General features: G+C 40.1%; 7 protein-coding genes across 10 annotated transcripts; 3 read left to right on the top strand and 4 right to left on the bottom strand.

The window, feature by feature from the left end:
* Window positions 1-29,700: 29,700 nt before the first annotated feature.
* On the bottom strand, window positions 29,701-35,214 carry SULT6B1 (sulfotransferase family 6B member 1). Its single transcript, XM_030446765.1, is given in 8 exon segments — window positions 29,701-29,795; window positions 30,694-30,864; window positions 31,148-31,234; window positions 31,866-31,992; window positions 32,980-33,027; window positions 33,029-33,071; window positions 33,279-33,411; window positions 35,079-35,214. Coding segments are annotated over 8 exon segments (834 nt in total). The 5' UTR covers window positions 35,209-35,214.
* A 1,172-nt stretch (window positions 35,215-36,386) lies between these two features.
* CEBPZOS (CEBPZ opposite strand) lies at window positions 36,387-38,795 on the top strand. Its single transcript, XM_030448253.1, has 4 exons — window positions 36,387-36,534; window positions 38,019-38,063; window positions 38,329-38,412; window positions 38,529-38,795. The coding sequence occupies exons 1-3, from the start codon at window positions 36,441-36,443 to the stop codon at window positions 38,409-38,411; spliced, it is 222 nt and encodes a 73-aa protein (XP_030304113.1). The 5' UTR covers window positions 36,387-36,440; the 3' UTR covers window position 38,412; window positions 38,529-38,795.
* Window positions 38,420-52,403, bottom strand: CEBPZ (CCAAT enhancer binding protein zeta). The gene is made up of 16 exons (XM_030448252.1): window positions 52,232-52,403; window positions 50,555-52,068; window positions 49,508-49,739; window positions 48,776-48,950; window positions 48,052-48,140; window positions 47,496-47,549; window positions 46,787-46,889; window positions 46,044-46,112; window positions 45,475-45,541; window positions 43,994-44,094; window positions 42,490-42,553; window positions 41,191-41,399; window positions 40,130-40,213; window positions 39,595-39,656; window positions 39,427-39,508; window positions 38,420-38,629 (listed from the first exon to the last, which is right to left on the bottom strand). Exons 1-16 carry the CDS (start codon window positions 52,379-52,381, stop codon window positions 38,490-38,492), a joined length of 3,195 nt encoding a protein of 1,064 aa, XP_030304112.1. The 5' UTR covers window positions 52,382-52,403; the 3' UTR covers window positions 38,420-38,489.
* A 144-nt stretch (window positions 52,404-52,547) lies between these two features.
* NDUFAF7 (NADH:ubiquinone oxidoreductase complex assembly factor 7) lies at window positions 52,548-59,612 on the top strand. The gene is made up of 10 exons (XM_030447003.1): window positions 52,548-52,774; window positions 52,872-53,035; window positions 53,171-53,251; window positions 54,069-54,179; window positions 55,267-55,477; window positions 55,954-56,012; window positions 56,702-56,815; window positions 57,585-57,728; window positions 58,052-58,225; window positions 58,605-59,612. Exons 1-10 carry the CDS (start codon window positions 52,693-52,695, stop codon window positions 58,815-58,817), a joined length of 1,353 nt encoding a protein of 450 aa, XP_030302863.1. The 5' UTR covers window positions 52,548-52,692; the 3' UTR covers window positions 58,818-59,612.
* A 316-nt stretch (window positions 59,613-59,928) lies between these two features.
* PRKD3 (protein kinase D3) lies at window positions 59,929-102,636 on the bottom strand. Of its 3 annotated transcripts, none has more exons than XM_030447000.1 (19): window positions 102,574-102,636; window positions 98,920-99,968; window positions 88,386-88,524; window positions 86,803-86,934; window positions 85,958-86,115; window positions 84,562-84,751; window positions 82,014-82,091; window positions 79,858-80,041; window positions 78,227-78,350; window positions 75,445-75,522; window positions 73,590-73,866; window positions 70,526-70,578; window positions 70,125-70,197; window positions 67,180-67,286; window positions 66,595-66,756; window positions 66,057-66,155; window positions 64,386-64,653; window positions 63,540-63,625; window positions 59,929-62,690 (listed from the first exon to the last, which is right to left on the bottom strand). In XM_030447000.1, the coding sequence occupies exons 2-19, from the start codon at window positions 99,211-99,213 to the stop codon at window positions 62,517-62,519; spliced, it is 2,676 nt and encodes an 891-aa protein (XP_030302860.1). In that variant the 5' UTR covers window positions 99,214-99,968; window positions 102,574-102,636; the 3' UTR covers window positions 59,929-62,516. The 3 variants fall into 3 exon arrangements, with proteins under 3 accessions (XP_030302860.1, XP_030302859.1, XP_030302861.1); XM_030446999.1 differs by having other exon boundaries at window positions 102,511-102,594; XM_030447001.1 differs by lacking the exon at window positions 102,574-102,636 and adding an exon at window positions 101,894-101,947.
* Window positions 102,637-108,431: 5,795 nt separating this feature from the next.
* QPCT (glutaminyl-peptide cyclotransferase) lies at window positions 108,432-120,738 on the top strand. Its single transcript, XM_030447406.1, has 7 exons — window positions 108,432-108,757; window positions 110,974-111,120; window positions 113,493-113,774; window positions 116,182-116,358; window positions 117,228-117,327; window positions 117,794-117,910; window positions 119,897-120,738. Exons 1-7 carry the CDS (start codon window positions 108,641-108,643, stop codon window positions 120,040-120,042), a joined length of 1,086 nt encoding a protein of 361 aa, XP_030303266.1. The 5' UTR covers window positions 108,432-108,640; the 3' UTR covers window positions 120,043-120,738.
* A 3,847-nt stretch (window positions 120,739-124,585) lies between these two features.
* On the bottom strand, window positions 124,586-141,152 carry SLC30A6 (solute carrier family 30 member 6). Of its 2 annotated transcripts, none has more exons than XM_008493980.2 (14): window positions 141,070-141,152; window positions 138,627-138,713; window positions 138,040-138,124; window positions 137,122-137,164; window positions 134,413-134,478; window positions 133,882-133,962; window positions 132,636-132,671; window positions 131,699-131,793; window positions 130,869-130,917; window positions 128,755-128,874; window positions 128,357-128,459; window positions 128,030-128,077; window positions 127,214-127,282; window positions 124,586-125,810 (listed from the first exon to the last, which is right to left on the bottom strand). In XM_008493980.2, the coding sequence occupies exons 1-14, from the start codon at window positions 141,070-141,072 to the stop codon at window positions 125,313-125,315; spliced, it is 1,383 nt and encodes a 460-aa protein (XP_008492202.1). In that variant the 5' UTR covers window positions 141,073-141,152; the 3' UTR covers window positions 124,586-125,312. The 2 variants fall into 2 exon arrangements, with proteins under 2 accessions (XP_008492202.1, XP_030304243.1); XM_030448383.1 differs by lacking the exon at window positions 141,070-141,152 and adding an exon at window positions 140,285-140,362 and having other exon boundaries at window positions 125,292-125,810.
* Window positions 141,153-144,179: the final 3,027 nt, after the last annotated feature.

The following is a 144,179-nucleotide window of genomic DNA, read 5'->3' as shown; positions in this document are numbered from 1 at the left end:
AGCATGGCAGCCTTAACATTGTCCAAGCTGCAGGGCATGAACTGCTGTGCTGTCTGTATAGTTGGGATCCCTCAGTCTCAACTTTCTCTTTCACAACATCTTTCAATATAAAGTTCCATGTAGCCACTACTCTTTGCATGAAAAATCAACTTTTTTTGTCTTCAAGCCTTTCTCCTGTTAGCTTCATTTGAAGTCCAGTAGTTCTTGAATTGGTACACACAGTGAATATTCAACCCTCTACATGTCACTTCTGATAGACCCATATCAAAGACACCTCAACTTTCTCTTTCCAAACTGGAGTCCCAGCTCACTTTTTCATAGCCTCCTACAAAAGACTTTTGTTTCTTTGATCATCTTTGCTGTCCTTCTCCAAACCTTTCCAGATCTACTACATTATTTTTTAAATACAGAGATCAGAGCTTTACACATTATTCAAGGTGTAAGCAAATAATATATTTACACATAATGTCATATTTTGTTCTGTATTACTTTCCTTATAAACCCCAGCAATTAAGTTTTCTGACCAGTAGTCAGTAAATTGACTTTTTCACAGATTCATCCCCTAAAACCCAGCCAAGTTCTCACTCCAGATATCACATTTCCCAGTACAAGCTCAGCTCACTACTCATCTTTATGAGAACTAGATTGCTTGTTCCCTACAATGATCACATCTTCATTACCTGCACTGAGTTCCATCTGACATTTTATCAGCAAGTCCTTCAGTCTTATGAGGCCCTTCTACAATTCTCCAGGCAGCCTTCACCCTTGCTGCCACTCCTATAACTTAATATCACCAGCAGCTTCTCTCCAAGCCATTTCTGAGCATAGCTATGAGCACACATATTCCTGTGCAATCTCCTGCCACTTCAAGAATGGCTCATTGACCTTCTTTTCCAACTTTTAGTCAAACTATCTATCCACACCATGATATCATGGTTACTTAGCTTCCTCAAAATCCTCTAATGAGGAAGCTATTTTTCACAAAGGCTTCTGACAAGGCAGACTATACCACACAGATCATCTTTATCTATAAGCTTTTTGACTCTGACAGAGAACAGTAATGGACTTGCAAGGCAGACACATTCTAATTCATGCCAAGTACACAATACTTATACTGACATCCAGACATCCTCAAATTCCAACTTTTATTATAGTTCCTACAGTATACAAGGGACTTTTATCAGATTTACAGGCCTAGAAATCCCCAAACCACCACGGAAACTTCCTGAAGTTGAGCATCACATTTATCACCTCCCAGTTCTCAGGTACAAAGGCAACTCTAAACCAGAGGTCACACAGTGCTGTAAGCCTGAGTTCCTCTGGAGTTTCTGGGTGAACACAATCTAGTTGTGTCGATTTCTTGCTGTTCATTTTGACAATTTGCTCTATAACCTTCTACAGTCACTTCAGCTTCAGAAAGACACTCATAGGAAGGGTCCTGGCATGGAAAATCTCCCCAGGTTTTCATATAATCTGCCAGAGGAGGATTTTTTTTTCTTTCTTTCTTCATATATAACTTCAGCTTCTTGAAAGATTCTTCTTATTTCTGATAATTTCTGTTTGGGGTGAAAGAAATCATCATGATTTCCTGCAGTCTCTTCTAACAGATGGAGCGTCCTTATGTAGTCTTCATGCCAGCTTGGTGGCAACATATTTCCCCATTTGTACACAATTACACTTCACTTTGAGAAAAAATATGATGGATTTTTTGGCCTCACCTGGCCTAAGAGGAATGCTGGACCAAGGTACAGACAGTCCACACAACAGAATTTCTAGAATTCAGGGCCTACACACCACTTTGCACAAAGCTAAGCACACCCACAAGCCCTTGGATGTTTGCAAATCAATTGCTCCATGAACCAGCCACAGATGAGCACCACAGCACTAGGTTTCTACATTAAATCTTGTTGCCTTCACCCAGTCAACAAGAGGGAAACCAAAGGCTCCCACTACTGTTGTTTTTCTTATCCTTTGCAGTTTTTCTGTTTTCCAAAGGCACTGTGCTGTCTGCTGCATCCTTCACTACAGTTTTGACCCCACAAAAAATTCTTTTTCTTTGGAAGCATTAGCAGCCACAGCACATTTCTTCTTAGAAGCTGACTAGTTCTCCAGACAATTTATTGTGTTACTGATGCATGTCATGACCGACAGTGTAAGGATGGACACCTATTCACACTGCAAACAGAAACAAAGTCAACAGGACACTATGGGTAATAGTGGAGAGACTGTTAACTGAAATGAAGCTTTTGGAGCAGAAGACATGGCTATAATACCAGCCAAAGAGGATAAAATTTAAAAAGAGGACATGGAAAACAGTGCATCTACTCTAGGACTATATTTGTCCTGTTACTCTAGGGCTTCATATAGTCTCACTGTGCTCACAATTCCAGTCAGTGGAAGGACCATTAAAAAATCAGGAAAAGAAATCCAGGAATTCTCATGCATAGTTTCCAATAAAGGTCAGAGAAAAACCACTCCCCACAGTCTGTTCTGTTGTACAGAACAAAACCAGCAAACCACAGAGGTGTGATGTTAGGAAAAAACCTCACACACCCCCACACCCCTTTACACCACCAAGCCCTGATCAATGCAGCAAGCCTGAGTTTCTGATCAGCAGGGTTGCTCTGCCTCTCTGTTAAGACATTCTCAGATTGGTTTTTTGCTGGTCCAGGGCTTTAACGTGGTCTCTATTAGGACTCTTACCACTTCATGAAAAATACACCTGCCAGGAATATGTAAAGAAGACACTGTAAGGCTCTTTCACATGCTGTGTAATTTGCATGTTATTTATGGTTTGTGTTGTGCCATGTGTCTGGACTGACTGCCTGTTCTACCACAGCAGTGGTAGTGCAGCTCCCCTGCTCAATTGGAACCAAATCCAGCTTCAAGCCAATAGGAGTGGGATAGTCCCTTATATTTGTACTTTTTTGCAATACCCTTGAAAAATACCAAGTTACTATATTCAATTATAAAGTGAAAGAAAGGTAACTTTATTTTTCCTGGTGCACTGGAAGGTTCTGTGTAACTATTTATTTTTGTACCTTGAAACCAAGGGTTACTTTCAAGCAGGCAATCTGCATTTAGGAAGAAACAGAGAGTAGAATATATCAGACGAGACCTCTGTTTTGACCATGCTGTATTTTGTAAGCACCAAATTCTGCAGAGAAACACTGTAGAAGCCTCCCATTAGGAAAATACAGAATAATGAACACCTTATGCTTATGATGTCTTAAAAGTAAACTCTCAACCAGTTCTTAATTATGTGCTTCTCAATTAATAAAATACAGTTTTCCTCAACAGAAACCAGTGCGGTGAAACTGTATTATCATATAACTGTGCATGCATTCCCTTACTCTGAAAAGATTTTTATTATTATTTTTTACCTATTTCTTGGTGTAGTATTCACTGAACAATAGCTCTTCCTCAACAGTCTTTTCTATGAGAGGTACAAAGTGAATTTTCTTTTATGTAATTCCCTAGTGATGACAAGTCTTGGAGTATTTGCCTTGTTTTACTGCTTTTTGAGCCTGCTGAACAGTTCACTCTCCATGTGTCCATCGAGTATAACATCCCTAACAGAAATGCTACATTAATTTCAAATTGCTTTATGCTCAGGGGAAAAAAAAAAAAAAAAGAAGAAAAAAAAAGAAAAAGAAAAAAAAGGAGGAGAGGAAAACTAATTCTGTAGATAATCTTTAAATAACATTATTTAGATGCACTCATGCACTATGATTTTGATAATGCAAAACTTCCTCTAGAAGAGGATTTAACTTGTAGACAAAAAATACCTTACTGCCAGGTGATCAAGACTGAGTTTCCTTGCTTATGTTCAGCAGAATCCATACCAGTTTTTCCAACTCAGTCTGAAGCAGCCTTCATTGTATTCCATCAACATCCTTACTAGACTGGCCATGAATAAAAGACTATTATATTACCATATAAAATACCTGTCCCCAAGTCATAGCACATGCACTCTCTTTCAGAACACGTTTCTTTTATTATCTGAAAGAACTGTTAGCACACAACAGCTCTTGAGTTATGCCAGCTTGGCTGACAAGGCTTAAGTCACTTTACTGCAAAAAATGCAGCAGAAACAAAAACATATCCTTCCAACAATTACAATACCAAATTCAGGGCCACTTTGCAACATTTTCACTTATGTCTTTCAGACTGCACTTTCCAACTTTACTTACAAATGAAATTAGATGAGACTTAAGAGATCAAAGAGGATGTAGGTTAATTGGCAATGTCTTCAGCCCTACTGGGGTCTGCAGTCAGAGTAGTACATAAAGAGCTATCACAGTGAATGTATTAGTGGTAACTGCACTTTCTTTCCCCAAACACCACACTAAAAACATGCCCCATGGAGACAGAATGTGCTGCTTCCTCGGTCATTCACATAAGAGCCTGGCACTCAGGAAAGCTTACAGAGTTCCTTTAGTAAGGAATAGACACAACTGTGACAGGATCTATTAAAATGGAAAGATAGCAAATACAGGGAAGGGAGCACATTTTAAAGCATCTGATTTAGCTGCTTCCTCTAACCTTTTGCCTTCACATATGCCACAGATTTCTGGATATCATCCACCTCCTTATATACAATCACTTTACCATCATCTCTTTGCTCCTGTAGAATATTAATTTCCAGAAACACTGCATTAAGGAAGTCACCTATTCGTAAGAAAATTTGAAATGCAAACGTCCCTGTTTACATCCCTTTCTACTGAACTCAAGAGCAAACCAGAACATGTATTAACTAGTAACCACATGGGCAGTGAAAACCTCTGTCCCTAGATTAGCTCATTGGCTTTGAACAAAAATATTCAGGGTATGGTAGAAAGACTTGAAATTTTTCTCTAATTTTCTCCTAAAGTTTAAATACCACGGAACACAACCTTCCTTGCAAATATTTGGCATTCAGACTGTTCTGTAAGTCCTGGCATTTGAATACACAGCAAATGGATTTTTCAGTCAATTTGCTTAGGCAATGAGCACAATTATTTCACATCTCTGCTTATATATTTCTTTCCAACAGCCAAAATGCCATCTTTCCCTACAACTATAATTTCACACTTCAAGCTAAAACCTGTTGTAAACACCTCAAACCTAGAGGCAAAAACTGATACTCAATTTGAAAACTAGTAGCTAAACTATTGCCATGGACCCATCCATCTTCCATGATCAAGAGGCACCTCCCACCAGTTCCTCTGCAGGTGACTGTGAGAGCAAAGGAAAGTGACAAGACATGCTGTTCTTTTTCCTCAGGCTTATTTCAGCAAAAGTTTCAAAAGCAGAATGCAATCATCCTGTAGGACTCTTCATTAGAAGAAAGATGACATTTACATCATATTGCAACTGCTAAGGGGCTTTCCTCTCCCTGTAAAATAAAAAAAAAAAAAAAAAACCTCACAAAATTCTATAAAATTAATATAGAACTTTTTTCCTCCCCATGGCAGTTTTAGATTTGTATATTGCCTTTAATGAAAAAAATGTGCCAGCTATCCACATGTTCCTTTGCAGTTTAACCCTGCAGGCCCCTTAATCACATGGGAAGCCCAGGTTCAAAACTCAGGGCTTAGGATCCTATTAAGTAAGTGTCTGAGAGACTAAAAGTGGTGTCAAGCCATTCAGTAAAGTCCCTGTGAATATCTGTGCTGGTTGTTTCATCACTCGTTACAGTAATACCAGACCAGGAAAATCCCAGGACTCTGAGAAAACCCAGTTACTACCCTAAACAGTGATAAATGTTATGGCTCTTCAGCATCTCTGAGGGAGCCAGGACTAATTCCAAAAAACAAGCACCACACTTGGACACAGCACAGGCAAATGTTTCATCAGTACAAGACCCAGTTTGAAGGCAGACATCCTACAGAGACATTCTTAGCCAGCAACACTAACCATATGCCTTAGCTAACATTTAAAATACACTGGTTGAATCCCTATCTAAACCAGACGTGCAAAAACCTCCCCAGGGAGGTTGTTATCTCCCTTGCAGTGCCCACTGCTGGAGGTGGGAACACAAACCTGGAATTGCTGCTGCAGAGTGAGGCAGCCAGCACTGCTCCCTACCCCATCAGGGACTGGGGCTCACTTCCAGCCTTCCCTCTGCTCTGTGGCCTCCACCCTTGCTCCCTCACCACTGCACCAGGTTTGTGCTGCTCAGTCGACCCACCCAGCTTTTGTTAAGTCTGTGACCCTCCATGGGTGTGGAAAGTGAAGTTGCTTTATTCAGCAGCTTTATTACAGGGGTAGGAGCCTTCCCTGGCCAACCATTTTACACAGTACCTTTAGAAGCCAAAATAACTATTTGTACATGTTGACTCTGTAGCATTAAAGCACTTCCAGTCTTAGTCTCAGCCCTTAAAGTTCTTAAAGCCTAAAAAATTAGCAGTCTTCTGTCACTTCATAACTCCAGAAACAGCTTAACAGATCAGATTCATTTTATGTTAAAGAAAGATTGTGCATCTAGCTTGACAGCCTAGATACTAAGTTTCATCACTGTGGGATTTAAAATGATTGAACATACATCTCCCAAATCAGAAAATGTAGAAGCTGATGGGCCCTATCTCAGCCAAGCATTTAGCATCTTCAGTTTTTCACTGAAGTACCGAGAGGGCACTGGGAGATGGCATGCTTATTGAGCTATGCATTTTCTTAGTCAGCATCCAAGGCTATTCTTAACAGTTACAAAATGAAGCAGAACAAACATTATTAGCACAGCATCTTGCCTTTTAAAATATTTAAAATTATAGTAGCACTGGAAGACCAGAGTGTGGCAAATCCTCAAAGTCATTAGCTGAACTTAAGTACTAAGCAGCAGTCTTGCCTAATGATATGCTTAATACAAACTATTTTTTGTCAAGAACTTTTTATTTTCTTTATTTGTCTAAATCACAAATCAGAGTGACTAAGGTGATGGAAGCTCTGTAGATACCATTTTGCCCTCTTTTTACAGCTTCTCTCCCATCCCATCCTTAGAATGCAAAAGCTCACAAGAGTAACTTGTATTTTAGTTAAATATCAACTGTATTTAGTCAAGATTATATTCTGACACATTGACACAAGTCAACCAAAGCAAGTTACCTCTTTTTTATTTATTTCCTCCTCGTGATTCCTGGGTAAGAGCCATGGATTTGTTGGATTTTATCAACTTGAAAGATAGAGGGGTTTTAATTATTTCCCAGTCCCAAACCTTCCATACAGATGAGCTGGTGTAAACACCTTGACTGATTAGGTATCTCTTATTTAGAAAACACTACAGACAAACAAACAGACACAGATATGCGGTTACACACAAGATCATTCCACATGTTTGGAAACTAAATTCCTGAATAGTAACACCAAGGCTACATTTGGCCCAGGGTCTCCACATGCAGTTCTAAATCTTTCTTTAACTAGCAGTGCATTCAAATCTTTGAAGGTTTTCTTTTATTGCTGGCATTCTGGGCTTTAAATCTGTTCAGAATAAGTCTCATGTGTGAGAAGAAGTGATCAATACAAGCAAAATGCTGATCTTGTCTTCAGAACCACTGTGTTCTACAGAGAGAATGCATTGGTGCTGGCTGTGAAGATATTTCACTGAGATAAAGTACAAGAAATCCTCTCTGAACCTCTGACTTAATGACCTTTCTCACCTTGCAGTTTCAAACGAAATAATTTGGCACACCATAAAATGTTAATTTTCCAGGTGTTTCCTTAGAGGGAAGACATGACTCTTCTCTTATTAAAAAAATATCTCAGGCTCCAAATTGTAACCTTTCTTTTTTATTTTTAAAGCCAGCTGGGGGAAGGAAGGTGTCACTTACAATTAGGCAGCAAAGCCAAAGTCACAGATGGGTGACCTTCACCGTACTAAAACCCTAACACTCATACCAAGCAGTAAATGACAGAAGCCTTATGAACTCAGGAAACAGTAGTGAAACTCAAGTGCAACACCATTTTTCTCATAGCCTCAAGGGTTACTGCAGATTCTTTGCAAATCAAATAAGACTCTCAGTTGTGCTTCCTTGTTCTCCTGTGATGGCACGACAGGCTCAAGAAAGGCAGAGATGCATGGTAAACCTTCCCTGAACAATCCTGCTCAGAAGCTAAGGCAAATTTATACCTCTGCTTCCCCCTGAGTACCTGGCAGCTGCAGGATGGCAGGGTTGAGCTGGCTATAGGACTGAGCCTCAGTCCTCCATCCTATCTCCCTGTCCCAGCTGGAAAAAAGCACGTATTTCAAAAGGTCCTTCAAAATTAACACAGGCTTCGAACAAACCTCTCCCAAGTGTCCCTCAGTTGCCACAATGTCGTATCCCACTAACATGCTTCATGTCCAACACCTCCCCAGGGAGAAAAATCTGCAAAAGTAGTACAGGTACACACAAAAACTGGAGAAGGGAGTTTCAGCAGTAGCTCTTTGGCACATGTAAGTCAGTATGGCTCCTTCAGGTCTGTGACATTTGCCTCAGAAATAATAAGCTTTCCCCAATTTCTGCTATCAGTCCTTCTTTTTAAAGAAGTAAGCCCCACTCGAAAGGCTGGTCTTCAGATTCCAAGGCTGATTTGGCAGGAGAAAACACGCATAAAAAATTAAGATAGAGAGAAGACAGAAAAAATTTGCAGGAGAGGGAGAAAGAAGAGTGAAAGACCCTAAGAATCAGCTACTTCATTATGCTTCTGGAAAAACTACCCTAGTAAGAACAACCCCGTGTTACCTATTTGTATTTTATCACATCCGTGTCAGCACTGCCTAATTTAGTATATACTTGAACAGGCATATTTGTATTTCCTGCAAGATGCAGGCTACAGCATTTCTCCCATACATCAGCACCACCAATAGCCAGAAAAGAGAAAACAAATTCTGTTTCTGGAGCATTTGGTAGGGATAACACTTTGTATATAGCAGAACAAAAGCAAAACTGTAGACCTGGCTTTCTTCTGCATCTGGACAAAATGTCAGGGTTGTCACTAAGGAAACATGACAAGAACACTGCAGGATGCTACCTTAGCCCATTACATTCTTCCAGGAGGAAACAATATTATTTGTACTTGCCAAGATCAAAGGCACTTCATTTTGTGCAAAAAGCTTCAGAGCCACAGGACCTGGTCCCATCCTCTCTGGGTGGCCAACAGGCACTGCAGAAGGCACAGCACAGCAGAATCTGGCTTCAAAAGAAAAAAAATACCAGCACTGTAGGAAGCAAGAGACCAGTGACTTGGGAGGAAAGAGGGAAGTTAAACTCATTGCCACAGCAGGCTTCCTGATATTAAAGCATGTCCCAAACACTATGCTTAACATAACTGCTCAGCAAGTTGCACACTATAGAGGCAGCTGGGGGGGGATCCTAGCCCTCACAAACTGACAGTCACCCATCAAAAACTGACACCAGAACTGAAGTCTTTAATTTACCTTTAAAAGAGCTGGTGTAGTCTCCAGGTCATTCATTTTCTTTTCCACTTAGTTACTAGACAAGAAACTTGAATCACTAATTCAACATTTAATGGTTAATTCTAAATGCTTCAGTTATGGATGTGAGCCACTTCCACAGCCTCTACACAGAAACCTCTACACTCTACACAGCCTCTAGTGGTAGGCAACATTATCAGAATGAGGATCCAAGAGGTACTTAACAAATACTTGCATTGCCTTTGTGGAAGGAAAGGTTGCAAGTGGCTGGGGTTTGGAGAACTGTTCTAACAGGGCAGTTTCAGAGAAGACTGAATTTTTTAAGTGGGCAAGGCTATGTTGAGAAGAAATGGGCAGCTAAAGTCCTAAATTCAACAGAAACACACAGTACTGTGCTCTCTCACTCAGAGAAATCCCAGGCCAACTTTTCCTGTTAACTCTTGACAAAAGAATCAGTTGTCTTGCTGCTTCTAATGGCCTTACTGAAATGTCTCTAGCTCCTGGGCTTCCAATCACTCTTCACTTCTGGATTTGCAATAGGAGAGAGCCTTCAAAAGCAGCTGTGCATATCTTAGACTCTCAAAAGTCCTCATAACCCTAAGGCATTAGCTCCACAACTCCTACCTGTCTGGAAGAACATAAAGGGATTCTTTTTTCTACTAAGCTGAAAAAAACGTGTTTGATATGTTTGAGCCTCTCCAGAGGCTCACTTGATGGTGGTCATTATCAGCTTTTAACATTAAGGCTCTTGATGTCCCCAGGCAACTGCAGAGTTCACGTTAGTTTCATTTTATAGATGGAGAGCAGAGTGAAGATGCATACCTCAACATGAGCAGGGAGTCTGACTGAAACAGCCAAAGCACAACACAAATCTCTTGACACCTAACCACAAGCTGCTCCTTTATATGACCACAACCTAATCCCTCTTCATTACAGAGCCATGGAAGAAATAAAATGCCACAACACATTTAGCCTCTGAAGAGGCAAAGGACAAAGTCCCCTGTGGCTTACTGTGCAATAGCAATCAGAACTACTTTCCATGGTCCACTGGCAAGAAAGCACTTTGGCAACAAGTGTTATGTCTCAAATTTGCCTCTGCATTTAATCAATCACAGAAGCTCAGTTCATGCAGGGACCATCAGATGATGTTATCAATTTCACTGCTAACGAGCACTGAGGAACAGAACACAATTTTCAGTAGGTACAAAGCAAAGCGTTAGACACTGTTTGTTTTTACATAACAGTGAAGAACAGTTGTGTGTTCTGGCACCTGTGTCCAGGAATGATAACACAGGTGTCAGGAAGTGCTCTGAACAGTAGGATTTCCTGTAGTGAATTCAGTCGTCCCTCCAAATCTCCGAACCACTGTTGCCAGGGCAAGGCACACTTGTACAAACTACATAAGGAAGATCCAAGTGTGGGTACTAGGGCTACCCCAGAAAAAAAGTTCTGTGAGGCAAGAGCAAAATTAGGCTTCTAAGTGAAGTCAGCTGCCTTGGGGCATTTGATTCAGCAATGTGCAATAGCAAGATAAAAGTAAGACTTTAAGAATGTGTTGGTTTCCTGCTTTTGAAGTGTATTTGTGCATTCGGCTGGCAGAGGTAAAGGTAGGTGATTTTAGAAGGCTGCACTTTAATTCCTACTCACATTTCAAATGCAATTAATTCTAAAAAAAGATTTGAAAAAATTTTAACAGGCTCAAAAGGCCTGATCGTAGTCCCATTGATGTCTGAGGAAATCTACCAGTCATATCACTAGAACAGATTAACTGGAGGGGGGAAGGGAAGAAGGTGGATGTCTCCAGTACTGTCACCTTCCCATGCAATACTGGCCAGGGAAGTACATGCTCTGCAACATGTAACAGGACAGCATGATACAGCATCCCCTTCACTAGAAAGAGGGTGTTGTCTGTCAGAGTCAGCGGTAGGTAGCCCCAGAGCCACCACCCATCTGCCTCTACTAGTAGGTTCAAGGCTTTAATTTAAAAGGAGTCACTCCCTATGAGGTTCCATGTGGTGGAATTTTTAATTTTCCTGCCTCAAATGACAATATGGCAAATGGAATATTAGGGAGTAGACCCACATTGACTGAAAATGTCTGTGGAGGTTCTCCCCCAGGTGGAGCCAGCAAACTGGCCAACGACCACAGCTGGTCAACAATGGCCCTGTCTGTGGGGCAAGGGGATCCTCCTGGGAAGGGAAATTCCTGGAGCATGTATCAGCCTCCAGAGTGGTGGGAAACTTTAGGGGTGAGGTTCCAGAGGCCTGAATCAACTTTGGGAGTGGCGGGAAGCCAGCTGTCACTGTCACCTACTACTGGCCTGCCACACTGCACCAGACCTTTCCTTTCCTGCCTCTGGAATCGGATCACCATCCCGAAGAACAAAGATCACCAGATGCTGCTGGGTCTATGCTGTGTCCATCTTTCTCTCCCTCACTCTTTTTTTCTCTCTCTTCCTCTCATTCTTTTCTCTCTCCTTTCTATCTCTGTATTTATCTCTCTCTTGCAACATATTTGCCATATCTTCATGGGGTTATCACTTTGCCTGTGTCATTTGTCAAACACAAATTTATGCTTGCACTCAACCCTTGGTGGCTGGACTTTGTTCTCACAGATCCAGAATTATAAATTATATTGAACTGTAGCACTCCCCAACTAGAAAATTCACAAAAGGTTAATCCATCCTGGAATATATCTCCTAGATAACCTCTATGTAACCATGCTCTCTTGTGAAATAGTACATACAAGACCTTCCCATAGAAAGAGGTCATCTTCAGAAGAGAAAGCAAGGAGAACTGTGGGTCATCTACCAAAAGGGGACCAAGACACAGAGATGAGGGAATCCACCCACTCACACAGCAGATCACAGAGCTGAAAACAGGCTTCTTTTGTCCCTTCTAACTCAAAAGCAGCTGAGGAGAAGTTTTCAGGAATGGAGGGGGGAAAAAAGAAAAAAGAAAAAAAAAAGGAGAAAGAAAGAAAAAAATCAGACCTGATGCCTGTGTCAATTAATGGCCATTGCTTTTTTTTCTTCTTATTAAGAATCTATATTGTCTACATCTTTCTCAGTGTAAAAGGCTATGCACTTTCTTACTCAAAATATGAAAATGTTTTCTATCCTTGTTCAATCTTGCAGACCAAGGGGAAATGCACCATTACATGTAAATCTTTAGAAGGAAACACAAGCGGTCCCCGTGGAGAGATAACCCCTTCTTCTATCTGCATCTGTCAAGTTTGACTCATGACAGAATTATGACCCCAAAATAACATTTTAATAAGTGTTTACATGGTACTGCTCCCCAAAGACTAGGCTGAGAAAATTCTTCCTCAGAACTGATTACGCTTCAAGGCATCCACCCTCGGCTCGGTGGATGCAGTGGTGAAAACCCGGAGAGGCTACACCCTCCTTCGGCAAGTGCGGGGCTCCTCCTGGTGGATGGCTTTGCAAAAATGTGCAAATCCCACGGAATCCCATGGAAAGGTGAAAGAAACCGGTGTCGTGTGTCAATCTGCCTGGAATTTCCACTGCCTACGCTAGGTATATTAAAAATGTGTGAACACATTAGCATGTCTTTCAATCTTCTCCCACCGTTCTCGTCGACAGGACAAAGCAGGACAGAGCAGCTGGCTGATCTCCGTGGAATTTTTCTTTACTGTGGGGTTTAGGATGAGAGTGTTGGAAAGGTGACCCCCACGGCAGCCATTTGGTATTATTTTGTGCTATACAGACTGTGACATGGACATGTTCAGACACTGCCTTTTCAGTTGTATAGGAGAGAAGAGAAAACATGGGGAGACACACACCTGAATATGAGGCAGATACATCTTGGTGTTCTACATTCCACACAATGCATTTCAGACCAGTTTGTATCCACTCCAGACCATGGGAGCAGCAGTGAAGCAGCATGAAAGTGACTGGGGATTTTAAATCTTACCCTTTCCATCCTTATGTCTAGTAAAAGAAGGCCTCTACTGCTGACTGCAGCCCTTCATCTTGGCATAGGTAAGAGGAGACTAAGTCCATGTCAGTGTAAGTAGAGGTACAGTTCAACTTTTGAAATCCCCACATTCAGTTTCAGACTACTGCTATTAGTAAATATACCCACAGCAATCCTGAAAACAGTGAGCATCTCAGCCACATCCTTTTGAGCTTCCCAGCACACAACCCTTCCCAAAGCAGTCTGGCTTAGAGCCCTGGTATAGTTCACTATTGCATGATTATTCACTGAAGCATCAAACACTTTAGTTGCATGTGTTTGAGGAATGACAAGAGCTGAAGAACTGAGTCCTCCCATAGTCAGCCAAACTTTCATTCAAGAAAAGCATCAGTTAAGGTTCTCTTGCCTCCACTGTGTTTATCAGAAGTTCATGTAGACATCCCTTTTCTGATGGCAAGACAGAATGCATGCATAATGTACATCTTTTGCTATCATGGTTCTTTAGCTTCTCACTTCCTTCTCCCACTGTCATTGTCACCTGTAAACAGTCAGGATCCCAGCCTTCATTTTGCTGGTTAAACAAGGAAAGCTGTTGTGGTCTCTTCTTGTATCTTACAGATCAATAGACCGGGAGCTGTGCTAGCTCCTGCTCTAATCTGAGTTTATCTTCCTTGAACATGGGGTCACCAAAACTATCAGAAATATATTTATCAGGATCAGAGAGTAACTCCTCCAGAACATTAGTTCTTCCCTGTCTTCAGAGAGAATACCTTATGAGGAAACTCCTGCACTTACTTTTGAATGTTATGGCTGCATACATAGCAATATATACACATAGCTTTTCCCCGGCCTGCAATTTCCAATCTCCAACAAATTCTTGTGCAATATGAACCTAGAACAAACAGCCTCATGTGTCTGGAGTCACTGTCCTCATGAAAGGTATTGAAATCACCATTTTACAATGTTCATCAGCTACTCCATCAGCAGAAGATTGTTTCCTTTCTGTCATGAGCTCTGTTATTCTGGTTAGCTAACATTAGCCTCTGGCATTCGTACTGTTTTTATATATATATATATATTTCTTCACTTCACAAATGATCAGTCTCCCTTTGATCTGTTATAGTTCAGAATAATATTAATTTACTTCACTATTTCTGAAACCTACCCTTCTAATAGTATATTTACACACTCCAAAGAGAATTTATGTCCTCATCTCTGGATACTGCCTTGGGAGGAGCTGCAGAAACCTCAGTGACAGCCTTTTGGCCCCAGCAAGCTCCCCTTTGGTATAACCTGTGATAAGCAACAGAACCTCTGATCAAAAGTTCCCAGAATTCCAAGACAAAGATATGTCAGTGCATGCCTGAACTCTCATCCCTCCAGCCTATACCTTCCAGGAATTCACATTGCCTTCTTTCAGCACAAGGTCTGTGCTTTAAGATAATGTTTACTCTTTCTGGCACATACAATATACCACACCATCATGTTAGAGTTTATGTATCAGTCTGAAGTGCACACTTTTCATGTTTAATTAGTTTACGTGTACAGAAACTAGACAGCTCCTTGCTCTAAAAACATAATGTGAAAAATCATATATTAATCATAGAATGGGCGAAACTGCAGCAGTGCACAAGGTCACTATCTCAAACTAAGCTTAGGGATGCCAGAGATCATTACAGCTGCAAAAGCTTCTTTTCATTAAGAAAAAAGAAAAGCAATAATGGTCCTTTTTTCTTGCTTGCTTTTTTTTTTTTTATTTTATTTAAGATCTTTATCTAAAATTCAAGCCATTACCCTAAAGGACAGTAACTATAGTTGCTCTTCATTGGTGCAGAATGGCCTGTCCTTAGAATACCTGGGATTGGTTAACAAGAGCTCTCTAAATAGTTATTTAATTTCTGAGCTGGCTGTGTAATCTGTAGTGATAACTTATTTCTTCGTCCTCCAGGCTCGTGGAAATCTTCCACCCTGCCTAAATAAGCTGAGTGAAAAAGACCATTTCATTTGCCGAATTCAAGAAATAAATAAAAATCTTGCAGTAGGGAGATGAGCCCTTTCAGCTATGTAACGTTGCCATCTAGTGATCATCTCTAGACGTTACCCACAAGAGGGCCCACCTGGTTGTGTTTGAATCTTCTGGCTTTATCCTAAATCACCAGGGAACCTCACACCTGCAATTCCATCCTGTTTGACAAAAGTCAGTCAGCCCAAATTGTAACAGTGCTGGAGATAAATCTTTTTTATATATGTAGCATATACAGCAGCATCACAGCAAACTGATACAGACCAAATGTTGGCTTCTAATCCATTGACCAAAACAGATTCTGTGCACCCTACATAAGGCTCTAGAGGTCACCTAAAAAGACAGTGCTAACAGAAGAAATTGCCAGCAAGTCAACCACTGGGAAATGGAAAGCTTTCAGGAAGCACTCATTCAATATTCAGGTTTGAAAACTCAGCAGATAATCATTCACTATGATGAACTCTGGCTTAAGTGCAGTTTCCTGCACTGAAGTGCAGGGTTTTTTCCAGATGGTGGCCAATGGAGAAGCTCTCTGGAGTTCAGAAGATTCCAGATTAACTACTCAAAAAGAAATTTACTTCTAACCTAAAATACTGCTGTGCCTGGACAAACAGCAATTCTAAATAGCTTCACAAGGAAAGAAACAAAAGGAATCACTGAATTATGTACGCCTCCTGCCAAACCCTTCACTGCTGGTACGCAGCACTCTCTTTCCATTAAAAAATAAAATAAAGTCCTTCAAAAACTGGAGTGAGAGAAATCTGGGCAGAAAGGTTTTACTTCTGACCATCAGACATAGTTTAAAATATCCTGGAAGGAGTCAGGAGGATAAATGTCAAATCACCAAAAGAACCAAAACAGTAGCAAGTCTCAGTCATCCAGACTAAAAGACAGAGAGAAAGGCAGCAAGTGAACATGATCGCACAATGATACAGATAAAACAATGAGAAGTTGTTTACCTGATGTCTTATTATTCTTGAATATTTGACAAGGCAATTACTGTCAACATTTAGCATTTTCCTGTGTCTTCCAGGAGACAAGGTCTAATTTTTCATCCTTTTGAGAAAGCTCATGACACCAAAATGCCAAAAATAACTAATGAGCTTTTTGTAAATACTCGTCAAAAATTCCATTTATAGGATCAGTCGTGTGTGCATACAGCTTCTTCTATGCAGGCTTCTAATTTGCTATCCTCCCTCCCCATAATTTGAGTACTTATAGTGAGGGCATAAGTATTCTCCAGAAATAAATAAATACAAACCAAAAGCAAAATAACCTTAGAAGAAAAACGATCATCTGTCTGCCTTTTTAACAAAAATATACTGAAAAGATCTAAAATTACCACCTGAGATGAGGCACATTGCCTGCAAAAGCTGAGTACTATGAAGATGACAGCACAGCAGCCGCTGCAGATATTTATGTTTCTCTCTCCCCTCATTCCAAGTATAAATTTATTATGAAAAATTTTACCCAAAACAGATCATCAGCTGATGTGTCCATTTCCCTGACCTGGGGAAAGAAATTCTTTTAGAACATACTTAATAGGTTACCCTTCATACTTTTTTCTGTTCCGCTGAATACTTTCCTATTGCTAGCATTTTGAGTTCAAATTTTGATGCATTTTTGTGGTGTAAAAGATACAGAAAACTTAAAAGCACTTTTGGCTGAGGGTTTGAACCAAAATAAACAGCAAAGATTGACTATAGTTTCTGACAGATTACTGTTTCTGAGCACAAAACACAGTAGGAGTGTCTTTCAATTGGACTTTTATCATTATTTACTTTTTTAATTCTTATAGCCAAGTGAGTTCTTTCTTTTAAGTTGATTTTTTTGGACAAACCAAGTCCATATTTTTGATTCATTGCAGACTAAAATGTAACCAGGAAATAAAGACTGGAATCCAAGTCTGCCTCCTCACAGCTACTTATCTTAACCACTAAACCAAAACCACAGACTCTTGGGACAAAATACTAAGCCTAACATGCCCTGATAGGCTGTGACATTGCCCCTTCCCTAAGTGTAATTAAAAAGAAATCAGTCACATGGAACTATTTTTTTAGAGAGCTTCCTCATATTGACCCACTCTGTGAGTACCTGCAGAATCAAGCGGCTCAAGAGCCAGAGGCAGAAGAACAATTTAATTTCTGTGCCTGCAGAAGGTTCAGACAGCATTTAAGACCCTAGCTGTTTCACTTACTAAGACAAGGATAATCCCCAGTGTGTACTGGGGAACAGTACACAACCTTGGGGAACTTCAGTGAAGCGAAGATGCCCCTGTGCAAGTTAGAAAACTCCAGGGTTTAAACAGCAGCTATGCAAAGCTCATTCATAATTTAGGATTCAAGGACCTGATTTTATCCTAAACCCAACCTCAAGCACAAAAGTTCCAACCTGCTCTTGGCTTTGTCCCTACTGTCTCTCTGTACAATGAGCCTTGAGCTGTGAGGTTCCTAAACTCTGTGGGACCACTAACAGAGTAACAACAGTCAAGAGTTGCAGTAAGACCACTCAGAGGGAGAGGAAACTGGAACAACCCTGCCACACCAGGAAAACAAAGCCAAGTCTGCAGAACTTGCCTCAATAATTTCATCACTTACTCTAAGCCTGCTATGGAGGTATATTGATGGAAAACCACTGACCCATCTTATTCTGTATCTGTGGAAGTGCTTTGCAGAAATTACAGCCATCCTGTAATACCCTTGTCTTTCTGTAACCAGCTCTGCTCAATACTTCACAAGCATTTTTGTTCTCTGTCTTCCTGTAGAGTTAAAAGGATTCAAACTTTAACTCAGGAAAGAAATTACACCTCTAATTATACCAGGTGTATCTATGATTGCATTCACCAGGAAACCTAAACATAATTCTACTTTCATTTTACAAATTTATACATCATTAGAATCTAAAACGTGCAAACAGGAATTAGTGAGAAGCTTAAAACTGTACTGAAACATCAGGAATGACAGCATGCTCCCCATTCTGAAAACATCATGGGAAGCATTAAATTCCTGATCCAAAGCTCAGTGGACTTAGTGGAAAGGGACCCATAGGGGTTTGGATCAAACCTGAAGCCCTGCAGGCATACAGTGTTTAACCACACAGAGCTGCCCTGTCTTGACAGAAAAGGCTCAGGAGCTGCAGATTGCCTTACCCAGTGTGTTATGTGAGCTTCCCAAGGCCCATTTAGAGGCTTTGCCTAAAAGATGAGAGCATGAATAAAGCTGGACCCATGGTGCCAAGTGCCACTGAGCAAGAAACAATCTGCCTGCAGCTCAGAGAAAATAAAAGTGCAAAAGAGAAAACAATTTGCTTAGGGTGACATAGGAGAATCAGAATTATTATACACATCATCTGACTCCAGTTCTTGTGGCCCATCTCCTAACCCCAAGATCTGCCTGCTACATTGGAGCATTTTATGCCTCACCTGGCCTCTCCAGCACTGGGCACTAATGGCCCAGGGAAAAGCAGGTCTCCCTGAGGTAAAGAGACACCAAGCTCACTCTTCACAATGAAGAAAGGGTTATCCTGATAGTAATCTTGAGCAAATACACCTGTGGATTAACATTACCCATATGCAAGTCAAAAAGTCCTCAAAGGACAGGGCAGTTTGTATCTCAAAAGCTTTTTCTGTTGAATTACAGTCCACACAAGAGGCAAACAGAGGGGTAGAAAGCATGGACTAACCCTTCAATCAAAAGGAAGTTTACAGCCTGTCACTGGCATTTTCAGAGAGTTCATTATATCCTACAGAATCCATAGAAACATATTCATACATTCATCATTCTGTCACAGATATTTTTAAATGCATAACCAAAATACTTTCTAGTGCTCAATCTTTCACATGCTGACAGAATCCAGGAGCACTTCACAAAAGCACTTTGAGGTATTTAGAATTTTTTGTGTAGTTCAATAATTGGAAAATGGTTAAAATTCTAGATCTGCATATCTCAGCTGGTCACATTATCTAAAACAGAACAGACCAATCCCAGATATAACTACACCGTCATTTTAAGGAATTCAGCATTTGGACTCTTTTCCTAATTAGGAATCCAGAGATTCAGGAAACATTAAATCACAAGCAGAATGATTTTGAAAGCTAATGGTACAACTTCATTTTGATAGCTCAGCCACGTCCTGTATTGCAAGGAACAAGAGACATTCTTTGGCAACAAACCTGTGGCCTTCATCCTGCTGTGTAAGGCCAGCACTGTAGCTGAAGTAGCAGTGACTGCTTCCATCTCGAACCCCCTAGAACAGCTCCAGCCCTCTGGGGTGAAGGAGCCCACAGCAAACGTGTGAAGAGAAACAGGCTTGGCTTTGAAAGAGAGCTCCTAGAGGTCTTTGGGCTTAACCCACCCTATAACAACTCACTTATGTGGAGGGAATATTTTGTGATCATTTGAGATTGAGGAGAGTGGTGGATGAAGGGTGAGTGAGATCATGACTAGTGGACTTAACCCAAACAATCTCATAATACTTAACAGTCCCTAATCATAATGTAGGGAAAAGTCCGATGTGGTCTACACAGGAGTTTAACTAAGCCTATTAACTGTTCTCACATGTTTTTCTAAACAGGGATTGATTTAAACAAGTCCTCTGCCTTAGCACAGAGCCATAAGTAGAAGAGAAATCAATAAAAGTATTTATCAGGAAAAACTAAAAAGTAAAGATTCAAAATTAACACGGTGGGCAAACCAAGATCAAAGTATATCTTTCCACAGCAGGCAGAACTAGAATTCATAGTGGAAAGTTGTGTAATATAATTAGCTAGTTATTAGCACCAATCTTTCTATCAGTATAAATTCTAAAATCCCTCTACAGGTAAAATGTTGTCAAATTTCATTAGCAGTAAAACTAAAAAAACCCAACAGCTGGAGATAGACTGTTATTTAGCTGGTCAATAAGTAGTAACTACAGCAGTTTCAGCTTCTGTTTGGGGATTGGTAGGACTGGTAATGGGAAATTTACAAGAATAATAATCCTACACAAATTGTCCCTTAATGTACTTTAGTGTAAAAGTAGCAGTAACTACACTACTACCTGCATATGCCTTGAATACACACACAGAGTCTTCAAGCCACAAGTGGCTTAGGGTGAGAAGTCTTCTGTGCTGTGAATACATCAGTTGTAAAGTGCTCAGATCTCTGACCTTTTTTGCTACATTTTTAATTCACAGCCACCAATACCCAGCACCTATTCTTGTCTCTTACCTGCTGTCTCCTCTTCCTCATCTTGCTGCTCCCTTTAGTTATCCATTCTGCAGTAGCTGGCTTAAGGTGATTAATAAATCTCTGACACCTGCAGGGTGCAACAAGAGCCTCACCTCTTCAGCAGGCTCATCAGAGGGGAGCAGGGTTTGTACTGCTGAATACAGTCCCTGCAAAAAACAGTGGGAACAAAAAGGAGCTAAGAACTGTGAGGCTGATGTTCCCAGGGCTGTTGCATACCAAGATTTCCACGTTTTGAAGCTCTTTAATCTCCTCTCTCCAGAAGAGCTGCAGAGGCAGCACAGGTTAGAAATGCCACTGCAGACTGGAGATTACCCACCCCTTTTTCTTCTAGGCACCACTGGCAACAAGAGCAAACAAACCACATCTTTTCCTATGTTTTCTGTGCTGCTTTAGGTGTGTCCACACTGACACAGGGCAGGTGGGACAAGGCAGCAGTAAAGCCATGCTCTGCTGTCACTCTCATGCCAGGATGGGTATGTCCAGACAAGGGTTAGGCTACAGCATGGCCAAGTCATACTGGAGGCTAAAAACTACAAGAGGTCAGTTGGACAAAAAAGTTCAAGCAGAAGAGCGAGTTGTACAGAACTTTTAGCAACCCTCAGATACCTTTTCCCACCATTCATGAGAAATTCCTCTCTTTCAAACTGCTCCAGCCTCCTTTCCTTGCCATTTTATTTCCCAGCAGTTCTGTTGCTTGTCCTGGGAGACATGGAGGTGACGGGGACAGGACACTGCTTTCAGACCCAGTGAGTGTAGGACAGGCAGGCAGGTGAGTGTTACTCTGAAAGCAGAAATTCCCATTTATCCTGGAGATCATAGTGTTTTCATGCCTGTATGTCTATATATTTTCATCCTCCCATGTCTAAACCTGTCAGCAGCAGCAGATGGACATTCCCTGGCCTCATGTTCCTGCCTGAGAAGTACCCACAGGATTGCCCTCTGCACCAGGCACTGTAGCAGCAGCCATTTCTGTTTGAGAAATAGAGTACAAACGCAGAGTTCAGCAACTAATGTACTACTGCAGACTACAAGAGACCAGTAATTTCCCTTCCTTCTCCAGTTTCAGCCCCACACCTCCCATCTCCCAACAATGTACCTTGGCCCAGTCAATGTTATGTTCCCTCTGCCTTGGCCAATTAATTCTGTTTGGTTTAATCTAAGTGCAACTACTTCAACAGGAGAGTGGCTGATGGCTCCATTCCCAGGACTGTTGCCTTGAGGGAAGTGATAAAATTATGCACAATTAAAGAGAATTTACTGTCCCTCAGGATTTCTCCTGCAATTTGGCATCTCTCTCCTGTGACGGTGTGAAAGTATATTGGGCTTTTTGTTTTCACTCTGCTCAAAGAAATGGGTTGTCACACTACAAACAGTAATCTGACATTTATGGGGCAGGATCATGCCATGTTTTGCTGAAGGGCATTTTGATGGGTCTTTCCACATATTACTTTTGACTGAAGCTGGCAATCAAACTAATAGAATGAAACTTATACCTACTGGCTAAACCAGCACCAGCCCCTCGGCAGCTCAGCTGTGTTCTCATGGCACCAAACAAGAGCACAATATGAATTCCCTCCTATTCCACTCAATAGAAAGGAACTTGAAGCATTTTCCAGTACACATGGGAGAGCACTTTAGAGGTCAAACTCATCCCTAATAGACTGATGCTGATGCCATGACAGCAGCTGTTTCTAAAAGCATTTATCCAAGAGCAGAATGTGGCACTGCTCTTCTCTGATATTTAATTTCAGATAACATTTATGGTCCCAAGAAAGAAAAATAAGTGTCTGGGGTTTTTTGATGTTACAATCCCCACCATTCAGCTAAGCTCTCCAAAGGTAAATATAGGTCTAAACGTTCTCCCCACCCCCAAATCATCTCCTAATCAGAGAATGTTCTGTATGGCACTCTTCTCTAAAACTTTATAAGATAAACCAGAAAAACATGGCAACAAAGATATCAAGCACGTATCCTTATAAGATGGTTCACTCATACTTAAGGTGCCAAAAATACAAATTCATTTAACTGAATATGTGGTCAATTATTCACAGCATCAGAATTAACGTAATTCAACTTATAATTGGTTTTTTCAAAAGGGGGCTGCTGTAGTAATTACATAAGGCTTTCTACACAGGAAACAAAGCCAATTGCAAGTCTTGGATGTTATTTTATGCCAAGACTGTAGCCATAGTGTTCTGATGAATTCCATTGTGAGCTGAATTGTCAATTTGTGATGCTATGAATAATTGGGTACCCATTTATTTCTAATAACCTATTATTTATGTGCAATTTCTTTTGTCCTTCTAAATGTTGGTAATCCAATTAGAGAAACCACCTACCTGACAACTTACCAATTATCCCTTAAAAACCTTGTATTTCTTTGGATTAGTTATACACATAATTAGATGCCAACAAACTATTATGTTTTTATAAGTTAGCAAAAGTCTGTGAGCCCCAGCAATATAATATTTCATTTAATTCTAAACAACCACTTCTAAAAGGAAATGATTTATATATAATCATCACAGAGTGCAATCAATTTGCACTCAGTTTTACCATTAAAAAGATCAGTGAGTGCATGTATTGACATTTAAATATGCAAATAACAGCCACCATTTTCCAGACCATCCCTCAAACAAATTCAATCACTGCTTTACTCTTCCACAGCACAAATAGTGCAACTTTTTACACCTATGCCCAGTACATCCATGGCATTTACCTACTGTGCTCACCTTGGGATACACCAGGACTGCATTTGGCCCCTGCCACAATTTGGCTCAAGGCTGGCAAGCTAGATTATTCAAACCCATTCCATGCACACCATAGGACTTGGCTTTACTCTAGGTCACCCTGCTGAGCACTGGTGTGGCTCATAGGGGCTGTGCTCAGGCTCTCAGCTCACACACAGGTCTGGGTCCCACCCTGTCCAGCAGTAGTGGGGGAATGGCTGTTCCTCCCAGCACAGTCACACAGACTGAGAGGCTGTACCACTTCTACTCACTGTCATATCCCTACTGCCTGGGCAGAGGGAGGCAGCCCACAGTAGCCAGCAGCATATCAGTATCATCTGGTATCTCAGCCACCTTTATACTATAGACACCAAGGATGCTCTGGCTTCCTAACCACAGAAGGGGCACGTGGCAGCAAGCATCTTCAATCCACCACTTGCCTATGGGCAGCTCTGGATACACAGATAGGACCCTTTATGCCCACTTCATAGGCACTGGTAAAGGCTGTGCCTATATCATGATTCCACCATAATCAGAAAGTCAAGAGCAGTGATGCTTGGCCAGGCACCTCTTGCCTGCCCCCAGACAGAGATGACAGCATCATCAGGATACCAGCCCGCAACACAGCACACCCTTGCCAGACAGCATGAAGAGCCCAAAGGCTTATTCACAGAATAACAGAAATTTAGGGGTTGGAAGGGACCTATAGAGAGCATCTCATCCCCTCCCCCTACCAAAGCAGGATCACCCAGGGCAGGCCACACAGGAATGCATCCAGGTGAGTTTTGAAAGTCTCCAGAGAAGAAGACTCCAGAACCTCTGGGAATCTTGTTCCAGTGCTCTGTGACCCTCACAGTAGAGGTTTCTCCTCATGTTGAGGTGGAACTTCCTGTGTTCTAGCTTAAACTCATTATTCCTTGTCATATTATTGGGCATCACTGAAAAGAGCTTGGCCTCATCCTCTTGACAACAACCCCTCTGATATCTATAGACTTTAATATGATCCCCTCTCAGCCTTCTTTTCTCAGGGATGAACTTTCAGTCTTTCACAGTCACTGACAATCTTAGTCAGTCTCGGCTTTTGGTGAAAACAGAACCAATATAGAAAGCTTGTGGCAGCACCAGAAAGTTACAAGGAGAAGCCAGAGCTGGCATACACCCTCTGGACCCCAGAGAATATGGTGCAAGGCTGTCAGTGCAAGCCAATACACACTTCCCATCCCACAAGAAGTGAATCAGGACAGCTTCCTTGGGGAGGACCGTAACTATAGCACCCCAAAATAAAAGCAAGAGAGCTACGTGCCTTTTCTAGACTGGAGACCCAATTATCCCAACCAAAGATCTAAACGTGCTCTGACACCCCCCTCAAGGAGAGCAACTTCAGAGCAGCTGATCTACAAGCAGCCCAGCTTAGCAAATTGAAGTCCCCGTACAGTGCCCTCCATGAATGGGAGCTGAATGGGAGCAGCAGAGGAAGAGCAGACAACACTACTGCTAACTGCTGGAAAAGACTGCAAAATACAGCAGGTCTGAAAACCCTCCTTCCCTCTCCTCAGCAGGCAGACAGGGAATGGCAATGCAGAGCCAGAGAGTACTTCCTGGTAGTAGGTGCTTTTCCTTCAAAGCAGTCCCTCTGACAGGTATCTGTAGCATTACTTTAAACAAGGACATCTCATTTTTGGGTATGCAAATCTTTTCTTCGATCCTTTTTTGTTGATGCCTTTTGGAGACACAGTGTGAAAGTAACCCACTTGTGACTGTGTTAGCCAACACACTCAGCCCATGGCCCTTGCTAATGTGAATCCTCAGGACTGCAGTAATCATGGCTTTGCACCTCCCAGGCTAGAAATAACTCCTGCCTGGACACCGTGTCTATGGGCAACCCACAAAAAAAAACATTGAATGCACTTCTTTTCAAGCTCCATTACTCTCTTTTAGCTTACTATAAAATTCCTGTAGCACCTCAGTAGCCCAATGCCTGGCACTGCCTCACAGGACACCAGGGCAGCCATGGGGTGCAGTGGGACCTACAGGGCAGAGACATCCTGCACAGGTGTGTCACAGAGGCAGAGAGCAGGGAACTCACCATATCATTAAATGGGACTTCATGTACATTGATGTAAATGTGTAAATGTAATCCATGGATGGGTAGACAAGAGAAGTTCAATTTGCCTGAAAAGATATTTAGTTTCCTTAATTTCAATTCATTCCATGATTATGTTCAGTCTTTTGCAATGAGATGCACTGAGATGCTGTGTTTGCTTTGATTTCTCTTTTTTCCAGCTGAACAGCTCCTTACTCAGTGAACATGATTTGCCATATTGACTCCATTAATTAACTCCCTTTAGTGTGTCAGCAGCCACCTCTGCTTCTCTGCCACCAAAGGGCTGCAGCATCACTGTACCAACCTAATGCTGTCTTATCTCTTCTTTTTATCCTCAGTGATTTTGACTTAATTCTGGACTTTGATTAGTTTTCCTGAAGCAAACTCAGGCTACTCCTGTAGTGTTATTCTGGAGTGTCTGTCACACAGACAAACAGCTTTGTATTTACAGCAGTTAATAATGATATTTACTCTACTGCATTATATAGTTTTCTATATTACTGCATTTTTCATCTCTTTCAGTGCCCTTGGACTTTCAGAATACAATTCATTTGGGGACAAAGCACTTGTATGGCCCTGTATCGTAAACCATTCCAAACATTTCACGTGTGTGAAAAACACAACATGAGAAGGCCCTAGAGGGCCTGTCCTGCACTGTGTGGAAACTCTGAAATCACCCGTGTATAAAATACACAGTCTGTCTCCTGTGCTTCAGGTTGCTTATATAAAATGGCAACAGCCCGGGCACTGGGGCCGGGGAGGCATAAAATGGCCCTCAAAAGCAATTAAGTGCCACAGAGACCCGCACATTTCATAACCACAGAAGATTGTTTATCGCCCTGGTCACTCCTCCACCATACCCCAAAAGGAATCCTGAGCAAACCCCAGACACATTTGCTGAGTGCACACATTTGTCTGCAGCACACACACATTTCACAGAAGACTTTTGCCTCTGGCCTTACGGGGAACACACTCATAAAACACCTTCAGAGAGCCTTCAGAGCTGCTCTCCTTCCCACCCTGGCTTGCTCTGTGCTCCAGTTCCCTCACATCCACCCAGGCCATGTTTTTTTCTCTCAGGTATGGCTGCACCCAGGCTCTACCATGAGCAAAATGCTTCAGCAAGCAAGGGGGGCTGCGTTTATGACCGCCTTGCCACCACTGGCCCTGGGCAGGCTGACACAAGAGGCCTGCGGGCCAGGAGGTGAACTGGCTCCCCTGTGTATTTGCCTCAGGACAGTCTGAGAGAGGAACCATATTTTTCAGACAACTCCTCCCACCTTTAAAACCAGGCTGAGTAGCATTGGACAGCCCAAGAGAGAAAAACAGGAGAGTCCCTGGCTGGCAGGCAGCAGTAGCCATGGAAGACCCGCTATCCTGCTGCTCCTGAGGCCAGGCCAGAGGCGTTTTCACTCCACAACCTCCCCTCAGCACAGCAAAGCCCGGGGCTGACATCTGACATGACACAACCAGGCATCTCCTCCTGATTTTGGAGGGACAGAGGTTCAGGGAATGTCAGTCTTCACCACTGCTCCTCATCCTACTCCAGTCCACATCCTGTCCTCTTGAGGCAGGGTTGCCCTGTGTAATGTGCAGACCATTTAATGGCACCTTGATGGAGGCAGCCCCTACCAGGCCATGGCCCAGCTCCCCCAAGCACTGGCAAAGCTCTCACCACCTTATGTCCTATAAAGCTTCTGTTGATAGTTCATCAGCACAACAACATTAATGTCACTTTTCTACGGTGATGCATAAATGGCTGACCATGCCTCTGGTACTGCAGTGGCAAGGAAGTTTATACGTTGCAAGTGAGGATAAACACAATGGTTTGCCAGGGGGGGCAGGGAGGGGGGGAAAGAGAGAAGAAGGAACAGTTTTCAAAATAACAGTCAGAGGAAAAAAAAAATCATGCCATCAGGAAAAAAAAAAAAAAAGAGTGGATTGTGTTGGAAGACCAGAAAAAAAAAAAAGAAAATTGTAGATGGTGTAAACAGTCACCCACAGATGGAAAGAAAAGGCCAAAAGACACCAACCTGTTCATCTGCAGAAGTTATTCCCACCTCTCCCTGCACCTGCAGATAAGAAATTATGAGAAGGGAATAAGGGAATATAGGCACTCAGTCTTCATGGTGTTTTTTCACTGTGTTTTTTTACTTTTCTGGGGACATGGCTAATACCTGGGATTATCTAATATTTAATTTTTTCCTCTGAATTTAAATACATTGCCTGTGGATATATCAGAAGTACACAATAATGAAATGATGACTTATTTACCTTCTGGGGGAATGCTAATGACTGTTGTAGTAATGAAAAAGGCTTCACTGGCTTGTAAAATGCAAAACAGCAGGGAACTCACTGGAGACCCTACAAGCATATGTCAATAAGCTTATATTATTCACAAGTACACAAGTTTCCCAAGACACCAGTTTCCCAGCCTTTCATTTGCTGACTGTTCCTGATTGCCTCACATTTTGATCAAAGACTAACCTGTCTTCCTCAAGCCTCTAAAGTTTTTGCAGAAGCCAAATGATCATACAAAAACCTTTCCATTCAGTTGCAAACTGAATATTTTATTGGATAACACTTCATATTATACAATCTATGAGTATTTAAATGTACAATAGCAATACAGGACAACTGTATCCATGACCAGAAACAGAACATAAATAACATTTTAGCAGAGTGCCCTAGCTATGTACTCAGACACAGCACTGATACAGTATGCTCTCATTCATAGTGCTGTCATTCTCTATTTCTCTCCTTTGCATCAATCCAAACAATATCAACATCTGCAACAATCACTGACCAGTCTCATTTCAACACTTCCAGTGTACATTGCCAAGCTCTGCATGGTAACAGTAAAACAGAAGATGCTAATCTGCACCAAACGTAATAGTTCAGCCTAAATTCACATCAGTGTTAGGACTTCATAAAAAAAAAATTAGAATATAAGACCAGTCATCTGCTATCAACTGCAGCAACTGTATTTCATGTCCCTCTTCATTATAAATCCATTTGGCATCCCTCCTAATAGCCAACCTATCTTCAGAAAAAAATTATGTGATATTCATGTGAATGTCATATGGGCCCTTCTGTACTTTCACGGCACTTCTATTGTAATTCAGCATTAATTATCTTTCCAATTGATGTTCTGCATAAAGCTGCAATAAGAAGTGATCACATTTTGTAAACGAGAAATCTGAGCTCAGTTTTGTCTGCTTTGATCCCATTTTACTTACATTATAATTCAGTACCATGATTCTTTTCCTTTTTGCTTGGGTTATTGACACCCTGAACACACACAAGGGAGCCATGTCTTGCATACAAAAGACACATTTATGCTTCTCTTCTCAAGAAGAACTCCGATTTCTCTTTTTCAATATCCTTTTAATATACTTTCCTGCCTTATGAATGTTAGTGAACAGCTCATACGGGAAATGAAGGTGACAAAAGTACTAACAGCAGCATTTACCAGTTACCAGAAATGTAGACATCATAAATACCTAAAACTGATGGAAAATGCTAAGTGTGAAGCTGGTTGCAAATATAGAAAAAATTAAACCAAAACTGTGGTCAGGGAGTGAAAAATACCTCTTCTTTAGAAGTTGAATGATCCAACATATTCCTTAAGTGTTGTGTACCAAAAAATACCATTTAAAGTTTTACTGCGGAGCACCATAATAAAAAGAAAAGTATAAAAGGGAAAACATATATAAAGTATAAAATATAGAAATGGAAAATACATATCCAAAATTGATCTCTATACATATGGCTGAGAGAATACACGATTAGTGATTTCCCACAAGGAGCTTAATTTGCCTGTTGGGTTTGAATCTTTTGTTTAGTTTAGCTGCTGTTGATAGCTGCAGTTACTGTGGGCTACTGTATTTGACCTTCAGTGCCACCATCTCAAAGCCCTTCACAGTGCTTTTTCGTCCTGCATGTGCCTAAGTGCTTGAACAATTTCTCCCTCTCTCTGGTGACATTATGTCTAGCTTTCTTCCCAGTTAACCCACAACATCATTTCTAACAAAACTGAACACACAACACACAGCTGCAGAAAAAAAAAAAATCAGTTGTCTTGTCACTAGTCCTATACCCTGCACTATTTAATGCTCATCATTAGCTGGAAATTACAAAGTATGTGAATTGTGATGAGAAGATTTTGCAGATCAGACTGAAGGAATTTAATAATGTTACCTATGAAATATTACCTCAGATAGCTAAACAACCTCTGTTTAAGTAATAGCACTGATCAAAAGGTGTAAAAATTTAAGAGCAGTCTATTTAGAATCTTGAGATAGGATTTTCTCTTGAACTTCCCTGGAATACTTCACTGTTCTGTGCTTCAGTGAAAAGATTTTTCCAGTCTCCCACAACACCTGGAATGTAAAGAAGAGTAGAATAATACACTCGACTGTAAAGACCAAAGAGTATGATTTAAAACCAAAAACTACCTTGTCTCTCATTATCATATTTCAAGGTAATCCTTTTTTACTTTTTTTTTCTTCTGCAAGAGAAGAATCTCTGACCCAGAATATACTCTTATTTTATTTTATGTTTGCTGTCAATACAATGTGAACATAAAGCAAAGACAAGAAGTTACTGGTCTGCCTTACTAGCTGTGGTGTGTACTATGTCTTGTACAGCTGCAGACAACTGTAAAAGATGACCAGCAGTTGAGAAACCAACCCAGAAAGTTCAAAGATGTGGCTTTTAACTGCAGGAGCTTTCTACACTGCAACCAGACAATGCCCTAAACTGTGGTCTACCTTTAATATAGATTTTGGATAGCCCACAGTCTTGAGGTTGTCCAATACTACAGCTCTAGCTTGATCCATGGCTAACAGACACAAATCAATCTGTGGAATGTCAGGATTTCTCATGCTGTCTGAGGTTCATAAACAATCACAAGGCTTAATTAGAAAACTCAAAAATAAAAATATGTGGAGGAATGTAGACTGAGTGCCAGGCTATCCCCAAAACTCACAGAAGTAAAAATGAAATTTTTCTGGTATTTAATTGGTGCTTACTGCATACCAAGACTGAAGGGTCTGTTACTTGTTGGGTGCTTCTGCTAATCATACAACCAAGGGCTTGACCAAATCGAACTGTAGTGGCCCCTGTGATGAAATCAAGCCACAGTATCCTGAAGCACAATCAGTATTTCTTAGACAACTCCCAGCCTTGAAAATTATACAGCAATATTAAACATCTAATGACCCAAATTCCAGTCTGCCCAAGATGCAGTGCTATCTAGAAAAATACAAACAAATTTACCTTTGCAGAAAAGAACTGAACCAACAGCACCAAGAGTCTCCTGAGCCTTACCCTTCATTGCCTGGAAAGTGGCCCTGTCTGCAATGGACTGGATCTGCTCTGCCACTGTGGAGAAGCCAAAGAATTCAGATATCTGCTTTATACTGACAGTCAGGTTCTGAAAGGAATACAGTGAAATGGAATCATGCAATATGATTCTTTGAAAAAAGGAGTCCCTTACTTGGGATGTGCATTGCCATAATTTATTATCAACATATAACTTCCTTCACAGTATGTTTTCTGCATTGTACTGGAGCTCAGCTTTTGCATAGCTAGACTCAGCTTGTTGCTGAAATCAACCTGATTTTGCTCTTTCAGAAATCTATGCCTTTTGCTGTTAATTTCAGCATGTCTCAAGGAACGGGTTCAGATGTGTTTTGCCTGTTAGTACACAGCATCTTCTTTCATATATTATGGTCTTCATATATTACAGTCATAGTATTCTCATCCTCAATGTATTTGTTTCAGGTGACTGCATGATCAAAGTAGGATCCCCAGCTGACTGTAAAGGAGAGGAAAAAAATACCAGCATAACCTTCTTTTCTTACTGGGTACTTAGTTTTCTCCAGCTGAAGAATTGTTCTCCTTTGCCTACTGGTTACACCAAAGCAAACACACAGAACAGCTGGTACCTTACATGGTACCATTCTGTGCAACACAGGCTTCTGGGTAAATGGTTTCCACAAAGAAATATGAATTTCACTATCTGTTTCCCTCCTGTTACTATATTGTCATTTAAACATTTCTTAAAAGCTGAAGCCAGACATCAATATAAATCTAAAATTTGGGTTGCTAACGAGGTGTCTGGCCTCTTGTGCAGAAACAGTAAAGACAACAAACTGTAATTTCATTACCACTTCAGATCTGTAGCATTTCCTCCATCAGTAAGCAGAAGAATTTTGACCCAATGCCATTGTCAAGCTGCCATGCAATTCCCTTGCCTGGAAGAGCAAAATACCCAGAAGCATCTTTTGGACATTCTCCCCATTCAGGCATTCAGCTGCCTCCATTATCATGACGTATGGCCACCAGTGAGCTAATTATGGCACAGATGTTTTCCCACTGGCCCCATTTAGTTGTTTGGGTTTTTTTCTGTTGCTTCTTCAGCTATGTTCAGTAACTATCACACATACCTTTCCCATTCATGAACTCTAAGAAGAACTTATCCCAGGAGCTGTAACTGGGGACACTTGGCATATTGTTATGGAAATGGAAAAATGAAACAGCTGTATCCCTAGGATTTCAAAACAGCACCAGTATCTGGAGTGGGAGAAAGAGGTCAACTTATTTCCCTAGCAAACAAAAAGAGCATAATTAAACATACTTAACCAATATCATACTGAGGGGTGTAAAATATTTTAATATTTAAGGCATGGAGAACAAATTAACAATGTGACCATAATAAAGACCCTGTTACTACTTCTAAGATCTGCTTATGTCACAAAGTACTTGTAGAAAGAAGCCACTGGAAAACCTGCAATACTGGCATTGACTACTATCCCACAACTACCTAGGGGGGTGGGAAATTTTAAGGAACCATTTGTGAGTAACCCTGCTAGGAAAAGCTCTGTTCAATTCTCCTTCAGAAAACAGCAGCTGCTATAATCATCTCCCATTTTTTAAAGCACAGCAATAATGTTCCTGACATCATAAGAGACTGTAATCCTTAGAGAAGCATAAACACTTCTGAAAATGTTATACACTTTTTTTTTTTTATTGTGATACGTTATATTTTTTTTTCTGTCTCATACAGGAAAAAGTACCAATGAAAGATGGAAAAAACTTCCCATCTTTTAACCAATTATTTCCTTCATCTCTGGTACATCTCCTAAGACCTATGTATGCACTATGGTTCAGTGACCCCATCCCAGAAATATTAAAGTTTTAATGACTCTTTGCAAGGAGACAGCAATGTCCCAGAAATACTGCTGCCACACCCATTCCCACCATGGTCATGCACAGAAAACCGCAGCATTAAAAATTAAAACGTTGACAGTGCAGCCCTTTCTGAGCATTGCAATAGCCTCTACATCTGTTTTTGTTTATGTCATTTGCAGCACCCCTAAGGCTACTGTAAATTTTAGTAGATGCTAAGCAAGCCCAGGCATCATGAGACTCCCACTGGCTCAAAGTTGCTTTCCCTCAGTGCCACCTGCTTGAGTGTGATGAAAGGATGTAGCCCAAAATTACTCATGCTGGTACTGTCAGAGAGATGAGGATGGTTTTGGAAAAAGGAAAAAAGCCCACCTTGGCTTTGTTCTGGAAAATAGACTTCGGGAGGCAATCATCACTCAAGATGTGTTGCCAAAATCCCTGGAGATGGAATCTGCTTCATCCTCCTTAGAAATAAACAGAACCATAAGTGAGAACAGGTTTATTACAAGGGTGTAGCAATGATCTGTGAGAGGGGCTGTGTGAAACAGGCCCTAATAAAAAGGCATTAGTCATCCAAGATTATCTTTTCTCCTCTCTCAGGAGAAATATCTTGCTGCATGACTTCATTTTAATAACTTGTGCGCGGGGGTGCAGGAGAGAGAAAACAACACACTTTGTTCTTTTCACTAACCTGATATTTATCTGGATCTCCACATTCAATAAATGGTAGTTCTGTGCTTACAGGTTTACTCTGGTTAGTTGTAAATATCAAATCTCTTAAACTCTGGATAAGCCAGTTCACACCTGCATGAAGAAACCCAGAGAACAAAATAAAGCATATCAGAGGTTTATATCAGATCCTAGAGCCTTCTTATCACATGGCTTCATTCAGAACACTAGGCAGTCATCGAATGACAAATAACACTTAAGGTGTTAAAGGATCATAAACGAAGTACTTTTTTCTCTTAATGAGATCCTCAAAGCTTCTTAACTCTGGGACTTTTTTGGTTCACCTATAACTGGTATGTGGAAAGCACTGGGGGCAGAACTGACTCAACAATGCACTTAACATCTTTTTAATATATTTATTCATAAAACAGTCAGTGACAGACAATAATGGGAGCTTTCTTGTCTTTTGCAGAGAAACACCTGGGGAATATCTGGATAGAAGGAAGGAATGAAAACAGAGCTTTGCTCATCCTGCTGAGGAAGCATCTTGCAGTAAAGCCTCCCCATATCACATCCTATTCCAGCATGAGCCCGCAGCCAGCTCCTGAAGCTGTGCCTCTGGGCCTGCCTCCCCAAGGCTTCCAGGAATCACATTTGCTCCATTGATGCTTTGCTGATCTACAGCAGGACAGAGAGAGGGAACACCATGTTCACCTTGGCCCATGGCACCCTCCCCACATCCTTGTGTGAAAGCGCTTGGACGGCTTCCCACCAGGTCCATGGAGATGGAGCTGTGGGGCTGCCACCACATCCTGCATGCTGCAAGTCCCCTGTGAATACAGCTGCCAGAGGCACTAACAAGGAACACACCACACAATCAGCTTTAGCCTCCTGCTTTCTGTGGAAAGTTATTCCCTGAGAGGAGTAACTTCCACCTTATGTTATAAAAAATGCCTCAGGATGCTTGGAGGGAAGCAGCTGATACATGTCAGTGTGTCATTTATACAATAACACATATACAATGTGTGCACATCATACAATGTCTCATAATACATATATTACAATTAGATTTCATCCAATACAATATTCATATGACACTGTATCATGTATATCATTTATATCACTCTTCCACTTATGTACAGACCAGAGCCAAAAGCACTGAGTCTCCAAATTTGTGTTCTCATCTGCCTGCTATTAACTGCATGTGCTCAAGTACAGAATACAAAGAAAAGCTAAAACTGATAAACCTAAAATTCCTAGTTTGTAAATACCCTACTGTCTTGATGATCTTTAAGGTCCCTTCCAACCCTAACCATTCTAAGAATCTGTGATGCTATTGGTTTCTCAGCTGTGTGGCCTGTCCTAGAGCTACACTGTCCTTCACCCCAACCTCATCAATACTTGACTGCATCACAGTTTTCCTCTCCACCACACACACCTCAGCTGGGTGAAATGTTTTATATTTAGAGACCTTATTGTAATTAAACCTTTGTAATAATTAACAGTAACAAAAATTAAGACAATATTAAAGCTCTGAGAGAACAATCCCTTGAAGGGCCTCAATGCAAGTCCTTCATCAGGCATGTTCATGACTATCTAAATCTGGCAAATGCCAAAGACATTGAGCCCTGCATGGAAAACACCTGAGAAGCTGGCAGAGGAAGCCAGACATCAGGCACCCTTGGCCCAAGAAAGAAAGAAGCCTGCAGAGAGACTTCTACTGCATGATGACACTATAGCTTAGTGGGTCCAAGCAAGGCACCAAGATGCAAGCAAGAGCCCAGCAATTTCTGCTTTCAGACTGGGGCTGATAAGGTTTATGGGATATGGGGTCCCATGGCAGGAGAACAGTAGATCCTTCAACATAAGCCCTTCAGATTTTGCCAAAGCTTTATTTATCTCATCAACAAAGGTGGTTTTATCCCCAGCCATGTTTACCACCTCGGGGATGTTAAACTGTTAGCCTAATGCAAGAAGTGCCTTTAAATAGACATGTTTAAGAGGTGGAGTAGAAATCCTTGGCATTACTTCTGCCCTCCCCTGAAACTAATACACTTCTTTCTCTCCTCCCATCCCACCTTTCTGGAAATGGAAGCTACCCACTTGTCATTTACAGAGCAGGAAATCCCACTGGAACCAAGTAATAAGTGCAAGCTCAGCCACAATGCAAATCCAAATTGGAAAATTTATCACCACGTAACAAAGAGAGGTAAAATACATTTCTTACATAACATTAATAAGGAAACAAATTATCTCACAAAGAAAACAAGTCCCCATTAAAAAAAGCCCAAGAAGTCATGTTTTGACAATAAAGCCAGTCCCACACTGTGAGCTAAGAAAAATATATAGGGAATAGAAAACAATTAAATCTAAACTAGAAAACAGAACACTACAGAGGAGAGGATGGTGCCAGACACTTTATGTTTCTGTGCTTATACCTTATGCTCTAAATACCCCCCACTACCTCTGCGGGAGCTAGCATGCACTAATGCCCTTTCCCATGTTAAAAAGACTACTACATGCATGGCACAGGTTTTTTCCAAAACAGAACTAGGACCCCTCTTTAATAGCCATGAGCCTTATTTATCTAACCGTGTTTTCCCCTAGCAGTAAAGCTGACTCCAGCCGGGGCTGAGGGGCTCTTCCCCCGGCTGGAGCAGCCGCAGGGCAGCGCTGAAGCCTCAACCTGGCGCAGCAAGGCCGGTCCCGGCCTCTTGACTGCGGTGGGCAGGCACGCTGCCCGCATCCCGGGGCGCGGATGACAGGAGGTCCCCCAGGCAGCAGGGAAAGGCGGTGGGGAGCGGGAAGGGCTGTCAGCATCCAGAGAACGAGGAGCAAGAGGCAAGGACTGCCATCCGCACCCCAACGCCATCACCCTGCTAAGCAACGGTACCGCCTGGGCCTGCCCAGATAGCAGCGGAACGGGGAACGGCGGGGGGGGGAGCCGCGGGCTGCTGAGGCGGCTTCCCTCTACCCGCGATCAGCCCGTAGGTGAGCGCCAAGGCAGCAGCGGTGAGCAGGAGGGCCAGTGCTGGGGCGCCCATTAGGGGTCGGGGCGACCAGAGCAGCGCAGACTGCGCATGCGCCCAATAGTTGCGCAAAGAGCGCGAGCAGTGCGTGTGCGCAGCCGGTACCGGCGGAAAGGAAGCCGTGGCCCGGCGGCAATGGCGAAGCGGGTGCTGAAGGGGCTGCTGGTGCTGGAGCTGGCGGGGGTGTTCGGCGCCTTCCTGCTCTACCGCGCCATGGACGGCAGCCAAGGTGCGGCCGGGGGGCACTCCCCGCCGGGGAAGGGGGAGGTTGCCGGGACCGTTCTGACCGGGGGAGGTTCTCTGTGCCCGGGGCACCTCACGCCGCTACGGCATCTTGGTTTGGGTTTTTTATACAGGTTTTTTTTAGATAAAATCTGCGCGTCGGGGTCCGTACTTGGGCTTCTGTTAGCGTAGGTGGGCAGGAGTCGCTTGTGCTGTTCCAGTTTTATAAAGCTAAAACCGCGGGAAGACTTCGGAAAGGCAGCAGGTGACCGGCAGGAAAGGAGCCGAATCTTGCGTTTTAGTAGCACCAGCACTGGCTTAAATACGGATTTAAGGAGGAGAGGCTGCCTGCAAATGAGACAGGAATCAATAAATCCCGTTTCAGACACCTGGTGTTCAGCCCTTTGAGGCTGTTTGGGTCTCCCTGGCTTCGTGGTTTGACATGTCCCAGGTAGGCAACAGACCCGGTTGGCATAAGGCAGCCAGCATCCTCTTCCAGGTGATTTGGCTTCAGTCTCTCAAGTCTCAGACTTCTGACTTACGTGTTTGGATAACAAAAATAAACCAGGCACCGGTTTAGTTACTGTAAGACTTGCTCTGCACAGCCACTGCTTAGCACTCGGGGCTCTGCAGGGTGCAGACCTCGTCTGTGCCCCGGGAGAAAAGGGCTGGCAAGCCTGCAGGGCAGTGCCACCCACAGAGCAGCATAAGCACACCGGTTTTAGCATTGGTGTGCTCTGACACCAAGTTCAAGCTGAACTTCACCTGGACTACATCAGTTTACATTTGTTAATGATGCCACCAGGCAGTTAAGTGAGCTTTCTCTTCATTAAAAAATATACAACCAAACATGGAGAAGAGACATAGCACTTGGTAACTTGGTGCTGAGTGTTCATGGTTTCTCATTTCTCCCCCTTTTCTGTTCTAGGTCCAAGCAGAGGCCTTTGGAGATTTTCTGTAGTTTTTGTAGTTCTGCAAGGTGCAGTGACCTAATTTAACAGGATGCTCAGCATGAGGTTTTTTGCACTTTGTGCTATTGCTGGAATTGATAAGAACCTTCTATGAGCTGCTGTAAATCAGCAAGACAACATAAAGCTATCATCATGTTATTTTCTATTGGGTTGCCAGAGCAGCCCACAGAAGGATTCAGTAAACACCAAAGCCTGTGCAAGGAAACAAAGTGGTTGTCCCAGTTTTCATCTGTGTGAGAGTCAATGAGAGGCATGCAGGTTCCTGAAAATCTGTAGATTGTATTTGGTTGTCAAAATTTTGAGGAAGTTCAGAAAACAGTGATGATAGGGCTGAATACAGTCTGTGATACAATTTTTATAAAACAAATAAAAAAAATCTGGATCACATTATTAAGAGTGGCTGTAACCAAGGAGCTCAGATAAATTTAGGTAAAATTAATCTAGTTAGAAAAATAGCGCATTTAATTATTAATCTTAAAATAAATTAGGTATAGTAACTGTGATCTATCTTTCTTGTCAGATTTCAGATACACGATGCAGAAAAGGTTTCCATCAGTTCTGGAAGGTAGGTCTGTAGCTGTTGGCTTCAGAAAGATGGCTGAAGCTTCTGTTGCATCTTATGTATAAAACTGATTTTATTATTGCTTAAAACTTATCCCAGGAGACACTGCAGAAGTATTTATTGTTATGCATAGGTACGGCAGGAGTGTCAGACTGTTGGGTAGTGTCCTCTGAACTGGAGGAATATAGATCCAACAAAACTAGCCACAAAGTGGCTCACCTTCAGATATGCCCAACTCTCAGCTGACATGGGTTTTCCTATCTTTCAGTGTATTACAAATCCAATGAGTGGGCTGGAATTCATGGCAAAAGGGAAAATGACCAAATGACATGGTTAAGCAGCAAGAACTGAAGTAAGAAAGATGCATGATTAATAAAAAAAATATTTTAGAATAATTATTGTAAAAATGTCCACATGAATATGTCCAGTTCATCTTTTTGATTTTTTGCCTTTGTACTTGTTTTTCAGGCTTCTGTGCCTGAACTGCTTCTTCCTTTTTATGATGCTTTTCACATCCTTGTTGTGAAGCCACTTGTCACGTTCTATTTCCCACTGGATCTGTTTGATATCTGCAACAGGAAAAGTTAGAAGTCAGGAGCTGATGGATAGCTGGTAGAAGACAAGGAGCTCTGATCATGATGTGGAATACAGATTAATCATTTAAAAGTTAAAACTTGGCTACTGTATTTATAAATGTTAATAAAGTGCAAACTGCCAACTTCTTTTTTGATAGCAGAGATATATTTGGGTTTTCTTTCATTTTACAGAACATACCCTACCATCTCAGCATTTAAAACTGCTTTTGCCATAAGTTTGTATCTTACTAACACTAGACACACTTCTGTTAGGAACACAGTGTGCGAGTGCTACTGTTAATATTTTTCAGCTGACCTCAGCAAGACTTGTAAAAGCTCTGCAAAGGACTGATTTTTCAATTGGTACAATCCTATTTAATTCATTAGAATTATTTCTGGGAAAGAAGTTTTGCTTCAATACTGAAAGGAATTACTCTTGTAGCTAGATAAATACAGCCATGCCTTATGCCTTCTCTTGACAAGAATCCAGGACAGTCTTTATCAGAGCAAAAGTCACAGAAATGCTTATTTACAGTGAAAGGGCCACACGATAGCCTCTTTCTCTTCTCTGAAGCCTTAATTCACTCCAGTAGTTACAGTTAACATTAGCACTGGGCATCTTTTATAACTGAAGAAAACTAAGTCATGTCTTACTGACACTGACCTACTGCCCCTACTCTGTGATTTCTGATCACATGTATTTCAGTTAGGTAAAAGAAGGTAAATCTTTTTAAGTGTAGAACTAAGAAAGAAAGCACTACAACTAGCTGCTATTTGTAGCATGTACTTACTTGCATTATCTCTGTTGGCCATAGCGTTCATTCCGATATTGTCAAACTTAGACCCAGCGTTTTCATCCAGCAAATAACCAAACTTTAAAGAGAAAAATTTTAACATTTTGTTACAAAGACACAGGTAAAATATTTGACCCTTTTTTGCTAAGCACTGATAAAACTCACCTCTTCTGCAGATGCCAGTATACTGGCATCTTTGAGTTTTCTCTTCTTTCCTCGGTTGGATCCTTCAAACAAAAAAAAAATTATTCTTACAAGACAGAATTTAAAGTTCACAAAGACACTAGAACAAAGTATTACCATTTTTATTTTACTTTTTTCATTTAGTGACACCATCTAAAATAGCTGTGCTAGAAACCTTTATTCTCCACCTACCCTAAAAAAAGGGAAAAAGGTTTCCAACCAAGAGCTAAATAGCACAAATATGTGCATCAGGTGCACCATCAGCACAACTTCATCTTTTCTTCAGAAGTTTCTCCTTTGATTCCCAGTCCTTCAGCAGCAGATTGTCACTCTGAATTAAGCCACACTGGCTGGAGGACAACTTCCTTTTCTGTTGTGATTTATTCAAATCTAAACCCACATCCAAAAGCGTAGATAATCTACAGCATTAACACCCCCCCCCCATGATTCAAAGTGTTTCAGACTCTGTATCTGTATTAAGCCTTCTCAAATGGAAATCATGGCAGTGTTTCCTTACCATCAAGTGATCCCACAAAATTTGTATCATTCTTTCTCTTGCCTTTTTTACCGACAGACTTAGATTGTGTGTCATTGTTCAGATCTGACAGAAAAAAAAGAAAGGTACATCAGTCCCTCATTATCACACCATATGAATGTATTTAAAGCATAGCAGAGATTAAAATCTCGTTTCGTGCATATTTGTCATAAATGGTCCAAGTCTTTACCTCAAAAAAGTTTAATGAATAGCACACACACACAAAAGAATGTAGGATTTCAACCCAGACAAAAACTGGCCAGTGGTATACTATCCTTTATGTAGTTTTTTTGGGTTTTTTTCCCAAAGCACCAAAAAGGAATAAAACATGACACTAAAATACGTAATTTGAAGGCTAAAAGCAGGTGTAAGCCTTGCCCATATGCTTAGTAGATTTGGTAAAATAATAATTTCATGGAAGATTCATGTGTTAACAGCTGTATCAATAGTTTACCATCTTCCTATGACCTTATTAGTTGAAATACTCCATTAATCTCTGCATTTCCAGCCACATAAAGCATATACAGTGTAAACTGTGGTTTTCATTTGAAAAGGAATTAAAACCATACAGCTGCATGAATCAGTTACTGTCACAGTGTTAATTAATAAAGATAAGGGTACACAGCTGTATTAGAAGAGCAAACTGTTACTTACAAAACAGTAACTTAAATAAAAGTTACCTCATCTAAAAAAATCAACAAGAACTACACCTCAAGAAATGAAATTACCAAGTACCAAGGTATTTTTTTCTCTTTGAGATATTTTACTATTTCTGCCTGCTCTATCCAGTTATTTGTGTATAAAGCTACTTTGGTTACTGCCCATGTTTTCAGAATGAAGGAAGCATGTCTTGTTCTCACGTTTTTATACCCAGATGCCTACAACTGCACCAAGAAACTATTCTCATAAAACTTCATTGTCCAGAGAAGGATTTCACTTAAAGTCAAACTTCCCACCTAGGTAACCAAATCTGAATTTATACAGATACGTAGCATATTTTAATGGTTTTGCTTCTAATTTATAGATAATAAATGCTACTTTACCTTGGCTGTTATCATCATCAGACACATCCATAAATACACCTCCCTCCTCATCCATATCCTCCTCAAAGTCTTCCTCCATACTTCCTAAGGAGACTTCTTCATCATCCAGGTCACTGAATTCATCTTCATCATCAGAATCCTCCCAGTCAGCACGGGATTTCTCACTTTTTTGGCCCTTCTTACCACCTTTGGTTTTCTTTTTTATATTACTAAAAAAAATATGCAACAAGCTCAGCACTTCATCTGGCAAAATATTGTTTGCCTCAAGGTAACACTTATCTTCCAGCAAACACTATGTTAGAAAAGTTTAACATTATTGCAAAATATTGTAAATTTAGATTGAGGCCCAAGAAACATGATGCACTCAGCCTGTTTTCAACAGCATATGAACTGTAGTATAAAAGTCAACCACTTTAAGTAGTTCTGGAGAGAATCATACTCTAAAATTAAAAGAAATCACCTTCAGAATTTCATCTATGAGCTTTTGCTCCTTTTCTGTAAAGTCTTTTCTGTAAAACACACAAACTGCTGGTATTCCTAGCAACTCTACTAAATAAGAAGACTTTAGATTTTTCCTTCTTAAGAAAGGAAACACAGAGAACCACATACTAGATGGTTACATGGGGGTTTTGTCTTGTCTTTGCTACTCTTTATTTACACCAGTCTGGATCACAAAAAAAGTTCAGGGTTCACTGTAAGTTTAAGTTTTAATTCTCCTTTCACAACAAAAAAAGGCTTTTGTTCTGATTTGGAAGTTGTATTGCAGGTAACTTTAAGTAAAAAAAGAGGCTACATAATTATTCACAGTTGGACTTGATGATCTTAAAGGTATTTTTCAACCAAACTGATTCTATGATTCATAAAACTGCTGACTTCTGAGAACTGAGCTCTGTGGGTTCCACAGAGCTTATATACTGCAGTAAATCCAGTTACAACCTGTTCTTGCAGCATCAGTACCACCATATCTCATTCTATTACTTTTGTATTTGCTAATTCTCAAACAGAAATCTGAGACAATGAAAAACAAGTAAGATTTCACCTTGCTTACTGGGTCACTGCACTGTATAAATAAAATACCCAAGGCCTCACATGTCAAGCCAGCAGACTGCAAGCACCACAGGATCCTGATGCTTCATGAGGGGATATGCAGCAAAGCAGCATTACCCAGCATTCAACTGCTACTGCCTTTTTTGCAAGGTGAGATCCTATGTCTTTCCAAAAAAGGTCTATCCGTTTTTGCAGAGTTAAATTCTATATAGGCATTATACAAGAGGTGAGAGAACTAATTTAAAGTCTTACCCAGCAAAATCAAGGTCATCCTGGCCTACATCAATGGCAGCATTATCAGCAGCTTCAAATGTATCTAGGGGGACAAAATGTCTATTACTACAAAACACTGTCAAACAAATATGACATCACTGCAGAATTTGTTATTTTTAGGTATTATATTCCTTAACAGTTTATATGATCTGCATTGGTAACCCCCCTAGTACCAAGGGGTCCATACTCCTATGGAAAATACTCCACAAAACAGTTACCTAAAGTTAACTGGGCTTTTTCTGAAAAAAAGTTTTTCTTTTGAAAAATAATGGAAGTTTTATTTTAACCAGGATGTAATTTCTGGCCAGAACTAGATCATGTGGTAAGCAGACAGACACAAATAGACACACAATTGCTGAGGGGTTCAAACTCATCTGGCAGATAGGATAACACAAGTTTCAAACACTTGGTCCAAGTCAGATAGGACAAAGACTCAATTAAGACACCCTAAGCAAGTGTCTTGCCATCTCAGTATGTTGATTTTCAGATTGGGAGTATTGACTATAGGTTTTTTTACAGCAAGGCAAGCAGACTAGAGGGTGAAAACTCATCAGATTCACTTAGGAACAAATTGCTACATAAAATAGCAGATAAGAACAAAATCTGAAAAACTAAACTGTTCTGTCTCAAAGAGTAAAAGGTAACATTACAGGGTCCTTAATTTTAGCTTCTGAATTTATGGAGCAAATTCTCAGATACAGGTAACTTATTAAAGCTACTAACAATGAAACAACAAACACTATTAGTAAGACTCTTGTTATAATTAGAACCATAATAATTTTGTCACTCACTAAGAATCCTGCTATGGGTGTTCAGAAATCTCTGAAAACATTGTACAAAAAATATGGTGAGGTAACTGGATTATTTAATACATATATTACTGTAAAGTTAAAATCTGAAATAATAAAATAATGGACATTTTCTGGTCTGCTAACAAATTTAGACACTGGAACAAATCATATAGTGATTCCAAAGCAAAAAAAGTACATGGTGCAGGAAGAGATTAGACTATTTGAGAAGTTTGTCAAGGACCTAACCAAACAAAACCCTTATGAAAGGTGTTAGGAATAATGACAGAAACTGTAAGGAAGACTGAAAAAGGCTAAGCAGTAAAGAAAGAACAGAAGCAAGTGCTACATCCTGTTAGAAAAAGTTAACTCTCAGACTACATAAGGAAAAGAACAAAAAGGGAAGAACTGCTACTAATGAGCTTATGTTCAAAATCAGACAATTTCCAGTGACTGGAGCAAGCCAAACACTGCTGCAGCAGTGAGAGCAAGACCTCTTTGTGAGACTGCCACCCAGCTGGCAGGGACAGTGAGACTGCAGGTTGTAATAGCATAGAATGGGAACTGGAAAGTCAGTTTTCTGCTACTTCCATATTCTTGTCTCTTACACAATATAAACTGTAAAAAGGAGAAATTAATAATTTGCACACGTAGGAAATACTGGGATGGTTACTACAAGGGAAAACACAACTTACCCAGTGCTCTTTCAAATTCATCATCATCCACATCTTCCACACTTTCTTCATCATCCTGATGCCTTTGTTTCTCTCTTTTCTTATCAAACTTTGAATAAAATCTGAAACAAATGTATTGCTCTCAGACACCAAATCACAGGTTATATCTGTATCACAAATTTTTTTAATAGAAAAAAACAACCTGTATGTTGCCAGTTGATAATTGTAAGTAATGGTTTCAAACTTATCTCAAATTAGAGATTTTCTTTGTTTTTCAAAGAGTAAGCCTCTACTGTAAGATTCAAAACAAAGACATTCAACAGTGCCAAAATTATTTTGAACACAGTGAATTTATAAAAGGGCACAAGAAAGATGTGAAAATCTGCCTTACATTGATAAGGAAGATAGGATCAAGTTTTAACTTGAATCTAACTGGGGAAAAAATAGATAGAAGAGTTCTATATTAACAGATTAAATGCTCTTGAATTTTCCCTTGTAGCCCTCCTTTTGTTTTGTGTGCTTAGTTTTACCTACTGTCAACCACTTAAAGCCACTTTCTCTCCTTCACTGCTTAACAAAGAACCAACAAATGCAGAAGGCAAATTTGATCATATACAAGAGAAAAAAGTACAGCATGTGATATGGAAGACTTCAAACGTGTAAGTTCAGTTTCAGACATCTTCAGTGTAATAATACTGTTAACTTTTCAGACAGGAGCATGGCTTTAGGATGCTTTTCTTTAATCTAGAAATAAATACCACTAGTTTATTTATTAATCAATATTATATTCCTCAATATTATAATTAAAATTAGTAAGTTCCTGATTTAACCTGATACCCAAAATATTTCAAAGCTCTTAGAGCAACCAATGTATTAAAATCAAAACAAAACAAAGTGAATTAAACATAAAAAATGCAGTTAATTCAAACACAGATTTCCTAAGGAGACACTCACAGGTAAGTAGCATTTTGACCTAATAAGAATAAATCTTTGCCAAATGAGTATCACTTCAATTTTAGTATTACAGTTGTATTTTTAGATCATGATCTGAAAGGAAAGGCAACTAAATGGAAAGAGCTATGAATAATTTAAAAAGAAATACACAGAAAACTAGCTCCTCTGACTTTTTTGCATTGTTCCATTCCAACAGGCTTTGATGCCACTTCAAAAAAGTAAAGTATATTACAGGTTTTTGTAACATACTAATGCATAAGAATTATAACCCATAAAACATTAATTACCCACATTTTAAGGCTTCTTTACTACAATGTCAACTTGACTGTATGAATTGCCTTTGTTCACAAGTGATATTCTTTCCTTCACACATTTGACAGGTGTTGAAATTACATTCTAAGGAAAGTGCTATCATCACAAGTCACTCAAATTAATTAAATTCTGGAAATACTTGGAATACCAGAGAATATTTTTGAAATGGAATGCATTTTGATGGTGTTGTGTTAAAAAAACACACCTAAAATGAATATGCACAAATATTTCATTACCTGTGAAAAAACACTTCATCCACTGGAATTTTGCTTTCATCTTTGACACGGAATTCTTTACTGTTAACTGCAAAAACAAAAGAACCCAGGCAGTGTATTTTACTTTTAGGTGGATGCAGGAAAAAAGTGGGTATAGGAAAAAAACAGAGGGTATAAAAACAGAGAGTATAGGAAACCTATGCTACAGTAGAAATTAATTCACAATAAGGGTGGGAAAAACAAAGAAAAAATGCTTTTAAAAAGTTAATTGGTGTTTAGCTGAGTACTACAGTAGAAAACCAAGTTTTTTCCTGCTCAAGAGGTTAACAGTTGAGGGAACTGATTTTGTGTCATTTGTTCTTAAAAATGACTCTCTGGATAGAGAGATCAGCTGTGGAAATCCCATACACCCTTAGGAGAAGATTATAACTGATCCTGAACATCAGGCACCACCACTACCCTCCTGATGGAAAGGACTTTCTTTAATGGCTAACAGGAAAAGCACAGGCAGTGCAGATGACAGATGTCTAGAACAACCAGCCATGGAATTTTTAGCCATCATAATCTTAAATGAAAAGGACCTGGCTTACCTGCAAGATTCTGCTTATCTTTCATAAACTGCTTCTTCTTTGGCTGCATTACCACACTGCTGGTGTTTTCTGTAGAAAAACATAATTCGGAAACAAATTATTTTATTACTATTGACACAAAACTGTAAGGAGTGGTTTAAACACCAGATGGTTTTGTTGCCCTCCATAAGGACCTATCTGATCAACATATATCAAATACCTGAAGGGAGAAAACAGAGCCAGGAACTTTCCAGTGGTACCCATGTGTTCTCAGGCACAAACTGAAACACAGGAGGCTCTGTCTCAACATGCGGAAACTGTGTGGTAACCTCACTGTGAGGGTAGCCACGCACTGGCAAAGGTTGCCCAGGGAGGCTGTGGAGTCTCAGTTCTTGGAGATGTTCAAAAGCCACCTGGGCAGCCTCCTTTAGGTGGCCTTGCTAGAGCAGATGACCTCCAGAGGTCCCTTCCAACCTCAGCAATTCTGTAGTCTTTACATTACCCCATCACTTTGTTTGCTCCTCATCAGTTAGCAATTTTTGCACTGTGAATGTAAAAGGCAGTAGTAGTGTGTGGTTGTCATCCAGTTCTGAGTTGCAGACACCTACCCCTTGCAGCCCTGACAACTGATCCCACTCCTCTGCTGCACCCCATCTATCCCAAATACTTGACAGACACAAAGGCTTACTCAGCAATCTGAGGGAAAAGTTTGGTCACCTGCAGTAGTCAAGGTGGCATGGCATTATGTACAGAGAAGTTCCTACCTTTGCCTTTGTGGTGTTTGGGATTTCTGTACACAAAACGATCCAAGAATCTTATTAATGTGAAATCCTGCAAAGGGTCACCAGAGTACTGAATGTGATTTCCCTGAAAGAAGAAAAAGGCAAAAAAATCATTAAGGGTCTTAATTTTTTAAAAGACATCAACTAAACACAGAGGACTCAAACAGTCCAAGAACAACATTAAAACACACTTTAAAAAGACATAGACTTACTCCATCATATAAGCCTGACCAATTAATACACTCCTGTACAGGTTCTTAATTTTGGAATGTCAAAATTTTCTTGATTAAAAAATACCTCCTTCACTTTTTTCAGAGATAAAGTGCCTTGCTAGTAGCTCTACTGTGCTAGTAGAATTTAATTCTCAGCACTGTTTGGATACCACCCATCCAAATGAAAAGAAGTATTTTTAAAATATATATGTATTTGTGTGGGTGTGGGCACTGTTGGCATGATACAACATTTATAAAATTATTTGTTCCAACAGCAGTTAATTACTTCTGTGAGCAGTATCCTTTACAGAAAACACTTTTATTCCATTAGAAGTTTTGCATTTGAGTGTGTTATGATGCTGCAGAGCTGCTAGTTACCTGCAGTGTGCAAGGAGGCTTTATCGTTAATTTTTTCAAATGGCACAAGACAGCTAACATAAAAATCAACTTCAAAGCTACAGGCTAGTAAAAGCACTTACTTCTAGAATTGTTTTTGCAAAGAGAGCCACAGATGGATGAAAATGTTCAGAAAGCTGAAAAACATGAATCATTTATGAATTTCTACTTTAAAAATAAATGCAATCATTACTCACCAGACTTCTGACAACACCACTGTATCATAAGATCTCTCTGTAACTCACCACATAACATCCAGATACAACAGCAGTGCAAGGCAGTGTGCTCTGCCCTTGGACAGCTGAAGAACTTCAAGTTCTAGGTTTCTGTATGTACTCACTAAATGCATTCTCACAATTTAACACTAAAAAAGCTTTAGTGCTAGTGATACAAAGCTAGGATGTAAAAGTCAAAAAAGATTATTATTGTCCAAATCTCCACTTAAAAATTCCTATTCCCTTACTCAGACATATCACCACATATGTATGTAACATATAGAAGCTTAAAGATGAACAAATACGTCAGCTTTAAACTTCCTCGCTATGCTAGTCAGGTACCTTCTCCGAGAATAACCATTTTCTTCTCTCAAAACAGGCCACACTAAGAAACACAGTAATCAACAGCATAAGAACACTTTACCTTCTTCAGTTCCCAAAGGCTTGTACTTTCAGCACCACAGTATAAAGGATTTCGGTGCATAGGATCATAGGAAGCTCCAGTTTTCCTGCCTGAGGGGTGAAGGAGATGAGAACAACCTGAATTTCCTCAGGCAGCTTAATGAGATTATTCTTTTCATTTCATCATGACAGAAATGCTGCCCATCACTCTTAGCTGGACAGGCCTCAGTAGCAAGTAAGAGTTCTGTTCAGCTGCACTTCCCCAGCATATGATTAGGTTCACAGGTGATGCATTTCTTAGATGCACCCAAGGAAGCTCCTGAAAAACCCTGCTCAGTTCCAAAAGGTCCTCAGGAGAGAGTAAAACAAGAAATAGGTTCAGAGCTAGACAAATTGTTCTAGCAAGATTCACCAGCAAATGGGCAGTTACACATCCTAACCCTGGCCATATTGCTCTGAAGGTGTTGGAACACAGAAGCAAAAAATCCAGAGCCTGTTTATTGCCTAGAGGTAAATGCAATAAATTGCAGACAGGGAACTACACTAGTAGATTGAGTCGGTCTCTTCACCACTGCTGAGCTAACAGATAAATAAAAAATATGCTGAATGATTGCTTCAGGTCAAATTTCAATTTGAAAAACTAAAATAATGTTTTAATCACTTCATGTTGGAATGTCTTGATCAACACATCACTGTTACAGAATGTTAGTAGTTAAATGAATTATGTTTTCCTGCTAACTTCTTACCTCCTATATTCAGATGGTGCACCCACGAGGCTGTTGAGTTTGAATTGTGTGTTTTAGCAGAATTTTCCATTGTGCTTCTCTCTTCACCTTCTGCTTCTTTGTCTGCATCCACAAATTTTTCCTCAACCTCTTCGGCCTCTTCTTGATCCTTAAAGCACTCTTCATCATCTGATTCCTGAACAAAAAATGTTTTTCCTTTCCAGTTTTATTCTCATTTATTTAAAAAAGCATAAATAGTTCTTAAGAAGCTTCTTACAAAACCATAAACACACGACAGCCAATTTTTAAGCAATACAGATTTCTGGCCTTGATACATGACTTAAAACTAAACTTAGCAGCTTATATCACACAAGTGTAATGGTCCTCCCCAAGCCTGAAGAGGGAAAAAAAAGTAAAAATCCAGTCCTGCCCAGCTATACTTCAGAGACTGCAAACACAAGGAACAAGCAGGGTGTGCTTTCATAAAGCTTTTGAGTGAGGAATATCTACCTACTTACTTACACAGTAAGCAAAATAATCCTCTCTCCATCACTGAAGTCAATAGGACTAGAATGCTTAAAACACCTTTATCTATGCAGATTTTTAATGGAGTTAAAATTGCTCAAGTGTCTTCTCCCATACACAACATATTACCAAACTCTCTCTCAGATTACTATTATACACATTAGGGAAAGGCTCTTATGAAAATACCACTTATTGACAAAACAATGAGACAAAGAAATCATTTTATACCGCATGATCCTGTAACAGGACCCTTAATTCTGGTTTTACTTTCAGAAGCTCAGACAGAAGATACAAGCTTCCACAAATGAAGGGTGGCATTTGTCCACAAGTGACTTGAAGTAACCTCTTCACAAAGGCCTTCACACGCCGTAACACCACATCTGCCTTCAGAGATTTATAGACAAGATTAAGAAACATGGATGGCTTTGAGCAGGTTGCTAAAGCAGGATCTAGAAGCTTCCTGTAGAACACATAAGAGAAAATATTGATGATGAATTTAGAAGAATAGTTGCTATTAACAACAATCATCTACATTTTTCAGTGCCATCAGAAAGACCAGTGACAGATTGGTCAAAATCATTATGATCGATCCTGAACTGCCAGGAGTTGTGTAGTGTTCCTAGATATATAAAAGCCACTTTAAGATTAAAAAAACCTCTGTATCAGTAAACAGAAATGCACAAACAGAAAGGCCCGTAAACATATTGCATATTCAGTGGGAACTTGAGTTTCCATTTTAGAAAAACAGAAACTACCCTTTGGTAAACAGAACAGAAGCCTGTAAGGATCCTATAAAGAATCTAAACAATCAGCTGGGGAAAAAAAAAAAGAAAAAAAAAAAAAAGAAAAAAAAATGCTTTTATAACACAAGGCTTTCCAACTACAAAAATTAAATTACCTAATATATGGTTAACATAATATTCCCCCCATTCCATAATAAAAAAAGGAAACAAGATTTTAGGCTATTACGTGACTAAACTACAGTACTTGTAAAAGTGAGTACAGAAGAACTCATCAGTTAGTTTCAAATAACATCTGGTATTAAAACATGTGACCAGAAAGTGTAAAGGATGAAATGCATATGTTGTGTTCTCAGGGCCCATCACTACTGTTTGTTTTACCCCCATGTTAAAATCAAAGAAATCACATCCATTATGTTCCAGCTCATGCAAAACATCAGAAACTTTTAGCCAATGAAATACAAAAAGCAAAATAAGCATTTCTACAACTTAAGAATGACTACTCCACAAAAATGAGACAAAATCTGTCACTTACCTGTACAGAGCTGCGTAGTACCTATCCGACACGGTCTGCTGAGAGTCCATAACTTGAAACAGGAGCATCAGGGCCTGGACACTGGTACCAAAGTTCACAAGATGCAGAACTTTAAACAACGTGTCCATTTGTTCTTTCACTTTCTCATCACCAGTCTCAGCATAAGGGTAAGCTCTGTTTACCCCACAGAGCAGAGCACTGAGCATTTTGGACTCAACGTCTTTTTTCTTAATGCAGTTCCGAAAAAAGGAAAAGTACAAAGTTATCAGCTTGTTAGCCAGTGCACTTTCTTCATGACTGAGGACAATTTGATTTAGAAAGCAAATAGCATAATACTGAGTCTTCACATTAATGTTTGACCTGTACAAAAGCCTCTCCACCTCACTGCACACTACTCCCTTCATATTTGGATGCTTGTGAAGTAAGGTTTCCAAAAGATACGAGGCTTTGGTGGCAATTTTGTTCTGGGGGTCTCCCAGTTTATTTACCAGCTGAACAAGCAGAACTTTCTCCTGCTCAGGCTTGGTACAGAGCAGCTCATGGGCAACAGCCAGAGCTCGAGATTTCACTGCTGGCAGGGGATCATGACTCAGTGCCTCTAACGACTGCACAAACTCTGCCACCTGCAGTTTCAGCAGATGCTCGAAGTACCACAGTATCAGCCGCCTGTCTCTTGAGTCCTTGTTGCCACTTGACAGCTTCTCTATAGTGTTAAAAGGCCGCTGTGAGAAGGACCATAATTTTCGATTGTCTGGTAAGAGATCTGAAATGAGCAGCTCTTTGAAAGTATCCAAAGCCATGAGGCTCTGATGCCTGCTGCCCTTTTTCTTTATGAGGTTTACCAAGTTCTCAACAAAATGGACACTGTGGACAGCACTGTCCTGAATGAGAAGGGTCATGGCTGCCATTCTGTCAGCCAAGGTACCCGAGGACACAACAGTTTTCATCCATGCAGAAGAGGCCCCCTTCTGATAATCTGTCTTATTCTTGTACAGGTCTGTCTCATGCTGGTACAGCTTTTGGGCCAAGGCTTTATACTTGGACAGAAGGGTCTCATTTTGTGGCTCTGGGGAGAATTCACTGGTGTATTCTAACTCATACCATTTGCCCCCTGGTTTGATCAGTATCACTTGCCTAGCATGAAATTCAAAATCTCCTTCCAGCTTCTCTTTCTTTGCAGAAAGGTGTTGGTCCTGATCACCACCAGCCTCCTTCTTCTTGTTGTCTTTTACACCGCTTGCTTTTTCCTTCACTTTTTTTTCTTTTTTCCCTTCTAACACAGGAGCTTCTTTCTTGATTTTCTCTTTTTTTGAGAGCTTCTCTTTCCCCTTGCTGCCGTCACCCTCCTCCTCATCGTCCTCCACCACTAGGCAACTTTTCGCGTACTTGCCGAGCCCCAGGGAGCTGACGAACGCCTCCAGCTCCCCTTCCTTCAGGTCGTCGATCGCGTCCTTCTTCCCGCCGTCCACCACCTCCTCCGCCTCGTCCACCGCACACAGCATCAGGTAGTCTTGCTGCGGGCAGCACCGCACGGCTGTCACATCCGGATCCAGACACCGGGTCCCCCCGCCACCACCACCCCCCACCCCTGACCACCACCCCCCTCCAGGGACAGACCCGCGGCGGGGGGCCCGGCAGCCACGTGCTCCCGCTCCCTCGTGCCCCCCACCCCTTTACCTTGGTGCCGCCGAGGCGCAGCACCTCCTCCAGTGTGAAGCCTTCGCCATCTCCTTCTTCTTCCTCCTCCTCCTCCTCTTCATCGTCCTTCTCGGCACCGACGCGCCATTCCTTCGGGTCCCTCGCACCCCACTCCCACAGCGCCGCCATCGCTGCGCGTAGCCACAGCCTCCCTCCCGCCTGCGCCGTGCGCGCTTCCGGCCCGGCCGGGGCGCAGGTCCTGCACGGGGGCGCGAGGAGAGGCGGGCGGGATACACCGGAGGCCCGGAGAGGGTGTGGGGGTGCGAGGGGGGGGAGAGATCGGGGGAGCTCAGGTCGAGCTCAGCCCTGCAGCCGGAGGGCTCCTGCCCTCACGCAGGCGAAGGGACGCAGCGCAGCCACTGAGCGGCCAGGACCCGGGCGGGGAGGAAGAGGAGGAGCAGCAGCAGGAGGACCCGGACCGGGACCCCGGTGCCGCTGACATGGTCGCGCTGCTTGCGCGCCGCGCGCTCCTGGCCGCCGCCCTGGGCCCCGCCAGCCGCCGGCGGCTCCCCCGTCACCATGGTAACCACCGCCACCCACCCCACATCACCCTCCCGCCCCCGGCACCTCCGTACGGGCCGCCCTGATGAACTCCGGCATCTCCCCTCTCTCCTCACAGCTTCAGCGGCGGCGCGGCTCTCCTCGGGCGCGGGGGGCGAGCCGGAGGCCCAGGGTCGGGGCGGGCCCACCCCTATGCTTCGGCACCTGCTGCTCAAGCTGCGGGCCACCGGGCCGGTGACGGTCGCCGAGTACATGCGGGAGGCGCTCACCAACCCCGGCCAGGTGCGAGCGGGGCCGGCCCGGGGGCTTCTCGCCGTCGTTGCCTGTGGGCCCGGGGTGCCGAGCACCCGGAGGCCGTAGGGCCGCAGCCGGCCCCTTCACGCTGCTCACCGGGCCCCGGGCCCTCTCCTCCCGCAGGGTTACTACACGCGTCGCGGCGGCATCGGCGAAAGCGGGGATTTCATCACCTCCCCTGAAATAAGTCAGGTATTTGGAGAGGTAACGGATAGTTCCTTATGTCTCCGTGTACTTAAGTGGGTTTTGAAGAAGTAAGGGGTGTTTGTTTTTTCTGGAAGGTCGGGGACTCCTCGTGTTATTGGCAGGGACACCATGTGTGCTCAGTAACACTGAATTTCATAGAGAACTTTTACATATAAAAAGTTACAGCAGTTGCCCAGTGTGAAAACTACGTAGAAATCACGGGCAGGTATGGGTCTGGGGCATAGTGGATTGTGTATCATATCCAGAGGTGAAGCCTGGCAAACCACTGTTCCCTGGTAAATGAGAAGATCAGCTGTTCAGAGGCAGCTGGGCAGTGACCTGCAGTAGAGACTTCATATCATAGAATCATAGAATTGGCTGGGTTGGAAGGGACCTCAGAGATCATCAAGTCCAACCCTTGATCCACTACTGCTGCAGTTACTAGACCATGGCACTGAGTGCCACATCCAGTCTCTTTTTAAATATCTCCAGAATCCACTACTTCCCTGGGCAGCTCATTCCAATTTCTGATCACCCTCTCCGTAAAGAAATTCTTTCTAATGTCCAACCTAAACCTCCCCTGGCACAACTTAAGATTGTGCAACCAGAAAAATCCTGTCCTTTTACTGGTGGGGTTGCTTCTGATGCACTGAAAGCAGACAATCACAGATTTTAACACTTAAAGAGGGCAAAGTTATTGATTTTTTTCTTAACTTTAAAATAAAGAGGGAATATTGTACTCTGTCTTACTTATGAGCCAAAAAGCAGATGTTGCTTTCTACAAGTTCTGAAGTTACTACTGTAGCTCTTCATTTGTGTTGTTTATCACTGACAGCTAATAGGAATATGGTGCATTAGTGAATGGATGGCCACAGGCAAACCTAAAGCATTCCAGCTGGTGGAACTGGGCCCAGGGAGGGGCACTCTGACTGATGATATATTACGGGTAGGTGAAAACAAATATTCTCTGTCTGGCTTTATTCTGTGGCTATGCAGAAATAGGAGGGAATGATGTTTTACTCTCAGAGTTTAACCTTCCCTAGTAACCAAATCATTTTAGTCAGGAGATTTGCAGGTTAGAATTTAATCAGAATACATGCAAGTCCATAAAATCATAGAATCAGACAGATTGGAAAAGACCTCTGAGATGATCAAGTCCAACCCTTGATCCACTACCCCAATGGTACTGCCAAGTTTCTGCTGCTCAACAAAGAGAGCAGGAGTCCTGGTTCAGCTGCAGAACGCTGGCCATCATGTGCAGACTGTGCATCTTTCAAATACTATTTGATAGAAGGGCAGAAATATTCCATTATAAATTATTTTTCTATAGGAAAGCATTATCCAAACTAAAATCTGTTTAGAAGGATGCTGCTGTGTGTAACTGGGAGGGAGGTGTCTGCAAGCAATAAGAGGGAGGGGGGGGGGAGGACAAGGATACAGGAGTGAAGCTGTGTCAGTTCCTTTAGGGATTTCAGGGGCTTATTCTGAGTTAACCTTCTGTGTTCAATCATGCTTGCATGGTGTCTATTAATTAAAATACTACTGATTCAAAAACATTGCTAATGGGATTTAGTGCCTCAGAAGAACTTCTAGTCTATTTACATATATTGATATGTAAAAAAAACAGTAAGCACACTGAAATGTAGAATATTGAGCATTTTTTGTGTCTGGGAGAATTGAACTATTTTTTTCCTAATGCTCAATTCTCTGTAGATATTAGAGGAGCTACTGACTCTCTGGCTATTTATTCTTAATTAGTATTTCATGTTGGTGTCTATGTAACTATGTAACATATGTTGTATTTTACCAACTTTATTAGAAGCATAGCAGCTTTTATTAAAATTGATGAAAAAAAGTCCCCTTTTCTTCTGGAGAAGCAAAATTCAGTCTCTTTCACTGAGATTACTTTGTTAAATGAAAGCCAGCTAAATATTTTATCTTCAATATAAATAATGAGTATTCAAGGTTAGTTCTTACACCTTTAATGTATACAGCATATGACTGTGCCTAATAGAATTTATCTGCCTTTATAGGTCTTCAGCCAGCTTGCTTCTTTACTTAGTAAATGTGATATCTCTATTCATCTGGTAGAAGTGAGTCCCAAACTCAGTGAGATGCAAGCACTGATGCTGACAGGAGGCAGGGTGCAGCCAGACCCCCAAGATGAGTCTGCTTACATGAAAGGCATTACCAAGACTGGGGTTCCCATTTTCTGGCATAGAGACATTCAAGATGTGCCCCCAGGTATGGAGCTTGAACTTCTTGTCAGATGATGGGATCCTTCCTCCATTTGCAGCTTTTGATAACAGGACATCTCTACTAGCCTGCCTAAAGGGTAGAAAAATAGTTAATATACATCTGTGTTCTTCTTGAATGAGTCTGTGGCAGGATCTTGACTTATTCTCATAACTGTTACCTGTTCTGACTACTGTCATTTTGGAGATAGCTACCCCAATTTCATGTATTCTTTTTCTTTTCATGGAAAACCATTTCCTGACTTTGCCTGAATTTCCTTTCATGAGATACCAATCTAAAATTCATGAACTGGAGGCTAGACCTAGTTGTAGAAATTAATGTCTTTGTGTCTAAGATGAAAATTACTATGGTAATTTCACAATCCCATTAACTTAATTCATTAAAATTCACAAAAACAGTTCTCAAGTAGAAGCTGTTATGGAAGCATAAATAACTTCATGCATTCTCTTTTACCTTTCCCACAGGTTACAGCTTTTACTTAGCACACGAGTTTTTTGATGCCCTGCCAATACATAAGTTTCAGGTATTGTAATTATTGTAATTGTTAGCATCTACTTAAACACCTTTTCTCTTTGAGGAAGAACAGAATTAGGATGCCAACCTAGACACATATTGTCTGTGATAAAATATTTCTAACTAAACTTGGATGCCTAATTCAGCTAATAACTGTAAAATTAATTGCTCTTCGCATGGAAAACTTGTAGAAAGATAAAGACTTCTTTTTCCTTACCTAAGTCCTGAGTTTATTTTTTATGCTACATTAGTAAGTTTATTTCAGCATTATTTTATGTACCACTACTAAGGCAATGCTCTAGATTTCATTTTAATGGTAGAATAGCAAAATAAAGGATAGTTAGGATTCATATGAAACTTTCAACTTCAACTTGATAATTAGTTTATGAAAATCAGTGGTAGAATGTTTATTTTGATAAGTTAAACATTGCACTGTCAATAGCAGAGGCAGCATTTTTCCTTAACAGCATCATTCTTTCTAGGTATAATGAAACTTCTGTGTGTTGACTCTGGAGATGAGTCTCTCCAACCAGATTTTTCCAGTAAGGCTGTTACTGGAATTAAATAGGAATAAACAGTTGTGGCTAATAGCATCATGTGTTCTTGAAGTGTTTGTGAAAATGCTTGACAGTCAAATAAACAAGATACTGTTGTATCCATTAGAGTGTAAAATGAGTGCACCCTGGCTTCATTAAACAGAGAACAGGGAAAGGCTGGCGTGAAGTGTTGGTTGATATAGACCCAGAAGTGCCTGACCAGCTGCGGTTTGTCCTCTCACCATCCAGTACCCCTGCAACAGAAAACTTTATTCAGGTGAGGTTATGCCTACCACAGTTTATACTGACTCCATTTCAAGTACAATAACTGCTTCTGGGTTACTGTGACAATAGGAGTGCCACAATCTAAAAAATGAGTAAATTCAGCTTACCATTTCCATTCTGCAGAACTTCCATGAGCACTTATTGTACACTGTGAAAATACAGCACAAAAATAAACACGTACCTTAAACTTTGCAAAAATCAGAGCTTAAACAGACAAACAATTGAGGCATCAAGTGGCAGGGAGTTCTGCATGGCAGGGCTCACATCACCATCACAACAGGAGCCCTGCTGTAGCCACGGTCTCACCTTGCTCTGCATGTACTCAATGCAGCTGGGTACTTCTGTGCTGTACTGACCCTTAATGAAAGGTGTCTAAGATTTTTTTTCCCCCCCTAAAGTTCACTGGATATGTAAAGTTGCAGAATGGAGTTGTTGGGATCAAAATCAAATGGAGAGTTTAACACAGAAAGGCCTCTCTGAAGGTTGAACTGTGTTCATTCTTCCCACCTCACAGTGATGCTGTTTCATCTAATAGGAAATACTCTTACTTTGTGAGAAATTCTCATTTCAGTTGACTCTAAATTATAGAAGACTGAAATCCAAAACTCAGAAGACACTAATTAAGAGTCACTGTTAGAAGAAACTAGCTCCAACTCTAGTAGCCTAAACACACCCCTGGACCTCTGTGCTCCAGTAAAGTGACTTGTTCACTAATACAATACTTGTCTGCTAATTGTTTTGCTCTTTGAACACTGCACTAGCCTGAAGAAACAAGAGACCATGTGGAAGTGTGTCCTGAGGCTGGTGTCATCATTCAGAGGCTTGCCTGTCGTCTGGAAAAGGATGGTGGGGCTGCACTGGTTGCTGATTATGGTCACGATGGAACCAAAACAGACACTTTCCGGGTAAGCCATTTCCCCTGAAATAATAACCCAAAATCCTCTTCTATTTGACATGCGGATTGTTAGGGTCCTGTAAGAGAGGTTTTGGGTGGACATAAGAGCAAAACTGCATTATGCTGCAATCACAGACTGAATCATTGATTTTTTTATGGATACTAGTAAGGATTTCTGCCAAAGGAAAAATATGAGCCTGTGCTACATTTATCTCAAATTTTTAAAGTGTAATTTGCTATTCTCACCTCTCTCACACACAGCTCTGTCTTTGGTAGCCCCAGCTGGGGTAGTTACAGGTACAGCTGAGTATAATCTTCCAATTTAATTTCCAGGGTTTCCGGAATCACAAACTCCATGATGTGCTGAAAGATCCAGGTACAGCAGACCTGACAGCAGACGTTGATTTCAGCTATCTGCGAAAGATGACCCAGGGCAAGGCAGCCACACTGGGGCCCATAAAACAGCGGGAGTTCCTAAAAAACATGGGCATTGACCTCCGCCTGCAGGTAGGACAGGGTTTACAGGTACATAAACTCTCCTAATCCACAAGCAATATTCTTAAGCAGCAAGAGAGCTTGTATAGAAAACTAAAAGTGTTAAAAAATAAAGGTGTTCAAAACATGCATGTGTGAGATCAAAAAGTTGCTTCTCCTAGACATAAGTTACTATGGATCCCTCAAAGTAAACGGATCATATTATGTTGAGGAATATTTAATGCAAAAATGTGCTACATCCATCACTGTGTGAGTTTCACCAGTTCTACTGAACGCTGTGGTACTGTCACATTAGTTAAGTAAGAAGGATGCAAGAAGAGATTGCAGGTATGAGGGAACTTAGAGGAGAGCAGGAGAGGGAAGGACTAAGTATTTTTGGTCTTTTTTTCAGGTTCTCTTGCAGAATTCACACGACCCAGCAACTCGTGAACAGCTACTTCAGAGCTATGATATGCTGATGAATCCCAAGAAGATGGGGGACTGTTTTAACTTTTTTGCCCTGCTGCCTCACCACAGACTTGCACAAACTGACAGGAAACATAAGCCAGAATCAAAGTCTCCCTTACCACCTGTTGCTGGATTTGGTGAACTCTCACTGACATGATTTCAAGTATCACAGCAAAATGTCAGATTGTTTTTTTAATAAGTTGCTATTGGAGGTTACAACTAAGTCCTATGTTTTATGTTTTCACCTGTGGTTTTGCAATAATGTAATCAGCGTATAGCTACCCATGCAAGTTAAGTACTAAATATTTTGATTTCTTTTTGAACTGAAAGCACATGAAGTGTGTTATTTCTTCAGGCAGTTTTATCACCTCAATCTACACTCCCAGGCCTGGCCACATTTTGGTATGGAGTGCTACTTATTTCAGAGTAAATCCTAGTGCTGCACACTAGATGTTGCTGACTGACTTGCTACCTAAAGCAGTACACATAGAAACCAACACTACACACACAGAAGCCATTGTAGACAGAGCAGAGGATGAACAATTTTCAGGGCTCTTACAATAGTGCTGAGTGAAATGATTGTTAATGGAATTGAGTTAAAACTTGTTAGTAACAATCAGATGTCCTAAGGAGACTTTAAATGTACTCAGGTTTAGTACTTGCTTAAAATACAAGATTCCTTGACATTTTTTAAAGTTATTTTTATAAAGAGAATGGTGGCATGAACCATGTGAACAGACTTAGTAGTTCCAAAGCACCTGCAGGACACATCTAATGATGGCTCCACAAACAAGGAAGCATAAAGAAACACCTGGTTGTAGGAACACTTAAAATGAAAGAAGTCATGTAAATAAAAAGAACAAGTCTGATAGGGAAATAAATTTTATTTTCAAGCTTATCAGAAGATATTTACAAACAATGGGATTGTATAAAAATATAAAAGTACTTGACAGTGTCCTTTTGAAGCTATAAATTTTACATGAGCTTTTTTCTAGCATCATAGCACTATTTCATGAATGAAGGCAACTTAATTCATCTAGGGGTATGGATATGAAACACTGTAACCTACTGCTGTCAAAGTTTGCAGTAAAGGTAGAAAAAAGGGAATGAATAAAAAACCCTATTTTTACTACTGTGAAGAAACTTTACTCCTAATGTGTCTGATTATTTTGGTTCCTTGACTATTAGCTGCCTGTGGCTTGTATTGTCTGGCCCCATAAGTCTGCATATATAGTCAGGCAATCTCCTCCAAAGGCCAACAGCATTTATTTTAATACAGCTTGAAGAATAAATAGGTCATTTAATATTTTGGAGCAGAGCAGGCTTCATGGGGAGAGACATCAGCCAGGCCTTTTTCACTGTTGTCCCACCCATCCTCTATTCCTGTTGTGCTTTTTTGAGTGACCGAGCTGGCCTTAACGTGAACAAAAACCACAGGAAAACCTGAAGTGACAGCTCCAGTATAGAATCTGAAGATTAGAACCAGCAATGGCTTCACTGACAAATTTGGTCACTTAAGCAATGGAAGTTGGAAAAAAAAAAACAAACAAAAAAACTCCACTGCTTCCTTTGCCAAGCCAGGGCAAATAAAAGACTACCTGCTTCACAGGTGATTTTTCTGGTTCCAAAGATGAAAAATACTGCCTCTCCTGAAACAACCCTGCCTTAACAGGATGGCAAGAGTATGGGACAAATTTGGCCTCTCTTACACTGCCCTGATAGCAGGGGAGGCCACAACCCCAAGCACAGGAGGGGCAGGGACTGCCATGAGGCAAATCCCCTGACAAACCTGAGAAAAACACGTGCTAGGAGAGAGGACAGATGGTGGTCAGAAGGACTGAAATGCTCTGCCTGCTGCTAGCTGGAGGAACCTGCCATACAGCTTGCACCAATGTTTTGTACAAAGTTTGGTACATCTACCAGGGAAGCTGGAGCTCAGCCTTAGACGCCTACAAAACACAGTGGCAATTACATTAAGGGCAAGAGGGAAAGAAAAGGTGGGCTAAAGACCCAAACCTTCCTGTGGGTACATACTTCTGAAACTGCAACTGACTTCACTGCCAGGTCTCAGTCATTGCAAGCAGCTGCCAGCCCTGAAATAACCTTGCATAATTTTATGTGTATCTAACAACTTATAAGAAGTCTGCTCACCTGCTTCCTTACCTGAATAAAAACAACAGGAAAAAATACTGATCTACACACACACACACACACACACACAAAAAAAAAAAAAAGTCTGTGTAGGAGGAAGAGGAACTGCCCCAAAGCCTCTCACTGACATTACAGTTCAAGCCTGTAACAGTATTTTTACACATACTTCAATCCAAGGTCCAGTTAAGCAGCTGGGCACATCAGGGATATGGACAGCCATCCAGCACCTTCCAGCAGCACAATGCTGTTATCCCAGACAAAAGGAAAGATTTCACCTTTTCCATCTTTTAAAACAGGACAAAAACACCCCCTTCCATTTGCATTTAGCATTCATGGCCTCACTCTTTGAAATACCATGAACTGTTAACACTGTTCGCTGAGGGAAAAATTTCCACAGAACACTGCTACCCCCCTCTATTGTTCCACAAGTTCAGTAAGTTGTTGGTAATCCATCAACTGTGGCATCTGTATAAAAAATTGAATTTGGAGTTGGTTTTGGACTCTTCATTCAGCTCCAACACCACCCCTGAGCACAGTATAGAGGTCAGGAAGGGCTGCAGGTTAAGGTTAAAAGGCAAAGCCCTTTCCTCTCCAATCCAGCTGCAATGGCAGAAGCAACAGGAGATTTAGCATCCACCCTTACTCCTGGGTTTTGAGCAGAGTTAAGATACAAGCTAGCAGACTACAAACTACTGCTGGTCTAGGCCCAAGAAACCTTAAAAAAATTAGAAAAATATTAGAAAATTTTAAAAATCTGATTACTCAAAACAACAGAAGAAAGCTGCATGTATTTTTCCTATTCTTCCACATTCTTCTGCTAGAAGCTGTTCTTCCAGAGTGAAGGGATATGCTACATGAAGTCTTGTGTGCTCTCTGTGCATTGATTTGTGTAGTTTTAAGGCAAAATGCCTTTGGTGTGTATCCATGACTGTTCCTTGCACAGAAACACACTGTTGTGGCTTATTGCTCTCTTTAACCAGACAAAATAAAGGACTAGCACAGCTTGATTGTCATCTCTTCAGATTGTCAGCCAGCATTTCAAGAGGAATGTACGAAGTTACAGGGTTTTCTTTTCTTTTGGGTATCTGAAAGAAGTTCAGTTAGGGTAAAGACACACATATTTAGCTGTCTCAACAGCAGCAAAATATTCCTTCATCTATAAAGCTGTATTTGAACTAAACCTCCATATTTTACTATTAGCCAAGGTGTTCTGCACTTTTTACAGTCTCTTTTTACCGTGCACAGTTTAGCATAGGGGAGATGTATCTAAGTAATAGAAAACAGTTCTCTATGGCCTAATAGATAGGGATTAGAAAACCATTACAAAAGTCTTGCTGTGTAGGCTATGGAAAAAAACAAACAAATGAAACAAAACAAAACCAAACACAAACAGGAAAAAAAAATAACCTTGAAAAACACAAACCATTCAATCTGTACACATCACACCTCAATAATGGCTTCATAGCCACACTGCTCAGTGAAATGTTACCAGCAGGGCTTGTCCAGAAACTCCTCATAGTTTCATTCAGAGATGGAGGAGAGCTTGCCAGGCAACAGCATATTCCCATGGCAATGCAGGATCCTTTGGGGCTTTGCACACCAAGCTATGTGTACAGCATTCAAAAGAGCAACAGCTGTTCTGAATCTTATCTTCAGTTTCTGTCTGAAGTGCCCTCCTTTGCTGCAATTCAGCATAACGTATAAATCAAGGGTCTTCTTCCATGTCATCTGGATTAGGAGCCATAATAAAATGCTGGGGGTACTCAAGGTTGTGTTCATAAGCATGTTCTTTCCAGCGTGCATCATCACTCTCATGGGTAATGTAACGCTCTCCAATGCGGGTTTCAAATTCTCTGAGGTCAAGCCAGGTCTGATAATCCTAAGTAGAAGAAATTTAAGCAAGCAGTTTAAGAAACAGCAGCACTACATTCACAGAGATAAAATCTTCAGTTTGTCTCTACTTTTAGTATAAATAGCCATAAGATATAATCAATAAGATCTGTTAAAAAGCAAAACAACAAGCCTGCAACACACCCCAAAATACTTCCAAGGAAAGGCTCAAAATTAAACAGGCCAGTATCTAAGGCTGTAATTTCTTGTAAATCAAGAAAACTTTCTGGAACAAGATAGCTATGTTTGCTTCACTATAAAATTGATGTATTTATTGCACATACATGAAATTATACTAATTCCGATACTGTTTGTACTCAAATTTGTTTTTTCCCCTTATTGTTTTTTAAGCTATTTGTGTGTGGATACGTGTACACAGTACTGTGAAACCACTGTGAAAAGGAAGCTGCATCAAATAAGGGGATAAATTTCATTCCAAACAATTATCTTCTAAAGTGACCAGGAGTTGTGGCACACACCAGCTTGTGTCCCCACTTCAGCACTGACCAAACAATATTTGTCTCTATACTGATTGCAGTAAGGCTCCATGCACTCAGGAAAGGTGCCAGAAGAGTTAAAACTCTATACTGATGTGTGTCAGAAAAAAAAGGGATGGGAGAGACTGTAAGACAAAATTTTCCTTGAGGAAAGAAGCCATTAACAGATGAGCAGAATCCTGGAACACATAAAATATAAAGCTGGAAACAAATATTCAAGCCTCTTTGAATGCTTGTTACCAGACTTTAATAGCAGCAGTTTTAACAAGCCTCTGAAGGATTTAATCCAAAAATCATTATTCCTCCATTATAAACACAATGGAAAAGGCAGATAGGTTTACCTGCAACCATGGGTGACTAAGGGATTTGTCAACACTGAAACGTTTTCTCATCTTCACTTGAAGCAAATTGTTTATTAAATCAATGGCTGAAAAAGAAGAACAGATAAAAAAATTATATTTTTAAATACTCATCACCTCTATCATCATTCACATGCTGCAGTAAAAAGTATATTTTTTATATGTGTGTGTATGTCCTACTTAACTTTTACACTTAAACAAGCTCTTGAATTTTATATTTAGCTTTGCTTTTGTTAAAGGAGACTATGAAAAAAGGTACTAAAAGTTTTACTGTATTACTTCACATTTTCCCCATTGATATTGGTGATTTTCGAAAGTACCTAAATAACTTGAGCATAATTGTGTGTTCCCAAATTACACTGGTACTTCCAGCATTGTATATTTTTGTATATGCCCTTCCACATCTCCCCGTATATTAATCATGCATACGTTGCTTATAAAGCTGGCAGTGGAGAGCTCTAGAGACCAACTTTGTCAAATACTTTTTGTTTCACTTGCTAATACACAAAACTAAAATTCCAGGTTCAAATTCAAACCATTTCTGTAATTATAGTTCAGATAAAGTATGTTTTATGTTTTGACATCAGCGTCCAGCAAATACTCACACCATTTATCTATTTGCTGGGAATTTGGTAACCTTCAGGTTTTTATTCCACTCCTTCACAAAAAAATGCCAGCTCATACTGATCCATTTTTGCACAGTCCACTGATCTCAAACTATCAATAATTCTCATATTCCTCTCTGAATGAGCCCCGAGGTTCATTCAGCATTTGAACGCGCTGCCTACATACACAAGACATTCTAGTAGAGAAAATTTGTTTCTTTACCTTCACTAGAAATCTCCTTCCAAGGATTTGGTGGGTACATAAATGCTGCATTTTGAATCTGATCATTTATATCCTCATCTTCATTAAATGGGAATGTACCACTAAGGCTGACGTAGACAATAACTCCTACTGACCACATGTCTAGAGAGCGGTTATAACCTTTACTCCTGAGAACCTCAGGGGCAAGATAAGCAGGAGTGCCCACTACAGAGCGCCTGAAAGATTTTTCACCAATGATACGAGCAAAGCCAAAATCACACAGCTTCACCTGCAAAAGAAATATATTTTAAACTGAGAAATTTCTGTTTGATCTCCCCGAACATGCTACTGCCCCAGACCAGGAGCGTACCCAATGCCCTTCCTGCCTTCATTTAAACACTGCGTGCAATAGAACAGACAACTTGATGTAAGGTTAAGGTTTTAGGCTGCTGGTTTTGCAGACTGCAGATCAACCTTGCTTCACCCTGAAGCCTGAAACTGGCCTTGCACAGACTCAGGTCTGAGGTTGTCTCTGTACTGCACAGCCACCAAGTGTGCAAGTACAGACAAAACACTTGCCTCCCAAAATCTCATTTCCGGAGGAAAATCCAAACTGTCACAATGCTAAAATTCACAAAATATCAAAAGCACACAAATCACATTCCACTCATTCATATTCTTGAACCTGGAAGCTCCAGCTTCACAGAAACTGAATTATGAGTTTCAGTGAGACCTCAGACCTAGCCAGCTCAAGGCAGAATAATCCAATAGACACCTGGGCAAAAACCATCAACAGCTTGTGCCTACACTGATGCTCAAATCTTCATGATTCTGGGATGGTTTCTTACTTGAATGTGGCAGACACTCGTACAGAAAAATAAATCCAATTCAAGTCCAAGACTAACCTCAAGTGAATAAGCCCTCTTCAGGGTATAAAAAAGAGCAGTGCACTAAAAGCATAAAAGTGACTCTCCAGAAGTCCACTCCACTTTGCATTCATGTAGCAGGACTGAAAGCAAACCCCTGATGCTGCCTAGCAGCTTTTAACTTCTGTATATCCTCCACAAAATCTGTATTATCCAAGGTATCTAAGGTAATAGGTATTGCCAGTAGTATCACCGAGTAGCATTTCTCTTGCAGCAATTAGCTATTTAGTTTATATTACAATGTTTTATCACACATACTGGTGATGAGGATCCCTGATGAAAGCCAGTGAGAAAGGAGCCAGTGCCTTTTCACAATAGCTTATAAGCAAGACTGAAGAGGAAGAGATTCACATTATTCCCAAGTTCTAACAACACTGGAACAGAAAGGAGGATTGGTTGAGAAGCTTCTAGTCCTGTGACTTTTCCACTGAACTATCCTCTCCAACGCAGAATACCAATTTCCATGCACCCCTCAGAAGCAATAAAGAAGATGCAATCTACACAGCCTTTCGCACCTCAGGCTCCTCGAAAGAATGTTGGTGTAAAGCATTGTTGTGAGTTGTGACCCATGCCTGAGGGCAAAGAAACTGAAACAGACCACTGAGCTCAAAGCTAGGGTAAGAGTTGGGAGGGAAAAAAAAAAAGACCACAATAATGCATACAGTTCAAGTAATTCTAGAATAAGTCAGCTGAACAATCCCATAAGAGGTCACCTCTTAAGCTGCATTGCAAGTGATGGAAGAAATAGTTTTTAATCTTCACTCACTTGAGGGAATGGCTCTGCTGATGCTAGCAGTACATTTTCTGGTTTTAAGTCACAGTGCACAATATTCTTGAAGTGTAAATTCCTCAAAGCAACAAGTATCTACAAAAAGGAAAGAACACTTTCAGAACTATTCATATGGATCAAAAGTTTGAAAAACCACACAGTCTAAGCAATAAAGTAATTTCTATCAACAGTATTCATGAATTAACCTGCATATTCTGTACAAGTACTATTTTTTCCCAGCCTATCAGGACAGACCTAATGGTTTTAATTTTTTCTCCTTCTTCATCTGTCTTTTCAAATGCTTACTGTTTTGACATGCAACTTTTCATGTCCATAATGTTATGTCTTGAGAAAAAAGGACAAAAAAATTAACATAATTAACAATGAAAATTCTTTCCACGTTTTTTCAGCTTTCATTAGATATGCAGCCATCTGGGGTCTCTCTTTTAAACAGCAATAGAGAAAACTCTTTCCTACATAATTACAAAAGACAAATCTAACCTTTCCTCTCAAGTAAGAAAGAATGAATGCCAACCTGAGTGACCATGAACTTAGTTATTCGTTCTGGAAGTCGACTTTTCTCACTGGAAAGAATCATCTCCAGCATATCCCCATGCAGCTTTTCCATCACAACAAAGACACGTTCTGGGGTTTCAAACATACATTCCAGGTTCACAATCCCAGGGTGGTGCAAATTCTAAAATGAAGTGGTATAGGTATACCATTAAATGAACCAGTGTGAAATAGCCTGAATTACACAAAATTGTTGCATCTCAAACCAAAAAGCAGTTGAGAGTTAGAGATGAAAAAACAGAATTTCTGAGACAAGAAACTAGCTTGAAACATAAACCTTAACCCATGAAACATAGTGATTATCACCACTAAAACTGGATTGTGTTACACAAATTATCCATAATGATTCATTTTACAGCTGACACACTCAGTAGCCTGAGTACAGAACACGCAAGACTAACATTGTGCTCTTCTAAGAGTACCTCTTACAAAAAGATTCAGAAATCACACACACAGTTTAGAAATTAATTCAGAGGACAGGCACACATTTCAGATCTTACTAATAGCTTGAGATAAACTCCAATGTGATCCAAAAATACTTCTGTACCTGGAGAATGGCTACTTCATTACGAAGCTGACTTTCCTGTTTAGTTGGAAACCTCATCTTGTCAATGACTTTGATAGCTACATCTCTTCCAGTCTTCCTGTGCTTCCCTAAACAGAAAGATAATGTCAGCCATCAACAGACAGAAGCAATTCATAGCTATAAAACATTACAGCTGAAACTCCTTTTGGGGAAAACAAGTGTATTTTGTAGAAATGTACAATATTACTACATTTTAATTTTAAATTGCATTAATAAATGCTATTTGTTGGTGCATTATATATTGGTGCATTAATAAGAAGTGATCAGCCTCAACAGAATGGTTGTAGATAAATTTAAACTGGTTACTGCTCTGCTGTCAGGTATGCACATTTACATCAGATGTGTTACATGAAGTTTTTGTGCAAGGGACTGTGTTTTTGTGCAAGCAATACTTAATGCCACAGAATATTGCCTCTTCTGTACAAAAAAACAACAAAACTCTTCAAGACAAATACAAAGAAAGATCTGCTATTGTTCTCCAGTAGTTTCATACTTTTGTGGGCTCCATAAGCACAGGAAATTACCTCTAATACTCTACAGGAACATGCGGACAATTATGTGCTATGAAGAACAAAAATTAACACCCAGAAAGAAGTCTGTTGTGATCAAAAAGCTCTAAAAGGTTGTGGTGAGAAGAAAAACATGCTAATACCAAATCCTGTTCCTTGCTGCAACTTGCATCAGCTACATGAGAAGCATTTTGGTGGCCCTGGCCAGGGCTTGGGCAGGGCACAGGAACTGCTCCAAAGGCAGCAAATGCACCTTAATATCATAGTTAATAAGGGGTCAAACCCAGGCTCATCTCCACTGGATGAAGCAAGGCAGTTAATGGAGACATCACTCAGGGTCCAAAAGGACTAACAAGATTACCAACCAGGACCAACAGCTGGAGAGCAAACAACTTTTCAAAGATCACATTTGTCCTATGGAAAGCACAGGCTGTGTAATGGACTGTCTCAAAAGAGACAGATCTGCAGAGTTTTGTCATTTATCTGCAAGAAATCATCAATTCTTAGGAAAAATTTTTAAAACCACAGAAGACAGCTATAATTGAAATAAAATCCTAGATTCAGGGAAAGTGATTCTGGCTCCAGTAGACATCAAATTATATTGAAAAGTAGCAGAAATACCATCAATTACAAACTGGCTGCAAAACCCAGAAGACAAATGCTAGGTTGCAAGGGAACATAGAAAGCAAACCCAACAAACTAACAGGAAACCAAAAACTACAGAAGCTAGACTACAGCTAAAAATTGAACATGAAGAAATATTAACAGAAAAGTGGCTTGGAAACTCCTTTTCCTAAGTAAAGCACAATCAAGTAGGGCAAGTTTTACATCAAACTGTCAAGAACTCTTTTTTTTTTTCTGTCCCAATTTCTTAGACCCTTCAAAAACTAACTAAAATATGACAAGCAGAAAACAAAACACAAAAAGCAAGAACAAAAAAACAAACCCCACAACAATGTTAGCAAATCAATTTTACCCTTTTTTTTTTTTTAATAAAAGGTTTTGTAATCACTGTTTTTGTTAACCTACATAGGTGGGGAGAAGCCAATATCAGAAGTTACCTGGCCTGGTCTCCCCAAACAGCAGCATGAATTAAGAAGCATGCAGAGCCAACAAAAGAATATTCTTTTATATTCTCTTTTCTTGCTCTTTGGCTTGTGATTTTATCTTAAGAAACGGAGTATGCACAGCCCGTATGTTTTAAGGCATCATTAAATGAGATTATTTAATGCAGTAAAAGCCTTTTATAAGCATTTATTATGTTTCCAAGCATGAAAAATACCAAGTTGAGATTTATCTAAAAGCCAATTTAGGAGAGTATATAAAGAAAAAAAATCAATACATTAAACTACTGTCTGCATTTGTGCATGTTCTATTCATGAGAGAGAGCACACTTTGGTTCACACCATGCTTTAAGAAATACAGAGGAAAACAAGTATACTTCTCTCAAGAGTGATGTAAAACTAGACCACCAAACTGCATTCCTAGTTCAGAAGTACTAGAAGTATTTAACTACACAACAGGCACACAGAAAAATCACCCACGATACTTCCTGACTAGAATCATAACATGACAGAAGCAGAAGTGTTACCATTTTCAAACCATTAGTTATCTCTTTTTCCTTCTTTCCAGATTTATGGTCTGTGGTTTTCTCAGCACTGAGATAACACATGTGACAAAAAAGTAAGAAGGAAAAAAGAAAATAAAAAAGGAAAAAAGAGAAACAGACTTCATATTATGCACTTCTACTATTTCTTCTTTTTGTGATTACAAACTATAGCAAATTATATGTTGCAGTAGTTTTTAAAAACTAAAAGATAAAACTATACCTGAAACTTAAAACTGAGATGTCATGACTAAGAATTTATTCCTGTACTTTATCCTATTGACAGAAGTTTGTGGCAAAACTTTTCCTAAAATGTGTCAGTAATAATTTTGCATAAAGTCAAAGCATAAACTGAAATACATATTTTTCAATTCTTTCATATACACCTCTCAGATATCATGAAACCCAGAGAACAGACAGCCTCCCTAAGCACATGACCTCTATTACTGCATAATATAGACAATAGTGTTAGAATTTGCAATTTTGAAAGCCCATTAACCAAGGCCAAATTCAGACTTGAGATTACTTTGTACTTAACAGCGGTGAAAAAGCAATGCATATTCTACACTGATTTTATGCCAATGCAGAACTCCAAATGCAAAAAAAAAAGAATTTAAAGAAATACTGTACCTAAAACTGCAGAGATAAGCAGTTTTATCTCCAAACAAAATATTCAACAATATCCACTTCACATAGACCTTCCAGATACAGCTAAGCAAATGCAAAAAGGTAAATCATACCAAGTAGACAGACATTCTACCTTATTAAATGTATAATGGAATGGAATTTACCTCCATAGACAATACCAAACTGACCAGAGCCCAGCACTTCATCAGCAAATATTTGGTACACAGAGCTGATATCCTAATGCATGAAAAAAAGAGAACACAAATATCAGGAGCAATGAAAAAGTTCATGAGCAGGTTAGTCAATACTAAGTGGTATTTACATTTGGCATTAATCAAACCCTGTAAAGGATGTCAATTACACATCCAAATGAAGTGGAAAAACACACCCAAATTTCCTGAAGTATATCCACTGGGATTCCCTGTGAGCAGGGACACACATTGACACCACCTGACAGCTGGGCCAGGTAAGCAGATTACTCCCTGTGTGTAATACAGACTTCTTTAGCTGCAATACCCTGGTGTCACTAAATAAATACCATTATTATCCAATGCATCTGACTCACCACATTCTCCTGGACCTGGCAGTTTGAAACGGAGATGCTTAGAGATAATTCCTCTGCAATAAAGATAAAACTGAGTAAGTAAATAGGAAGGGCAGGGTTTTTCTAGTAAAAAGGGGAAAAAACAAAAAACCTTTACTGACTTCTAACCCAGTCATGGTGAAACAATTTTTTTGTGGGTCTGTAAAAACATTATGCCCTGGAACTCAGATTTCACAGATTAATTTGATAAGCAACTCTAGGAGTTCTGCTGGAGTTATTTGTCTCTTTTTGTTATATAGCTGATTACAAAAGTAGTACAACGGTACGAGTGTGTACAAAATAGACAGCTGGAGAACCAAAACCAACAGCAATGTGGCAGAGTTCATTAAACTAATATTTTCTGGTAGTAACACAGAAAAATACAGAGGGGAGAACTTGATAGACCCCTTACAGTCAAATGAATGTGGTTACTAATTTTCAGTGGCATCACGATGTAAAGAACTAATGCTTTAGAAAAGGAAACAAATCAAGCAAGGTAACAGAAGACCTGATAATTAAAAAGCAATAAAACTCTTCATTTAACAATCTCTGTTTCACTGACAAGCTGCAGAAGCTTATCAGTCTTTGGAATATAAGAGCACATCTAGTAAACATAATTTGCAAGTCAAAGCAGCAGATAAGGGAACAGAATATTTCAGCCTGCAGCAGATACTGACACAAAGTTTTCATGACAGGAATAACATTATGATGTTATAATGTCAAATCTCTTCTGACAAAACGAGATACATCAAGGAAGGCAGAAAACACTCTTCCTTTGATCTCCAAGACAGAGATGAAGCATCTCAGACAAATGGACACCTATCACTTGTTAGCTTAAAAAAAACAAAGGGGGTAGAATATATGCTACAGGTTTACTAGTATTTTGAAAAGAGCCTCTATCACCCTAAGAAGAACCTTGAGCTTTTACAAACACAATTTCAGAGAACTAAGAAAAGGCCTGGATCTGATTTTTGTAACCTGTGCTTTATCTCAAAGAAGGAATTTTTAGACTTAAGATAGCCACAAATCCTAATTCTCAGACTGACTGCTGCATCTGAAATATGAGCTGGAATCACAGCCCTGCACGTGTCTACTGATTATTGACTACTGACAAGAGTGTAATGGAGTAACAGTAAAGATCACAAGGCAAAACAAGAAAAGCAGGCAAACAAGTTACTAAGGTCAACACAAACTGCAGCAAGGTTGAAAGGAGGAGGTTTTGAAACTGTTTAAAGAAAATACACAGAACCCTTCTCCACAGATGACTACAAAATGCCAGATAACCAAATAGGTAGATATTGAATTTCTTCTACAAATCCATTTTTCTAGTCTCTGAAATGAGTAAGTGGTGAAAAATTGTCACTTCTAACGAAATTAGTCATGAGTCACTTGCCAAGTAATACCTTACTGATTTCTCTCTTTCTCATTTCAGCTCAGAAACATCCCACACCTGCCACCAGGTACAAGCTCAGAAAGGACTCTTTGCCATGGATCAGACTGGAAGAGCATCTTCATTTCTAGCCACTCTCCAGCTAGAATGGGGAATAAATTGACAAGCTAGCTGACACTACAAATTTCTGGCTGCTACAAGTATTTCAAGAACCAGCAATGCCTCCCTCCTCTTGTTTTTTTCATTTTAAGTGACATATTTGAGGCTTCTCGGTTTTGTGTTGTTAGGGTTTTTTAACTAAAAAATCTAATTTTGTTAAAGGCTCTTGGGATACACTCCATGGCTCACAGTGCTCAAGAGGGTGATGAACAGATGCTTTACAGGCTTCTGATGATGTTAAAGATTATGGGATCACCATGCCACAATCTAAACTCTTATAATCCTAAATATGCTAAAATATTTCTTGCCTGTATCTACCTCTACAGCTCTATTCCCTACCACCATCAAGTTCTAATATTAAAATATTAACTCTATCTGCAAAAAATATTGATTTTGGAACAGACAATTGCCATTAAGAGCCTCTCATCAAAGTAGAACAAGATCTAGAAAACAAAGAGAGCTTCGGTATATAAATATATTTGGAACTAAGATTTTCATATCAGAAGTGTATTTTTACCTATATACAAGGCCAGTTATGAGGTATGTTTCTTCACTGTAATTAAAGACAGATACCAGGACTGGGATTTCATAGTTTACCACTAACAGCTGTGGTTGCATTTTCAGAAAATGCCTTTAGTTCAGGCCAGCATTTACATGTTCTTAACTGTTGCTGAACCAGATGCCAGAGACACAGAGACTGATCTATGAACCTCCTGCAAAAGAAAATTCCACTACAAGAAGATTAAAAAATAGCTGGAAGATAAAAGGAAACTAAAGAGCAAAATCATCAATTTCAGTACAGTTTCAGAACATCAATTAATGTCACTGCAAGGAACAAGGAAATGTCTCAACAGACAAAACACAATATATCGCTGAGCTGAACCTTAATAATGAATGTGATCCTATGAAAGAGAAGGAAAGGGAGGATGGGTGCATAGAAGGAAGAACAGGGTGTTTTTTGTTACTACCCATATATCAGCAAAAACTCTTTCCTTCACTGGCAGTATTTACATTGCCTCATTAACTCCTTTTCTTCTACTTAGCCACTAACATCTCCCAGATTCTAAAAAAAACAAAAAACTAAGTATATACAGAGTGGACAATGTCAAAAATTTAGTTATTTTAGATTATATGAATATAACCTGACTACATATATATACTTTTAAAAAATATTTCTTACAAATAGCTAAACTATGGTCCTCTTTCCCATGCAACAACTGTGTGTCAGTTCTTAATACCCTTACAATGAAACTGTCATGTGCATTCATACTGTAAATCTGACTTGTAACTATTCTTTTCTGCTACAACAGATTAAAGGATTTGCCCACCCTCCACACACCTGACTGTCACTTTTTAGGGACTTACGGAAAACGATGGACCAAATTCAGCAGAGGATAGACAGACAACACTTGACTCTAAGTAAGTGCTTTCCTGAGAGGAATCTCTACTGTTAACAACTTCAGAATACGAATAATAGGGCCTTGTCTGCCTGCTTACTGTGATCTTTTCCTTGTCCTGCAGCAGTGCAAACACTAGCTTGAGGGGTGACTGGCATCAAAGCCTGACGAATGGCTTTCTCCCAGCCCTGAGCTACGTCAAGTCCAACTCCGGTGGCAGCAAGAGCAGGACTGTGATGACTGCTGCCATTGTTTTCTCCAACAAAGTACACCATGGTGTCAGTGATGATCTCAAAACAGTATGGGTTGCTGCCCTGCACCACATTTGAAAAATCTCGAGGCTGAGTCACCTGGAGAATTTCTGAAAGTGGGATCTCCTGAAGAAAAATATTAAAGATTAAAAAAAATACTTTAATATACTGATATTTAAAACTTTAACAATTTGCAAAGGAAATCAAAGCAATTATACCAAAATATCAAGCTTCATAACTAATGTCAAACTGTACATGACAACTGCCCACCCAGTTTTCTGAATTCCTCTATACAAGGTTAGAGAAACTTCCAGCCTCACAACAGTTCTCTCTGTACAGCTATTACTTTCTGCACAGACAAACCCCATTTATATTCAGCATTAGACATGACCCCACTGCATACAAATGATGTGCAACAACAGAATGACCATCTTCCCCCTGTGGTTTATACAGCTTAGCTAGCAAAGAGCATGATGGTGGCGGGGGGGAAAAAAAGAAACAAGACAATATTAAGAAGAGGATGTTATTGTACAAGCCAGTCAAGATGCACTGCTTCATGTATCTGTATCACTTTGGGTAAAGATTTTCTTTCACACAGATATTAACAATTTCTACTGACTCCTCTACCTTAACATCACAGTAAAAGCAGCACTAGAGAACAGATCTGGAGGAAGAAATGGTTGCAAGTTCACACTAGCTGGAGGAGGACATTCCAGACACATGGGAAAGCGTAGAGGTGCACATCACTTGCAAGAACAGTGAACAAAAAAAAGTGAACACCAGGCGAGTACTGGGTGGCTAAGAGACAGCAGCTGATTAAGATGAAGAACAAATAAATGTAAAGGCAACAACTGGGACTGATTCTAAAAGCAAAGACAACCTGAGATTTAAGCAGTTAAAAAAAGGGGTGCAGAGGTGCAAGCCAAAGGACTAAAAGCAGTGACATAAAGGAGCAACAAGCAAGGAACGTATTTTACCAGCTGTGTTTTGAATGCACAGGGCAATACAAGTATCAGAGAGGTCTGAGAAGAGACTGCATTGGTCAAGATAGGGCTGAAAAGGATCTGGGCAAGTTTAGCTGGGTGTACAGAGAAAAGGCTTGATCTTAGAGATGTTATAAAGGAAGAAGCTGCAAGATTTGGAACCCCACCTAAAGGTGTAAGACAAGAAAGGGAAAAATCTTGTTTATACATCAAATACATTTTCTGAATATCCCACCATCAAACATATTACTATAATAACAATATAATAAACTTATTGCTAAACTTCATGTATATAACACTAGGATGCACAGTAAATTTTCCTCTTAATCTGGCTTGCAACTTTCAGTTGTACAACTGGAATAATTTAAGTTTGGGAACCTTAACATAAATAAGCATGCAACTTTATCAAGTTTTATTGCTTATAGAATGTAAAAATTCTATTCTCTGGTAATTTGAAATCTGTTGGCTAATTCAGGAGTACTCTCTCTACATGTAAAATATATGGAGAGACATATTCAAGGGAATTAGAACAGAGGCTGCAAGCAACTTCCCAGAGTTAGTCTTGGTCCTTTTTGCTTAAACTCTTTGGCCAACAATTAACCTGGTCACAGTTTTAAAAAAGAAAATGGAGGTTACACTTATACAGATCACAAGTAGACTTCAGACCTATAAAACACGAACTAAATCAAATGCAACATCATTTTTACTCATCATTAATTACCTTGTAATATTTTGTTCCAGATTCATTTTGAAATAGTGTGAGGCATTTGCTGTCCAGTCTCCAATAATGTCTTTTTCTCTACAAAATGCACAGTACAATAATATAAGGAAGAAATCACTGGAATGACTGTCATTATCCAATTGCTTAAGTAAGAAATGCTTTACATTCCTAAAATAATCAATTAATGTTACTCTACAACTGAGTCTTTGATTAAATACATGAAAAAATACATTTGGGGTATCAAGATTTTTTTTTTTAACTCAGGAAGAAGCTTGAAAATTATTTCCATAAACCAGAAATAACTATCACTTACCTTACAGTAACAGCAATGACAACAGCAGTTATCTCATACAGGAAGAACACTTCCCTAAACAGTTCTCACTCCAGGTGCATGTGCTCACAAAACCTGAACTATTTTAATTTAGTAACAACTGAGGCAGTCATGCTTTCTCCCTGTGCTCTCACATCAACACTAAGAGATTCACAGACTGAGCCAGTCTATCAAGTCCTTAACCCTTTTGTCAACACAAAATTCTAGATAAAGTAAAAAGCACACAGTGACAAGACAGATGAGATTCAAGTGGACAAAATATCTCGGGGAAATAAAAAGTAAAATAAACCCAAGACAGTCTACACAGCCATTATCTGGAAGTCTCCACCAGTGAGAAGTATCTTCACACCAAAAAGTAATATGAATAAACTGTTGCACATAACTGGCCTGTGATTTTAAGCAGAGGAACATTATTCAAAACAAAGAAGCTTTTAGAAAGCTAATATGGATGTATGAATCTAATTTACTTCATTTGCACTATGGTCACAGTCAGAAACCTATTTTTATTATTCTGTGACAAAAATCCAACATCCTTACCAGCAGAGTTCAAATCATTTTAACCACAGGGAAACTAAGACTGCCTGTAGGAGTTAGAGAAGGCCAGGTCACAAGTTTTAACTACATGGAATTCCCATCCAGCATTCAATGGCAACAGGGTAAAAGGAGAAGGCTGAACCTGCACTTAGGACGCATCTTTTATTAAAAACCATAAATCAGTGAGGATTTTAGAGGAGGAGAGTTAAGGAACGGGTCAGCAACACACAGCACTGAAAATCTGTCAACATGCTATTCTGAGAAATGACAGGCTCAGAGTGAAGAATACAGATAATGATACAGAAATTTCTCATTATAAAGGGTGAAGTATCTTTTTATCTACAGTCTGCAAGAAGCATACAGATATTGCTGTTAAAATGAACCTCTTCATGACTGACAGAAAGCTCAAGTTGTTTCAGGAATAGGAAGCAGTCTGACACTGCTGAGACCTGAGCAGTCAAAGGAAATACCTGATGTTGTAATGCTCAATATGGATGTGTCCTCCCATTAGGGAGATCTACTAGGTCTTGTTTGGCTGAAGATACTTCACTTTGGAGAATACTCCATTTGAATGACTTTTTTTGGTAGATGTTATCTAGGTAGCTACCAAACTGACAAATGAAGAAAATCAAACTGAGCTAAGTGAACAATCTGATCACAGTTCTATGGGAAGGTTCAAAAAGGGCCACAGAAAAAATGTACTGACTATACTGAAATATTAAACCAGAGCTAAATACCAAATCTGCCCTCAACACTTCTAGAACTATTCATCTTCATCTACAGCCTGGCCTTAGTTTTCCCACAGCCAGCTACACAGTAATTGTGTCTGTTAAGAAGCCTTAGCTGGAATCCTATCTGCAATATTCTTCCTGATTATTTCAGTTTGTCATAAATGTATCTAGGTATTAGAAAACAGTACACTAAAAAAATTTTTGTAAGGTAGTTTCTGACAGACCACTTGCAATGGTCTGCTCAGTTGAGAATCACAAGAGGTAAAAATACTACAATAACTTGAGCTGACTAGTACCAACCCTCAGCTTGACTTCAATAAAACTTAACTTCCCTTCTCTAAATTCCTGAAGTCTCCTTCAATCAGACTCCTTCACAAAGAATGCATAAATATTTATGCTGCCTTTCACAAACAGTCTCAATATGACAGTGCTTTAGATCTGGGAATTCTTGACTTCATCTTTATAATTCCTCTATCAAAAGACAAGAGGATTCAGTCCCTCCATCAGACAACTCAGGAACCCAGTTATTCTTCCTTATCTTCCTTCTCAATACACAAAACCAAGGAATTTGCCCAAGAAGGTACAATTAAGAGATCATTAGTGGCAGCACTGGAAACAAACAACAAAGTCTTTTTGGAGGATGCCTGCATTCACAAGGACATACAGCCAAGCCTCAACCCTTTATTCCACATGGAGGAGTGAGTTTGGGAGAGATGATGTTCAATAACACTCACTTTTAGAAGAGTTAACTGCCAGAGGAATGAAAGGCTCCTGTATCTACACACAAATATTTACAAACACCTACATCATTAGGATATCAAGCATTTCAGTACATCTTATAATTATTTCCACCTTTTAATGTGGTAAAGTAAAACTAGACTTAGTTCAACTGCTGAAGAGAAAGAAGACATAAGCAAAGTATTCAAAATTATCTCAGGAAAGGTGAAATCTAAACCATGTAATTGACTTTAGACAATTCAGAGATGCTTCTCCTTAAATGGGAGAAGGAAGGGTGCTACTGAATCACCACATCAAGAATTATGAATAAACTACAGTTCCACCTTTGCTCCCCATTTTCTTACAACAAGCACCATGTTCCTTCAAATGACACTGTAAATCTGAGAAATAAAATACACAGGTTTAGAGAAATAATTTAACTTAATGTAGGAACAAACTAGTCACTGACCAGATTGTCTCTACTGGTATAGTGAACCATCCATCCTTCCTTCACCATTGTACTGCTCTTCCTCTTTGTGTGCTTGATCGACTGCACAACTCTCATGAGAGGAATATTATTGCTTGTTGAAGGGCTAAAAAAAAAAAATAGAGAGAGAACATTTCATATTTCAAAAGTTAAAGTACTGCGATTATAGTGGTACTACACATTTAGCCCATCATTTTCCGGAACAGGCACCTTTTGCTCCCACACAAATTTTTTGGATGGATGAAATTGATAAAGGTATCTGAGCTCCCATTGGCTCTCCTACTGCAAGCACTGCAGTACTTAAATTGCTCTAGAGAACACAGAAGAAACAACCTAGAATGAGGACACCTAAAGAAATAATTTTCATAATTAGCTGAGACTGCTGGTCTTAATCTAGAAAAAAAATATTATCAGTGGCATTGCAATTATTTTCTCTTGCCTCAGTTGGATATGCTACTTCTTAATATTGTTATTGCACTAATGAAGGTCCTTATCTAAAGGTATCTTCAATTTATGAAAATTGAGATGTGTTAATTTAAATCACAGCTGCACTAGAAAATTTTATCAATGCTCCGGGCTATTAACTGTCCTGCAGACAAGGATTTGACAGTCTCCAATATTCTGACATAGTCATTAGCTAAACACACAGCTTTTAACAGCACTGAAGATGGAACAAACCACTAAGTTGTCTGCTTAACATCAGGGCTCCTACATGTGGCACTAGCAGAAATATTTGTAAACACACAAAATCACAAGGTAGATTCAAAATGAAAAATGCAAGGATGCTTTAATACAGCACACAGTTATGCTGCACAACTGGCTGCCACAGGATGCCACACATGCTAAAAAACTTGTAATTGCTTTGAATCTGATTAGAAATAAATGGAAAAATCTTACCAAGAGGTGGAATACCATCAACAAAAGATGATACTTCCAACTCTGGAAGTACTTGAGCTATAAATCATTGAAAACACCTTGGGAAGATACCACTATATGCTCTTCTTCACATATTTGTTATTAAGCCTTGAGCTAAAATGACCTTTAGTTTAATCTAATACAACTGCTCCTGTGTTATTAAGAATGTTATGTTATTAAGACTTAAGTAAATCAGGATTACACTGTTCAGAATAATAGAGAAGGCAAAAAGAGGAAACGATTAAAGGAACTATGTAACAGTTATCAGAGAAAAGTAAAGCAAACTTCTGCCTAAAATGCATATAGAATGTAATGTGAATATCAAAACATCTCAAGTAATTAATTTTAAATAACACGTTTAACAGTAACTAAATTAGACTAAAGTCACAAAGATCTCAGTCATGTCATGTTAGCCATAAATTTTACTGTGTTTTGATAATCTCGTTTTATTTCATTGATAACAGCCATAGCACAGCACTTTTTCCAACTAAAAGAGACTATTTTAATTTACTTACGTTTCAAATTTTCTTGATACAGAATAATGTTACAAAGCATTTTCAACTTATAAAAAAACCACAAATAACATTTTTTTTTTAAATCCACACATTGAACATTAAAGCTGGGCTAATCAGAAATGTTTTATTTACAATATTGAGAAAAATACATGCAAAGCAAAGAAATCCACCTTATGAACTTACCTGATGGTTTTGACAGCTTCCTCATCTTTGTCTGCATCAAGGTCAGATGGATCCATGAAGAAGATTTTGTCCTCTGGAGGAGAGGGTTCTTCAGTATCATCTAGACCTCGGCTACCATCACTGTTCATTTCACTGCTATCAACTTCCATTGGCATGTCCAAGTCCTGACCTGGGCTAGCAGGTTCTGGAAACAACACAGGATTAAGATATGATTTCTAATAGACAATTAAAAAAACAAAGAAAACTTCCAAAACCCCAACAAATTTTTCTTCAGTTCATGCTTATAACATAACAATACAATCAGAAAATAAAAAATCCTCAAGTTTTTTGTGAAATGAGGCAGTCTATGGTAGTGAACATTATCTATTTGGTTTTGCTAAATGCCAAGGCAAGAGAGACCCAACTAAAACAAGAATTATACTGAAAGAAATGGAGTCAAAAGCTTAACCTAAATCTCATGAAGTAATTCTGTTCCACAAGTAATCAGTACAAAGTAACCTTTTGGTGGCTAGAGATGACCCAGAAAAGTATTTCTGTGCAAATGAAATTCTCCATCAACAGAAACACAACTCTGCTCTCTCTGCCCTTGGAGCCTAAGATAGAGAAAAGCAAAATAGAGAAGGGGTGCTGTGGCACTGCAGGAAAAGAGAAAAACAGAACAGACCTTACTTGCATCTGACTCTTTGCTGGCAGAATTTTAAAGTTTCCAAAAGCTGTACAACTTGCACCAAGGAAAACTATGAATTAATACATACAAATACATGCATCTGTAGCCTTATTTTGTTTGGTTGGGTTTTGGGGTTTTGGGTCTTTTTTTGTCTGAGGAGGGTGAATTTAAGGGTGGGTGAGGAAAAAAAAATTTAAAAAATTATGCCTATCATTCATGGAAGAATTGCATGGAATCACAGTTCCCAAACTATGTGCCCTAGCACCTTAGCATCCCAAGGGTGCTAAGCAGACTGCAGCAATGTCACATACTCTTATTCATGGTCAGCAGTCTCAAGATCCAGACAAGAGCCTTAAAGCTGGACAACGAAGGCATGAATGGATGGGGTATCTTGTGCTCTGACAATGAACCCATTAGCTAAAGAGGGCTGCTGCTTAGGCTCTTAATCAGGTCACACATACTGATGTGTTCTCCTGCCTGCCATCCATTTTATTCCCCTCAAAAATAAGTATGCCAAGGATCAAGATTCTGGGCAACAAAATCTCAGAATGGCTGAAGCTGGAGAGAACTTCTGGGGATTATCTGGTCCAAGAACCCCCATGATCCCACCCCTCCAGCCTGTTGAAATCCCTTTGGAGGGCAACACAACCCTCCAGCATATCATCATAACGGTGGGACTTGATGATCTCTGAGGTCCCTTCCAACCCAGCCAATTCTACGATTCTATGATCCAGATGAAAATGTTGAACAGGACTGGACTCAGTACTGGCCCCTGGGTTGAACCACTAGTTACCAGCCTCCAAACTAGATTTTGTGCAACTGGTGACCAACCTGTAGGTCCACTGGTTTAACCAGCTTCCAGTCCACATTGCTGGGCATCCATCCCATATTTCATCAGCTTAACACTGGTCTAAAATTTGCAAGCGTAAGATTCTAAACCTCCTTCCACAGGTTGTTCCCAAACTTCCCATTTTAACTCTGTAAGGTTTATTCAGAAAACAGTCCTACTTCATTGAGGTTTCAAAAAATCAGAGTGGGGTTGGTTTTTTTTGATGGTTTGCTTTTTTCCTTTCTCTTTTACCTCATAAACTGCTGGACCTAACTCTGGCCACTAAAAATCATGGATACAAGAAAGTCACAAAAGGTGGCACCTTGTCTTCAGATACTTTAAAAATATCCATATTGTGATGAACAATGAGCAGATTGATCACAACAGATGTTTTACATTTGCACATTAAGAAGGTTTCTTGCCGGTTTTTATTTGTCCTTACCAAATCTCAACCAAAGCACACTCTACTTGCCAAGACTAAGTCACCCAAGTCTAAGTTTTACAATGAATCTTTTTAATTGTTGGCATTCTGTGGTGAAACAAATGGGAAGATAAATTAAAAAGATGTAAAATATTCAAAGATGAGGGACCTAAAAGATAATACATCTTTTTAAGCCTCCAAAGTGTTGTCAATACTTGAAAGCATGTTTCTCATCTTACCTCCATTGAAAATCACTTCTCCAAGACAATCCCTAGGTACTTTGGATGCACAGCGTTTGTGACAGTTGAATCTGCAATCTAAAATGGAAGATAAATAAACCCATTACACTAGAATGTTACTGCCACTCAGATACTAACATTCTATCACTCACATCACAAGCTTCAGTTCAGATTCATACATTTACATGAAGACAGCACAAACGAGGTCACCTCCAGAAGGAAATTAAAAATCTTGTCCTGATGTTACACGTTTATTGGCCTCACCTTTATTTACTATGTCAGAGCTTTCTCTTCCAGTACAAAAATTTTATGCTTCTCTAGCTTTCTCTGTAGTTATTTTTTCCATTATGATGTAATTTTTCCCATCCTCTCATCTGTTCCACATCCTTTTTCCATTGCTATACAATTTAAATGTCCCACCTCTGTCATTTTTCCCCACCTGCTGCCTAAGACTTGCAACCATCAGACCCTCTAGGATCACACACCAACAAAGATCAAATATGCTCTGCAGTAAATCCCAAAGTACAGTTCCCCTATCATCCATATTACAGATCTGGCTGAACACTGAAGTTCCATTTCTGCCTGCTGACACAGGGCAGACAGAATAATGTTATGTCCAAATCTGGCCTGACATGGAGATGGAATCTAACCTGGATGTCTGCCACTTCTGCATCTGAGGTGGCAGATGCAGCCTACTGAACAAAGTCCAGCATACAACAGCAGTGCTATTACCATGAGTTTCCTCTAATATATGTACTGCTGTAATTTTCAACTCTGTATAATCATAATGCATTTCAAAACTCCCTAGTGCCTCCATGACTGTGTTCAAATTGATAATTTAGCCTCTTATCCAAAGGAAGCTCACCGGGCTTTCCTTTTAAGCTCAGGCAGGAGAAAAACTGTTATCTCCCCATTTTTATTAGTACAGAAGCCAAACCCTGGAGCAAAATACAATCCTGTTCAGCTTCTGACTGCCTACAAGAAAGCACCCTAGGAGACCAACAAACTGTCTAGTTCATAAAACAGAGCATCCCATGAAACTGTTCCCAACAGGCAGTCTGCATACAACCACCCATGCTGCAATACTAAGAAAAGTTGTTCCTGAACATGGGTCATTTTGTCCCAGTTGACCTCAGTGTCCAGAAATGTTCCTGGGCACATTTTATTTATTACCACAAACACAGCCTTAGCACCCCAAAGATCATCCTCATAGTCTGGATGAGTTCAAGAAATCCAGGGCTCCTATGGGTACTCAGGAACACAGGAATGCTGAAAAACCTCAAGTTTTGGGAATGTGCACAAGGCAGAGGGAAACCTTAAGAATCTCTAGGAAAAAGCAGTATGAAAACATTTTGATTGTTTGATATCAGTTCCTGATGCATTAAAAATACATATAGGATCATGCTGCATAAGTAGGGAAGTATTAATATACTTCTTTCTGTTCTGTGCATACACGTAACATTTCATCAAGTTTGTTTTCCATACATAAGTGCTATTTCTATCTAGTTTCATTCACTTCCCTGAAACTGATGTGGTAACCCAATTTTTTTCAGCTGAATATACAGTCACAACAACTGCATATGGTCAGTAGCATCTATATATTAAAACTGCAAACCATCTTTTTCAGCCTTCATTTTTTATGCACTACATGTGTTCAATGAAAATAAACTGACTGAAAATAAAATCAAAAACAGTTCAGGATGCAGACTATAAAGACTGCAAGCAAATAAAAACAGATATGAAAGAAAAAATATTTCATTATTTACATGAAACAGAAGTATTTTTAGTCAAAAGAAAGTTAACATGGTATAAGCTTACAATTTTTGATCTCCTCTACTAATGGCATTGAAAATTTATTAAATTACCTCTTTTAAAATGTTGACCTTTGGTACTCACATTTTACAAACTCATGAGAGAAATGGGAAGTCCTTTACCTATTGATGTTTATGGTTCATCACTACCTTTTATTTCCTGCAACAAAGCTGACAGACCTGCACTATCCAGCAATAAAGAGAAGGAAGAAGTTCCTGAAGTCATAGTTAGGACCTGGAAACCACATGGAAGAGTCCAAGAACTGGAGTAATTTTCCTTAACGTATGCTAAATAAAATCCATGCAGCTGATGAAACCTGAGTTAGTTCTGAAAAGGCACCTACCCATACAATTTTTTTCCACAATAACCAGGATTTTGTAGTAGAATAACACAAGGAAAACTTACAAATTCTTTGGTGAACCATCTAGAAGAAGGACACTTAACAAAAGGAAGTACTTTCTATTGTTATTGATTTAGAATTAATACTTCTAAAATTAAGGTATTTCCAATCTACATGTGATTAAATCTTATTTTTCAGAAAAATATACAATGCACAGTACAAAAATGAAAATGAGGGCTGCTGTAATTCTCTCAATCATATGCAATTTTTCAAAAATTGTACTGACTTATTTTGCAGTACACAACCTTACAGCAATCAAAACATAAGCCAAAATCCATTTTAAGTACAGGGACCTATACTGAAATTTATTACTGCAGCAGAAAATTAAATGTTTACCTTTACACTGCATTCCTTGGCGAAAAAGGCCCTTCAGCAGCCGTTTGCAATACTGGCATATGGTGGGACGAGTGTAAGAGTGAACAGCAAAGGTGTGTGGAACCTTCACTCTGCAGAGCACCATCTTTTCCATCCAGATGGGACGGCCACTCCAGGAGGGAATCCTCTTACTAGGTTCTGGGCAGCAGCGCTGGAATACAGCAGGTATACATCAGTGGCACTGAACAGTCCTACTGCCAGGACTTTTCAAAGACCAAGTGAAGACCTTGGTGACTGAGAAAAGGGACACAGTGCACCCATTTTATAAAGGGTAGAAAGTAGGACCCTGGGGACCACTGACCTGTCAGCCTCACCTCTGTGCCTAGGAAGATGCTCCTAAAAGCTATGCTAAGGCACATGGAAGAAAGGGGAGTCATTCAAGAGAGTCAGCACAGCAAGCCCTGCCTGACCAACCCAGTGGCCTCTGCAATGGGGTATCCACTTCAGCAAACAAGGGAAGAGCCACAGATGTCACCCATGCAGCCTTCCATAAGGCCTTTGACACGGTCCCTCTCATCCTTCTCTCTGAATTGGAGAGATACGGATTTCATTGGTGGACTGTTCAGTGGATTAAAAATTGGATGGATGGTCACATCCAAAGGGTAGTGATCAACGGTTCAATGCCAGTGGTGTTCCCTAGGTGTCTGTACTGGGACCAGTATTGTTTAGTATTTTCATTGATGACATAGAGAGTGGAATTCAGTGCACCATCAGCAAGTCTGCAGGTGATACCAAGTTGAGAGGCAGGCAAACCAAAATCTAATCACTACCTCAAGCTCTAATGATTACCTCAGTTTTAAAAAGTACAGCATACCTGGACAGCTTACTAAGTTAGACAAAAATATTTAGAATATTAAAAAATAACATTTGAAGAAAACCCCTAAAGTTTTAACTTAATTTCAAACAAAAATTTCAGCAACTAAAACAAAAAAGACATTGAGAGCCTACTAAACATTCAGCAGAATAAACTTAGTTACCTACACCTACAGAAAAATGTAAAGGTACATCACCTTGCACATCTTACCTAGCGCATTTTAAGACCACCAAAAGATGAAGCGAAAAACTGAAAGAATTCCTTATCATTTAAATCAAGTATTTTAAATCAGATAGCAAAGAAGAGGTGTGCAAGAGGTGTTCTATCATTCCTAAAACCACAGCTCTCAGAGCTCATATAACGGTGAGTAGCAGGCTAATAAAAAAATTACACACAGAAGTTTTAATTTATTTCCCATTTCATTTCTCAGAGTCACTAAGTGCCACAGTCTGAAACTCACCAGAGCCACTTGCAACACTATCTAGTTCCCCAGAGGCTTAAGAATTTAAAAACAAAAATTTTTTCCCCTTTCCCATTACATACTTCTTCAGAGGCAGAGGATGTGTGTTCAGCTTGGGCTGGTCTTGGAACTGAAAGCCCTGTTCCTGGTAAAGAGACATTGGACAGACGCCTCTTCCTCACCCCACTGCAGTTATTTGGAATCTTGAAGGCACATCGCTTATGGTAGTTTAACCCACAACCTGAAAGAGAGGGGTTTTTAGATAAAAAAAATCTCCCAACACCAAAGTTAACAAAAATAGTAGTAATATTCTGGTAAAAAAGGTAGACAGATGATCCAGAAAAATGGTAAAGGCATAAATAGATTGGTCTGCTAAGCTCTTATTTTAGTGTTCTTGATGTGATTCACATAAACAATTTTTTTTTCATTACTTGCTCTAACATCATCTTCCAGTTAGCCAGCTGTAGCAGTAAGGTCTGAGGCTGTTCTTCCCTCACCAGGAGGCTTTCATCTCTCCTCACTTTGGATCACACGAGCAAAAGAGAAGCCAGTGAGCAGGCAGCATCAGTACCTTGCAGCAGGCTGCAGAGTGCTCCACAGCCCACTGGACAAAGGCCATAAGGAACTCCTCTTCAGGAGTCTCTCCAAAGTGTGTCGTCCTTGTGCAAAGGACACAGGCTTGTACTCAAGCTTTTTTTTTTTTTTTTCCAAAATGGCAAACAAGAACACTTCTTAAGTCATTTGCCCAAGTTTGCATTAAAGCCAGGATCAGAACTTCAGAACTGAGGTCTCCTGATACACAACTTCTTGCAGCTCTATGAGAGACTACATTTATCACATGTGCTAGCATACCAAGCAAGAAACAATTTCTTCTTCATCTTATATGGATATACACACACAAAGATGAAGAAAAAAATTACAGACTTACCTTCACATTTTAATCCTTGTCGTACCAAGCCCCAGAGCATCTCTCCACAGTAGTCACAAAAAGTAGGAGCCTTGTAGGAATGCACATAAAGTGCATGAGGACGAATCTGGAAATCTTCAACTGTAGCCAAAGCTTTTAAAAAATTGCAGTAAGTTATGGTTCTTGCCACAGGATCAAAAAGGATTTATGAAAATTTGTTGTGGAAATATTAAGAATGGCAGATTCAGAAAACACTAATTAGCTGTTCAGACATCAGCATTTCACTGTATACCATTTAAACATCCATTTAGAAGATTATATAGTTCTCAGTAAGCCTTTTTTTGTTTGAGGAAAAAAATCTGTTGGATTCTGTAGACCAATAGCCACAACTGATCAACAGTATGAGTCATGATGCTTAAAACCTCACTAAGTTGCAAAGGCAAAAAAAAAAAAAGAGCTTTGCCAAAATCAGCTTAACAGTAAACATTAGAAAAAGCAACTTAATTCTCAAGCTGTTTGCAACCTACAAAATTTTCAAAGGACAGCTAGGACAGCTTTTCAAAAAAAGGAGAGGTTACATATTTACCTTCTAAAGGGCTTCTTCAGTAAAAGCTTACTATAGTGAACTGTCTGTGTATCAAAAAGAACTGTTGACAGAGCTTCCATAGCACATTGGAAACTTCACTAGTAATGTTATCTTTCTTAAACAAGCATAGATGTATCTAAATGAATTTTTTGCCTTGCTTCTTTGGAATATAAAAAACAAAAACAAAAAAAATTGGCATTTTACACCATGATTACCTTGCCCTCAAAGCTGCTATTCTTTGATCTAATAGGTACTAGCACTTCCAATTCTTATATCTAAGTTAAAACCCCACTGAAAGAGATTAACATGTCTTCAAAACACCTCAGTTTCTGGTGGTCTGTCTGTTTATAAGGAAACTGTCAGAGGCTGTCAAGAAGAGGCATACACAAAAAAAATTCCAAATATGGTGTTCATCAGAAGCAATTAAAAGCTCAAATCAAGGTGGTCAACATCTGAACACCCTAGAACATGCCTAGAACAGTAGATCCTGAAATGCAGTTAAGGTACACACCCTTACAACTCAGAAATCATGCTGTATTAATCCAATTTACAAATCTAATCCCATGACAGTCAAGAGATATCTCTTTCCTAGAGGATAACCTCAGTTTGGCACTTAATCCTCAAAGTCTGAAAAATATGTTATCAATACTACTCCAGCTTTTATCTGTAGTTTAACCAGAGCTGATTTTTGGCTGAATTTGACAGGGTACAGTTCAAATTAGTTAGGGGTTGGGGGTTTCTTTGTCCTTATTATTGAAGTGTTTAAAAGGTTAATAGCAAACACTCTAGACTTTGCTGTTTAAAAGATACTGTTTTCAATAACAGGCACAGGAAACCCAAATACATGCTGGAAGCATCAGTAGCCCTTCAATTTTCTTGGCAAACTCTACCCCAAAACTGCGACCCAGTATAAGACTTAAGTCAACTCAAGGCAAGCATGATAATAATGTTCCATAAAGTCCTATCTTCATTTTGTTTAGTGAATAAAGCACTGTTCCACTGTTACAACAATACCTACCAGAGAGTACAACCTCAACAAGGTCTCCTTCGTGTATCTCTTCTGCTGATGTAATTCGCTGCAGAATATTATCTGAGTTCAGGTCATGACGGAAGAGGAGAATTTTGTCATACATGCCAAAGAAACCACACTCTGGGAACTGCAACAGAAAGCAAACTCTAAATTAACACCTGCTCTTTGACAGTCCTATGCATAAATATTTTTAAAAACAGTTACAGAACTTGACTGTTTAAAGTGCTCCATGAAAACAAAATAGATCTGCTTATTTCTGAGGAACTAAAGCATTTTCTGAACTAAAATAAATTAAAAATACAAACAAAAAACCTAACAAAAAAACCCACAGCAAAACAAAACATAAAATCTCTCAACACTAGCTTCTTTCCTATTCTTCCCTACTAAAGGTGACACTATTTTTCCATGTTTGAAAGACAAAAATATTAGGGATTTTGTTCCTTTGGGTTTTTAATTTCTCTGACATGCATAATCAGTCTGGCACGTGAAAGCCAACACAGATCTTTCTAACTCAGATACCACCACCTGAAATGCTTATTTCACAGATATTCTGGTTGGGCAGGTATTCAGCTTGAGACATCTCAGCAGTAACTGCCACACTATTCTTAAGGTACAAGCCAACAGAGGCTCCATGTCCTTGTTCTACAACAGTTTAGATCCACAGATGTAAGAAAAGAAAACCTCAAGTCCCCACAAGGACAGAAGAGAATATTGCAAATCTACATAGGAAACATCAGCATTGATTCCAAAGTATGTAAAAACAGTATAATGCCTATAATTGAGATTTGATTTTCAAGTTAATTCCAGACAAAGGCTAAATTCATTTATATGGCATAGATGTATTCTTAAAAAAATAAAAATATCTCTTCTAGATCATTAGAACTGTTGGCATCAACATCCTCATTGTTTCTAGGTTAATTAAATTGACCTTTTAAGCTGTTCATCATGAATGCTTATGACACTGTAGTGACATGTTTTACTGTCCTCTCAAAACAAGTATTCATACACACAGATGAAATGACTATGAAAGGCTGATTTTGTTGATTTTTGAAAGGCAATATTTAACCTCATAAAAGGTATTTGCTCTATTTACCAGCTTCTGCTTGATCAGTAGTTTTCATACTAAGATGCAGCATCACAAGACTAAGATGGAGAATTACAAGCCCAGGCCTAAAAAGACTAACAATAACCTATGCTAGTATCTATTGCAAGAAATCTACCATTAAACACAGACCCTGTATACATTTTCTACAGATCTATGTGACTGACTTCACCCAGGACACATTTTTCTAGGCATCACGTGTGCCTAACCTCCATTTCCAAAGCCTTAATTCAAAAAACTAAAACCATTATAATAGTGATAATCAGATCATTGGTACCACAGAGCTGTAGCTGCAACACAGTTTTCCTGAATCCACAACAGGGAGAGGAGCAGCTGAGGAGCCTTGCAACAACTCCCTCATCTATCCTACCTGTCAGGTTAGGTGCTTGCATGCCTACAAAGGAGCAGAGAGGAGCTCCCCAGGTTGGGAAGCCCACACAACACCCTGCCCAGCTCCTCCCAGCCCATCACAGAAGCCACCAGCACACCAGGTGCCCATTTCCAATGTCAGGTGAGCACAAAGACACAAGGGCAACTGGGGGACCCAAATTAAGGACTCCAGGGAAAGCCAGACCAGGGCTGTCACAGAAGAGCCTCAGCCCCAATTTCCATCCATAAAGCCCATCAAGATACATCACCACCAGCACACCTTCTGGACTGAGAGGGGTTGCTGCCCAATTGTACGGGACACATCATAAGGCCCCAGGGAACTAGGACTGTACAAGGCTTATTATGGGACATTTATGGAAGGAAACAAAGGCAAAGAAAAAGGTGATTCAGGGAAGAACAAATGTAGGGGGAAAAAAAGGGTTAAGAAGTTTAAAAAGGCTGGTGACCTGTAAACAGTCAGAACAAGCCATGCCCTGGGCTTGATCAGCACTCTGTCCCATCTTGTAACTGAATTCCATTTCTAACTCTTTTCCAGGATGCTGGGTTCTCATTCTGAGCACGGGTGTGTGCTTGGGGTGGGGGAGGTCCAAGTGCCAGCAACTGGAGCCAGACCACAGGTCAGAGGACCTATGGTACCTGTGATGCAAGTGACTGGAGAGACCAGTGAGTGAAATCCAGGGCCAACAACTGGAGCAGGGCTGCAATCCCAATAGCTTCAATATCCAGGTGCCAGCAACTGAAGAGACCAAGAGAGCTGCTACTGGGCAGAGTGCCAGAGCACAGCTGCTGGAGATATCCACCTTTTTTGTTTGGTTTTGTGCATGTTTCCACTAACAGACCTTCATTCTGAACCACCAGGTACAGAATGAGACTACTGCTGCTGTTTTTACATGTGAGTGCTCTGTCTGTCTGCCTGTGTCATCTGTGTGTATACATATTGTAGACCTGTACCAAAGTGCCTTTGCCTACTGGGAATACCTGGTCAGTCTTGCTGTAGGTTGAACCTGGACCTCAACAGCCTCACCTCTAGCCAGGGGGCTGTCAGCTTAAATCATCCCTAGTGAAACCTTCCAAGTTTGATGAACAAGTCCTGCCCTTTCCTTGCACACCTCCCCCTGTGATTTCCCTGTTATAAAAAACAGACCCTAACACAAAGATGCCTCTCCTGATTGCTCAGCTTACTCTCCTCTGCCCTCACCCCAGCCCCATGTGCCCAAGCGATGGAAGCACTGGCTGGATGCCCTCTGCAGGGCCAGCCCTGATGAGATGCAGGTGGCCCAGCAGAACCCATGTCTGAGGCACTGGGCCAGGCTTCGAGGGGGGAAGCTGTGGAGGCAGCTTGGCTCCTTACAGACCTGCAGAGCCCTGCTCTCTCTTCCGTTCCCCGTCCCGCTCGGGAATCCAGCATTCCTTCCGAGCACCTTCGCCAGAAAGGCTCTGTGTGGACTGCTGGCCAAGCATAACCTCATCGATTAACAAGGTTTTATTTCAAGTGGTATCTTTGAAGAGAATTTTTACGCAAAGCTCAAACTATGCTCAAGTTGTACACCACCAACTTTTTCCCTCTTGTACTGCAGCAAAGTACAGCTTTTATAGCCTTCCTGAGGCTCAGTTACATGGAGCTGTTAAGGAAGAACACTGTCCAATTCCTTTGAAGTGTTAAGAGCTCCTAATGTAAACTTGAAAACACAACTCGAAGCAGAATTTTTTAAAGCCTGTTTTATCTTACAGGATTATATGGCCATTACTTTCCTCCATAAAAACCCAAAGTATCTGCACAGTGACTCAGAACATGTAAACTGCTAATCCCACTATTACTATGTTTCCTAAAAGCAAAAAGAGACTGTTCCCAGTGTCCAGAGCTCCAAAAGAGCAACTAACTACAGGAAATCACTTGTGGGAAGTCTACGTATGCAACAGACTGTGCCAAAATTAATCTCTAGTACACCAATATTATCAACTTACTTGAAGAATGCATGCAATCCTTAGTGTTTGGGTGGTAATAGTAACACAACTACTGTATTATTGCAGTTACACTGAGGAAAAACAATTGGTGTTACCTAGAATGCTTACACTGTAAGTATTACAGTCCATCTAGTTCTAAGTGATAGTGCCTTACACCATTCTTGTTAACCAGAACTCAATATGCAGCAGCCAGTATTGCTGCAGCAAAACACAACTGAGGCTTCTTTCTATCTTGGCAGTAACTGAAAAATCCCTCTACTTCAAGTTCCAGGACTTACTTTACAAAATTCTAGACCAGTCGCCAAAAATTCACACTAGGGAAAAGTGTAGGCGGATATTGTTTCAAGGTCCAATATCTCATGACCCATCATAACTGAAAACAAATGCTTCAAACCACTTAAAGTTAATTCCAGAGTCTAATGGTGCAAAACACCCATTACCTTAGAAAGTCTCTTCGTTCAGTGAAATCACTCCAACCTATTACCCTGCATCCCTACTCAGCTATTCACTCCCACTCTATAGAATCGTGTGCCAAATCACATTTTTAAACAGGCAATTTGCTTCAAACATGTTGCATGAGATCTTTCCCTCACCAGATGCCTCAGTACAGACACACTTGGACTACTGCTTGGCCAGGTTTTCCAGCATACAAACCTAATACCATGCTGGAAATGTTTAGCTGCCCTGCAAATACCAGCTCCATGCCCCCAGGACTCCTCAGCTCCCATCCTCTCATGCCTGCACTTTCTATTACTCTGCTGCCTTATTTATCTCATATAAAGAAAGAATATGACAAGTCAACAAGACAGACCAACAGAGGGTAAGAGATATGAGCACTGATGATTAATAAAAACCATGATTTGCATTCATTTTAGAGCCATTCAAAAATCAGTACCATGAACTATTACCCAGGAGAAAAACCCAGAAGGATGGCTGAAATACTGCTAACCACTTGTTACACCAAAGTATGTTATTACTGCAACAGTTTAAGAGATCAATTTGTAATATGGGTGGATTGCAATACAATCCTTGTAATATGATTCTTATTTATCAATATTTTATTAGTACATATGTTAAAATGTGATAAATCATAGTAAATTTCAGGTCAACACCTCTGCAACAATTTCGTTAGATAGACATTATCATGGCAGCATCCAAATCCTTGGGAGAGAGTTCATATTCATGCCACGTGTTCTGATCTTTCCACAACATGACAATTTAAAGTATGTTTTAAAATAAACACATTTTTTTCCCTTCAGCAGCCCTCACTGAAGCACTAGCTATCCAGATTACTTTAATCCAGCCCCATTAAAACCTGAGTTCTTAGTTATGCAAATAATACAGATATACAGTTAATTGTCACTCGTTTAATTGCCACAGAGAATTCCACAGATATATTTGTCTGCTTTTTTCATGTCAGGCTTGCTTTTGCCTGATTATCAAGCAAAATGTGTGAACACATCTCCTCATTTTCCTCCTCTCTGTACCCCAGTCTATTTCATCTTCAAAGGAAACTGGATGGACTTCAGCCATATTCCAATCATTAAAAATTAAATCCCTCCCATCTACTCTAATTAAAAAAAAATAAGCAGGATTGTCCAAAAAAGTGCATACAGACTGACAGGATTACATTCAATTCAGATTATTGAGCGGAGAATACAATGTACCAGGACTTTCATGGTACATGGTACTTTCATGGTTTCATTTATAGACACAATGAAAGTATGAAAATACAGAAATGGTAGAAAGACTCACAAGCAGGTGAAATATGCAAAATTTAACTCCTTTCAAACACAGCTATACTTCCAGTGACTGTGTTCTCAATGCTTTATGCAGTTCATGGTCTTGAAGAAACAAAAATCTGTGTGTACATGTTAAGTACCTGTGCTTGACAGATTAAGGCCTGAATTTGGGAAGTCAAAACAGCACAATGTGACAGAAAACAATCAAGGCATTAACACTAGTAAGGAAGTTTAAATACTGTTGGGAGAGAAGAGAACGTATAAAGTAAACGGTAACACCTTACGGACTCTGCTTAGAGACAGAATGATGACAAAAAAAAAAAAAAAAAAAAAAAAAAGGAAGAAAGCCAAAGCCAGTAATCAAGTAGAAATGAGATTACACACAATCACTAATTTGCTGCTGAGAGACAGACAATTGATTGCATCTGCAGTTGAAAGATACTGATCATGTTAGGATGAAGAAAAATTAAGATAATTAAAATATTATTGCTAGTAAAAGCAAAGACACCAAACAGATGAAGGCTGCATGGATTAAGATGAAAGAAACAGGTGCTAAATAAGAGCTTCAAGCCTATATATAAGCAAGACAATTTTGAGACTACTTTGAAGAAAGATACTAGACAAGAAAAACAAAAATGTAGCACATATGGAAGAGTTCAGCAATAGCAGAATTGTAAACATTGTTAGTGGAGATGGTTTAAGAACAAATCTGAAACAGGCAGGCCACAGAAGGAAGAATTACTTTTGGAGATGAAGTAAGAGACAAGATAGACCAAAACATACTAAGCTCAATCAAACTCAAAAAGAAGATAAATATACAAGAAACAACTGCAGCAAACATGAATGAAACATGAGATACATAAAGGCAGAGAAAGATGAGGAAGAGATAGAGAAAATAAGTTTAGTTTGGCTTTTTTTTCCCCCTCTTTTTAAATTTAAGGCATATGAGAGCACAGCTTTATGAAAATACAGAAGAAAAAATCTGAGAAAAGTTTGTTAATCAGTAAAACAGCAAAGCCAAATAGGTATTTCTCCTAAGTGGTGACCACTTGGGTGGCTTCAGTGAAGGGGAAAAACTGGTGTGGAAGATTAGGAAGCAGATTGTACAGGTAAACAGCACATCAGAACTCCAGTCAGAGGGAAGGTAATGATTAGAAAGGATCCCAAGAGTTTCAGGCAGACACTTTCAGAGCAAAATGTACCAAAGCCACTGGCAGAAAAGTACGTAAAGAAAAATGATGCAGAATATGACTGAAATCAAAAAGGATGAAGGACAGGTTTGTAGATGGAAAAGGTAGATAAGGGAAGTTTCAGAATCATGAAAGTAAAGCTTTCGAAGTTACAGAAAAAATAAATCTTGCAGGTACTGATACTATACAAGTCATAGTACAGAACAATCAAATGTTCTTAATTTATAGCTATTAGTTTAACTGGAACAAAATAAATAAGATAGAATAAAGCCTTTATAGTATCCTGTCCTACATAATTCTCAGTTTGAAGGCAGCAGAACATCACCACATGTCAGTTTCTAGTTTTTAAGCTAGTGAAGCATCCAACAAGGTACTGTTCTACTTCATGTCCTCTCGTGTGAGGAATGAAGAAACACTATTTAAGCACAAAACAGGATTTAGAACTCTCCTCTGTAATATATGATCATTGTGTAAGGACATACACTGTCCATTTGCAACTTATGTTACCCATTTTTATGCTTCTAAACACTCTCCATGACCATTCTAGCAGTCATATCTGTTCATGCGCTAGCACCTCTTCAGACTCACCCCAAGACCTCTATTGTCTGGTACTTTAATATGGAGCAATCAAGATAAGGATAGATTGAGACTACAACCGGGAATTTCTGAAGCATCCTTATAAAGTCTAAAGTTTGTTTTTTCAGAGGACTCATATTGAGCATTCTGATAGACAATATCCCTACCACAGTGCTCTCCAAATTTAGCATTGAACTTCAAAAAAGTTCTTGCTCCTCTCCTAATGTTTACAACATTTTTAACACAGCTAAGAGATACATCACATTGGAGAGCAGCCAGAGAGAGAGGGACCTTGGAGTCTGGATTGACAGGAAGCTGAACATGAGCCAGCAGTATGCCCAGGTGGCCAAGAAGGCCAATGGCATCCTGGCCTGTATCAGGAACAGCGTGGTCATCAGGTCCAAGGAAGTGATTCTGCCCCTGTACTCAGCCCTGGTGAGGCCACACCTCAAGTACTGTGTCCAGTTCTGGGCCCCTCAGTTCAGGAAGGATATGGAGGTCCTGGAGCTGGTCCAAAGGAGGGCAACCAGGCTGCTGAAGGGATCCAGCACAGATCCTATGGGGAGAGGCTGAGGGAGCTGGGGGTGTTCAGCCTGGAGAAGAGGAGGCTCAGAGGAGACCTCAACACTCTCTACAACTCCCTGAAAGGAGGTTGGAGCCAGGTGGGGGTTGGTCTCTTTTCCCAGACAACTCTCAGCAAGACAAGAGGGCATGGTCTTAAGTTGTGCCAGGGGAGGTTTAGGTTGGATATTAGAAAGAATTTCTTTACGGAGAGGGTGATCAAGCATTGGAATGGGCTGCCCAGGGAAGTAGTGGATTCTCCATCCCTGGAGATATTTAAAAAGAGACTGGATGTGGCACTCAGTGCCATGGTCTGCTAACTGCAGCAGTAGTGGACCAAGGGTTGGACTTGATGAGCTCTGAGGTCCCTTCCAACCCAGCCAATTCTATGATTCTATGATTCAAATATTTGCATTATTCATCTTGCTCTCCTTGCAGACACTCTCATTAGTTTCAGTTCTGCTGATGCTACTTTTAATTACCCTTCTGCAAAACCTCAGCAAGCTCATCCAAATACCAGTGTCTGAAGCAGAAAGCACCACAGCCGAACAGCAAAAATACAGCAAGACTGGCAATACAGAAAAAGCTATCAAAATTAATTAGGTAAATACAGTGCTTATTTACTACCTCAACAGCTCTTAAACATAGGCTCTTGTAGAATTATTTCCCCTCTCCCCAGTGATTAATCTTCCCTGGACGAAATAGGTAAAGCATAACTTGCTTCTCTGAAAACTTCTGCGGATGGTATAATTATTTTTAAAAGTTAAAATCCATCCTCCTCAGAGATTTACTGTAATTCCTAACCATCATTTTTGATACTGTAATTGTAGCCTGAAATAGGCAGGCAGTTCAACCTCCCAAGCAAATGAGCTGAAACTTTGTGTTTTGTTTGAGATATGAGGAAAAAATACAAAGATGAAAAGTGATTTAGAAGCACTATTAAAAAGTAAGTAAACTTCCATTTAATTCTAGCAAAGATACCACTCAAATAAGAAGAAAATCTATATGGTATTCCAAGTAAAAAAAATATATTTCTTCTTTCTCATTAAAGAAGGACAACTGTAAATAGACCCTGCTACTTGATCATTAGAACAAACTATATGGCACCCTGAAGTTGAGAACCAGGAACTGGTAAAGAAAACACAATCCAAGCAGACTCTAAATCCAAATTAAGGGAAGTTTTAACACTCTTGAATCTCAAAGGTATACCCAGTAGCTTCAAAGTTTTGAACTGGAAAAAACAGCCATATGCATGACAGCACACAAAAGAACAGTTTACTATTTCGACATGAATACAAAATTACCTATTTCTTAATAACAGAATATTATATATGCTTGTAGCAGTCACCAGATCTAAGAGAAAAAAACAGTCACGGCAGGACATACTGCTGTCAAATAGAGGGTGGAGGGAAGATACTGCTACTTGTGCTCTGGCTGGAAAACCACTTATGAAAGATGAATCCAGCACACATAAGGTTGCTTCCTGATCAGCTGGCTGCCTGCAAACATGTTCTCACTGAGCAGTCATTTACTGGTAGCATCAGCTGCAGCAGAGCATAAACTGACTAAAAGCCAGACAGAAGAGAACTGCTCATGAAATCCTCATCAGTTTTGCAGCAGACTAGGATCAGCATGTAAGAGGTTTCCTGAGCTATAACAAGAACTTGAGCTAATCTTTAGATGATTCAGCCAAAAAAACAGAAAGGGAAAATAAGTGTGAATCTATTTGTTTTTGTCTTTCTTTATGACAGAAGACAGGAAATAGGCAGATGCAAAAAGACGGAGTTGATATAGAAAGAAAACGCAGCCCCTAAAATGGCTGTAAAAAAGTGCACCTAATGTGTGTGGTAAAAAAAAAAAATTACTAAAAAAGTCAGTCTCTTCAGAAAGGCACTAAAATGCTGAACTACATTTGGTAGCCCATAAAGATATTATGAGATCTGCTTGCTTGCCATCTTTTTTTTTTAAGATGTAGCAAGTTGTTGGATGGGTAAAATATATATATATATTTTTATATATATATATAAATATATATATAAGCATACACAAATGAGAGTTCTTACAATCACATTTACTTTCTTTCAAGCTATTAAATGAGAAAGAACCATCTGATAAAACTCACTAACTAAAAATTCTAATCACAGCAACAAAAGACATGGAGAAAACAATTTCTTACAAAATAATCTACCTTCATCTCCCTCCCTCTCATCCACCCCCAGCCTTGAGGGAAAAGAGTAATTATGTCATTACTTTATGAAACAACATTAACCTAACCAAAACAAAGATAAAATTCAGATACAAAAACAGCAAGATCAGTGTTATTTCCTTCCTAAAGAGTCAGAAATTGCAGCAGCTTAATCAAGACACATTCTAAAAGCATGCTAGGATTCTTTCATTTCTTGGTCAACCCCTCTTGATAAAAATTAAGATATGCTGACAGCAGTCCCTTCATAGAAGAGCAATGCATGCATTCCTCCATGTAATGACAACACCAGGTCAGTATTAGCTGTTTGGTGGGGTTTTCAGTTAATAACTAGAAATAAAAAGAAAAGCCAGTATCATGCAGCTCTACAGGTCTGCAGCGCATTTCTGTAGCCACCATCAGTCTCCTTTCATTACAGCTGGCTATACTGTTCCAAGAATACTCCTGAACAGTAGTAAGCACAAACTAGTAAAAATCTAAGATATCAGTGACAATCACCGAAAAGCAGAAAATGCATTCTCCATATCATGAAAACTAATTCTTGCAGAAAATTTACTACATCTTTCACTAGATTTCACAGGCAAGAAAGCAACAAGAGGGCTTACTCCTTTTAAATTATGACCTTCTGTCTTAGAAGTTAGCAAAATTTCTTTGTGCATAACTGCAGATATCTAGCATGGCATCTCTGTCACTGTACCAAACCTCTTGGCTTATTCCAGTCACCTGTTCCCACTATCAGTCTGTTACAAAACAACTGCTACTGTCAGCAGGGCGTGGTGGTGTTATACCATACCTTCTGGTAAACTATAGAGCACACGAGGTCTTTAACAGCAGAGAGGGACAGGTCCTGAGCTTCAATGGTGACAGTCTCTCGAGTGAGACCGATCTGCAGAAGGAAGGAGATGCCGTGCATAGAGCCTCGGGAGTTGGTGAGGCTCTGTGTGCTGAAACTGCCATTGGAGAGACGACTGGAGAGCCCCGACTGGGGACTCGAAGACAGAGTTGGGGTTTGTGGTGCAGCAGCAGCATGACATGTAGGTGGGGAAAACTTCTGTAAGGATGGGGGAGAAGAGTCGTTTGCTGACATCTGCCTTGCTTTGCTCTGCTGAGATCTCCCTAGTAGTCAAATTCTAAGAAATGTATGTTGTCAGTTCTTGGTTTGAACAAGGATAAATGTAACCTTCCCCTTCTTAGTTCACTGAAATGCCCCTGAACAGTAAATCTTCATTTTCCCTTTCATTCTGTGCAAGCCAGAGAGTAAAATAATTTCAGCTCTAAGTTATTTTAAATTAAAGGTTCTCTTCCCACATTTACAATCAGCTGATCAAAAGCAGACTGCCTGTCCTTTAGCACCACGTCCGGACAACAGAGGCTTACATAAAGGCCTCACAGAAATACATCAGCTCTGATGTTTTATACTTGTCCTTCATGTTTATGTATTAAAAAAAAAAAAAAAAAGCTGGAAACACAGCTAGAATAAGTGTTGGTAACTCATTAACAGTATCCTTGTTCACCTAATTCAACAGATCACATCTTAAATGCAGACACATCTTCATGTAGATAGCCTTTTGGAATAAAAAACAAAAAACAAAACACCCACTGTATCCTTGAGCAACAACAGAAGTCCACATATGTAATGAATCTATTCCTCCTTCAGAAAGTCGTCTCTGAGTTCACAGGACAAAGTTAACCTGGAGATCAGTGAAGGTATCCAATTTCATTTTTATAAAATATTTTAGTTCATTAAATGCAGGAGCAGAATGTCTGAAGACACAATCACATTAGATGTAATCTCTAGCTTCAGCCAGATAATCTCCAGCATTTTGAAACGTTGTACTCTGCCTGTAGGGGAAAAGATAAAGTTGTTATTTCACATGAATATATAAAATTGCATAGCAATGTCATAGCCACTCTACTTTGAAGCACAAGGATCACCAATTCCTTGCTCACATATATGTTATGCTACTAACATCTTGTACTTTTAACTGGAACTTAAGCTTCAGTTATGATACTGTATAATACAGAAGACAAATCAGACCTAACACTGCCCAGTAGGTTACCATGTCTTTTAATTAACAGTAATTTTGTAAAGTAAAGCACTTATAATAAAGAAGAGGAAAAAAAATTAAAAAAACAGGAAACTAAGAAGAAAAAAGGGGGAAGAGATCACAACTCTATTCTGTAGGTGTATACTTAGAAGCTGGTAGTGGGTAGAGAAAGAAATTTATTAATGCATTGAGAAGTCAAAAAAACCATAATGACAAAAATAAAATATCCTCTATGTAGCATGTACTCAGGATACCATGTACTTTAATACTTTTATTCGAGACAACTGAAGAACACCTTGCACAAATCCCAACTGTAGGGAGACAGCATACAACTGAGCACTGGTCCCTTTGAAAAAAAATTATTTAATGATTGCATGTAATTAGAAAAACAAGTGTGCTACAACCTGTTAAAACAAATAATGTCATAATTACAGGCAAAAAATAGTTGTTACAAGATGCTGTGCTACCTGAGTCAGTATTTCAAGCATTACATAAGCAACTGAAATGCCCCAAAATAATAATTTTTACATTCCTCATGTAACTTCTGCCACAGAAAAAGCTTAGAAAGCAACAGTGGTTCAAGTACCACTAACAGATTAAAAGGAGCTTAGAGTCACCGAAAACACCAAAATCAATACACTCATTTAATTTTTCCTTCTTTCATGTACAAAAAAACCTCTCAAAGTTATTAAGATTAAATGAATTTTTAGAATAGAAATACCAAAGATTACCACCCACAATATAAACTATCCTTTTATTAGAAATAAGACTGATAACCAGTAAAACAGTCCACTTAATAGATTACCCACTCCTGATATTTACCAGTGTAAGAACTCAAAACCCCACTGCCACTGCATTTAAAAAATAGATAACAAAAGACAGAAACATGAAGGTTCAGTACTGGAAGGAATTAAGCTCTGGGTTCTGTGACAACAGGGGCTCCAGAAGAGAGAACAAATCGGTGCCTTCAACTTGGCTTGGAGATGACTCATTTCTGTGTTCTACATGCTGGTTTTTTTCTCCCTCACTTCTCACAGATATCAGAGACAGCAAATACAAAGCTTTAGGGGTGGATCTGAATTAAAACCCAGTAATACCTAAGCAAAATAATAAAAAAATGGAAAAGCCATACAATGTGAAAGAATTCACGTGTCTACTAAGCAAGTTTCATTTAGACAGTAAAAACACACCGAAAAAGCTCACCTAAGGCTGCTTAATTAGAATGTTAATTATATTTACCAAAAGCATGGTGCATTTGCATTTACAAAGCCTTTTCATACCGAAGTTATCTGCGTAAAAGCCTTTAATGAAGTTTACTTTTGCTACTTGGTAGTTAAGAATGGATCTTTCTAAGAAAGGAAAACCACCAGAACTACTCACTTTGTGGCCTGGATAAACAGATTCTGAACACCAAATAAAGTAGGATGATATTGATATCTATATTTAAGCCTAGGATTCTATGTTTATATACATAGGATACATAAAAATATAGAAAAACACAAAAAACCCTACACCTCAGGAAGCGGAGGGGCAGAAGGACTAATGAAGGCAGCACAGCTCGCAGGCAGAAGGCTGACCCTCCCCTTCCTCTTGGGGCTGCTCCCAAATCAAGCAGCTTCTCCCAACACCTGGCACTTCATTCGCCCTCCCTTCCCCCTGCTAGCCACAACACGGACCCGGACCCCCACCCCACCCCGCCGCTCCTCTCGCCCCTCTCACCCCCGGAGTAGCCGCTCGCTTTCCGGGCTCCCGCCGGGAGGGTCTGACTGCCGCCCGCCCTTGCCACCCCGCAGCCGGACCTTGGGGCTGCCCGCAGATGCGAGGGTTCGGAAGGCGGGCGGCCTCCCCGCCGCCACGGGCTGGGCTGAGGCGGGACCGGCGAAGGAGCCGCCGGCGGGATGCGTCCTGCCTGCCGCGGGTCACGCAGTCCCGTCCGGGCTGGAGCTGGCAGCAGCCGCTGTCCCGTCCCTCCCAGGTTTAAATCCCCGCTGGGCGGCCCGCCCCTGCCGGCACAGCTCCCCGCGGCGCCGCTCTCCGGAGATGATGTGGCCTCGGCCCGGCACCCCCACCCCGGGGGAACCCCCGCGCCAGGGCGGAGCTGCCGCCGCGACGGCGCTTCCCCCCGCGGGGGGCGGCGGAGGCCACTCCACAACCCCCGGGGCAGGGTCCTCACCAGGGTCGATAGCGGCGACGTCGCCGCTCCCGCCGCGGCAGGAACTTTCCGAGTCCGCCCCCGCCCTTCCCCGCCGCGGAGGGCCCGGCCCCCGGTCTCCCCGCCCGCCCCCGCCGGCTCCCGGCCACAACGGAGTCGGCGAACCCCGCCCCGCCGCCCTCACCTGCGGCCCCGCCAGACACCGCCCGTCCCCGGGCCGGAGCTGCCTCGCGCGCATCTCACCCACCGCGCAGCCCCGCGGCTCCCCGCACACACCAGAGCCGCCCGGGACGGGCTGCTCTGCGGGACTGCCGGGAGCTGTAGTCCCGCATCCCCTCTCTGACCCGGGTAGCCGCAGCCCAGAGAACTACAAGCCCCGGCGTACCCCGCGGGAGCTGGGCTTGGCCGATGAGGCAGCGCATGCGCAGCCCGCCCCGAAATAGTTTCCGTTAGTTTTCTTGCCCGTGGCGGTTGCTGCCCTGAGCCGCTAACGGGACGGCGGGGAGCGGGGCGGCGCCTGCAGCGGTTGCCTGCGCTCCATCTTGCAGCCGCCTCCCCGCCGCCGCCCTTGTCTCTCGCCTGTACTGCTCTCGGCGCCTCCGGTCGTGCCAAAATTTGGGTCGGCGCCAGCTCGCACCCGTTCTCTGTTGTGCCAGCGCCGGCCTCCGGTTTCGACAGCTCCTCCGCCCTCCCCGCTGTCCCTCAGGGAGTGCCCTGGGGCCTTCCTGCTCCTCGGCCCGGCTGCAGCCCTCTTCTCCCATCTGCGCCACTTTCAGTTCACCTTTCCGGGGCGTGGGTGGCTCAGCAGCCCCACGGAGACGTCCCCAGGGCCTGGGACAGGGCCCTTCATCTCAGCACAGGAAATACTTGACCTAGTGTGTCACAGGATCGCCTCGGTCTTTTTGGTGGCCGCTCTGACCTGATAGCTCGAAACCGCTTTCTGCAAACTGTCTGCTGATGCCTGTGCTCCCCAGCGATGAGCTTGTAGCTTACAGAGAAGTTTTCCAGGCCCTTCTGGACACGCTTGTCCCTCTCTGCTGCTATGTGTCAGCCCCTCCCGTCTCCCCTGTCCCCCCCCCCACAATACTCTGATTCACCCAAATCCTCTCTTCCTGCTCTATATTAATGATGCCACTCTTGGCATTATCAGCGAATCTCTGCAACCAAGATATTTAGCAAACACTAAAATATAGCAAAAGTTCTCTACAAAAGCAGTCACAAAGCAAAACTGTGTTTGTAACCTCCCCCCAGCTTCAAAGCTCCCTGCTAACAGACAACCCATAATCTTCCTTCTTGAATTTGGATTCAGTTTCTCTTTAAGAGTCTTAAAATAATATCCACTACCATAAAAAGTTACTGCAGTTTAAATGATATACCAGACAAAAAATACTTGGAAAAGGCAAGCTGTCAGCATTCAAAGGCTTGTAATCCTCAGCTCAGCGAAACACAGATGGAGAATCAGATTAGTGCTTTGGCTTCTATAGTGCTGTTTCTAACGTACTTTTCTCATTTCCTTCATCTTACACTCCTGAGGCCTGGCCTAAAACCCACTGAAGCTGAGTGGAGTCTTTCCGCATACTTCACCCTATTTTGCATCAAACCTTTACACAGTGCAGCTGATACAGAGTGTTAACCAGGTCTGTGTTCTGCCTGGAGGCAGTCTATTTGATAAATAATTAGCTTCTTGTCAAAATCTGGAACTACTTTAAACTAAAACTGTAGCACTTAATGGTTGATTCTGCTTTTAACTGGTTTTGAATGCTAAAAAATACCCTGGGACTTTTTTAATGAAGGCTATTCCATGAATAGAGGATGTTCTTGCCAAAGCTCTGTACCAGATAACTGAGCAATCTTCGTTTCCTTTTTCCTCTAAAGTGGGACTCCCACACACCACCACTGTAAACAGAGAGCTTGCCTCCATAAACATTATTTTTGATGTTTAGCACAGCAAGGAGTCATAGTCTAGAATATGTAAAGTGCAGCGAGCTTGTCACTTTCTGAGTAACAGCCCTAAAAATAGCTGTTTATGGATGATACCAGATGGATATTAGGTATTACCAGAGCCACTGGGCAGCGATTTGCAAAGAAGCTCAGCTTTATACCATCCAATAGGGTTGGTGCCATTTAATTTACTGCCCTAAGCCATAATAGGTTTTTTCCCAGAAACTAGAACAGAAGATGGATTAGTTAAAACAAATTTATTACAGAACACAGGAAGGCATCAGCCAAAACAAAGAGAACTGCTTCTAAGTATTTGTGTGACAGTACTTTCTACTAAATGCTCTGAAGCATCCAAAAACTTCTGTTTGTAAAGACCTCTGAGCAAAAAACATCTGAAAACAACTCTGCATTTCAGCATCTATCTATAGAGCAGCACACACGTGTGCATATGCACAACTGAGTCTGTGTGACTATATAGTGCAGCATTAGTTCTCTCTGCACTAACTGACAGGGCAAGAATTCTGGTTTATTATTTTTGTGACTACCCTAATTAGGAATTTCCTGTGGATTTCATCAAAGTTCTTCATCGTTCCTTAGTGAAGCTGGTTGCACTTTTACAAATTGCTCTCTCTTTGAGTGACAGGATACTAGGAAGTAGTGGTAACTTGTTTTGTTTTAATTAAAAAACTAACAAACAAACAAACCACAATAACAAAAGAAAAAAAACAAAAACAAAAACACCTCTTTTTCATTATGTATGGACCACTAGGTCTATACAGACAAACTGCATTTGGAACAACAGTTTATAACTCTAAAAAACCTCATTTTTTGCAGTTCAAAGTTAATGCTGACAGTATTTGGATGTTTTATATCTGGAAATGAAAACATAATATATTAATTTCTGTTCACCAGTCTGATGGTTGGAATATTTTCGTATCATCCAACTGGGTTACAAAGAAGGCAGTGTCCTGGGAGACTTGACTGGTGCAATTGTCTGAGTAATTCCATAAGGATGTTCTGCCATGATTGTTTTTCATTGCTTTTGACACTTGCATAGCAAATGCTTTTATTCAGGATGTGCAAGATCTGCAAGAATTGCTTGCAGAAGAGGAACTGGTATCTCCATGGACAAAACGGCAAAATGTTTTTCTTTTTTTCTTTTTTGTCAGTTTGTGGTCTCCTTTCTTCTCACCCTCTAAGAGAAGTGAAAAAGGGTTAGGAGTTCAGGTTTGGTTTGGATAAAATCCTGAAAAGTGGATGTGTCTCTGAATTACCTCATTGTCTTGGTTTGGGCCCTTAGCTGAACTTTGTTCTAAACTCTACCTCCAACAAAACAGTGAAAAGCTTAATACAGGCTTAAAAAATACGGAATCAAAATTTACCTTACTATAAATCCACTGAAAACAATCTGTATTGATTACTTTATGTAATATTATGATTAATTTTATGTAACTGACATTTTGAAATTCACTTACCTTTCACTGTTTTAAAGAATGCTCTCACAGATCCATGTGCCTGCTGGGTAGGCAGCTTCATTCACATCTATAATCTTACTGTACTAACTCTGAAATCACACTGTTATTTCTCAAAAAAAGTGTTGAGAGTTGACCCCATCTCACTTACTAAAACTTCGTCTGTGCATACATCATCCCATAGAAACAGAGTCTTTTAAACCTGGATCACCAAGCATGGTGCTGATAAAGGCTCAGTTCCAAACTCCACTAAGATCACTGGTGGGTAAGTGTGGCCTGGGATGAACAGGAGCTCAAGCCCACAGAACGCACATGAGCAGCCAGCACCTGCAGGACCTTCTGCTGCTTTCTGACCATCAGCCCCACTACCCTTCCCCTCTGGGCTCTAAGAGCTGACAAATTTATGAAGATGCATCAGCCCAGGCTGCCTAACACTGGAAATCTCAGACTCCATGTCCTAACTGCTGGCTTACCACTGCTGGCTCATCGGTCACAGCTCAGGCACAAAATTGCCTTATATTAGGTGGATTCAAAACATAACAAACCACAATGACTCTCCTCTCCCTTTCCTGGGTCTGCCAGTTGGAAAAACTGGGCACCAACATTGTACCTGAACCAGTGGAAGGTGCAGAAGCCCCTTTCTTGAGAGAACAGGCATACACCAAATCCATCCCACCTGACAGTGCCTTTCTCCAGAGTTCATAACCGAGGTTATGCCAGAGCTGCAGCCTCAGCTTCCGAGGGGTGGTTTAGACTGAGACACTTTGCAGTCTGCAGTGACAGCTTTTCCACTTAACAAAAAGCAAGTGCTGCCTCTAACGTCTGTTCTTCTGAACTTCAGTAGATGGCACTGTCACATCAATGGGGTTACAGCAAAGGAACAGTGTACGGGATATATTTCCACAAATAATGTATGATCTTCAAATAATCTGCCTTTCTTTTTCTCTCTAGATGATACCTCCTAACGTATATGTGATTTTTCAGGGTAATAAACCAACCATTCAAAACGTATAAAATAGCACAGCTGACCACTGAGCAATAAATTGATGTCTTTTCAATTTGGAAATATGGATGAGGACTGAACAACATCCTTTTCTGTAAATCCCCGGGAAAACAAAATGTTTATCGCCTTGATTGATTATTTTCTCAACATTGTGTATTATTTTTTAAAAATAGTTATGTAATTCTCTTTGCAGCTGTGCACTGCTCTGATTTCTGCTACATTTCCATAGATTCACTTATCAATCTACTTCATATTATTAGTCAAGGAAGTTTCTGGGATGGGGGATGGGAGAAAGAGCTTCCCTCAAAATTTTGGAAGTAAGACCTTTAAAAAACCCCATTCAACCTCTCTAAGCACCTAGTCTGTCACTTAGTTTTTATCTATTATGTTTCCCACATAGGTGGGATCAACGCTGTCTTAAGCTGACTTAAATTGCCAGATTCATAGTCTATCAAGTAATTGTAGTCCTTGGTGGGACCACAATCCCTTAGGGCAAAACAGTCATAGCTAGTCCTGAATCAAGCTGATACTCCTGGCAAGTTTCTCCTGCAGCTCTTGTGGGGGGGTTGGCTTTGTTTGGTTTGGTTTAGTGCTGTTTGTTGGGGTTTTTTTCTTCTAAATTGTATGAGAACGCTGGCACATCAGCCAGAAATTTTGTCCTGTGTCTGATTTATATAGTCAACCACAGGAAATCTGATGGAGGGGCTTGGAGGGGCAACATATTTTTGTTCTGTTGCATAGTCCTGGTGGGTTCACAGCCATCTTGGTGCATAGTTTCCTGTGACTTAATCTCAGCTGACATGCCAGGGCTTTTGCCTAAGAATCTGTAAACCATGCTGCTTTTTGTTTGTTTGTTTGTTTTGTTTTGGTTTTGTTAATCAAATGATTGACCATTTCTCCCTATTCACCATGTGACTTGACTTTGCATTTGGAATAATTTCCTAACAAAGCAACATTTGAACTTTTGTGAAGGGGGAAAATGGCGTAGATTTAAATTAACTATTCATTTCCCTGTAGATGAAAAATTGGATACAGACACATTCTAGGTATCAGCCTGAAGATGCTGAATCTGCAGGAATGCTATCACCACCAGAGATCCCAGCTGTATGCTGGGCAGCAGACCACCAGCTTTTCTAGGAAATCTGTGGAATCTAGGTCAACAGTCTACAAATCAACATATTGCTCCATTTCTCTAGTACTGCCCTCACACACACTTTGAATACTTGCAAAGTTGTAGTTTTCAGGATGCTGCTTTCCAATAAGAGGGTGAGGAGCTGCAAGATGATTACTCTTGCTCCCTCCTTCTCTTCTTTATTTCTTTATTTAATTTTAATTTATTCTAGTGTTAAGTCTGAACTTTAAGAATGATGTAAAAGTCGAAGGCTTTAAATAGCATGTCTGCAAAGCAGATTAGTCGGATGTTTTCTACAAAACCACAGGGCAAGGATGTTGATGTCAAGTGACCTAAAGAAGGGCTCATGTGCTCGGAAGCTTATAGATGCGGTTTAATCGTTTTAATTGGTCTGCTGTAAAATACTGCCTCCCCACAAATTTTGCTCTACTGGTAGTGAAACACAGACGGGTTTTCAGGGGAAACCGCAGACTGCAGCGTTTTCCGCAGCGGGAATCAGGAGCTACGGGGAGCCTCGCTCTGCGAAGCCGCGGCCCCGGGGGAGGAGGAGGAGAGGCGGGCGGGGGTGCGGCGGTACCGGGGCACGGCTGACGTGCTGCCTGCCAGAGACGGGGCTCATTTCGGCGGGGAGAAGAGCGGGGACAGGAGGGCAAGGCTGCGGCTGCTACGGTCACTTCCCGCCCTACCTGCCTCCAGCCGGCACCGACCCCGGACCTGGGAAAGCGGAGGGAAGGGGCCCGCCTAGCCGTGAGGAGAGAGGAGAGGGATGGGAGGCGGCCAGGGAGCTGCCCCCCGCCTGCTCGGGGCCCTGTGCCTCTCCGCCCTCGCCTGCTTCCACTTGGTGCGAGGCAGGGGAGCCGGAGCAGAGTGGACCCTGGAGAAGGTGGGTGGCCTTGGCGTTTCTCAGGCTCTTCTTTCCTCCGCAATTCATTGCGCGGGAGGGGGGGTTGGTAGCGCCTTCCCAAGCGGCAGGAATCAGCAGCCGGGTGCTGGTACCTACTCCCCACGCACCCACCCGCCGGGAAGCCCCTCACAGCTCCGGGTCATCCTGCCCTGGGCACAGGGGGGGTGCTGGCTGGGGGTCACCGCCCACTCACAGCCAGGGAGCCGCGGGGATGGTGCCTTGTGCGGGGAGCGCAGGTGAGGGTGGGTAACATGGCTTCCCCCTGACCCCAGCCAGGGGCTGCAGAGAAGCTCCTCACGCGTCTGTGGTGCCGGCGGTGCCTTCCACACCACTGCCTGGGAATAGGCTGCTGGGGCCAGAATATTCGTCAGGGGCAGTCAGTGAATTGAAGGAGAAGCCCATACAAGACAAAAGGGATCAAAATTCAAAATTATATTCCCCATAATATTCTGTTATACCCCCAGTTTTCGACATGATTATGGTAAATCAGAGGACAGGGACTTGATTTTGAGAAAAATCCAGCAGTGATGCATGTTTAGCTAGGAAAAACAGGTTGGGATGCTGCTGATAGCTACTGCAAGACTGTTTTGAAGGGATGTAGTACCCTAATATGTCATAGAGTCGTACTATATTGTTTGTATTTCAAAGTGTTTTGCAAACTAGTGACAAACCCCTCAATATAATGCTTAGTGAAATGCTGATGAGCAGTAACCCCCCTGATTTTTCTGTGTGGTCAATTATGAAACACTACCAATTATGGAACATAGGACAGCATACAACAGAAGACAACATTGAATTAAAGGGTTCAGGAGTTTCCAAACAGGAAGTATACTTCTAGGGCCCATCCCTAGGTGTTTGTAGAAGAGTGTAACTAAAAAGTTCAGCAAGAACTGGCTGAACCCCACTAATCCAGCACACCTCTTTATCTCATTCCATTCCAGCCAGTCAATCTGCTTGCCAGTGATGTAAGCAGTCACCTAACCACAGAACCATAGCATCCGAACTCTGCCCATCCTGACTCTAACCAATAACCACTTCCTCTTCCTCATCAAATTCTTGTCCCTATACAACTTTTGCTCCTTCTCTCTGGAAGGATGCATGAGCTTGAAGCTGAAAATCTTATAGTGTAGAGACCTTCCCCTCCTCTCACTGAGGAATCAGGTCCTAAACTTGAGTTTCTAGAAGCTAACTTCCATTGCCACCGAGCTGACATATACAAAAGAAGTGAGTTAAATGGGGGCTACTTGTAGAACTTAAGTCTTGCAGTTTTATGCAGCTTAGTACAGAAGATTTAGCAGTAACCCTAAAAACATTGCAAATATGTGACAAATAAACAGATCACGATTTGTCAGTGGAAGAAAGAGAGAAGTCTCTGTAATAGAAACTAGGAATGGATATGGTAAGAGCATCCTATAGTAGTGCCTATAATAGGAATCTATACAAACAGGACTGGCTCAGCAAGTTCCTAAGAAGACAATTGCTAGATATGGGATAAGTTCCAAGCAAGTGCCTAAAGGGGCATTTGAGATGTCCTTGTGTATCATACCAGGCATCAGCTACCTTTCCATCACAAGGCTCTTGCACAACAAAGAAATGCATTTGCCAGCCCCATTAGTGTGTCTTAAATATTAGAGGTCATCGGAAATAAAGGTCTGTGCTTAGGCAACAGAAAAGAAGCCACCTGGGAGGCAGGAGACAAGTTGACAGTTCTGCAGTTAAACCATGTGCCACATCAATACCACTGCTGTGGGCAGAGGCCCCAATGACACAGCTTCACTGCCTGGGACTGAGCTAGCAATGCTTTTCTTTACAATACTGCCCTTCATAATGCAGACGCAGCAGAAAGTGAAATATTTAATACTATTTCTATTTGAAACAAAGCTTCTGATGCTTGTTTTAATGGAAATCTCATATGAAGGTGGCATGACTGTATGTATGTAGATTTAAGACATTAGAAAAGAGAACCAAATCATTGGTTGAGTTTTTACAGCTAACTGGTAGGTAGAAATTTAATAACTAGTATATTTTAATTTTATTTTTTAAATTCTTTCTGAAGGAAAAACTTTGTTGTAAATTTTTTCTGTTGCAAGTAAATTGAAGTAGCATAATATATCATGTTTAATGGAATCTGAAGAAAACCAAGGCTAAAGTCTAGTAATAGTTATACCAGTCTTTCATTTTTCTCCCTTCTACAGTATTCTCACCAACCAAGAATTTTGAATTCTGATGCTATTCAAGAAGTTGCAGCCAACACAGACATTTCTGAAATGTGGGAGAATGATCTGCGTCCTATGCTGATAGAAAGATACCCGGGGTCACCAGGAAATTACATCGTACGACAGGTAGGACAAAATTTCCTGAAGACCTCTGAGAACTTTTATTACTTTTATCCTGGAAGCACGTTTAGTGACCACTAAAGGGACAGACACATTCCTTTCATTTGGTAGAATGAGCTTTATCATTGTTTGAATCTAGACTGCATAGAGCCTGCATGACACAGCTTGCACTTAGGCTGACATTTGCCCAGACTGAACAGCATGATGAAAAAACCCTCTGTTTTTAAAGTTCTATTTTAAATTAAAAAGCTTGCCTCAGGTTTGGTACCTAAAGTGCTATACAACCATTGTCCATTCCCTCACATGAACAGTTTTTTTGTCACTGGTACAACCCCCCTGGGACCACACATGGAGATGAAATAAATTAAACCCTCTCTGCTGTTTTTCTGGAGAAGTCCTGTGCTGTTACACCCCCTGTAGTGTTGCTGCAGATGGGCCTGTCAACACAAAAAGGCATCAGAGTGGCCCCAACGAGCAGGCAGATGAAATAGTCATCATGATGAAGTGCAGCATTGGTCCAACTACCACCCCAGCTATGCTGGCCCAAGTACAGCAGTGTGTTAATGCTGCCCTAACATATCCTGACTGCACCTGGCCCCAAGCCAGCAGGAGCTCCAGCATTGTTGTGTTTGAGACACAAGGGGTTACCACACAACTGGGTTGCTGCCCTATTGGCACCTCTGCTCTACACTCATGGCTTGGGCTTTTTCAGGGCTGGCTCTGGATTACATTAGCCAAGCAGGAGACTAAAAGAGTGGTACAGCTGAGTTTAATTGAAGACATTCACAACATCTCACTAGCCTTCATCTGCCCTTTAGGCAGTGACTCAACAGCTCTGAGATAGCCCTAATTCCAAGAAGTGTATTTGCCACTCTATAATTGGTAGACTGGAAAAAGGCAGCATTTTTATGCTTTGTGTGCATGTGTGCATGCATGTGCACGTCTCTATAGATTTAGTTTTGTGGTTTCCTTAGTGATACCCTGGAAGGCAGCCAAATAAAAGCCGAAAATGTAAGAAAAACAAAAAAACCCCAGCTGAGCCTAGGCTAGAAAACCACAAATCCTGTTCATAATAGGATCATCCTGTTACAAGGTAACAGCATGTACTAAAGTAGACCCCCACCAAACTGAAAAAAAGAAGAGTCCTCCTTTGTGGAAGCACAGTTGAGTCCGAAATGGATGACATTTCTTTGTTAAAGGCACAGAAAACACATCAGACAGCTTTAAGGGAGAAGGCTACTGCCAGTCACAGCTCATGCACATTGGGGTCTCCATTCAGGCTTACAAATTCCTTTTAATCCATTACAGAAGTCTTCTGCTCACCCTACAGATAGTGGATAGACCATTCAACACCAGTAAAAGCTTGAGAGGGTGACCACAAAAAAAAAGGAAGTTTGTTCTAGAACTAAAATTCAGTGGCAGTATTCCCACTGACTTCACTAAAAGCAGGACAAGTCTTCAAAGTCTGTTTTCTTTTTCCTCCTATGAGGCTTGTCCTAATGTTTATTTAAAGGGGGTAAAATCTGCCTTGAAGAGGCACTCTAGGGACCTGTAAAAAGTTGCTCAACAGAGATGGCCTTCTAATGAAGAACTCTGTGCTAAGTGTAACTGGGCTTGGGAGAAGTATTCTTTTTAGGTAGGAAGATACCTAAAATTAATTATCTCTTTTGTAGATTCACTGTCTTAATTTTAATCTTTACATGAGCTACACTACCAGGATTTAATTAAAAAAAAAAAAACAACTGTTCTAAAATGTTTAATTTTTTCTTTAATTTACAGGAATCTAAGTCTTACAACCTTGTAAACAACTTAGGTCACTGGAAAGGCATATTTTTCATAGAAACCAAAGAAACTAAGAAAAGAAAACAAACCCAAAACACCCCACACCAGAAAAAAACCCAAAAACAAAACACCAGTATTTGTTTTATACTGCTGTGTCAGTGTGTGGTAACTGTCAAAATAGCCACACAAAGTTCTCTATAGCCAGTTCTAACATTTAATTTAAGGGCAAACCTTGAGTTTAGATTTGGAAAGATAAACATTAAATCTGTCCTGGGTATACCTGAAAAAACAGTGGCCTGGAAACTTCAGAAATCAAGATCTTACTGTGTCATATTAATGGGCAGTGAGTCAAAGCACCTTCAGGCTCCAGAGACAAAAGGGAGAAATGAAAAGCAAACGAACTAGGGAGAAGCTAAGGCAGCAAAGATGTTGCTTATTTTATATAGTCTATTACCTTTTCTGTTATAAAAGCTGTATTCTAAAAATACCATGAACTTAGAGAAATGATCTTAAGTGCTGCTTAAGTAGCTAATTATAATTTGCAACATCTTTCTGAAGCAAGCAATATTAATCTGATTTATTTTTTTTAATTGCAGCATATCAAGCAACGTCTTCAGAGATTACAGGCTGGTTGGGACATTGAAGAAGATACATTTCAGGCAAACACACCATATGGGTATCAAACATTCTCAAATATTATCAGCACTCTCAACCCCTCTGCAAAACGCCATCTCGTACTTGCTTGCCACTATGATTCAAAATTCTTTGGGCTACAATGGCAGGAAAGAGTGTTCATAGGAGCAACTGATTCAGCTGTGCCTTGTGCTATGCTATTGGAGCTGGCACGTGCACTGGATAACAAGCTTCAGTTAATCAAGGTTTGTTGCTCATTTCATTATCATTCATTATTTGCAAACACAAGAGGCCTTAGGGCACTTCCATGTTCCCTCTCACAGCCTGTGTGCCTGATTTTCTGATTGATTTGCTTTGCCTGGAGTAAATCTCTACTTTAGAGCACATTACCACATTAAAACTTTTTATGCAAAGGGTGGCTGTCTAAAAATTATCTAATAAATACATACCATGTAAAAATAACAATTTAAGCATGAATAATACATGTTTCATTGATTCTGTGAGATGTAATCCTACTTTCTATCTAAAAGACACAGAAACTTCTAGGGTCATTGACAAAGTTTTGTCACTTTCTGAATTTTTGCTGTTCATTTTAAAAATCTCTTACTTGTATTCTGTTTTGGATGGTGGGCTTTAATGAATTTAACTAACTGCTGGGCAGGAGAACTACACTTATGTCTATCCATCCTTTGACAATTTCAACCTTTCCTTTTTTATTTTCCTTTATCAATTTTAATAGTGTATTTATGAAGCAGGTGATGGCTGAGTATAGGAAGACAGCAAGTAATAATAGTATCACTCTGTCTTACCTACACAAGGGATAATCCCCTTCAAAGTGCTGCCATGGCTTGGCACAAAAATCTGTTGGTCCTACAGTCTCTAAAAGCTTCTAGGATTTCCAGCTCCTAGGATTATATATTCATGAGTGCCATCTACTGGTTCAGTATTTACAGAAGAATGCTCCTTGTACGCTAAAAACTTTCACAGGAAAAGGTCTCTCTGTGGCAGTTGCTTCCAGAAATGGATCTTGTGCCTTCTGACATGATAATATTTAAGAATTAGAAGAATATGAATATGCCAATGTTTTAGTCACAAAACCAGGCACTCCTGTAATACATGTGCTTTCATTTGGAAGTTTTGTTTAAAATAAATTTGCCTGATGGTTATTTATGGAACAGCCTGCACAGTGACCTGGACTGGAATTTTTCACAACTAATACTTCTGTAACATTTTTTTTTTAATGAAACTGCTGTATCATGTAAGATGTCAGAATTTGACAAAAAGACAATTTAATCACTTTGCACAGGCTACCATTTGTACAACCTGTTAACAAAATATACTTTGGGATCCACCTGCTTAATACATTAGCTATGACCCTTTTGGTTTGCTCATAGTAGCATAACAGACTTTGTTACATTTTCAGCTGTGATTTTTATCTTGATGTTTCTCCAGTTGTATAGAGGACATGTCACAATATTCCTCAGACCTGGGGATGTGTTAAATGGTGATAATAATTACAAACACTACTTTTTAAAATTCAAATGGCATTAATATAGTTTCCTACAGAATGTAATGCAAAATGACTGCTATCAAAAGAGATCACTGCTGTGCAAAGGTCATAGCATTGTGATTAAAGAAATCCCTGTAGCACTGTGAGCATAATCAATATCACCTTGCCTACGTGAGTACAAGTTTTCCACTGCTGTTTATATTGGATCAGCTCCAGCTTGTCAGGAGTTGTAGCCCATACAGGACGGGACTGTTGCCAGTGACCCCACCTTTTTAACCACAGCATGAAATTTAACTTGAATTAACACTAATTCATTGAGCAGCTTAGAATATTTATGGCAACTGCCAAGACTACACTTCCCAAAACTGTGCATACAGCAGAACCAAACTGGGTTTAGCCATGATGTAGATTATTAGGAAACACTGCCAGTGCAAACAAGGTTTAGTTAGTAAACAGAGATTGAAAAATGTTCCCCTCTGCACTGGGAAGAAATTTCAAATGTCTCCTTTGTGACCATATACATTAGTCATATGTACAGTCAGTTTTAACCACTGTGATATTTTTGGCTGTTGAAAGGGAAAGGTGTATCTACTCTACTTTCTGTGCTTTGGTTTTAGGGTAAGGCCACCCAGATGGTTGCACGTTCCCCTGAAGGAAAAGAAATGGTCATTCTTCTCACGACTGGACTGTTCTTTGTCCCTCAAAGAACAATCAGTTTTAAAATATGTAATTCACCCCCACTCATACACAACTGTAGCAGAGATATTACTCTTTTGTGGCACTATCAAGGAGTTATATTAGTACTCATATCAGGTGGTGTTGCTGAAATATTTGAGATGATGTTTCTGCTACTCTGTTTTGCAGAGCTGTCTCAACATACTCAGCTCATGTTCCCTAAAGTCAGAAATGAGGCTTTTAACCAGAACCAAACTGATACTAGACTGGAGAACCTGTCACTTTGTCAGATAAATGATCACTGCCACTATTACACCATAACCCGTATTTAACAGCCATAAGAAGCTTTGTGTAGGGTACCTTGAAAATATACTGCCTACTGATGTAGCTTGTATGACTACTGTATTTGTCCTTTATTTAATTTAATGTCCAGAATCAGTTATGTTACTTTTCATTTCCTCCAACAGACCAGCTCAGCATCAAGATCAGACCTTTCACTTAAACTCATTTTTTTTGATGGTGAAGAAGCCTTTGTCCAGTGGTCCCCTTCTGATTCCCTCTACGGCTCTCAACACTTAGCAAAAAAAATGGTATCAACTCCACATCCTCCTGGTTCAACAACCACAAATCAGCTGCAGGGCATAGTAAGTGGTTTTCACTCGCCTAATGAGTTCGGGTTTTTAATTATTTAATTAGTAAGTAATTGGCCAAATTCCCAGGAAATCACAAACTGCACCTAAGTTAAAGGAAGCAGCCAGCTTGTGGAAATTTTGAGATGTGATAAAATAGAGAGTTAGCAAGAAAGTTTTTTCAAATGGATCTGCTTAGAACTTCTCTGTGTAAGTCTGAGGATCCATGGCAAAATCAAATTAATTTATTAGAAAATAAACTAGGATTCTTCATGAGAGATAATTCTAAGGTACTAGGAAAGAGCACAAACACAGGATCAGTCTACCAACAAATCTCTCCTAGCTCAGAGCTAAGCTACAGCAAGCTGTTTCCCGTTGATTCCTACTAATATTCTGGTTATCTGCTTCCATCTCCCTATGGCCTCCTAGTTTCCCTATCCACTGCAGTGACACTCTGTCACTGTAGCTTATGACTCATAAAATGTCTTTCCCTTGACAGACTTTGTTGTTCTCTAGGGAAGAAGCAGTTTCCTCTTTCTCCCCACCTACCACAGTTTCTGTTTTAAAGAGACATAACACACAAACTGCAAACAGCAATGCAGTCTGCTTCAGCTCGAGGAGCAGAGAAACAGCCTTTTTCCTCCTTGGAAGGGCAGCAAAATGCATCAGATTGGAATTGGGTTCTGCTAATTGGGTTCTTCTCAGGCACCACAGTAGAACATCCAGATCTTCAGGCAGAGCTATCAAGTGACTTATTCATGACCTATAGAGGAGCCAAGAGGTTTTACTGCTGCTGCATCTGCTGTTGGAATTGTAGTAAAGAATTCTGTATTAAATAAGTTCTGTATTGTTAAATCTCCTACCAAATTCTCTTTCTTCTGTAGGACCTGCTTGTACTGCTGGATTTAATCGGTGCACCAAACCCCACCTTTCCCAATTATTTTCCAAAAACTGTTCGATGGTTTCAGAGGCTTCAAGCAATTGGTAAGGAGAAGGGTATGAGCTTTAGAAGTATCTGAAAATTCAGTGTGTAGTTTCTGATTGTACTAAGTTCTGTAAATCAGATTTTTTTAATTACTTTTTTATAGTATATTTAATAATGAAAATGTTGCTGCATCTTAAAAGTTTTACAAAGACTGAGCATTAATAAGAAACTGAGGAAGTTTCCCAGACACTTGGAAGCCAGGAAACAGATTCTGTTTCCGTTTTCCACTCTGTGATTCCTGGGAACTGCTCCACTTCTGTGTTTTAGTACTCGCTTCCCTAAAATTACAGTAACAGCACCAACCTTGAGGTCTTCTAAGTACTAAACAAATGCAAAAACCATGCAGCACCCTTTTTTCTTCTTTGACAGAAAAGGAGTTCATGCGAAAGGAAAAATAATTCCAATGTGCTAACAGGCCTTCTATTGTCCAAAAGTTGTAATCATCACTTTCATTGTGACTTACAGAGCAAGAGCTACACAACATGAATCTGCTGGAGAATCACCTTGCTGAAAGGCCGTATTTCCAGTCCACTTTACATCGAGGCTTAGTTGAAGATGACCATATTCCATTTTTATTAAGAGGTACTGGAAGCTCTTAATTTTTCAAGTATAAGTTTAGTAAAAAATGCATAACCTAGTGAACGAGCTAATGCATATGATCCTGTTCTTCAAGCTTATTTGCCCCAACTTGAGGCTTCTAAATCCAGCTTTATGCAGGCAGCTTTGAAAAACATACCCATCATCATTTTGCACCAGCATACCTCCAATGGCACAGAGTAATGGACATTTCTGTCAGCAGTGGTGTCCTACAAAGACAAGGAACTCTAATCCTTTGGGATATCACCATGCTAGCCAGCTAGTTCGCTCTTTATAGGAGCAGAGACACACTCAAGGGTCCCATTTTCAAAGACCACAACAATCTCTAAAGATTGGTTGTCAGAGTTACAGTAATGTCCACTATTACCAGTTTAAATTTGAAGGCACCAACTTCTCCAAAAACTCACATACTCAAATACAGTATCCTCAGTTCCCTGAAGAGAATGGAGACTGCACAGCTGTCAGCCTGAGGAGTGGGAAAAGTGCACAGAGCAGCCATTAGAAATAGCAAAGGACACAATGTGCCTGAAATCCCTCCTGGAATTAGGATTAGGAATCCCTCCCATACCTGAAACTGGGATTCCCCTACCAAAGCATTTCTCTTGGCAGACACCTATGCCATAGCCTCTGACTTTGTGTTAATTCTTTTCCTTTGGGATGAAAGCAAAGGAAGGGGAAGCAGTTGTACTTATGCTGCCACCTTGGCAGGCTGCAGGTCAGTGACTGAAGGACTTGTCCAAGGTCAAGATGTGAATTTGACATCTTTCTCAGTTCAGTCACTCAGCAGAGCATCTTCAAAACTACCTGGGCAAAAGAGGGGTAGTAAACAGAGTAACCTTTTGTGATTTAAGTTTTCCACTGTACAGTGAGGCCTGTACAGAGTCATACTGCTAGAAAAGGATTAACTGAAAAGGAACATAACACTCGTTCAATTAGAAGGATGTCTAACTAGGAAAGGAGAGAGGTATCTTCATATCCAGCCCCTAATTTTACCATTGCTTATGCACTGTTAACTACTGAGTAATGTAAACTGTGCACACAGCTGGAAGCAGGCATGAGATCTCCACTGAGCTCTGCTTACTGTCCCTGGCTCAATGGCTCATGAGCACCATGAATCTTTCATTTTTCACACCAAGGCAGGACCCAGGGCCAACAAACCAACACAGCCATCACCTGCGTGTCCAGCAATATCCAAAGTCCTACCATGGAAGAAGCCAATAGGGGAAAACAATGACTACACCTCAAAATCTTTTCTAATAACATGATTAACACTCAGTGAAGAAAACAGATTGCTTAGTGGTATACAGCTGCAAAATGAGAGAAAAGGCAGTATAACAGGAAAGAAGCTGAAGAGAAACAGTATTCTCCCCCAGAAGTGATAAGGAAGCAGAAGACTTATTTAAATCCTCCTTGGCCTGAAAGTTGCAGTATGTATAGGTGTATTTATATGCAGTGATAGATTCTATCAAGTAAAAGTTCTTTTATTTGAGGATAACAATGGTTCTATACTGCAGAGTAAAAATTCAAACACTCCATTTTACCATTCATGGAGAGGACAAAAAAATGCTTCAAAAAGTGCTCAGTCTAATACTGTCCTAAGAACATGGTTCTTCTATAGTTCCTAAAAAAACCAGCATCAAATTACAATGCAAAGCATGAATAACAACAGAAAATAACACCAACCAAGTATCACAGTAAAACCACTAGCTACAGGTGCCTTAAAGAAAACAAAGAGGGGAAAGTACACGAAAGAAAGGAAAGTGCCAGCTTTAGGAAACACCATCAAATGGATGGGCTGCAGTGAAGAGGCTTAAAAAAAATAAAGAAACAGAAGCTGCAATAACACACACACCTCTATGAAGTAAGCTTATTGTGTAGCTACCTGACTCAGTTACTATATGGTGACTTATCAGTTGGCTTAACAGAACTTGTTCATTATTTCTTCTCCAAATTTCACTTTTCTCTTTGTAGGGGTTCCAGTCCTACATCTGATTCCATCCCCTTTTCCTGCAGTATGGCATACCATGGAGGACACAGAAGAAAACCTTGACAAAACCACTACTGACAATCTCAGCAAAATTCTGCAAGTGTTTGTACTGGAATATCTAAACCTGTGATAGACAAAATGGCAACAAACCAAACTCCATTCTAAATACTCCTTTCTCACCTTCACATTTGCTATTTAATTGCATTAGAGAGCACTAAAGTGAATGAAAATCCAATGATGACTCTTGCTAGACTGATTATTGATTCAGCTGTTCCTGACCCAGGGTTCCATGGAGTCAAATGAGATAGCATTAAATAAGAATTAGTTTCAGCCTGTAAACAGTTTGGTCTTTCCATGTTGTAGCTCTGAATTAAAAATAAAATTCCAGATTGTGGTATTTTATACTACATATTAAGGTCACAGGAGGGAATGCCTCCTGACTTAAGGATTAGCTACAGTTTATAGGGGGTGTGACCAACTTTTGCAATGTTCAGCAATGGTAAACAGTAATTTATGTAATTACAGTAAGTTATGTAATTTACAAATTATCAAAAGGAGCAAAAATCACACTAAAACAAACCTCCACCAAAAAAAATCAAGGACAAGCCATAGCCTGTAATATCAAAAAAAGATACCAGTTTAACAACCCTATGCTTTTACATTCTTAACTGGAATTATTCAGTTAGTTTCCACTGGTAAGAAAAAGAGCATCTGAAAAAATTTAAAAATCAAGATGGTAGAGGGGGAGCTGAGAAAAAAAAAGTCAGTATTACTGCTCTGAACTTCTTTCATTAGAAAATTCTATCCTGAGCAAAAGAAATTTAAATAAACTATGGAGTTGTAGGCATGACAGATTTGGCACATATTTTATAATTTTCCTAAAGCAAACATCTCTGAACCTAAGACAGTTTTAAACATCCTTATTTTCAAGTTGTGGTGTATTTGCAGCAGTGGAAATTTGTGAACTTCAACCATTATGGGACAGCCAGAAAGTGAAATTCAAACTACTTTTGTTGGTCAAGATGAAGCAAAAGCATTGTATATTTGTGAGAAATATTTCTTTTTTGTGTGGAACTTCTGAAATAGAATACGAGAATTGCAAAACGTGGATACGTATTTATTTTCAGGTATTACTCTACATCTGTGTAAATACAAAGCTATTTCAACTCCTTGCTATCATATATCCTGCTTCAGCCCATGAGAAAAACACTCTACATAACTAAATCTCTGAAGTTTGAATACTCTGAGTAGTGTGAGACACCTACTGCACTCTTCCAAGTGGTGAAAAAGGTAACAAAATGGCTATGTACAGAAATACCAAACAGAAGCTTGTATAGCTGATTTAATTTTTACAGGTGAACTCCTACTGTGGTTCTTCATAGTTTGCAGGATCTCTGAAGAGGGCATTTGCAGTGTGCACTCTGCCTCTTCAGGAATTTGAAAGCCAACTTCAAATCAGCTTCATTATGACCCATTGGATCAAGGGGTTATTATAGGTGGCAAAAACCTAATTTAAAAAAAATCTCTTATTAATTGAAACCATAACCTAACCATGTAGTACACCCTAAATCCCTGGTATGTCAGTTTTGTCACCTGACATTCAGTTCTCTTGCTTTATGTTCACTCAGTTCGAAGAAATGAGATGCAGGTTAGTGTAACATAATTTAAAGATTCTGAAAACATCAGTCTTGCCTTTTTAATATAGACAGTACAGGAAAAGATGGCTGTATCTTAACTGGATATGAGCTCTTAAGAGAGTTTACTGAGAGAGGGCAGGGTCATCAATTTAGTAATTTATGATCATTCATTTAAAAAATAACTGCTGGAACCAAAACTTAAAACAGCCATGAACAGCTACAACAGAACCTAAGCTCCCAAAGGCACAAGAACCTGAAGTAGTCAGTAAATGGTACAAGGTGGGTTCTCACTGCTACTAAGGCAGAAGAGAGCAAGCAGGTAGGACAAAGCCCATCCAGACAACCCAGATAAAATACCCAAACAACAAAAAATACAAGTGGGAAGACTGGGACTGGTGTCTCTTCCACTCTTAGTTACAACATCGAGTATCACTAAGTATCCAAGTATCTGCATGTACTTCAGAATAACCACTTCAGAATTCATTACAGGCTTTATGTTGAAGAATCTTTCCCTGGACAATGTCTCTGTCCCTCCTGGGTGGTGGCAGCAGGGTACAGAAACCAAGTGTGGAACTTCAACTAATATAATAATTATATAAATCAGCAGAATTGCTGCACAGGTTCTCTCCTATTCAAGGATGTCCCATCTCTGTCAAGGTGAAAAAAACAAAAACAAAAAAACCCAGAGAAAATCCACCACCCACAAGAAGCTGTCACTGGCTTTTCACTCCTCCCCAAGATGTATGTGGTTATTACTGGGGTAAAGAGAATGCATTATAGAATGAACTCAGGAGCTATTACTCAACAGGTGAAGATGCAAAACCCCCCTGCTATTACATCAGTCATTTGTGTCACAGCAGGCACTCTACCTTCTTTTATATCAGGGCAATGGAGTTCTTCAACAAAATCTTAAGTCTAAGTAATGGTATATTCCCCTTAAATTCTCTAAAGTTTGATGCTTCCACTTACAAATGAAGTGATCCTATGCAATCGGAGATGGAACAAATTAAGGGAGTAACAATGCCAAATCCTCTGGTAGGCAGAGGATAATGAGTGCCAGTTCTCTTTTTCCCTCTAGCTGGGATAGCATTCCTGTCACTAGGAATGAAAGACAAATGAGGAATTCTTATTTACTAGGTTTCAAATAAACATTTAGATTGTGATCACCTATCAGCAAAATACAATTAGAAAAGAAAAAATGCAGTAAAAATGCATTTCTATAGAATTATTACAAGGACCCAGTCCACACTGATAACAGACCCAGCAAAACTGGTCTGAAGTTTCACAGATGTGCTCATTAAGACTGACTTACTATCCAAGAGCATCACTTAAACAATCAGTCTCTATAAAAAGATCTCTAAAATCTTGTACAGAAATTACCACTTTGTCCTTGTCATTTAATGATGACAACAATGATTTTATTTTCCTTGTATAAAAGGAGACATTTATCTCTGTCCTGATTTAACAAATATTCTTAATATATTGGTAACAATAAAACAGCTAAAAAGCTGTTCTAATATCTAAAAGAATCTTTGACATCTGCACAAATGATATATATTGTAAACAATCACTCCCAAAATAATTTTGTGTTTGTATTGCACTCAGAACTCTGGGATTTTCATTCTCCCTTCTCATTTTCAATCAAAGATTAGCTTCATTTTTTAATAAAATGGAGCTTTAATTTTCTCCTAAAAACAAGAAGGCATGCAATCGATATAATACAATGTACTGAAAAGGTCAGAAACAGGGGCAAGTGGTTATGAAACCAGAGTAAGGAACAATTCTCAAATAGGCCACAGGAGAGTAGGATATTGTAAACATTCTGCTGGCTCTAAGGTGTTGCAGATCCTGTAGAGAGTGCAGTCAAGGTCAGCACCCAAAAGGTTCAAAGAATCTCTTCAAGTGTTCTGTACTTCAGAGAATTTCCATGCAGCAATGGCATATAAAACAGACTACACATAAAGAAAGCCATGAAACAAAGGTGATTACTGAGCTAATAGTGACCTCACAGAAACACAGTCGTTAGCAAGTTCATCATAATCTTTCAGTGGAATTTTTTAGGTCATTACATTATCCAACAGAGCAATGAAACTGTTCTCTTGCTGCAAATGAAGTACAGAACTACATCCCCCACTTGTAGCTTATATACAGACTGTATACATACCAGTGGCAGTCTGGACACTACCCTCAGCCTCAAACATCCCCACAAGAGTGAAACCCCCCTCCTCCATGCACTGGAGTGGAAAACACAAGTAGTGGAGGGAAGAAACAACAACCAAAGAAACAGAGCAATGAAAAGGAAATCCTCAGCCCCTATGAAGAAGCCACAAATCCTGAACATTAAAACGATGGCTCTTCTTCTCTCAACTCAGTTCTACAAGAGAAAGATTTCTCTATCAAACCCATTATCTTCAGATAATACTTTTGGAGTCCCTGAGGTACTCAAGCTCCATGTAACCACCCTGGACGAATGGAGAGACTTACTCAGTATGCACATTAACAAGGTGGAAGCCAATATACAGCACCCTGAGTTGCACATGAAACAACAGGAATGGGCAACCCATTCTTCAACAGCCAAGAGATGCAGAAGAAAGTGCAGAAGAGGCATTGGCAGGGAACCAAGAGAAATACTGCACAGGAAAATGGAAAAAAAATTGAAGTAGTTCTAAAAATCAGAGGGAAGAGCTCTGAGAAAGGCCCTGAAGAAATATGGCCTTTTGGATGTACAACAGAAAAACAATGCAAAAGCAGACACAAGTTAAGCAGTCTTGCTCCAAGTGTACCCTAAAGGTTAAGCACTCTAGCAGTGACTTCAAGAACTACCAGTGATAAGTGACCTGTGCTCTGGATATAAACCAGGAATAAATTTTTTTTCCCTCTGAAACTACAGAAAAAATACAAGGAGGAAAAATACAAAGTCACAATGGAATCAGAGAATACTTTCCATAGTTTAGAAGGAAATGCTGGCTTCAGAAACAATACAGCCATCTGTTCTGTATCTTAAACAGGACTTATAAAAAAGAGGTTCCTGTAAAAAGTTTGAAATAGTTTATTTCCCAGTATATAAATAATTTTTCAATTAAATAAAAAATGAAGACATATCAGAGATGAATATGGAATACTTGTTATCTAGAAAGTGGTTTCTGAACCATCTGAATTTCTATAAATCCATCAATAGAAGTGTAAAAAATACAGTCTCAGAAAATTAATTAGAATATGAAATGCTAGATTGTCTTCACAAAGGACACTAGTATGAATACTGATGAATTTTTGCAACAAGAAACTAATTGTGGCTTTGACAAAAGATAGCTTAGGACAGCAATTAAAACATCTCTGAAAACTGGGACTAGTATTTCTGCAATTTCCCATTCTCTCAGCTATTTAGCATTCAGTAAGGAATTCTCATTAGGAAAAAAAAAAAAGAAAAAACGAAAAAAAAGATACCTGGTCACAATTTTACTTGCTGATGGAGTTGTGCTATATTTCAATACATTCTTGAGAAAATAAAGAAAGTTAATAAAAATCTAATAGAAATAGATATTCTATAAAAACTACCTGTGAAGTACTGTAAGTCTGGAAAACATTTGTGGCATTACACAAGCTGCTGAAGCAAAGAAAAAACCTGCCATTTAACCATTTCATGAATATGAACAATGCACTTGTCCCCAGCCATTTAGAATGATCTGACATTCCAAATGTATATAAAATTGGGTAATAAAAGAACTAAGTCAATACCCTTAAGTACAATAAATAATGGTGTTTATTATGGTCGGGGTTGCCCACGAGTGTTTGTTCCGTATCTGCTTGGGACATTGGCAAAACCAGTTCTGAATCCTTGTGTTGCTCCCGTTCCTGGTATTCCAAATCCTTGACTGAGGACACTGCTGTAGGGTGTGGATCCAGGATTAAAGCCCAATCCATAGGGCCTCGTCTGAGTGTTTAAAAGGATGACTGGGTTCACATTTTTGCCTGGTGTATTAAAAGAAAATTCTGGTGGTGGGCTGCTGGGCTTAGCTGGAGTGGATGTAACAGGGTTCAAATTATCAGCAGCTTTCAAAGATGGCATTGGAATAATATGATGATCCGAAAGGTTCAGAATATTGTTTGCAATAGGCACAGATGATAAGGTAGGTCTGATCCAGTCATCTTTGAAAATCTGAACAGTCAAGGTAGAGACCAATGTGTATAATCTGTTAGTGACATGGGCAAGTACCATTTGTTCGTTTGCATCCCTCCGAATTCGGACATGTACTGATCCAGCCTAGAAAGTGATAAAAATAAGTTGGCTGTTAACTGTTAACTTCAATAAAGATTCTCCATATACATTCAAGAAGAGGTAAGTTACCCTGAAGAGAATTATGCAAAGACCTTTCGCAGTGGGGACTACTGACTAAACTGAGAAACTTATTAAATAATTCCATGATGAGGATACATTTAGAATTTCCTGATGCCTTGATCTCTTTTGAACATAGCAAGATCATCATTCAGGAAAAGTGAGTGTTAAAACCAAACTATAAAATACATCATGTGATGTCAGGACAGGAAATGGCCAGGAAGAACAGTGGCCCAAAAGAAGAATGAAGTGCTGACAAACTCTGTATGTCAAATTTAGGAAAACTGTCATCACTGTGCTGTTGAAGCAGGCAAGAAGATAATGTGTGTGGCAGACACACCCAAATCAGGATCATGAGCAAGAGGCAATGCCCCTTATGGAGCACAAGTCTAAGAGCTGCTTCTCCTGGTCGTGCATATAACTGTGGGCTACCCCTGCCCTCCTCTCAGTAACGCTCTCTCTTTGACCTTGAACTACTGCTGCCCAAGAGAACGACACAAGGAACAGAACCCCTCATGAGCTTTTTCAGTCCGTATTTAATAAAGAACATTGTTCACATCTTGTGCTATATAAGCCAATTTTACATCAGATGGTGCAGCTGAAAACATATCCAGGTCTCCAGAAGTTTCTACTACAACGTGGAAGATGCCCATAGGTAAATATACACACAAAGGTTTTGTAAAGATCTGTGATCACACCAACAACGCTGTGATCCAGTATTTTAAATTCAGATGTAAAGAAAAATTTTCTAAGAGTAAATTTTCTAGCTGTCCCAACATACCTACATCAACTTAGGAATAACTGAGTTCTGTGTGATCATTCTGTATCACAAAAAAAACCTTCCCTTTCTTCCAAGCTTACAGAACACCAGAACACAACTTTAGTAGTCTCTTTTTTTCCACTCCCTCCTCCGAAAGAGCTGAAAACATGATTCTACTGTAGGCCTTTGGAACCTGGTGGTTTACAGCTTATCTTTTTCTTCTCTCTGAAACAATATGTACTAACATGCCATGTGAAAAAAAAAAATCTTTACTGTCATTTGGGGTTTTCTTCAGTGTCAGAATACAAACAAAATTCTACTGTTGCAAAATGCAGGCTTTAATGCTGAGTTGCAAGATACATAAACAATATTATCCATTAGCAAAGGTTTAAAAAAAAAAAAAAAAAGGCAGGGTAAGAGAAGTTTTCAATAAATCACAAGGACTGAGTACTTATTCCATTAATTTTTTATACTTAAAATTATAGAAGAAATATCTTATTTAAATAAAAAAGTTAAACTAGTAACTGACAACTCTTTTTTAAAGGCTAAAAAGACAATAAAGGCATCTTACCAAAGTGCCAAAACCTAATGTCCAGAAATGCTCATTGCGAACTTCCAAGACACCATCCAAAGTTGACACCTAATTTTACACAAATATCCAGAAATATGAAAATTATTTAGAAATAATGTTTCAAATCCCTTCAGAAACCTACTTTTACACATAGCCAAATAATACAGCATTTTCAGCAGTGAAATAAAACCTTCCATGGACAAAATGGACAATGTCTGTTAATGATGGTTAGATAATGCTTATCTACTTTTCTACCCCTAAACATCCAAACCCATCAAAAAAGTGGATTCACGTTCCACGTAACTCTTTCTGCCAAAGTGAGTGTTAAAGCCAAACAATAAAATACATCATGTAATGTCAAGAAAGATAAGGTAATGACCAAGAAGAACAGTGGCCCAAAAGAAGAAGGAAGGGCAAGACAAACTCTATATGCTAAATTTAGGAAAACTGTCATCACTGTGTTGTTTGAGCTGGCAAGAAGATAATGTGCATGGCAGACACACTCAAATCAGGATCATCAGCAAGAGGCAATGCCCCTTATGGAACACAGAATAAGAGCTTCTCATGGTTGTGCATATGACTTCAGTGGTTGCTTGAATTTAGTTAATAAAAATAACAACCAGTACTGCTGGAACAGATTTGTAACAGATACCTAAACAGCACTACACATGTAAATAATAAGACCTGTATTTCCACGTGCAGCTTAAAAAATAGTATTAAAAAAGTAACAATCTTCTTTGACTACTTGCAAAACCTCCTAATACTCCTGAATTCTTATTTAATGTTAGCTGTGTTATGTATTATACACTGACTTACCTCTCTAAGAAGTTTATCTAACTGGCCAATCACATGAGGTGGGGTTGTCTTAGAAAAAGAATTAAAAAAAAGTTATAATAAAGATTAACTGGCCCTGTTCAAGTAAGAGTCTTCAAGTCTTGTCTAACTACTCAAGAGATTAATGGCATTGAGCAATAAATACATACAACTTCATGATATTTATTTCTACTTCCCTTAAAATTATTCTAGCACATCCCAAATTCCCCTTGGAGTACTTACTCAAGTGCTTAAAACAGACTTTACATTTTTAAACAAAACAAAGACATTTAACAAAAGTGAAGCCCTTGTTTTGTGACACTGCCTTACCTGGAGCAGAACTTTCCCACTGTAGACACTCATGGGATACATGGTACCAAATGTCATCAAAGCAATTGCTATAGCAGAGGCTGTGTCTACAGCAAAATAATTGCTAGAGAGAAAAAGCAATTTTAAAGAAAAAGTTATTTATAGTTTTGAAAGGTGTAAGAATTTAATTTTATTCTTTTTCATTCTTTTACATTATATACACTTTCAGAACATTACACACACACAATCTAAACTGTACTATTAAGTCTTTGAAAAAAGACTAATATATTTATGGAGTTGCAATCCCATTCATACAAAACACAGCTTTGGCAAGTAAAAGATTTTCAAGTAAAAAAATGCAATTTCCCACAGACTGGATACAAGAAGAGTTATTTTTTTTAAACAACAATTGTACATACTTGATTTCAATGAGCATATATGTAATGCAAAGAGCTAGAGCTCCAGCAATATCAATCAGGACAAACGGGTTCATTCGTGGCAGAAAAATGCTACTCAGTCCTGGAATGATTCCACAAATACTGGAATAAAACAGAAAAAGTAGCTGTCAGCTAGCTGCTCATCAGTACTTCAAAACCCAAAAGACTTATACCCATTATTGCATTTCACTGCAAATACACCTTGCAGTCACAGCAAATGATGTCTCTGACAACTGTAAAGACCTTTCTAGTTCTGCCCAAAGTTTTTTAATAGTCTGATGCCAGGAAAAATTCATGAAGTTTAAATCCACATCACATTCTGTCTCATACTGAAATTAATACTTACCTCTTACATCTTCAATTTCCTTTAAGTCTATCTTCCCATCTACAAAATGTTATACTACATTAATCTTGATACAGCTTTTCTACACGTTAAAATATGTCATGTTATAAAAGACAAAATCTGTGTATAAAACATGTCATATATAAAATATGTCTTATTATAAAATGTGTCTTATGTTACTTTCCATTTCCTGGTAACACAGCCAGGCATCTCAGCTGCAATCAACACAAGTACTTCACGGGTTCCCGTAGTGCTGTTACATATATGTAAGTCCTGGGGGATCTGCACACCATCAGGCTTCAATCCATCTGCCACCCTGGTGTCCAAGTGTTCTAAAACCAAAGCTAACTCATTAAGGAATCTGACAAGAGGGAGGAGTCCAGCTAGCTGTATAAGAAGAGACCAAGAAACCCACAAGGGACCATTGGCAAAAATTATCTATTTAGAGTTTCTCTCCTATACAGAGAGAAAATGGTCTCTCTAGTTCCCTCATTGAATGTCACATACTGGAAAATCTAAAGGAAAAGACAACATGGAATGTTGTGTTGCTCTGCTTAGAACCAGCCTATGTTGAGACATCACGTGCTGGTCAGCTTTTGAAAGAATTTCCATCAACATAACTACATAAAGCTGCAGATATTTTGTAATCAGCAGTGCTCCACAGAACACATCCAAAATAACAGTGTATGTACTAACTACAGTTAATATTTTTTTTTTCCAAATTGTTAGCATAATTGTCTACAGCTTCTCTCAAAATCCAGTTGTAAATCTAGGCTCTTGACCTGGCAGCCCTACAAGTTATCCCTGTAACACTGTGAAATCACATCATTAAAGAAAAACTCTGCTAGTGTCTGTGATTGCTATCTACATGCTTTTTTGTTTGTTTGTTTGTTTTTAAACTGCAACTCAGGCAACTCTACTGTTAGTCTCCCAAAGCTGTTTTATAGAATTTGGGTCTGATGATATCATACCTTATACTTGTATAAAATCAAATCTATTTAACAAACCATCATTCTCTGCTATCCTTGACTCTATACAAAAACCACAACATGCAGAAACAGACAGGCTTTGCAGCAGACTTAACACTTTATACAATATGGTTTAACATTTTGAAACTGGCAGCCTAAGTACTTGGAAGAAAATGCATGGCTCAAAAGAAATGCTTCTGATATCTGACAAAATTACTTGCAAACAATGTTGTCTCACATTCAGATACCCAATACAAGCAAGAGAGTTAACAGACAAGATGAATGAGCAACATTTCTTAAGCCCCTGGAAGACACGGACTTTCCAGTTCACTGCTGGACAGAGGAGCAGTTTCCATAGCTGCTTCAGTTAGTAACCTGGTACATAAATCACATCTAAGCTTTAACCAGGCTAGGCATTTGCCCACCCCACAGAGTAAATAAAAACAAATTACTACAAAACACATCACTCAGATGATGATTGTTGAGACCTGCAGTCCAAGTTGGTACAAGACATAGGGAGTTTGCCTTGCTGCATGCAAGGAGAATTGCATGAGGTACTGAACACATCCAAAGGGAAAGATTATTTCTATTAGATTGATGTATCTGGGAAATACGAGAGACAATGTTTGCTCCAAAGTTTATATGCTAGACCTACAGTAGGTAAAGCTATTTTAAAAAATCTAATACACAACAGTTTATGCCTCCAAACCCATCCAAATTGTTATTATACATGAAAACACTGCCTTCCAAAAGCTAAATATTCTGAAAACATTATAAAGCTTTACCTCCTACTAAGATCTGCAACATGCTCCTGAAGCCAACTTGTGCTGGCAGCTGCAAAAGAAAGAAGGTAATTAAGTTACTATAAGTAAAAGAATCTATTTTGAAGTACACTTAAAATCTTATTTTAAGGGAAAAACCCAATGCAGCGTGAATGAACACATGCATCTCAACAGATTCACTGTCACTTGAAAAACAAAGGAAGATTGGCTTTTCCAGGCAGTAAAATTCCTATCTGTCATAATAATTTGAACTGATTAAATACAAATATAATTGCAGAGTACAACCACCATAATTATCTTGTATATAATGGGTATAACATGTAATTAAAGTATAAGCAATTTAAGCAAAACCATATTCACTGAAGAATTATTTATGGCAAGATACATGGAAAACCATGAAAAAAAGACCGTTTCTCATAATTCACTAGTTTGCACAATGCTTAGCAGTCTCCCAGCAGTTAAGGGGGAATGATTGCAAGGCTACATCAAAGTGAAAAAAGTCTAAGATAAATGAGCCATTAAGAATAATTATTAATTTATTTAAAATTTGTTAATATATCCAAAAATATTACTCAAAATTCTGAGATCTGTCAAATGACCTTCTATGGTTGAACCTAAAAGACTGAAAATAAAGGGTACTTCAGCAGTAAAAGTATATTCAGTTTACTGTACTAATTACTACATACTACTCAGAGAGCCCCATGAGCAACCTAGAGTTAAAATCTGAATGGCAATTCTAAACTGCATTGTTATATTAATGGAAGTAATAGTAATATACACCCATTAATTAAGAAAACTTAAGTTTTTTCCCAGTTATTTCATTAACTACAAACCTTCAGAGACATATGCAAAAGGCTTATTCCTAATGGAAAGCATTGTAAATAAGTTGAAAAAGAGAGCCACGAAAGTACCAACCAGCAGTCTGCCCCTAAAGAGGGGAGAAAAAAAATCATCTTAACTTCACATCATCACAAAACAAACTCAAGATGTAATTACTAGTAGCAATATCAATATACTTGGCTGGATATTTTTCAGTGAGACTGTAAATGAGAGTATGATGAACTAGTGTAATGCTTGGTAACTGTCAGTGTATTATCATTTTAAAGGTTATATGAGATCACAGTGCTTCACAAGCAAAAGTTATCACAGTAAGCTCTAACAATATTGAGTAACAGCTCTTAACTAACTGCATATTAGCACACACACATTTGTCCTTTGAAGATATAAAACCATTGCAGTAGTACTCTCTGCAGTAGAGATAAAAAAAACTTAGTTTTCCCGTGGAATTATGCCCTGTGCTCCTATACTTTCCTAGGAGAACTAAAACTTCACCATACATCCCATGCTCCAGTCTTCTGCTCCATTATACCTTCTTTTCCATACTCTACTTCTTGGACTCTTGGACTTCTTGGACAGTCTTTGCCAACTGTCTTTGCAACATCTCCAGTTCCCTAATGATCACACCACCCTTCCCCTCACACAGCAGCTCTCCTAAGAGACCTCTATAAAAAATGAGAGTAATCCAACTAGAAAAAACAGCAATACCCAGGTAAGTCATTATTTAAGAGAGCATCTGCATTACATTTCATTTGTACCTGGAAAAAACTGTTTGCAATACAGCTTGCCCCTAGTTTGAAACACATGCCATGGTACCAAAACCCAATCTGGTCTTGAATGGACTTGCATAATTAGCACATGCTAGACTGACAATTAGAAACACAAAGGGACACTGAAAAAACTGTGCTTTTACATGCCAAAATAATTTCTTACGTGTGTATTTCAGGTTGTTCCAGAAACCGCTCTGCGCTATGAAAATAATGGAAAATTTGAGTTACATTCATACAACAAAACCTTGATAGCTGAGCATAAGTATTTCTTCAGTTCTGCAGAATTAGCTGCCATTCATAAACAAAAACTGACAGATACAGTGCTGAGAAAAAATGAATTGCTTAAACAAGCCTAACAGTTTTTTCAAGTGCTGAAAGCATTTAACACTAAAAAAAGAAACAGGATGCAATTTAGGATCCAACTATTTCTAAACTGTGCCACACAGGTGCAAGCTACTGTGAATGGTAGCTTGTAATGAACATGCCAAAAAATACTTCTACTGCAATCACAAGTGCTGGTAACCACAACACATTAAGTCTGAAATCCCTGACTTACAGCCTCACACTAGGCAAGGCCAAATAAAGCAGATGTTGTACCATGTGGTGGAGATACAAACTTTTTTTTACTCAAGAGTAAAATAAGAAATGGGTGTCAGCTGTAACAGTAAAACCTGTGGTAAGTTTTGCAAATTTCCTAAAACTGATGTTTGAAAACTTGGGGGCTTTGACAGTGCATCATTATTAGAATTGATTTCCAGTGCATTGTCAGTACAACTTAGCAATTGTATACTGTATGTTGATAAGTTGTAAACACAGTTCTTAATAGAGAAAAGGGAATCCTTAAATGGAAAAATGGAAAGTATGCTGCCCCAGTCTTAAATTACAGATGTTAACAAAAGCCTCTTCATTTTTAAAGACAAAAAACTTTAGACTAATCTCCTGAAATACAAAGCTTCCAAGCTTCCAAGCACATCAAGCTAACACTTGTGCAAATTTTTAGGAACTGATGAGGCTGATAGTTTAACATTCAGATCCTTAATATATTATGAAGTTGCTTTATCTCATGAAGTAACTGAGTAAAAAGAAAAAAAAGCCAACATAAGTTTTATTTATTAACTTAATCAAGATGCATAGAGAAATGCATTATATGAAATACCTAACTTTTTTTGAAAATATGATTCTTAACACCGAGTCCTTACTTTGAAAGCTGCTTAATAACATTTATCAATTCCTATAATTTAATCTAAAGCCTTCACGTAGCAGTATAATCAATATAAGGTTTTGCAATATTTTTTAAAATCTCAGGTTTTTCCTACAATATCTCTACAGGTAGTATTTGTAGGCTGCATGTGCTTTTGCTCAATCAGTCATCTCTTTGTACATGAAAAAAAAAGTGGATGTATCCCTACCTTTCTTTCAGTATAAAAAGAGCACCAAGCTGTGCCAGAACTGTAGATGCAAATACAGCTAGAACTTCAAACCTTTCAAACCTGAAATGTAAGAATGAAGTTTGGAAACACTGAACATTCAATTATGACAAACCAATTCATTCATGACAAAACAATTAATCAAATACATCTGGTCTGTGCATGAACCAGCAGGACAGACAAAACTATTTCCTATTCTTTCAAGACCAGATGGAAAGGTAGAAACTGGAAATTTCATGAAATCAGCATTATTTTAATTTTTTTTAAGCCAACACTCCACCTATTGCAAACTGCTTAAAATTAGGCATTTCTTCATTCTTTGTCCTGTCCCTCCCCTTTTCCCTCCTCCACTATTCTGTAACTGTTCTTTACAGCATCAGTCTTGGGTCTACTTATTTTCAGGCTTTTAGAAGCAGATTGTCAGTCATGGCTGACAGGGGATGCAGGCAATGATAGTCATAAATATATTAAGTGTTGCATTTTCAAACACTAGATCTTATTATTAGTACTTACCCAAATGAATAGGCTGGGCTGGGTTTCTTCATCATTACCCAATAGCTTATTAGACATGTTATCAAACTGAAAAAAGGGGAGAATGTGACTATAATAAATAACTGCTGCCTTTACAAACTTGATAATCTACAAATATAAACTTCAGCCACCAGAACTGAACACATGAATATAATGACACCTTACAATGAACTCAATCCCTCTCCAATCCCTCACAACAAGGATTCCAGTGAATATAAAAAGGTTGTGCTTGGGAATTAAATAAACTGCACAATGATGTGGCTGCTGCCATAAATAGGGCATCAAATAATTTTAGCAGAATGGTAGTCAGTCAAACTCCTTAAACCAGGAGACAGCCTAGTGCTCATAGCACACTGTGCTTTTGAGGCTACCACCAACCTCCTTCAACACAGAACAGCCCTCAAGCCTAAATTAAGTTTACCATAACTCCAAACACAATGTTTTTTTTACACTGAGGTCCTAATGCAAAACGGTACAACCAGTGTTTTATCACCATGCACTCTGGGAATTTGTCTGAAAGAGATCTGGAGCACACGAGACCAGGTAACCCAGAATTTGACTAATAGGCAAAGGTGGTTTGATAAAATCCTTTTAATGCAGTCTAGTATCGTGCATAGTAAGGTCACACATAGTAATGGAAAGGACAAAGCACAAGTCTGCGAAATTATCAAACTGGCTGCATGTTTTATGAACTTGCCATGAACTAATGTAACCTGAGAAAGGCCATTTAAACGAGAAGGAAAATGAAAAGCAAGATGACATGGTTGTCACATTTGTGCCACTTACTTCACATCCTAGTGAAAAAGTGAAGAAAACTCTTCATTTAACTGACATACAGTGAATTAGAATTAGCACTCTAGAATAAATCTCAGGCTATGCCAAGTATTAGTGTTCTTTTCCACAATCTAGCTTTTCTACATATATGGCCAAGATAGTTTTATTTTCTTTGGCTGCTTTCATCTACACAAGCTCTAATCTAGCTGACCATTCACTGACAGGCACAGGTCTCTCTTGCTATTTTCTTTCCAAGTTTTTCTCTCACATTGAATATCTGAAATTCCAATTATTTCATCTCCACAGAATTAGCCTGCCTGTTTCTAGGATGTCTCTCATTTCCTTTGCCCATTTTGTTTCTCTTGACCCCTTTGGACAGTTTGTTTTGGTTTTGTTTTTAATAGGCATTCATCCAGATTCAGTGCCATCTGTACCTTTATGCAGCCCTTTCTTAATTAATGAGTAATTTAAATCAGAATGGATCAAGAACTCATTCCCACATCTGCTGAACAATGACATCCTGACAACCTGATCCACAGCTGTGTGGAGTAAAAGCAAAAGCAGACGAAATAGCACTGTTCACATACAAAATAGTAAATTCATATACTCAATAAGACTATTATAAAGATAAGATATATGATATAATAAGATAAATAAAATATAAGATATATAAGATATATAAGATATAATATAAGATATATAAGATATATAAGATATATAAGATATATAAGATATATAAGATAAGATATATAAGATATATAAGATATATAAGATATAAGATATATAAGATATATAAGATATATAAGATATATAAGATATATAAGATAAGATATATAAGATTGTTCTCCCTTACAGATAACCAAAACACTTAAGAGATTTTTAATAACCTCCCAGTCCATCACTAATTAACCTGTCAATGCCAGAAGTACTCCCTCCTCTCCTAAAACTAATAAATAAATAATATTCTATACAAATATGAAATACAACATCAAAACCCCCCCCAAAGTGAAAAAGTTACTTTAAGACAAGATGACAAACCTGTACATAATTCTTAAAGAAATCTGTGATTCATTAAAGTCGCATCACAATTCTAATGCAGTCACATATAGATTTTTTTTGTGCCTACATTAATCATTCATTTTCCTTTCTGCATGTTCTCTGCTGTTATTTATAAATGTTTTACTATCAGTCAGATAAGATACAGATAAGATAAGTACAGTAGGCAAAACAGACTGCAGATAGCTGGTCCACACTTTTTATAAGCTAATAAGCTAGCAAGGAACATAATGTAGATTAAAAAAACAACTCTAACATACATTTTATGCAGTTCATTTCAAAGCCACTGCTACCAATCTGCATCTCAGGTAAGAATTAAATATATGTCGTGTCTGTATTATCAATATTATCAAAAGTGTTCAGAACTTTCATATTTACACTAGTTTTGTTAGTTTTGTTAGGTAACAGGAAAAATACTAAAAATATCTAATGACCTTTTTGTTAGGAGTGCATGGGATTTACCTTTTGAAGTATTTGTAAACAGAAATAGGATTACATACTTCTTGTTTCCTGATACTAACACTGAAAAATACTTCAGAATCAATGACTGTGGCACTAGAGAAAAGTCTTGAGTGAACCACCAATTAATAGTCTGATGCTAGTTTCTGGTTTATGTTGCTACACATCTGCACAGAGAACGTTGTGACTGGGATGTTACCAATCAATCTCAGCACAGCTGTGGTGTTCCCCATGATCTATTTGTTGTGATGTACAATTTGACCCTCACTTACGCAGTACTTAAAGCAGTTTCTGTGCTGATGACTCTAATGTTTTTGTAAATAAACTTTCTGTGTATAAATATGCAAATACACAAAGATAAGCACAAATGAACAATAAGATTAGATGGGAAAAAAAACTCACCTGAAAAGGTCAAAGATTGTCAAATATGTGTAAGCAGTTAAAGCTGTAAGAAAGCAAATATTAACACTTAATATATTTTTTCAATGCATAAATGACTTGTATTCTTCTAAGTCCCTCTTGTACAGCTCTTTTTCACCTTCTGTCTAGAGCAAGAACTAGAGCAAGTCTGTCTTTTGTAGGTGTATGAGTATGTCCTAAGCACACCAATGGCAATCCTGATCTTAATAAAGCATTTGATAATGCCCAGACACAAAAGGCATTAAGCTTGTGACCAAGTAATTAAATACAGATAAGTCAGGAGATCTTCTAGTACAAACAAAGTAAGAGATGTCCTAAGTGCATTACTGCAGTGAGAAGTACGTTCTACAGAGTGCTTTACTTTTTTTTTTTCTGACCCATCTTGAAATGACAAGAAAACCTGTATCACAAAAACGAAAACATGCAAGATGTTTACAGATGATGATAAACATCCTGGAGTCCCTACAGAAAAGTAGAAAAGACTGAAAAGTCCCATTCCTGAAAACAGACAAGCCTTTTGCCACACCACAAACATCTTCATTCAACTGCAATTCAGGGTCTCTGTATGCCATTGTCACTATTTATATAGGGAACAGGATAGAGGACTAGCTTAAAAGTCTACTTTTCTTCAATCTTAGAGCTAGAGAGGGTACTGAAGGAAGAAAACAACCAGCAGATCTGGAAAACACTTGCAGACTTCAAAGGACTTTCACCCATCCCCACTTGCACACAAAAAATGCTTCAAACTGACTGGCAAAAAAGGAAGCACTTCCCAAACCTGGCTGTGCAGTCACCTAACTCCCTCCACACGCTGAACTTTGTGGTCTTTTAGTATGCTGGAACTTGACAGACCTAGAAACACATAGTTGGTGGTAGTTTCAGTAAAGGAGAGACACCTACCTATGCTGTTTGTAGAGCTGCACCACATTAGCAGGAAACCAATACATATTAAATTTATAGCACCGAAAAGCAAGATCTTCCAGGACTGTTGATGAGAATAAACATGTATTTTACATCTCCCAAAATTTACAAGACAAAAGTGTATCTCTCTGGTTTTAAAGAACAACAATGCAGCACTTCATCATGCAAGCAGAACTGGCTTCTTCTCTCTCTCAAAAATTTACAACTCATTTCAGAACAAAAAGCCCATATTGTATTTTTAATTTTACAGATTGCCTCAAAACTCATTTATAAAGAGTGCTTGTGGGCTCCTTTCTTTGCGCTGGAATTTAGGTCCCAAAATCACTTGTGTGTATTTAATTTACAGTTCTACTGAATGCATTAAATATAAGTATAGTTCTGGAGAATACTGTTGGACTGGGACAATGCACATGAAGGAATCCAGCTGCTCAGATGAATTGTGTTTTTTTAAGTACATCTGGAACATTTCAAATAAATATTCTCAAAATATAATCAAGTTAATAATGCATTTTAACTTACCACAGCTAACATATTTTTTATTATTAATTTTAAAAAGAAACACTTACCCTCCTATCTGCTGCAACCAGCCTGAATTCATGTGTTAACTTTCCAACTAGTGACCTCTGTGATTTTCGAAACAAGTGGATCGTCCCCTGAAAAAAAAATTGAAAGTTTAATTACTAATTTTACTTAATCCATATCTTAGATTAACAAAAAATTGTATCTTCATTTATTATTTTCACAATTATATAAAAAAAATCAGAATTATTTTTTCTTACCTAAATATAGCTCATGGATGTTAAGTTCTGCAATATTTTGATAACTATTTTATGTTGTTATTCTACTGGAAAATTATTAATTACTTAGAACTGAGCTTCATTTACATATAATCCAGAACTCAAGTTCATAGGGTAACATTAAAAAAAAAATTAGTGGGGCTCTTAAAATTATTTATTTAAATAGAACTACTATAGATGTCAGAAAACCCAAATATTTTTCTTTAGCAAAGTACAGTTCTCAGCCAAAGCCAAGTAATTTATTAAACAGGAAAATATTGTTTGTGTATATATATATATACATACATATACACGAGAGCCCATCAGAGAAATAAAAACAGTGCTGATATCATCTGTAGTGTGGTGGACATAAGGTCGGTAACATGATGAGTTATACAAACAATCTCAGTTGTGGCTTAATCTGAAGGTGTACAGCTGATGGGGGCACTGTAGGAGCTCCCTCTCCTCTCCTGGGGTGGAAAAGACCATGTGCAGGTGGGAGATGGGAGCAGGGGGTGGGGGTGCCACATGCTTCTCCTGAAAGTGTAACTGGGAACACACTACCAGAACATTTCATCAACCATGCCACTTGTTCCCCTTCCTCAGAGGGCCCCAGCTTCTTGGTTAACTGTCTCCCTTTCTACTCTCCCCACAAAGAAGTCTGCTTTCCTCCTGAGAAGCCCTCTGATTTGTAACAGGTATTCACGGCTGGTCTGCCACACACAGCCATTTAGGGCTGGAGAAAGGAAGGTCTGATTGTAAGCTACTGCATCTGTAGCTGCCAGCAGAACATAACCAGACCTACCAACAGGCTGGTTACTAAAACACTCCATTTGCCAACATGTCCGTATTCCATAGTATCCACAGAAATACACACACATCTTGGTGTCATCAATTAAAAAAAGCAGTACTACAGAGCCCGAGTTTCGCTGACCTGAGGCAAAAAGCCAGCAACTCACTCTTTTCTTCAGCAGCAAACTATTACATGTCGATTTGTTCTCAGGACACACATACAGGATGAAAGAACACTTGGAAAAACTTCTCCAACAGGCTTACGGGCTGCCAGCTTACAAAAATTACTTCAGCACCTTATCACCCTCTCCACTGCCTGACAGCTCTGTCTGTGCCCCAGCTCCCTGGGTACAGAGGATGCCGCCCACACCCCTGCGAGCCCCAGCTCAGCCCTGCAAGGGAGCTTGAATTCAGCAGAGCTGCACTTCGGCATTAAAGCTCGTAAGGTCCTGAGCTTCTGGCACCTGTGTGCTGAGCAGAAGGGCTGCTACCCCAGACCTTTCGACATTTGCACCTGAGGATCTTAAAGGTCTCTTCCAGCCTCAACAATTTGATGATTCTCAGTCACTGATGGCGCTCACGCAGTGCTAGAAGTTCTACGCGTGTGAGCATCTGCTCCAGCAATAACAGGTGACGGTACCTGTTACTGACACCACCTGTCAATGCGACCGAAAAGGGGCAGTTCCGACACCCAGCTGAACGAGTACACAAGGTGGTCATTCCCAGGACAATAATTTTATTTCCCGAGAAGTGAGCCACACGTCCCAGCAGTGACAGCCCCGTGCTTTCCCTGACACCCGGGAGCAATGGCAACGCAGCCGGTTTGTCCTGGGAGGAATTCCAGTTCTCCGAGCGATTTGGTGTTAGATGAAGACTTAGAGACCGAGCCTCAAACCGCAGCTCAGCTGCGGGGCTCAGCGCACAACCCTCCCACAGCACCCCGCCCGCCGCGCCCCGAGGGAGCCACCGGGGACACCGCGCACGGCGGGAAGGGGAGAAGAGGAAACGCTCAGGGAACGCCGTCCCGACCGCTCCACCCGGGCCGCAGCCGTTAACGGCCACTCCGCCGCAAGCCGCTCCGCTCCGGCGAGGAGGCACTGCCGGACCCTGCCCCGCCGGGGGATGGCTGAGGGTCAGGGGCTGCACTGAAGGCGGCGGGGCCCCGACCGGGGGATGGAGGGGCCCGGGGGCGGACTCCCGCGCGCAGCCACGTCACCACCGGCCCGTCGAGCCTTGAGCCAGGAGCGGGGAACGGCGGCGCGGAGCGCTCCAGGCCGGGCCGGCACCGGGCCCGGGGCGCTCTGCCCCGCTTAGCCCTATCGCAGGGACAGGGCCCGGCCTGCCCGGAACGAGCAGCAACCCGAACCCCGCCGCCACTGCCTTGTCCCGCTTCCACGCGCGACTTCACTCCCGCCCCCTCCCGCGGGCGGGGGCCACTCACCATATTACTCCCCGCACCGGAAGAGACGGCGCCATGCGAAGCCGGAAGAGGCGGAGGAGCCTTCCGTCGCTATGGCAACGAAGGGGTCTGTGAGGCCACGCTCGGCAGCGGATGTGACGTAGGCATTAAGCGGCGCTCCGCCGCGGCGTTCCGCTTGGCGGGACCTCCCCCGTCCCCGCGCCGCTCCGTACCGCCCCGGCCGGGGCTCCCCCTTCTCCCGCACCAGGGGCCACGCACCGCACCCTCCGGCGGGGCCTTCCCGCCCCTGCCCACTCCCGCTGCCTCAGCCCCACTGCCACCCGGTACCCACGGCTTTTGTACAGAAACTCGCTGGGATCCCGCATTTCCTCTGCCCGCTGTCTGTGAGAACTGAAGGAACGGACGCCGGCTCTCTCCTGCCACAACTCCCCGGGAGTGGTTGTGTTTAACCACGTCCTGCTATGATTATATAACACACCCTGCGAGGAACCTGTTAGCATCGCTCCAGGCAGTCCTCTCGCCGCTGCGGTGCAGGAAGCCCGCATCTTCTCGAGGGGATTTTTTCCCCGCCGACCCCCAGAGGAACGGGAGCTTCACGAACTGCGGAACTCTGTTGAAGATGGAGCCACTCCCTGGTGTGCTCCAGCACTGCCAGCGGTGCCCTGAGCCTGTTAAAACGTAGCAGCACTGCAGATCAGGGGAGTGATCCACAGCCACTCTGACCCCCTCCTGAAGTCTGCTGTGGTGCAAAGGGAGACACTGAGGGAGGAAGAACACAGCCGTGTTTAAGGTACTGCTGTGAGTACGGCTACTGAGGCTCTGGCACAGCAGGACACAAGGGCTGAATGGTGACAACTAACCCCATGTGTGACCTGGCTCCCAGACCATGAAACCGTGCCCAAAAGTTTCTGCCAGAAGGAATGTGGGCGGTAAAATCACTTTACACAGGACCAGTAATTAAATACAGAAACTGAAGTCTTGTAAGTTGGGATGCCTCTTAAGGAAAACTGTGTTACAAACACCTGCGTGGGATTTAATGTAAAGACTTAGTCACAAGACAGCTTATTTTTTATTGTCTTTGGTAAATAAGTGAGAAGCGGAATAAATATGAAGTATGAAGCTAGATATTTTCTTAAGGCAGATTATTATGCATAACAAGATGCCTGAAACAGCCTTCTGTAACACTGTCCTGTCTGGTCTTTTAATGATCTAGGCACCTGTCCAGTGACTGTAGTTACAGCTGCTAAAAATGTTATTTGCATCTACTCTGCTCTGTGAAACATACCACAAGACTTACCTGACTGTGGCAGGGAGTGACTGGACAGGTAATTGTATCCCACGAGACGTTTTTAATGTCTCAGACCTGCTCATTCTAAGCTGTAATTAAGGAAGTTTTTCCAGTAGTTTTGGGAACAATTAAAAAAAATAATCCACTGACAGTCTGTAAAATTTGCATAACAGGTAAGAGACTTCTAACTGCAATGTTGTGGTATGTAAACTCCACTGGCTGCAGCTGCTGCCTCCTCTCAAATGTAACCAGAATGTAATCAGAAGTCAGGTGAATCACAGGATAGTATTTTATCTGCATGATACCCTCCACAAAGTTGTTTGGTTACTTCATTATTGACACATTATCTAGCATCTTTATTTTTATTTAATGTCTTAGTTTTTCTTTCCAGCAGTTATTGCACTTCTACAATTCAAAGCTGATAAATACCACAACTAACAGCACAGCTGGTGTCAGTATTCCACATTTAACAAAACTAACATCTTCAAGGATGTCTTAAAACTGAGGCAACTTGAGGCATTCAGGAAATCAGGTCTAGAAGTAAAGAAGTAATCTCAAATCTCAAAATGAGATTTGAAAAACACAGAAGTTACAACATTACTGGAAAACATTGTGCTTACAATGTTAATATTAAAAAAAAAAAAAAGTGGAATCATGAAAAGCATTTGGTAAAAACAACACACTTCACTTGTTAGGTTGTTGTTAGGCTTCTGAAATCCCCACTTCATTATTTTTGTAGCTATACCACAGCACCAATAAATCACTCAGGTGTTGAGAGATGGATTTTAGTTAAATTGTATCTTCCTGCCTTCATCACTACATAGTATTTTCTCTTATTACTATACAAAAAATAAAAAATTACTCGGAGAAGGTTGCATAACTCCTCTGTTCTGGAGCCATCTGCAGTCTTCCAGGCAACAGGCTGCATTTCACAATTCACAGAGTATTTGGAAATGTGCAGAAAGATGGCCTGAGTGGGAAACAAAACAAAACAAACCAAAAAACAAAAACATCCAAGCAAAAAACCAACCCCAAAACCACTAATATTTCTTGCTTTTTTTCTAGCAAAGGTAAAGAAAGAAACAAGCAGATTTCATCTGAAATATGCCTGCATCTGACACTAGGAGTGGAGCCTTGCTTCATGCCATCTTGGCTGGAATGGGAAAAGATTTATCTTATTATTATTATTCTAACTTCCTTCAGGCCAGGCTATGCTGCCAAGTCCAATTGCAACACAGCAACTACTGGCATTTCAGGTTCTTGCTTCTTCACTAAATTTATCTGTGCAGAATTTGCTCTACAAAAATAAAGCCTATTTGAACATCTGTAACCAATAAGTAAAATGAGTAATTGAAATAATTCCCAGTGGTTCAGAATGTGTCTCCCAAGTAGCAGCACTTCAGGCAAAGAGAGAGAATCCTCCCAGAGAGACAACAGCAGCACCTTTCCATCCCTGGGAATTAATGCTTTGCACTAATAGCTCTTATGCTTCACAGTCCAAAACATTAGGGTTTTTTTCTGATTTATATTTGGGTTGCTTGCTTTAACAGTGATAGATACAATGACATCTTGAAGGCAGCAGTCATGGCTGCTTTTTGAATGACCCAGTGCTGCCAGATATGTAACAGTGAGACTACTGTAACCCAAACTGGTTTTTATCTTCAGCATGTAACTGTAAGGACAGAAAGCCCCAGCAGTTGCTAGCTGTCCAGATGCAGCCTCAAGAAAATGGCTAGAAAGAATGAGAAACATGAAGAAGACAGGGGTAAGTGAATTATTTTAGATTGTTACCTCAAAAATAATAGTGGCACTCTTCCCCCCAGCAAAAGAAAATACAACATTT

The sequence above is a fragment of the Calypte anna genome, chromosome 3, assembly GCF_003957555.1.
Source record: "Calypte anna isolate BGI_N300 chromosome 3, bCalAnn1_v1.p, whole genome shotgun sequence".
NCBI lineage: Eukaryota > Metazoa > Chordata > Aves > Apodiformes > Trochilidae > Calypte > Calypte anna.
This window is presented reverse-complemented; position numbering and strand designations above follow the sequence as displayed.

What these genes read in the sequence shown, in the direction of transcription:
- NDUFAF7 (XM_030447003.1), top strand. Translation starts at nt 52,693, where the DNA reads ATGGTCGCGCTGCTTGCGCGCCGCGCGCTCCTGGCCGCCGCCCTGGGC. An exon ending in TGACTGATGATATATTACGG is followed by an intron (nt 54,180 to 55,266) that starts GTAGGTGAAAAC and finishes CTGCCTTTATAG; the next exon opens with GTCTTCAGCCAGCTTGCTTC. An exon ending in CAACAGAAAACTTTATTCAG is followed by an intron (nt 56,816 to 57,584) that starts GTGAGGTTATGC and finishes ACACTGCACTAG; the next exon opens with CCTGAAGAAACAAGAGACCA.
- CEBPZ (XM_030448252.1), bottom strand. Translation starts at nt 52,381, where the DNA reads ATGGCGGCGCTGTGGGAGTGGGGTGCGAGGGACCCGAAGGAATGGCGC. An exon ending in CAAACACCACAAAGGCAAAG is followed by an intron (nt 46,113 to 46,786) that starts GTAGGAACTTCT and finishes GTTTTTCTACAG; the next exon opens with AAAACACCAGCAGTGTGGTA. An exon ending in GATGAAGTGTTTTTTCACAG is followed by an intron (nt 44,095 to 45,474) that starts GTAATGAAATAT and finishes CATTTGTTTCAG; the next exon opens with ATTTTATTCAAAGTTTGATA.
- PRKD3 (XM_030447000.1), bottom strand. Translation starts at nt 99,213, where the DNA reads ATGTCAGCAAACGACTCTTCTCCCCCATCCTTACAGAAGTTTTCCCCA. An exon ending in CTGGAACAAAATATTACAAG is followed by an intron (nt 73,867 to 75,444) that starts GTAATTAATGAT and finishes ATTTTTCTTCAG; the next exon opens with GAGATCCCACTTTCAGAAAT. An exon ending in CTAAGTTCATGGTCACTCAG is followed by an intron (nt 66,156 to 66,594) that starts GTTGGCATTCAT and finishes TCCTTTTTGTAG; the next exon opens with ATACTTGTTGCTTTGAGGAA.
- CEBPZOS (XM_030448253.1), top strand. Translation starts at nt 36,441, where the DNA reads ATGGCGAAGCGGGTGCTGAAGGGGCTGCTGGTGCTGGAGCTGGCGGGG. An exon ending in CGCCATGGACGGCAGCCAAG is followed by an intron (nt 36,535 to 38,018) that starts GTGCGGCCGGGG and finishes CTTTCTTGTCAG; the next exon opens with ATTTCAGATACACGATGCAG. An exon ending in GTTTCCATCAGTTCTGGAAG is followed by an intron (nt 38,064 to 38,328) that starts GTAGGTCTGTAG and finishes CCTATCTTTCAG; the next exon opens with TGTATTACAAATCCAATGAG.
- SLC30A6 (XM_008493980.2), bottom strand. An exon ending in GAACAACCTGAAATACACAC is followed by an intron (nt 131,794 to 132,635) that starts GTAAGAAATTAT and finishes TCCCCTCTTTAG; the next exon opens with GGGCAGACTGCTGGTTGGTA. An exon ending in TAGATAAACTTCTTAGAGAG is followed by an intron (nt 127,283 to 128,029) that starts GTAAGTCAGTGT and finishes GTGTAAAATTAG; the next exon opens with GTGTCAACTTTGGATGGTGT.
- QPCT (XM_030447406.1), top strand. Translation starts at nt 108,641, where the DNA reads ATGGGAGGCGGCCAGGGAGCTGCCCCCCGCCTGCTCGGGGCCCTGTGC. An exon ending in CAGAGTGGACCCTGGAGAAG is followed by an intron (nt 108,758 to 110,973) that starts GTGGGTGGCCTT and finishes TCCCTTCTACAG; the next exon opens with TATTCTCACCAACCAAGAAT. An exon ending in TATTCCATTTTTATTAAGAG is followed by an intron (nt 117,911 to 119,896) that starts GTACTGGAAGCT and finishes TTCTCTTTGTAG; the next exon opens with GGGTTCCAGTCCTACATCTG.